We start from the raw sequence: 144,179 nt of genomic DNA, 5'->3' as shown, positions 1-144,179 counted from the left end.
TAGAGCCTGAAATCAGGGCCTAGGAGCTGTGTTTGAGTTTTTTTGATGTTGTTGCTTGTTTTTATTTTGCTTAAAGCTAGCATTGTACCACTTGAATAACAGCTCCACTTCTGTCCTTTTGGTGATTAATCGGCAATAAGTGTCTTAATGATCTTTTCTGCCTGTGTTCACTTCAAACTGTGATCTTGAGTATTTAGGGTTATATGAGTGAATTACTGGTACCCAGAACAAAGTTTTTTTAAAGACCATTCTTATTAGCATGTAATTAGTTGTCTAAGGAAAGGTCTCGTGATAGTTCCATACTTGCATACAATCCATTTCAGTTAAACATTCTCTTCCATCACTTTCTTTTATTCCCTCCTTGAAACAAATGTAGGCAGGCACTGGTGGTTCATACCTGTAATCCTAGATACTCAGAAGACTGAGACTGGAGGATCTTGATTCAAAGCCAGCTGGGACAGAAAATTATGTGAGATACTTATCTCCAATTAATTATCAAGAAGCCAGAAGTGGAGCTGTGGATCAAGGAATAGAACAATAGCTTTGAGCAGAATTGCTAAGGAACAGGGCCTGCTGGATACTGAGTTCAAGCACCCCTCCCCGCCCCTCTCTCCAAACCAATATCAACAGGTTTCATTTTTCTATTTTAATACACTCATAATTATTTGTATCATATTTGCCCTCATTCAGCTTCCCTCCTGGCCTTCCCTCATATTTTGCTTTCCTGTCATTCCTTTTGTTTTCATTTTTTAGTGTAATTTAACAGTGAGCTTCCTATATGCTTTTTCACCAGTACATATATTATAATTTAGTCAGATTCACCTCTTATATTATGCTTTGTTTCCATACCCCTCTACCAGCACATTCAGTAGGTTTCAGTGTGTCTCCTTACACCATCTTTTTACATAGTCACAATGTATTTAATCTTATTTGTACTCCATCATTCTCCCTCTCTTTCATCCCCATATAGTTCCACATTGAAATCATGTTCTCTAGTCATGTCTATAAAAATATGCTTGTAACTAGATATGCATATCTTTCGAAGTCTAGATGGGTGAAAATATGTGACACTTGGCTTTTGGATCTTGGCTAACAAATCAGACACATCCTCCATCCCCACCTCCCATCCTCTTTTAGAACTGTAAATTTATTTTGGCTTTCAGGGAAAGCAATGTACATAAATCAGTATTTGCTTGCTTGCATTCTTTCATAGATTAGTGGACATGAGTGTGGTTGGATCTGGGTTCAAATTCTAGATTCCACTCTTAAATACCTGACTTGTAATTTTCAGCTGAAATCCTGTGTAGGTATTTGAATAATAATAAAACACCATTCTTAGGATGATTATTAAGAGTAAAATGAAATGGTGTAGATAGCTTTAGGTCATCTTTACCCAATAGGAAACCAAGATTTGGAGATTCCAAACATGCTGTGTAATTATTATCTGCAACATCAGGTAACTTTTTTTGCATTCCAAAAGCATTACAGATGTGTTCTTACAGATTTTCGATATGGGAAAAGCAACATGTAAGAACTGATTCATAGGCACTTTTTTTTTGGTCATGGGGCTTGAACTCTGGGCCTGATCTCTGTCCCTCAGTTCTTCAGCTCAAGGACAGCACTCTACCATGTGAGCCAAAGTGATGCTGCCAGTTTCCTGAGTGATTTGTTGGAGATAAGAGTCCCACAGACTTTCCTCCCAGGGCTGGCTTTGAACGGTGATCTTCACATCTCAGCCTCCAGAATAGCTAGGATTAAAGGCTTGAGCCATCAGTGCCCAGCACATAGGCACTTTTATAAACACTCAAGTACTTGAACTATTCAATCAGGTCAATTGACTGGAATGGCAAAGGTTGATATATTGCCTGCTCTGTGGGAGTTGTTATTTGGGTTTGTCATTTATCTCTTTGATTTAGAAAGCCTGTGCTTAGTAATCTCCAGACACACTTATCAGAGACACACTTATCAGAGATGGGTAATCAAGCCAGGGCCATCCCCAGATGTTAGTCAGCGATACTGTGAAACTCATTTTCTCAGAGCTCACTTACATCCATCACTCTTCTTTGGGGACAGGTCTCTGCAGAGATACAGTACCTGTGACTCTGTGGCCTTGTCGGGTATCAAAGTGCTCTGTCATGAAAAGCCTAGCCAAGGACCTCCTTTTCTTTTTTAAAAAATTTTTATTTTATTTTATTTGTGAACATACTGTACAGAGGGGTTACAATTGCATGGGCAGGATAATGCGTACACTTCTTACCAAGCATTGCAGCCTCCTCCTTTGTTTACCCTTCACATCACTTCCCAGCCTCCCCCCTCCCCCCCAGTCCCAATCCTTCTCCTTCCCCCCTCCCCCCCCCCCCCCCGCACCGACGTTGTAAAGCTCATTTTGGACATGACAACTTGTACTTCTCATTGTTGCAACAGGTCCACCTGTATCCTTAAGCAACTGGTTTTTCCCCATCTCCTCCACAAGTTATACTGACATCAAATATAGTGAAAGCAGGGGTTATACTGTGGGGGAGGGACATACAGAGCAACAAAGAGATAATCTTATAAATGCATTAGAAACACATGCATGAAAGAAAAAAACATTAAAATACACATCTAAGGGTTCATTTTCCTGACATCACATTATCTGACCTTTTCTGCTTGACTCATACAAGTACTAGATATTGCAAATAAGGGAAACCATGGGACCTATGTTTCTTTGGGCCTGGCTTACTTCACTTAATATAATTTTTTCCAAGTTTTTCCATTTCCTAACAAATGGGACAATGTCATTCTTTCTGATGGAGGCATAGAATTCCATTGTGTATATATACCACATTTTCTTGATCCATTCATCTACTGAGGGGCATCTGGGTTGGTTCCATATCTTACCTATGGTAAATAATGCTGCAATAAACATAGTTGTGCTGGTAGCTTTAGTGTGGTCTTGTTTGTAAACATTTGGGTAAATGCCCAAAAGTGGGATTGCTGGGTCATACGGGAGTTCTATGTGAAGTCTTTTGAGGAACCTCCATACGGCTTTCCAAAGTGGTTGAACAAGTTTACATTCCCACCAACAATGAAGTAAGTTTCCTTTCTGTCCACATCCCCTCCAGCATCTGTTGTTGTTAGAGTTCTTGATTTTTGCCATTCTAACTGGAGTGAGGAGATATCAGAATGTTGTTTTGATTTGCATTTCTTTTATGGCTAGGGATGTTGAACATTTTCTTCATGTGTTTTTGGCCATCCTTCTTTCTTCTTCAGAGAAGTTTCTCTTTAAGTCTTTCGCCCACTTATTTATTGGGCAGTTGTTTCTTTGAGGATTTGTTGTTGGGGGGTTTAATTTTTTGAGTTCCAAGTATATTTTAGATATGAGACCCTTGTCTGTTGTATGGCTAGTAAAGATCTTCTCCCAATCCGTGGGCTTTCTATTGGTCTTGCTAGCTATGTCATTTGCCCTGCAGAAGCTCTGCAACTTTATGCAATCCCATTTGTCCAAACTTTCTTTGATTTGTTGTGTTTCCGAGGACCTCTTTTCTCTGTCCCATCTTTCTAGATGGAAGTTAAGATTTCTATTTCACAAAGCAAGAGGGCATGCTATTTGGAACCAGTGTCTGCTCCTCTGTGCAATAAAGTTCAGAATGTAACATCACCTGCAGTTTACCTTGTTACAGTTGGATACATTTTACCAAGGTGATTGCATCCTCTTTATGGCCATTGTTTCAATTACTGCAGGGCACTGGTCTGCAGTGGAAAGATAAGGCAGCTTTCTTCTGTTGCATGATAAGAATGAGGGACTTTGCTGGAGGAGACTGTCTGTTAAGCATTCAGAGACTTGAAGCAATCGACTTTTTGCCATTTGGGATTGGTTTCTGCTTAATCTGTAAGAATGTCCATCTGCCACCTTTGGATATTATTTTCTCATTTGAGAAGTTGTGCCCAGCTCATTAGTTGTCTATTTTTATTCAGAAACAAAAAGAGATAGATTCAAAGCCTGTACATAAATCATTTCCAGGCTTGACTACTTCCTGCTCCTTGTCATGGGGCCTTCTCCATAGACTCCTCACACATGCAGTTGTTTTGACCACAGCAAAGGATGAAAGAGAATGAGAGAGAGCAAGAGAGAGTTAGAGAGTAAGAGAAATATCCCACTGTGAGAGTAACAGCTATTTATATTGCAAGCTGAGAAGTAATATCTCTCATTTCTTCCACGTTCTATTCACTAGAACCAATAAGCTAGATGTGGCCACATCTAAAAAATGAGAGATTGCAGGCAATTGTCAGTCCTGGTGTGGTTTTTGACCTGGGATTAAAGGGACCTGCACAGTTAATCCTGATAAGTCCTGAAATGAAGGGATAATCTATACCTCATCTATGCTCTTGTCATATCCAGTGCCTGAATGAGTCTGTGCGCAAGATTCATGGTCTTAGAGAGGGTTGGGTGTGCCTGGCACTGGTTGAAGCCACCTCAGGACTAAGGGCCACTTAATGGGACAGGAAAAAAAGGAAATTCAGAAAAGAGCTTAAAAGATAAAGAGGACATGAAACAGCCTAATGCATGTGAAGAGTCTAGAATCAAGGGATAACTTTATGGAAAAGTTAATGGTCCAGTATTCTCTGCATTGGGAATTTGTCATGCCAGTGTACTCCTGTAGTACTGCCAATCAGTATGCTGAGGCAGGAAGAACATAAATTCTAGAATAGCTTGGGCTATATCACCCAATTCTATCTCAGAAAGGAAGGAAGAGACAGACAAAAGGGAGGAAAAGTGCAAGAAAAGAGAAAAGGAGGAACTAGTAAAGAAAAGGTAGGGGTAAACAGAGGAAAGAAGGAAGGGAAGAGAGTAAAAACCAAGAATAGGGAAAAAGTATATGTTGGGATGTCTAAATAACCCTCATGTATGACTCAACAATGATAAATGTCAGCAACTACTTATGGAGACTTTTTCAAAAAGAAAGAATAAAGTAGTATGGAGGAAGAGCTCTCTGAGATTCTTCTGTGAGTGAACTTACTGGGTGCTTTTGGGGTCATAGGGGAATGGATTTGGAACTCAGTCTTGCTATGTAGCCCAGGTTGGACTGGAACTCACTATATAGGCCAAGCTGTCCTCAATCCATAAACTTCCTGCCTCTGTCTTCTGCATTCTGTGTTTGTGAGTATGGCTTTATTACACCCAGCTCATTTTTAATGCTGCTGTTCTTGCCAGTCCTGGGACTGGAACACAGAGAATTGACCCTGTCCCTGAGCTTTTTTGCTTAAGGTTAGCTCTCTCCCACTTTGAGGCACAGGGCCATTTGCAGTTTCTGATGATTAATTGTTGAGAAGAGTCTCATGAACTTTGCTGCCTAGGCTGGATTTAAACAGAGATTCTCAAATCTCAGCCTCCTGAGTAACTAGAATTACAGGTGGGAGCCACCAATGCCTAACGCATTATTAATTCTTTTCCTTTAAGAAGACCTGTGAGATAGCTGGGCAGTGGTAGCGCATGCCTGCAATCCTAGCTACTCAAGAGGCTAAGATTTGAGGATAGCAATTGAAAGAATGTCCAGGTAGGGGACTGGGAAGGTGGCTCAGTGGTAGAGCATTTGCCTTACATGCCTGAGGCCCTGGGTTCAATTCCTCAGCACCACATAAGCAAAAAGAAAAAAGTCAGAAGTGGTGCTGTGGCTCAAGTGGAAGAGTGCTAGCTGAGCTGAAATGCTGAGGGACAGTGCCCAGGCCCAGAGTTTAGGCCCCACGACTGGACACCCCCCCCCAAATAAAAGAATGTCCAGGCAGGAAAGTCCATTAGATTCTTATCTCCCATAAACCACCAGAAAGCCAGAAGTGGCACTGTGGCTCAAGTGGTAGAGAGCTAACCCTTAGCTGAAGAAGGGGTAGCGTGAAGTGGACCACTTACCTCGAACCAGCCCTACTCTGGGTGGGCATTACATGCATGCATGGTCACACACCCACAGGGACTAGGAGGACGGAGATCCATGCAGCCAGGGCGAAGAGATCCTTGGGTTTCTTGTGCCAGCAGCAGGTGCCCCACCAGCTGCAGGAGGATGGTAGCAATCATGGCCTGGATCCTGAGACTGTCGGTGGACACAGTGGATGCAGTGGATCCAAGCAGCCTCTGGGCAGAACCGGGAGAGGATGCAGGGCAGACTCCGAGCCTCCTGCTTCCTTCTTGGGTGGCTGCTATGGTTGTGTGCTTCCAGACTCATCTGGGACTGTGCGCATGTGTGTGCGCATGCGTATCCCTCACCAGCATTTGGGCTCATGCCCATTGCACGTTTGTACTGTCACAGTTTGTGTGCATGCGTGCCCTTCCTTCACACTTCCTGGCTGGGCTTCTATATCTCCTGAGAGGCTGGAGGACCCATGACTGCTGGAATCCAGACCTGAGGTGAGACTTTCCCAGATTGTATTGGAAAACATCCAGTGAAGGATGCAGCAGGGCACCCTGCTTGGTTGGAGCACTATCTATAAAGTAGATTTTGTACTCTGTTTTCTAGTGAGCTTTGTTCTTTTTTTTTTTTTTGCCAGTCTTGGGGTTGAACTCAGGGCCCGGGCACTGTCATTGACCCTTGCTGTGCTCAAGGCCAACGCTCTACCACTTGAGCCACTTCCAGATTTCTGCTGTTTATGTGGTACTTAGGAATCGAACCCAGGGTTTCATGCATATGCTAGACAAGCACTGTACCACTAAGTGACATTCGCATCCCTTTTGTTAAACCTCCAGCTTATCAGGAGGTTTAGAAGCCCAGCCCAGAATTGTGAGGGAAGGGCATGTGCACAGGGTCAAGTGAATGCACATGCAATGCGCATAATCATGCACGCTGGTGAGGGACATGCATGCACAGACACGCATACATGTACACCCACCTGGATGAGCCTGCATGGGTATGACCACAGTAGCCACCCAAAAAAGAAGCGGGAAGCTGAGAATCTGCCCTGCATTGTCTCCTGGGTCCAGCCCGAGGCTGCTTGAATCCACTGCATCCACCAGCAGTCTCACGACCTAGGCCGTGTTTGTTGTTGTCCTCCTCCAACTGGTGCTGCACCTGTTGCTGGGATGAGAAACCTAGGGTGTCTTCCGACTGAGTGCATGCATCACCATCCTCATAGTCCATGTGGGCATGTGACTGCAATATGTGTGTGATGGCCTCCCGGTCTCCGGCTAGTTCAAGGTAAGTGGGACACTTCACACACATGCACGTATGCATGTGAGTGTGTGTGTGTGTGTGTGTGTGTGTGTGTGCACGTGCATGCACACACACACACACACACACACACACACACACAAACACAGACACACACACTCATAGGACCGGAAGCGCAGGTCAAGGGACTGTAAGTGTGTGTGAAAGGACCTTAAACTGGGTGAAGGGACTTGGGAACGCACTTGCAGAGCTACATAGACATTGACTAAGGCGCCCTAGAGCCCCACAGAGAATAAAGGGGGGTTGGGCTGTCTCAGAGGCCTCCTTGCTACCGCTCCCCAGTATCGCTCCGGGGTTGGTCAGTTCTGCCGTTACCACTGGTGGTCATGGAACTGGAGCCACATTCATTGCCACCTTTCCCAAACTGGCACTGCACCTGCTACAGTGATGTCTCTTTGCCTGTGGACCTCTGTCTTCCTGGTCTGTATGTGCTTTGTTGAGGTGCCATCATGGGAACGCCCTCATTGCCAGGAAGTACCCCTCCTCTTGATCCTCCTCCCCACCAGGGACTGGAAGCCATGGTAAGAGGAGGTCCATTACTCCTGCTGATACAAGAAAAAAATGGAGACTTGGAGAAAGGAGTTGACAGTGGGGATGAAGTCCTGCCTTGTACACAATAGATATCCACTAAGAGATTCACAGGGCACAATGGCATACTGATAATTCAGAGAAGTCTAGGATTAGAAAAAGGATGTCATTTTGGCTCACATGAGTCTTTTGCACTTCCTGTGAAACTTACATCAACAACCTTATTTTCTCTATCTTTTCACAGACCATTCCCCAGGAGCTCAGGACATCTGGATTTGAGCAGAGTTGTCACCAGAATGCCAAGGGACCATTATCATTGCATGGCCACCACCACCTGGGACTAGTCCACTTTCCTACAATGCCCATACAAGGCTTAATGTTCTTTCCTGCCTGGTTTCACTTCAAACTGTGATCTTCAGATCTCAGCCTCTTGAGTACCTAGGGTTATAGGAGTGAGTTACTGGCACCCAGAACAAACTCTTTTTAAAGACAATTCTTATTACCATGTAATTAGTTTTCTAAAGAAAGGTCTCACCGAGTGTCAGTGGCTCACTCCTGTAATCCTAGCTACTCAGGAAGCTGAGATCTGAGGATCGTGGTTCAAAGCCAGCCTGGGCAGGAAAGTCCTTGAGACTCTTATATCCAACCAACCACGAGAAAAAAAAAAACAGAAGTGGCAGTGTGGCTCAAGCGGTATGGTGCTCAGCTTGATCTGAAGAGTGTAAGGACAGCACCCAAGCCCAGAGTTCAAGCCCCACGACCGATCAAAAGAAAAAGAAAGAAAGAAAGAAAGGTCTCGTGCTATTTCCATGCATGCATACACTGCATCTCAGTTAAACTCACTCCTCCATCACTTTCTTTCATTCCATCCTTGAAACAAATGTAGGCAGGCACTGGTGGTTCATGCCTGCAATCCTAGATACTCAGAAGGCTGAAATCCAAGGATCTTGATTGAAAGCCAACTGGGACAGAAAAGTTTGTGAGACACTTATTTCCAACTAATTATCAAGAAGCCAGAATTGGAGCTGTGGAACAAGGGATAGAACAATATCTTTGAGCAGAAAAGCTAAGTAACAGTGCCTGCTGGATCCTGTATTCAAGCTCTCTCTCTCTCTCTCTTTCTCCCTCCCTCTCTTTCTCCCTCCCTCCCTCTCTCTCTCTCTCTCTCTCTCTCTCTCTCTCTCTCTCTCTCTCTCTCTCTCTCTCTCTCTCTCTCTCTCTCTCTCTCTCTCTCTCTCTCTCTCTCTCTCTCTCTCTCTCCAAATCTCAACAGGTTTCTTTGTTCTCTTTTAATACACTCATACCGTATTCACCCTCATTCAGCTTCCCTCTTGGCCTTCCCTCATATTTTGCTGTCCTATCATTCAGTTTGTTTTCATATTTTTAGTGTAACTTAAGGCAACAGTGGGGTTTCTATATGCTTTTTCACCAGTACATGTATTATAATTTAGTCAGATTCACCTCTTTGATTATGCTTTGTTTCCATACTCCTCTACCACCACATTCAGTAGCTTTCAGTGTGTCTCCTTACACCATTTTCTTACCTAGTCACAATGTATTTTAATCTTATTTATACCTTATCATTCTCCCTCCATTTCACCCGTATATTTCCACATTTAAGTCATGTTCTGTAGTCATGTCTATAAAAATGTTTATATCTAGATATGCATATCTTTCTAAGTCTAAATGGGTGAAAAAAGTGATACTTGGCTCTTGGAGCTTGGGTACCAAATCAGATATATCCTCCCTCCCACTCCTGCCCCATCCTCTTTTAGAGCTATAAATTCATTTTGGCTTTCAGGGAAAGCCAAGCACCTAAAGCAGAGCTGCTCACGAGGCTGAGATCTGAAGATCACAGTTGGAAGTGAACCAGTTAGGAAAGACCATTAAGACTATTATTGCCAATTGATCACCAAAAGGCCAGAAGTGGAGCTGTTATTCAAGTGGTACAGCAAAATTAAAACAAAAACACCAACATCAAGTATTTGCTTGCTTGCATTCCTCTTCATAGAGTAGTACACATGAGTGTGGTTGGAGCTGGGTTCCAATTCTAGATTCCACACTTCAATACCTGACTTGTAATTTTAAGCTGCAATCCTGTGTGTGTGTTTGAATAATAATAAATAAAACACAATTCTTGGGATGATTCTTAAGAATAAAATGAACCAGGTGCTGGGAAGGTGGCTCAGTGGTAGAGCACTTGCCTTGCATGCTTGAGGCCCTGGGTTCGATTCCTCAGCACCACATAAGAAAAAAGAGAAAAAAGCCGGAAGTGGCGTTGTGCTCAAGTGGTAAGAGAGCTAGCCTTGAGCTGAAGAGCTGAGGAATAGCGCCCAGGCCCAGAGTTCAGGCCCACAACTGGACCCGAAAAAGAAAAAGAATAAAATGAACCAGTGTAGATAGATTTTGGTGATCCTTACACAATAGAAAACCAAGATTAGGAGATTTCAAACATGTGAAATTATTCTCTGCAACAACAGGTACCATTTTTTGCATTCAAAAAGCATTATTGATATTTTCTTACAGATTTTCTTTTTTTTTTTGGTGGTTGTGGGGCTTGAACTCTGGGCCTGAGCACTGTCCCTCAGCTCTTCAGCTCAAGGCGAGCACTCTACCATTTGAGCAACCATGACACTTCCAGCATTCTGAGTGATTTATTAGAGAGAACAGTTCCTGGACAGTTCCTGTCCAGGCTGACTTTGAACCATCATCCTCAGGTCTCAGCATCCTGAGTAGCTAGGATTACAGACATGAGCCACCAGCACCTGGCTCATAGGCACTTTTATAAACACTGAAATAGTTGAAGTGTTGACTCAGGTCAATCGACTTGGAATGGACATGTTTGACATATCACCTGCTCTGTGGGAGTGTTTGTTTGTGTGCATCATTTATCTCTATGGTTTAGAAAGCCTGTGCTTATACATCTTCAGACAAACTTAGCTGAGATGGTTAATCAAGCCAGAAGCCAGGGGCCATCCCCAGATACTAGTCAGCACCACTTTGAAACTCACTCACTCTCTCCAAAGTGACTTCCATCCATCACTCTTCTTTGGGGACCGGTTTCTGCAGAGATATAGTACCTGTGAGTCTTGGTCTCATCTGTTATCAAACTGCCCTGTAATGAGAAATCTAGCCAAGGACCTCTTTTTCTTTGCCCATCTTTCTGGATAGAAGTCAAGATTTCTGTCTCACAAATCCAAAGGACATGCTATTTGGAACCACAGTCTTTGGTCCTGCGTGCAGTAAAGGGAGTTGAGAATGTACCATCCCCTGTTACTGACCTTGTTACAGCTGGATACATTTTACCAAGGTGGTCTCATCCTCTTTCTGACCATGGTTTAAATCACTGCAGGGCACTCATCTGCAGTGGAAAGATGCAGTAGACTGGTTTTGTTGCATGATAAGAATGAGAGACTTAACTGGAGGACACTGTCTGCTGAGGCATCACAGACTAGGGAAAAAGTCTACTTTTTGCCATTCAGGACATGGTTTCTGCATAGTCTATAGGAATGGCCACCTGCCGCCTTTGGGTATTATTTTCTCATTGGGGAAGTTGTACCCAGCTGATTATTATTCAGAAACCAAAAGAGATAGATTCAAAACCTGGACTTAAGTCAGAGTCATTTCCAGGCTTGACTATTTCCCACTCATGTCTTCCAACTGTCATCTGGAAGCTGCAGCTCCTTGTTCTGGGGCCTTCTCATACACTGCTCACACATGCATTTGTTTCACCCAGAGCAAAGGGTATAGGAGAATGAGAGAGAGAAGGAGAGAGCAAGAGAGAGCAAGAGAGAGAAATCCTACTGTGAGAGCAACAGTTATTTATATTGCAATCTGAGAAATGATATCTCTCATTTCTGCCATGTTCTATTCACTAGAAATAATAACTAGATATGGCCTTATCTGAAAAATGAGAGATTGCAGGGGATTGTCGAGATTAGTATGGTTTTGACCTGGAACTTCCTTTCAGAGTGTGTTCCCTTAAGGGGATCTGCTCAGCTAATGGCTTATGGGTCCTGAAAGGAAGGGACAATCTACATTTCATCTATGCTCTGTCATATTCGGTGCCTGAATGAGCCTGTGCCCAAGCTACTTTGTCTCAGAGAGGGTTGGGTATGCCTGACACTGGTTGGAACCACTCCAAGGCTAAGGGCCACTGAATGGGACAGGAAACCAAAAGGAAATTCAGAAAAGAGCCTAAGAGACAAATAAGACATGAAACAGCCTCATGTGTGTGAAGAGTCTAGGGAATCTAGGGAGAACTTTATGGAAAAAAGATAATGATCCAGTATTCTCTCCCTTTGGGAATTTTCCAGTCATGCCAGTGTACTCCTGTAGTACTGCCATTCAGAATGCTGAGGCAGGAAGAACATAAATTCCAGAACAGCTTGCACTATATCACCCAATTCTATCTCAGAAAGGAAGGAAGGGACAGACTAAAGGGAGGAATAAGGGCAACAAGCAAATGAAGAGAAAAGGAGGAACTAGTAAAGAAAAGGAAGGGTAAACAGAGGAAAGAAAGGAGGGAGAGAATTCAAAGAACAAAGAATAGGGACAAAGTATTTTGGGATGCATAAATAACCCTCATGTATGACCCAACAATGATAAATGTCAGCAACTACTTATGGAGACTTTTATAAAAAGAAAGAATAAAGTAGTAGGTGACAATATGTGACAAAATGAAATAGGTTTATGGAAGAACAGCTCTCTGAGATTCATCTATAAGTGAACTTCCTGGGTGTTTTAGGGTAAGAGGGATTTTTTTGGAACTAGGTCTTGCTATGTAGCCCAGGTTGGACTGTAACTCCTGGGTGTTTTAGGGTAAGAGGGATTTTTTTGAAACTAGGTCTTGCTATGTAGCCCAGGTTGGACTGTAACTCACTATAAAGGCCAAGATGGCCTCAATCTCTGAACCTCCTGCCTCTGCCTTCTGCATTCTGTGTTTGTGAATATGGCTTTATTACACCCATCTCCTTTTTAATGCTGTTGTTGTTGCCAGTCCTTGACCTGGAACATAGGGCTTGGGTGCTGTCCCTGAGCTTTTTTGCTTAAGGCTATCCCTCAACCATTTTGAGGCATATGGACACGAGGTTATCTTGTCATTGTCAAGAAGAGTCTCATGGACTTTTCTGCCCAGTCAGAATTCAAACCGAAATCCTGAGATCTCAGCCTCCTGTGTAGGTAGAATTACAGATGAGAGCCACCAGTGCCTGACACATAAATAATTCTTTTCCCTTAAAAAGACCTGTCAAGTTGCTGAGTAGTGGTTCCTCATGCCTACAATCCTAGCTACTCAAGAGGCTGAGATGAGAGGATAGCAGTTCAATGCTTGCCAAGGTAGGAAAGTCCATGTGACTGTTATCTCCAATAAACTACCAGAAAACCAGAAGTGGCACTGTGGCTCAAGTGGTAGAGTGCTAGGCTTTAGCTGAAGAACTGAGGGACAGCACCCAGGTCCAGAGTTCAAGCTCCATGGCCAAAAATAAATGAATAAATAAATGAAATAAAGAATAAAAGACCTCTCAAGTAGAATAAACTTCAGGTCCATAAAATAGAAGTCTGCTTCTGAGATAGACATACTTTGTGTATGGTTTTTATTAGAACAATTATAGATATATTAAAATTCAAGACAACGGTACTAAAAGATATAAAAGCAAGATACTTTATTTCTAACCTGTGAGGGATAAATAAAGATTTAAAAAAGGGAGTAAGTGAATCAAAAACAGTAAAAAGAGGTACAAAGCAGCACAGGGACCCATACAAACTGGAATCAGAAATGAGAATGGCAGATGTGGACAAAACTATGACTTCATCTTGGATGTCTTGTCTCTCTTCTCAAGTGGAAAGAAATTTTTGAGTTGAATCTTTACAAAGTCTCCCTATCTCAGGCTCTCTTGCAATTAGATGTAGACCGTGCTATGTGAAAAGGACAGTGTTATAATTTCTGTACAAGGATAGTGTTTGTAATAACCCGTGGGACCCAGGGAATCAGTGGGGCACAATAGTGTGGCCCCATGGTCAGACCTGCTGGAGGGGGAGCAGCATCAAGAGTCAAGCCTCACAACTCCACAGACCCAGCCACTGGACAGAGCAGGGCATTGTGAGGCTGATGTCACCACCCCAAGCGGCACTGGATGAGCGTGCCATGGCTGGGGCATGCCACTGAAAGGGGCAGAGCAGGCTACCAAAAGGGGAAGGGGCATGCTCCTGGAGACATGCACATAGGGAGTTGACTATTGGGATTGGACTTGGGCTGCTTGGGGGAAGATCATGAATATCAGTTTGATGCCATTAGTGGGGCAGGGGTGCAGCCTTTCTAGGTGTATATAGGCTGCATGCTCCAAGGCTAGGGGGGAAGTTAGGGGAAAACACATTGGGAGGGAGGAGGGAGGAGTCCTGAGGACACCTGGTCTCTTGTGGAGAGGGGAGTAAGGAGGAGACCAGTGGTTCTGAAGAGATGAGAGTAAAGGAAAGACCAGGAGTCCTGAGGCAGGAATTGAGTGTGGAGGAAGGAGAGGATTGGGAGTGGAGGGGGAGAGATGGCAAGAGGGGAAAGCCTGCCACAGTAGGGCAGGGCAGGCCTGTGGAGGACAGGGCAAGCTCTGAGAGGCCATTTGGGGCTTCTTGAGGGGCCATTTGGGACCTCCTTGAGAGGTCCTATGGGCCTTCTTGAGGAGCTATTCAGGGACATTTTTTGGGGGGGCGGGGGTTCCGGTCGTGGGGCCTAAACTCAGGGCCTGGGCACTGTCCCTCAGCTCTTCAGCTCAAAGCTAGCGCTCTACCACTTGAGCCACAGAACCACTTCTGGATTTTTTTATTTTTGCTTTTTTCTGTTTGGTCTGGTCGTGGGGACTGAACTCTGGGCCTGGGCGCCATCCCTCAGCTCTTCAGCTCAAGGCTAGCACTCTACCACTTGAGCCACAGGGCCACTTCTGGCTTTTTTCTTATGTGGTGCTGAGGAATTGAACCCAGGGCCTTATGCATGCAAGGCAAGAGCTCTACCACTGAGCCACCATCCCAGTCCTTCAGGGCCTTCTTGAGGGCCATTTGGACCATCCTTCTGAGGTCACTCAGGGCCTCCTTGAAGGGCCTGTTGGGGCCTCCTTTGGAGGTCATTCAGGGCCTCCTCTGGAGGCCATTTGGGACCTCCCTCTAGAGAGGCCTGTGGACAGTGGAGAGGCCTACATGTGGGGGAGGAAGGGAAGAAAGGGAAAAGCCTTCCCCTTTGGAGGTTTGGAGGTTTGGGGCTTTGGAGATCTGAGGTTTGGAGGTTTGCAGACCAACTAATTGGTGGTTTGAAGACCAACCAATAAAAGTTGGAGTGTCAGGACTGCCTATTGGAGGTTTGGAGGTTTGGTGATTGAGGCTGCTCTTGGTTCTGGGTATCTAAAAGGACAAGGTAGTCTCAAGACACCTTTCTGGTGTAAATAAACGTCTTTTGTTCACGTCTCACTGTGCCTCCATGGATTGTCTCGCTCTCTGAGGTTCATCAATACCCCACTGGGTGATGTCCTCACAGGGGCCATCCTAGGATGGCCATCCTAGGATGCCCAACCCCGAGGAAACATGAGGGCCACTGGCCAATGTCCTCATGGTTTCCACACGTCTGCCATGGTAGCAGTAAGAGCATCCTGCCATGTGCCCAGTGTCATTGGCTACAGACTTCCTGGACCAAGTACCTAACTGCCAGGAGGTGTGCACTGGGCTCTGATTGGTCCACTTCCTCACTGATGTCAATGGCCTGACTTGTGATTGGTCCATTTCCCCCTGACATCACAGAGCATTGTGAAGGTATGCCCAACAGGGTACATATGAGGCAGCTGCTCTCCAGCTTTTTCAGTTACAGTGCTGGGAGCTTTTACTCCGGTGACCTGATGGACTAACTCAGAACTACTTGATTGCTTTCTTTGGGTGTGGGGAGTGGTAGTTGTGTTGTTTGGGTTTGGGGATTTCATTTATTCAGCTGGGGGTTGTGTTTATTTGTTTGTTGGTAGTTTACCTTCTGTTTCTTAAGATTTATTAGTTGTCCACTTCATTTAGATCATCTTAGGTAATTCTTAAGCTTGATCACTTGCCATCCCAGGGACAAGGTGTTAATGTACAACTTTAGTTCCTCCCCCAGGGAGGGGGAGATCACTGTCATTGCACAGTACAACTTGACAAAGATTATCGGTTACTGCAGCTGTGTCTATGAGAAGCTGGCCCATCACTGCCTCACTGACACCACAGTGGCAGTCAAAGTTCTCCCAAGGAAAGATCTGAAAAGTAATGAGATAGAAAACGAGGTAGCAGGTGGGAAGTTGGCTCAGTGGTAGAGCGTTTGCCTTGCATGCCTGGGGCCCTGGGTTCGATTCCTCAGCACCACATAAGAAAAAAGCCAGAAGTGGCCCTGTGGTTCAAGTGGTAGAGTGCTAGCCTTGAGCTGAAGAGCTGAGGGACGGTGCCCAGGCCCAGAGTTCAGTCCCCACGACCAGACCAAACAGAAAAAAGAAAACGAAGTAACCATTGTGAAAAGTGTACGTCACCCACACATCATCCAATTGTTCCAGGTGATGGAGGATGAAGACTCCTTGTCACTGAGCTGGCCACTCAGGGCCATCTCTTGGGGTGGAGTCAATAAATCCCCTTGAATACGCCTATTCCAGTATGAAGCCAAGAGGTTGTTCAAGCAGATCACGAGTGCCATTCAGTACCTTCAAGAGAACTGAATTGCACACCTAGACCTGACGGCCAACAACGTCCTGTTTGACACCAATGGCAATGTTAAGGTCAGTGATTTTGGCGTTTCAGGGTGACCCCAGGACAGTTGCTAAAGGGGGTTTGTGGAGCCTTACTATTCCACCCCCCTGAAATGATCCTACAAAACATGTTCAGTGGGTACAAGGTGGACATTTGGGGACTTAGGTGTGCTTTTGTATATGATGAAAACGGGAAAGTTCCCATTTGAGGAGAATAAGATGACTCAGATATGGAAACAAATCCTAGAGGCCAGGTACACCGGTCCCCTTTACCAACTGCAATGGGACGTGATCTCCTTCCTAAACTGCTGACTGTGGGCTTCAATCTGAGGCCTGCTATTGAGGAGATAATGGAGCACCCATGGCTGGCCCTAAGTGTGGGATTTGGCCTGCTTCCTGATGAGCAACTGCCCAGCAAGCTGGACCCCATTATTGTCACAGTCATTTGCAACATGGTGTACACGGTAGCTGGTATTAAAAAGAAAGAACAGAGCATTCAATGAAGCCATGGCACCTACCTGCTCATCCATGAAAACATAAAGGAGAATACCAGAAGTGTGGAATCAAAAATGATGCTTTTGGCTAGTCCACCATGCACACCTCCTGAGGACAATCCCACCAGCCCTCTTCCTCCACAAAAAAGAGCCACCTATTCTGCAGGATGTAACACCTTCAGCTTGTCCTCAAATTTTCAGTTACCTCTGAAGAGAACCCAAAGTGCCAGTCTGCCTGTCCTTCTGCTCTACACCCTGCAGAGCTCCAGTTCCAGCTTCATTTGTGGCCCAGATTCTTTTAGCTGGTCGGGTACACAAGACAGTTTCCACTCAGTGGAAAATGGTCTTCCCTCTGGGCATCCTCAGGGGGAGGCCATACACCTCAGGTGGAACATTAGACAGGGCTGGAGGAGGGTGGCTAACAGGATAGTCACCATTTTTCGCAGACTTTGCTGCTGTGTGAAGGCCCCAAAGTAATGTTCACAGATTGAGAGCAAAGCTGTCCCAGAGAAAGCAGTGCAGAACTCTGAAACAGCACAGTTGAAAGCCACCAGACTCAGACCTTCGGGGTGAGTCTAACTAAAGCAGAGAGATGTGGAATTGAAGAGCTGCAGGTGGGAAAGGAGTCATGCAGGAAGTTCACACTGTGGAGGTCTCAGTCCAGCATGGCCAGGTTTTGTGACGGCTGCTAGGGGATTCTCCCGCAGGGATTCCTTTCGGAAAAAGGACAGCTGACATCACCAAGGCTTTCCAATGCTGAAAGATAAGTTGAAAGGTGGCCTCAATCTGCTGTACCTTCTGAGCTGGGCATTTACACATCGATCCCTTACTTAATAGTATTGTCACTTTATTGAACAACTTTTTTCCCTTGTTCCTCTGAACACTAAGGTGTTTTTGTCCCAAACGCTTCAGGTCATCTCACCTTTCACGTAGGTTGCTTGTGTCCCCAATTGCTAGTTTATTTATTTAGGTTTAAAGTGAGGCCCTTGAGCTTGGTGGTATAGGAATCCATGGATCTCAGGGGCAGGAAGCATCCTGGACTCTGTTTCTCCTTCCGCAGTCTCTAGGTGACTGGGTACAACTACTGAGCACACTAGTTACACTGGCTGGGTTGGAGTACAAAGGCAAATCTTCACTGCGAATGGAGAGGTACCTGTCTCCATTCACCCAATGCACTATCAATGGTTTCTGCCCTTACTTTCCTCCATTTCAATGCACTTTCCTGCGTGTGTAATTTCTCTCTAAATCTCATCATTATCCCAAAATAAAACCTTCATCCAAGCATCTCTTCTTTCAGAGTTGTTTATTTGCTCACAATCAAAGAGACCCTATTACTAAGACAGGTTGTTTTGAATGGCAACTCCTCCCATGAGTCCCCATTTTCTCTAAGGGGAACCAGAAGGCTGGGTTAGCTGAGTTTCAAATAAGAGAACAGTCTGACCAACCAGAGCCACTGTTTAAACTGGCTAAAAATATGAAGTAGAATAATATTCCTTCCTTGATCGTAGAGGTAGAGAAACCTGTGAAGGAGCAGCATTCCTGAGAAAGTATGGAGATACAGTGGTGCCACTGGATGGACCCTGCCTGGGATGACTGCATCTGGACAGTAGCAAAAATTTGGTAAGGTTGATATGACCTCTACCACTGGGCTATTTGTGTTGGTTTAGCCAGGGCCATGAGATTTCCACAGAGAGGCTTTGATGCAGGCTGATGCTGTCTGCCCTTGGGTGACAAGTGTGTTATAGGGAGGATTTGAGCACACCTGACTTTTGCTATATGTGCACTGATGTCAGGAGGCTAAGCCTGCAGAGCAGACTGATGAGATTTTCTGCAGTAGGTAGGATCAGTGGTCCAGCTCAGAGCTATTTGGGAGCAGATCTCCCCTGAAAGAACAAAAAGGGATTCTGGTGAGAGTCCCAATAAGGGCTACAAGAGGGAAAAGATGGGTACAAAGTAAATGACAGGGTGGACACTAAATGTAAAGGAGAAATGACAGGAGGCAAATTAAGAAGGGAGCTGAGGAATCCTGAATTCCACATGGGCCATTCTTCAGTGAAGAAAGTGGGTGGGAAGGAATTAACTGTTGATTTGTAAGACTTCTTGATCACTATTCTTTTTTTTTTCCTTTTGTCTGTTGTGTGTATGTGTTTGTGAGTGTGTGCTGCTACACCTCAGTGCTTTTTTTCTTATGCTGTTTCCTTTGCCTTCTCTGTTCTCTCTCCACTTTTCTCACCTTATCCCTGCTGCTGCCCACCATTTCTCTTCCTTTGTTTTCATTCCTCCCATAGCTACTCCTATTCTACTTCTCCTGTTCCTCTTCTTGCTGTTCCACTACTACCCTCTACCACTCCCTTTCCCTCTCTTCCTGCTCTTGAATCTGTCTCTCTCTCCCTCCACCTCCCTCACTCTTCCTCTCTCTCTACACTTCTCCCTTTTTCCTTCTTTCCCTTTCTCCCTCTCTGTCTTTCTCTTTTTTCTCTCTCTCAGTTGTCATGGATATGTCTGGTTCTCTCCTGCTTGAGTTATACTTCCAGGCTTGCATTTCTCTATTTACTTGAAGATGGAGTCTTCCCAGACTTGCTATAAATGCAATCTTCAAGGTATCATCTTGGGAAATAGGTAGGAATACAGACAAGAGCTTACAGCATCAGGGAATGCAATTGGCTTTGTTAATCTGGTGTGGCAAAGGTTGCTTTCTCTATTTTGAAAGGGCATTTGTGTATTTATGTGAGGGATAGCTGTGTAGAGTCACCTTACAATTGGTTGTGGAAGGAAGGGGGTGATGGGTTTGTGTAAATGGACAGGGAAGGACGACATATGTGCTGTACAATTGCGCTGAGAGGTGTCAGATTCTTAGTAGAGACTCTATGAGTCCCCAGAGAGGCCCCCTTTCCCAAACACCCAGCTTGGGCATGGTGCTTCCGTTTCCCGGTAAAGACTTTAAGCCTCATGGAAGAATAGCAGAGCCCAATTTTTCTCCTTGGGGAATCAAGAATGCTATCAGAACCAAGTTTTAAATATTTGAACATCAAGAGGCCATTTTTGGAATCACAAAGTGTATGAATTAAAAGATATTCCCTTCCGTTCAGCTAGAGGTGGTCAAGGAACAGGAGACCTGAGGAATCATGGAGATAAACTGGGATCTGTGGAAGGACATAGCCTGGATGGACTTTGGTTGTATATGGACCACACCCGTGGATGGACCCTGCCTGGGATGACTGCCTTCCCACAAGAACAAAAATTCGGTAAGATTAGATATGAGCCTTCACACTAGAATATTTGTATTGGTTCACCCAGGGCATTAGAATTGCACACAGAGGCAGTGTTGAGGATTCATGCTGCCTTTGGGTGACAAGTGTATGATGGGGAGGATTTGGGCAAATCTGGCCGTTTCTCTGTGTACACTGGGTCAGGCGGCTGAACCTTCAGAGTAGACTGATGAGAATAGAAGCAAGAGGAGGGCTGGGGCTCCTGGTGGGTCAGTGGTACTGCTCAGGGGTATTTGAGGAGCAATGCTATTCTCAAACAATGAGATGGATTTGTGGCGAGAGAAGCAATAAGGGTCCAAATAGGCAAAGGATGCATAACTGGTTTAAGACAGGGTTGATACTGATGCTGAAAGAGAGCTGAGGAGGAATGTAAGGAATGCTGAACTCCTCATGGAACAATGTACAGTGGAGAGGGTGGGTGGGGAGGGAAGTACTATTAATTTCCATGATTTCTAAATGCTTTTTAATTGTCTTTTTGTTGGTTGTGTGCATGCATTTGGGAATGTGCTGGCTTGAACTCTGTTCTTTTCTCTTTCTCAGTCTCCTTTTCCCTCTGTGGCCTTTCCTTGGGCCCTCCTCCCCTCTACTGTCTCTAATCTCTCCTTTCTTACACCCTCATTCTTCTCTTCTCCTCCCTCTAATCATTCTCTTCTCCCTATCTCATTCCTTCTCATTCAATCCTTTCTGTTGAATTTGTCTCTTTGTCTCTCTGTGTTTAGGTATGTATGCATGTCCCTCTGTTTTTCTCTCTGTCTGTTTTCCTTCTCCCCCTCAGGCCCCCTCTTTCCCTTTTTCTCTCTTGAGTGTGGGCGTGTTTCTGGCTGATGTTTTACCAGTGGAGTCACTCTTCTAGGCCTGATTTTCTACTGAGTTGGACATGGAGTCTGCTCAGGCTGGCTTTATCTACAGTCTTCTCAGTGTCAGTGTGTACAGTAGTTAGGATGATACAGGGAGCCTCCAGCACCTAGACTTTGTGAATCTGGTACAGCACAGATTGGTTTCTCTGTTATTACAAAAGGAATTTGTGTACTTGTATGAGGGACAACTTAGAAAATTTTGGGAAAGGAAAGGGTGTTGGGTTGGGCTGCATGTGGAGAATGGAGAGGTAGAGAATTACGTTTCCACAGTACAAGGGTTTCAGCACTGAGAGATGTCAGATTCTTAGGAGAGACCCTTTGAGTCGCCAAAGATGCTTCCAGTTGACACCCCCTTCCCCAGAGCACCACGCTTTGGGCATGGTGCTTCCTTTTCCCTGGCAGTTCCCAGGGGAAGCCTCTAGGTCTCATGGAAGAAGAGTAGGGCCTGATTATTGTCCTAGGGCACATGGTGCGTAGGAAGCTGAATTTCAAATATTGCCACACTATAAACCTCCAGAGCCCATTTTTTGAACCAAAAAATGTAGGAATTACAATATTTTCCTTCCTATCAACTAGAGGTGGAGAAACTTTTGAATGAGTAAGAGACCTAAGAAAGCATGAAAATATAGGAACATGTGGATGGAGATGAGTACAAGCGGATATGAGCAGAAATTTAGTAAGATTGGATATGAACCTCCACCACTGTGATATTCATTCAGCAGGGCATTAGATTAGTGTACTTCACTGAGGAAGTACACTCAAGCATGGAGAATGAGAATACTCAAACTTACAAAAGTAGTACATAGTATATATGAAAAGGAAGATTAAGGCAGAAAGAATCAGGATGAGTGTTGGAAATAATCTGTGTTTTTGTGTGTTTGCAGATGTGTGTTGTGTGTACATGTGCACAAAGTTGTATATTTGAGTATCAGAGTAGAACTCTTTGGCAAGGAGGTTTTGGGGAAGGATAGGGGACTGAGCAGCTGGGTGTGGGGAAAAGCATTCTAGGCAGTTGGAATAGCAGTGGCCCCCAGCTGGCACAGTGCAAATGCCAGTGTGGTTGCAGCAAGGAAGCCTGGGCTCAGTGGGGAGAGACAGGATCAGAGAAGGCACAGGAGCCTCTTGGCAGCACAGGCTCTGCACTACACCAAAGGAAGCTGTGAGCAGAGTGGTGACCCACCATTCTTCAACATTGTCCTGTGGTTCTCCTGTCTACTCTAAAGCCACATTTCTTAGTCTTCAAATATGAAAGGGTGTGTGTGATATTGGTGTTTCTCATGAAATTGAGTGTCCTCCAGTTCCATCCATAGTGTCTGAGTGTTGGTTTCTTTTTTTTTTTTTTTTTTTTTTGGTTCCTTTCTGGTGCTTGAATTAGGGCCAGTAAAAGGTCCCTGAGCATTTAGCTCAAGGCTGGAGCTTTACCAGTTTGAGGCACAGCTCCATTTCTGGTTTTCTGAGGGATATTTGAAGTAAGAGTCTCATGGACTTTCCTGCCTGGGCTGGATTTGAATGATGATTCTTAGATTTCAGCTTTCTGAGTAGCTAGGATTACAGGCGTGAGCCACCGATGCCTGGCTCATGATATAGTTTTGATAGTGAAAAGATCCTATCCAGAAGTCAAGATTGCCTGCTCTGGTTCTGGCTCTGCAGTCTTCTTCAATCTTGAAAAATTTTCAAGATTTTTATTGACTGTTTTCAAGATTATATGCCACTTCCACTTAGTCTTGTCTGAAGTTTTATCATGATTTGATTGGGTCTTGCAGGACTATCGTGAAGTGACACTGTGTGCCTCCCACTGCATCCCACCAGGTGGCTGGGGACATCAGTTTGTCTTGGGAGTGTAGTAGGTAATTTTGATCACTTGAAGATGGCCAAATTTGCCCGTTTTTCTACTGAAAAAATTCTCCTCTCCCTTTGTAACTGAGTGATGTGTGGGAAAACACATAAGGCTGTGGAAATATCCCATTCCTCACATCATTGACAGTTTGCTTATGTATTTACATATTTATTCATGTTTGAACTTGCTAAGGGATTCCTATTGAATGCATTGGGTTGTAATTCCACTCCTGTCATGGTTTTGATGGTTCCACACTTGGCCAGTGCGAGCCCCTTCTAACAGACTTTTATTAGTGCTTTTATTTTATTTTAATTTTATTTTTTTGCCAATCCTGGGGCTTGAACTCAGGGCCTGGGCACTGTCCCTGAGCTTATTTGCTTAAGGCTAGCACTTTACCTCTTAAGCCACAGTGCCACTTCCAGCTTTTTCTCTTTATGTGGCACTGCAGAACCCAGGGCTTCATGGATGCTAGGCAAGCACTCTACCCCTAAGCCCTCATTAGTGCTTTTGTTCTTCACTCATACACAAGATCAATGTTTATTTAGTACCTTCCATGCTCTAGTCTTTGAATCAACTATTATCCAGGAGCTGTGGCTGGATGGCATTTAGAAACCAACATCTGAGTATTAGGTATGTTCTTTGCTTTTGAGATGTTATTGTTCCTAGGCCCTTTTGGAGAAGAGAACTGGAAAATACATAAAACGAATATACAAAATACATGTATTCATGTATATGGGTGTTCATTGATATATACAAGCCCATACATGTATATTTACACATATACACATTTAAATTTATATTAATTTCTTTTAGTAGTAAAGAAATGTAAACTCAGAACCTCTTGCTTGCTTTGCTTGGGTCCTAGTAATTGAGCCCCCCTTTAAGCCCTGCTTTTTGTTGGTTAGTTTGGAGGTGAAATCTAATAAACTTTCCTGCCTGGACTAGTCTCAAACTTCAGTGTTCAAGCTCTTAGCCTCCTGAGTGTCTCAACTTCTGATTTGTACACCAATCTATGTATATATATCCATCTATATATACTCAAAATCATGAGTTCACACTGACACCTCCAACTGCAATCTCACCCCAAATATTCTTCCAGTTTTTTTTTTCCTTTTCCATATTTGTAACTACCAAGAAACCTATTACCCTTGATAGGATGACTTACTGAGTAATTCATTCTGTTTGTAAACAATCTCCTGTGATTGCCTGTGATGTAAATGTATTTGGCCTTTTTCTATGGTTCCTGACATAGAAATCCAAAAACACTCATGCTTTCCTTAGTAACAGGGGTGGTAGTAGGATCTTTTGCTCTACTATTTGGTCATTGACCCTGCTTCCTCAATCAGAGCTCCTAAGACCTTAGTAATTTCCTGAGTTATAGTAGCATCTGACCCAGAGCTATGAAATCCTTTGGAATTTCCTGTCACAAGAGCATGTTCTAAGAGATGCAACCCTTGATGTACAACTGGATAGCCTCAGGATGGAAGATGATCTTTTTATGATGGACTGGTAGTGCAAACCTGTAATCCCAGTATTTAGAAGGCAAATGCAGAAGGCTCTTGAGTTCAAGGCAAGCCTGGGCTACAGTCAAACCATCTTTTAAAAAACAAGCTTTTATAGGTACATTATTTGGGGATTAGCTCTTAATTTTGTTTTTTGGTTTCATGAAATTTTGTCATGTCTGTAAAATTTATACTTGCCAAGAGATTCAAACTGCCTGATCAACCCATTCTCTCTATTGCTCTGTATCTGTCTGTCTCTGTCTCTGTCTCTCTGTCTCTGTGTCTGTCTGTCTGTCTGTCTCTCCCCTTCTCTCCCTGTCTCTGGTCGATGTCCTCATGGTTACCACATGGTTGCCAAGGTAGCAGTAGCAGCATCCTCCCATGTGCCCAGTGGCCTTGGCAATGGTCCGCTAGGCTACATGGAAGAGTAGTAGTCCCCCAAGCTCTTACAGAGACTTGATTCTTGTGACTATTTACCAGTCCTTTACACACTAGTTCACTCATTTCAGGAGACATGACTAGTGCTATGAGCCCAGCATGCCTGGCATAGTCCCCGTGTAGCACACTCAGGCCAAGTGCCTGGTGCTACAGGATTCTGCAGCCGAGCTTCTGGTCAAAGTACATCTGACACTGAGCTGGCCTTCCCAGGCTGAAAGGAAAATGGAAAAGTAGCCTGAAGGTGTCTTTACCTTCAGAGGTGGTAGGGGTTGCAGCTTGATCACATGGTGACTTCACCTGACAACCATTCACCTTTGTCCTTGAGGTGGTTTTGTTCCAAATGCTACAGCAGGTAATCACCTTACCTTTCATGTAGGTTTCCTGTATGTTTATATACTTATTTGTTGTATTTACATTTGAGCTGAAGCCCATAGATCTGAGGGTCAGGAGGCATCCTGGACTCGGCTCCTCCTACTGTGGCCTCTAGATGACTGGGTCCAACTCCTGAGCACACCAGTTACACTGGCTGGGTTGGAGCATAAGGGCAAGTCTTCATTGGGAAAGAAATGAGACCTGTCTCCATGTACCATGACAGTGGTTTCTGCCCCACTTTCCTCCATTTCAATGCAGTTTCTTCTGTGTGTGTTTTCTCTATAATCCTTTACTCATCACTATCCCAACATAAAGCCATCATCCAGGAGAACCCGATTTCTCATTTATTTGCTCACATTGGTAAAAGATAAAACACATATTTGAAAGACCCTAATGCATACACCCTGAAGTCGTAATTGCAACTTCCTCTGTTAGCCCAATTTTTCTCCTCAGGTAAACAGAGTGTTGTGAGTGCTGAGTTTCACATATGAGACCACTGTGAACATGTAGAGCCTATTTTTGGAATCACAAAGTATATTAATTAAAATATGTTCTCTTCCTTTCAGTGAGAGCTGGAGAAACCTCTGAAGGAGCAGGAGACCTGAGAGAACACGGAGGTATAGTGGTGCCTGTGGATGGACCAGGCCTCTGTGGACTTGATCTGAGGATGGACCCTGCCTGGGATGACTACTTCTGGACATGAGTGGAGATTCAGTAAGATTGGATGTGACTCTCCACCACTGTCTTATTTGCGTTGGTTCATCCAGGGCTATTAGATTTCCACACAGGAAGTGCTGAAGGCTGATGCTGTCTTGGGTGACAAGTGTGTGATGGGGAGGAGTTGGGCACAGCTGGACTTTGCTCTGTATACATTGGGGTTAGGAGGCTGAGCCTGCAGAGCTAACTGATGAGATTTGTAGCAAGAGGAGGACTGGGTCTCCTGGTGGACAAGTGCAGTTCATGGTTATTTGGGGAGCAGATCTCCCCTCAAAGAATGAGGTGGGATTATGGCGATAGAAGCAGTGAGGGCTAAAGAGGGTAAAGGATAGGCACCTGGTGAATGACAGGGTTGACACTAATGCTGAAGGAGAACTGAGAGGTGGAAGGTCATGAAGGGAGCTGAGGAATCCTGAATTCCTCGTGGTCCAGTGTTCAGTGAAGAGGGTACTGGGGGAGGGAAGTAATGTTAAATTCCATGATGTTTCCATGCCTTTTATTTTTTTTCCTTTTGTTTCTTTGTTGTGTGTATATGTTTGTGAGTGTTTGCTCGTACCAAGTCTTCATCTCTGTGCTTTTTTTCTTAATTCTCTCTCTGCTTCCTTTTCCATCACTTTCCTCTTTCACCTTTCCCCATCTTTCCCCCTCTCTACTATCTCTTCCATCGTCTTCTTCTACCTCATACCGTCTCTTAGTCTACTTTTCCTTCCCCTCATCTTCTTCCTCTCATCTCCCTCTTCTCTTACCTCTCTCTCTCTCTTCCTGTTCTTGAATCTGTCTCTAACTCTGTCCATTTCTCTGTCTTTCATCTCTCTGTCTCAGTCTTTCTTTTTCTTTCTCTCCTTCTTTCAATTTGCATGTTCATGCCTGGTGCTCTACCACTTGAGTCACACCTCCAGGTCTGCATTTTTCTAGTTAATTGATGATGGAGTCTTCCTAGACTGGCTGTCGCTGCAATCCAGGTAGCTTCTAGGATAGTTAGGATTACATAGCCTCCAGCATCAGGCAGTGCACTTGACTTTGCTAATCTCTTGTGGCACAGGTTTCTTTCTCTGTTGTTATGAAAGGTATTTGTGTACTTATCTGAAGGACAGCTGTGTCAGTGACACATTAAAATGGGTGTGGAAGGAAGGTGGTGTTAGTCTGCTGTGCAGAATGGACAGGGAGAGAAGGACATGTATAGTGCAAGTGTATCAAGACCCTTAGAATATCAGAACATGTGCACACTCAAGGACATGTGCACTCCCATTTCCTAGTGAAAGAGCAAGCAGCTCCCTTTGCATGATTGATTAACAGCTTTCTTCTCTCTTTACCAAGATGTCTCAGAAGCACACAAGCAGATGGCTGCTCAGGAATTCCTCTGGGAATCAGCCTCCTTCAAACCCAACCTGATGTGCACGTCGAGAGGGAATTAGGAAGGAAAATGTGCTCTTTTCTTCCTTCAAGTTCAGCTCTCAATGCAGAGCTAGATGTGTCAAATGATCTCCTCTGAGTGAGGCAGAGACTGCCAGGAGACAAGGCCTTGCTGCCCCAAAAGCTGCAGTTGAGGCTCAGAGTGAGGGAGTGGGCTTCAATTCACATCTGTGGGTTTGGCTTAAGAGGCTAGTGTCTTGTAGTCCTAGTGCAGTAGAGAGTGTGCCTCTTCGCTGCTGTGATTTCAGTGTTGAGTTCCATTGTGGAGATGGGGGAGAGGGGCAGTATGCCAAGCAGGAGGCAAGTCATTTTATGATTCCATGCCAGTCTTGTCTTAAGGGGCAAGATGAGCTCAATGTCCAAAACTCAGGTCTACCTTTGACTTTTCAATGGATAGTCTGATGCACACGCATGCTAGAACACTCCTAAACCTTTGTGGAACAGTTGGAGTGCATTTGGCTCAGTAGGTGAAGGAGATAGGACCAAAAGTTGCCCCAGAGAATGAGGCTCCCACAGCTTAGCTAGAATATCACACAGATCATTACATAGGCTTCTAACCAGCAGGATGGGGCCAGGGCTGGGGGAAAGACTTGGAAGAACTGAAGAGGGAGGAGCCAGTGTGGGATGGAAAAGCTTCCCAGAGGAGGAGCAGGTGAGCTGGTGTGTGCACACCATCTCCATGTGTGAGATTGAGGTGCACAAGGCTTCAGGCAAAGGGCATGGAAACACAGGTGAGGAGACCACAAGGCAAGGGTGAGAAGGGCAGTGGAAGGGAGTCATAAGAAAGCAGTGGGAAAGAGCTTTGACCATGTGCAACAGGACACTTGTCAAATAAGTGTGTGAGGGAATGGGTAGGCCTTCATTCAATGGACATTTGCTGAGTGACCACAGGGTGAGAGACATCATGCTGAAGACTGACACAATGCTGAGAACAGCACAAAAATATCTCTCCTTGTGAGTTTACACTCAAGCATGGAGAAAGACTTTACCCAGATTTACATAAGTAATAAAGAGAATACATCAGAAGGAAGATGTAAGGCAGAAAGGATGAGTGGTGGGAATATTCTGTGTGTGTCTGCACCCATGTGTGTGTGTGCATGCATGTGCACAAGGTTGTATTTTTGAGCAGGGTATCATAGAGTAGATCTCTTTGGTGGGTGGGAGTGGGGGAGGATGGGGGATGAGCAGCTGGGTGTCTGTGGAAGAGCATTCCAGGCAGTAGAATAACAGTGGCCCCCAGCCTGGCACAGGTTATCCTGGGCTGCTGCAGAACAGTACAAATGCCAGTATGGCTGCAGCGAGGAAGCCTGCGCTCAGTGGTAAGAGACAGGATCAGAGAAGGCACGGGAGCCTCAGGCTCTGCCCTTCACTGAAGGAGGACTAGGAGCAATGCTTCAGCAGTGTCCTATGGTTTTTCTGTCTGCTCTAAAGCCACATTTCTTAATCTTCAAATATAAAAGGATGTGTCTGATATTGGTGTTTCTGTACCTGCATTATTTCTTTTTTTCTTCTTCTTTTATTGTCAGTTGTGGGGCTTGAACTCTGAGCCTGGTCACTGTCCTTGCACTCTTCAGCTCATGGCAAGCACTCTACTGCTTGAACTACAATGCCACTTCTTGTTTTATAGTAGTTTATTGGAGATAAGAGTCTCAAGGGCTTTCCTGCCTGGCTGGCTTTGAACCGTGATCCTCAGATCTCAGCCTCCTAAGTAGCTAGGATTATAGGTGTGAGCTACCAGCACCCGGCTTTGCATTATTTCTTGAAGCTTAGTGTTCTACTGTGCAATTTATATTGTTGAAATTGTTTTCTTTTTATTTGTTTGAACATGGGTCTAGGGCACTGTCTCACTATCACTCTACCATTTTGAACCATAGATCTGCTTCTGGTTTTCTGGAGGTTAATTGGAGAAAAGAATCTCATGGACATTTCTTCCCAGGCTGACTTTGAACTTTGATCTTCAGATCTCAGCTTCCTGAATTGATAGGATTACAGGCGTGAACCTGATTTTATTTTATTTATTTATTTATTTTTTACTTAAGGCTGAATAACATTCCACTGAATATATATGCTCTCTTTTTATTGGTCCAATGATGTACACTTGATTGATTCCCTATCTTTATTGTGAGTGGTGCTACCGTAAATGGAAGTACATGCAGACAAAAAGAAACAAATAACAACAACAAAAAAAAAAACAAGTATTCCTTCACTGGAGTCTGATGGCTCATGGAATCTTGCCTTGGTAGGAACTTGCATGAGAGTCTTTTCTCTAGTTAATGACCAAATACCTGGGAGTTGAGCTGTGGCTTAAAGTAGTTGAGCATTAACCTTGAGCTAAAGAGCTCAGGGACAGCATCATGGCCTCAAGTTCAAGCCCCACACCACCACCACCAAAATCACTAAAAATATATTTGTGAAACCGTCTGGGAAGGTGGCTCAGTGGTAGAGTGCTTGCTTGCATGCATGAGGCCCTGGGTTCAATTCCTCAGCACCACATAAGCAGGGGGAAAAAAAGAAAAAAAAAGAAAAAGAAAGCCAGAAGTGGCACTGTGGCTCAAGTTGTAGAGCACTAGCCTTGAGCTGAAGAGCTGAGGGACAGCGCTGAGGCCCAGAGTTCAGGCCCACGACTGGAACCAACCCCCCCCTCCAAAAAAAATATTTGTGAAAATCAAACCTCACACAACTTACCCATTTTGTTGTTTGGTTTGGAAATAATATAAATGATTTCAGATTGACTACATTTAAATTCCAAAGCAAGTGACCAACCCTTCAACAGAAAGGCAGGGGTGGGGGCTGAGGGGTGGTCTTCACCCACCCTGACTCCAAAGACCCTAAAATGAGCCAAGACACGACTAGAAAGATCTACAGCCAAAGAAACGTACATGTGAGGGCTGGGAAGGTGGCTCAGTGGTAGAGCGCATGCCTGAGGCCCTGGGTTCGATTCCTCAGCACCACATAAACAAAAAAAAAGAAAAAAAAAAAGAAATGTACATGTGTCGTCGGGAGAGAGGCCTAAGGACCTAGAAGAAAGTTCTAGCTGGGCACCTGAGACTCTAGTCTCCATTTTCTATTTGAAGCCTCTGGTACCTTCTATGTACAGATGATTTTGCCAATCTGAAAGTCATTTGTAAACTGACTTCCCACTACAGGGTGTTATGTCAGTGTCAGCCCTATTGAACTGAACCCAATTCTCAGCATCAGCATCACTGTTTAAAGAAAGAACAAGAACACAACTTGTTTTCCATACAATACTTAGAAAGCAATCTTGTTCCCCAGTTATAAGCACCATAAAGAGATCTCCAAGGAATAAGAGCACACAAAGTCTGTCAGATGACATTGTACAGACTGAACTCAGCCCTGGCTTGAGCGAGCATGCACTGCCCTCTGCTGGTCAGAGATAGGCAACAACTGACTCTTGGGAGACCTGAGACAGGGACTTTTGGTGAGCCCAGGGCTTTTGGTGTGAGTGATGGTGCTGCTTTATAAAACTCTTTTCTCCCTGTTCACCCAGCAACTGCAGGGACTAGGTTTGCTCTGTTTGAGAAAGCAAAAATTTCAAAACTTACTTTCTTCCCTTTGAGACATCGGCAATCTCTCCTGTTCCCATCTCTTTTATTTACTTATCCTAAGCACATACGTTTATTCAGCAAATATTTTCTGATTGCTACTAGTAATGTGCAAACGCTTTCTGGTTACTAGGAATGTCTGTAGGAAAGATAAACATAATCTTTGTTTTGGTGTTTATTTTAGGGACCCAGTGAACATGAGTGTTAGTAATTATGGGCAAAGTTTACCAGTGGCAAGCAAGGGTGCCAGGTTCACATTTACTCCTCCTTGTAGAGCTGAAACATGAAAGAAGTGATATTTTTCCCACAAGTCCATTCTTGCATTTTGGGGGCTTTTTTGTTTGTTTTGTCAATCGTGGGGTTTGAATTCAGGGCCTGGGCATAGTCCCTGAGCCTTTTTTTTTCAGGGTATTCCTCTACTACTTTGAGCTACATCCCTGCTTCCACTTTCCTTGTTCTTCTTTACAAATAAAGAGTCTCAGGACTTCCTGCCCAGGCAAGCTTTGAACCATGATCCTCAGAGATCAGCCCCCTGAGTAGCTAGGATTATAGAGATGAACTGCAACTCCAGGCTTCCCTTGTTATTTAAAATAGAATCTCCTAAATTGCAGAAGACTTTCAACTGAAGTTGATTCAAAGTCCACTAGATGGCAGGATTGCCTACTTTAATACCAAAGGCAAGCAGAGTCACAGATTCTCCTTTACAACTCAATACAGAGCCTCAGCTCTTCTGACAACTCTGAGATGTCCATTTGACTTTTTAAAAAAAAAAATCAATGATCAATCATTAAGAGTCAAGATACAGTGCTATCAAATTACATCTAAACTTACAAAGAAAAATTGCTGTGGAGGCAAAAAGTAGTAAGTAGGGAAATACAAGGTTAGTATTTCTATTTCTTTTTGTTTTTATTGTGAAAATACCGTACAGAGGGGTTACAATTACATGAGCAAGGTAAAGGTTAGTATTTATAACCTTGTCTCTAATCCTCTATTTTCCATTCTTCATGGTTTTCTGGTGAACTCTGACGTGAACCACAAGTTTCTTCTCCTCACAATCCTTTATTTAGCTGGAGGACAGATTGCTAAGAGTGACAAGATGCAGGTGTAGAGGATTCCTTTGAGTTGGAAACAAAACTTAGTCTAAAGCTCTGGCTTGAAAAAGAACTGGGAGCCAATGGCTCATTCTGTAATCCTAGCTACTCACGAGGCTGAGATCTGAGAATCACTATTTGAAGCCAGCTCAGGCAGCAAAAATCCATGAGACTCTATTTCCAGCAAACCACCAGAGAAGTGGACCTATGGCTCAAAGTGGTAGAGAGCTGGCCTTGAGCAAAAGAGCTCTGGGACAGACTCCAGGTTCTGAGTTCAAGTTCATGACTAATAACAAACAAAAAGAAGGGGAGTGTGTTTTATCACCATGGTTGTATTGGTCAGCTTTGCTTTACTACAGTAACATACTTGAAGCAATTAGCTTATAACTGAAAAGTTCCCTTAGCTACCCACAGTTTGTGGGTTGTAGTCCAAGGTCAAGTAGTCTCTTGCTTTGAGCCTCTGGCAAAGATTGCATATCCTGATAGGAACATGTGTCAGAGAAGATGCTCAGATGACAGGCAGAATAGGGGAGCAGGAAGCTCTTGACCTGAAGACCTCCCCATAAAGACTCAACTCTTAAAGGGCCCCTAATATCTCCAGTACTGGTGTTTTAGAGATGAAATCCTTAGCATATTCAATACCCAAACTATAGCAGTGACTTTGTCAGGGTGAGACCTTGAGAATTTTAACATCTTTGAGACACAACATCTCCAAGGCAAAGTTATAAAACTAGGAGACTGTAATATCCAGTGATTATGAGAACTAAATAATATCATAATATCATAAGGAAATCCTGCTAAAATATAATTTGAGGCAGGCACTGGTGGATCACACCTGTAATTTTATACTTACTCAGGAGGCTGAAATCTAAGGATCCAGGTTCAAAGCCAGGCCGGGCACTAAAGTCCGAGAAACTCTTATCTCCATTGCACCACTAGAAAACCAGAAGTGGTGCTGTAGCTCAAGTGGTAGAGCACTAGCCTTGAGCTGAAGAGCTGAGGGACAGTGCTCAGGCCCAGAGTTCAAGCCCCATGACCAACAACAACAACAACAAAAGAATGGATCCGGGAGCCTTATCGCATCTCCATCCTGCCTGTACCTGTCCCTTATGTATAGGGTCTTAGCTTCTCCCTCTGAGGCATGGCCTGGTCCAGTTGGTGGGTATAGGGTTAGATAGGGTATAGGGAGTGCTGTAGGGAGTCTTCTTGGTTTCTCTGTCTCTATTGAGTCATTACTGCATTGTGAGATTTGCATGCATCATCTTGCTGGGTCCTTCTCCTCAGGCATCTTGTTGAATCATCTCTCTCCCATATTGGAGCTGGTCCTTGCTGTTATCCTTTACCTAGCCAGGGAGGCCTAACTCCTTCATGAAGGAATATGGATGGAAGCTCAGACACAAAGCTACCTAAGAGAAAAATCTCCTCTTAAGTAGCTACCATATTAGGAAACAAAGGGACAGAGAGAGAGGCAGATTTGCCACAACTCCCCAATGTCTCTTCAAACTAACAGCAGTAAACATTGGTGGAAAAATGAGTCTTCATCCCATCTTTCTACCTCTAAAATATGCATATTTCTTCATCAGTCTTTCTCTTACTCTCTCTTATTCTTATCTTCACTCCAACCTCCATTCTTCCATGGCCTTTTAGCCCCAATTGCCTCTACCATGCCTCTAATTTTCTTCTTTTCTTCCATCCATCCCTCAAGCTTGCTCGTGATTCCCAAAGGTAGGGCTTGGAGATATTCAAGACCTTGAGAAATAGAGAGGTTGATGACTCCTATGTTGAATGAGAAAGAGGGGGAGTAAATAAACCTAAATGCAGCCTTCAGCATTCAGAAACATGGGTCGTGTTTTCATTGGCCCCAGAATTGTTTTGGAAAGCAGGAGAATGTTCTCTCAACACTTTCAATTTATTTATTGTTGCAAAGGAGAAGTGTAGCCTTGGAGATTTGAAGCAAGTGAACTTCCAAGGCATAGTCCTATGTATCAATATCACTTCCATCCCATTTGCACAGTTGCCTAGTAATGTGTGAGTGAGCCCCATCCATCTCTGACCCACTTGCATGGTCTTGCAGGCTCTCTCCTGTGGGAGTAAGATTTGTGTTAGTACAGTGCCAATCCCATTATTAACTGTCTTCTTTGCAAGTGAAAACAATGTTTTAAAAAATGCTCACAGGTTTTAAAAAAATGCTCACAGGGCATAAGAGAGCAAGGCATGATTGGCTCTGAGAGATAAAGTGGGATGAAGCTGTATTACAAAACTGTTATTTAAACAGAGTTGGCAACTTCATCCATAGTAACTCTCTCTTCAGGATGGACAGAAACACAAACTCCCAAAAACCAGTCTGGCAAAGAAAGCTACATGGACGTCCAATGATTCTGACCTTTTATTCTGTTTACAAGAGAGCTGAAGTCCTGGCAGGAAAGGGGACAGGTCCTATAGGGACAAAATCCAAGTGGTGGTGTCAATGCAGTGATAATGGTCCCTTGTCATTCTGGTGTCATCTCTCAGTCTGTCCAAATCCAGGTGTTGTGAACTCCCTGGGGAGTAGTCTATGAAGAGATAAAAGGGGAAATGCACTTCTTTGATCAGTTTCTCAGGAAGTGCTGAGAATCATGTCAGGCAAAGTAACATTCTTTTTCTATTGCTGGAGTTTTCTTTTTTTGGGGGGTGGGTCCGGTTTTGGGGCCTGAAGTCTGGGCCTGGGTGCTGTCCCTCAGCTCTTCAGCTCAAGGCTAGCCCTCTACCACTTGAGCCACAGCGCCACTTCCGGCTTTTTTCTTTTTGCTTATATGATGCTGAGGAATCGAACCCAGGGCCTCGAGCATGCAAGGCAAGCGCTCTACCACTGAGCCACCTTCCCAGCCCCTCTATTGCTGGAGTTTTGTGAATTGTCAATATGACACCATGCCTAGTACATCTCCAAGTGTGTATCTATAGGGAAGAGCATCATTATCTGTTTTACTTTGCAACACAACACTTCCTCTTGCATTCTTAAATAGCATCTTTTTGTACAGATCATCCATGAAATCTCTACTTTGGGACTTAGCTATATAATAGATATGTCTTACATTTATGGAGCTGACCAAGTCCATCTGCAGTTCCCCTTTGTCTTATTAGAAAGAATTTGCATGGATCCAGTGAAACCTTGTATGATGTGTTCCTCAGGCAGTGGTAGGAAAGGACCTACAATTATGTGGCATCTCCATCCCTTCCATAAACTCCTTTCTCCAATCTTCCATCTTGTCTTGATTCCAGTAGGAATGGTAGGCATCTCTGAGGGAGGTATATTGAGCCAACATACAAGTCAGTAGCACTATATTTTCACAGAATACATTTCCCTGATGTGGTACAAACTCTGGGTGTATCTGTGAGGGAAGGAGTTGTTGAAGGGGAGGCTTGACCTGGGAGAACACCAATGAGGTTTTACTGGGATAATTCAGGAAGGATGTGATGCACTGCTGACACAGTAGCTACAGAAGAGAAGATGGACAGTGCTCCATTTGTGTGTGTTCAAGGAAGAGATAGCAAGACAATGGTGATTGACCTGAGATGTGGTAACAAGGGTTAAAAATTTGATCTTTACTGAGTCCTCATCTATTCCGAATTAGCTAGTGTGAGGATGCTAATATTTGATCAAAATTTTTTAATGAAATGTCCCTCTACAGTCTAAAAAGTCATTTTACTTAAGTCAAATGATTGGGAAGCTATAAAGAAGCATGTAAGGCCAGGTGCCAGTAACTCATGCCTGTCATCCTAGCTACTGAGGAGGCTGAGATCTGAGGATAGCCATTTGAAGCTAGCCTGGGCAGAAAAGTCCCCATGAGATACTTATCTCCAATCAACCACTAAGAAACTGGAAGTGGCACTGTGGCCAAGTGGTAGAGGGCTCACCTTCAGTAAAAGAAGCTCAGAGATAGCACCCAGGCCCAAAGTTCAAGCCCCAAGGCTAATTGTGTATATATACTACATATATATGTGTATATATGTATACACACATATATACATGTACATACATATATACATGTATATAGATATGTATATGTATAGAGAGAGAAACATAGACATATATACAAAAGCATATAGGAAGCTATGGGCTCATTAATAGGAATTATGTGGAGGAAGAGCTTTTTTGGACTATGGTTCCAATGTATACTAAACCAAGACTGTTGGTGGTGGCTCATGTCTGTAATCCTAGCTATTCAGGAGGCAGAGATTTGAGGGTAGAAGTTCAAAGTCAGACTGAGGAGGAAAAGCTATGAGAAATCTCAAATTAACCAGCAGAAGTCCTGAACGTGGAGCTGTGGTTCAACTGATAGAGCGCTAAACTTAAGGAAAAAAGCTCCGGGACAGTGCCCAGGCCTTGAGTTCAAGCCCTAGTACTGGCATGAAAACCAAACCAAACCACACAGAATAATCATAGGGCTTCTATCACAGGCAGCTCACCTCTATACTCCATGAGCAGCCAGAAGAAATCTCCAAATTATCAAAGCCACCATATTGGATAATCTTTTTTCCTAAACAATTAACTTTATGTAATCCAAGACTTCAGTCAAACAAGAATCTCACTTTAAGGCTCATTTAAAGTGAGATATATTCCCAACGTAATCAGAAGGTAAGCTAGCTAGAAAGGATTTCTCAGTAATGGGAAGTTAAGAAAGAAGAAAAAGTGACACTCGGAGTTGTCTTACTAGTCTTCACAGATCATGATGTGTGAAAAGAATCACTTGAATTTATGTGTAACAAGGAAAGACAGTGTGTTTAATTTCCAGAAGGCCAATTAATGAGATTTCTGAACCAGGAGCTCAACCTGAAATCCTAGGTATTAAGGAGACTGAGATTAGAGGATTGTGATTCAAAGCCAGCCTAAGTAGGAAAATCTGTGAAAGTCTTATTTCCAATTAACCACTATAAAGCCAGTAGTGGATCTGTGGCTTAAGTAGTAGAGGGACAGCCTTGAGTAAAAAAACTAAGGGAGAGTATAAGGCTCTGAGTTGAAGCCATACTACTGACAAAAGAAGGGAAGAAGGGAATGAGGGAGAGGAAGTTAGGGAAGCAAAGGAAAGAAGGAAGGAGAGTAAAATTGAATCACTGATGATAATTACTCTTAGTGATTCAGGAGTTCTGGGTTGTAATGACTTTTCTGTCATTAGAGGGCAGTATTGAGTTTCCTAATGCAGTAATTACCAGGGCAAAATTGTGAGATCCTATAGAGAGCTCATCAGAACTAGATCCTAATTTTGGCTCCACTAATTGCTCATTGCTGCTTTGCATCATTTTGAACTAAGTCTTTCTATGTAAAATGTGGTTCATATTTATACATAGTTACAGGCAACAACAACAGCAAAAGACCTATGAAAGTCTCTTCAAATAGGAACCTAGATGGCCTTATTGAGTGTGGGATAATAAAGCAAGGTTTTGTTATTATCTAGGGAAATAGAGGACAAGCATGATTAAGATTGAGATTGTGTAATATGAATTCGGCTTCCATCAATGTCTAAGTGTGATCTTTCATGATAAAGGCTGGCTTATGTTCCTCTTCCATATCACATGTTCCATGGTCATCATTCTCTCATCCTGACTGGGCAGGGATGTTTTCTTTGTTCCAAACCAAGTGAGAGTCAGTTCATTAATATGAACTCCTTACAATGACACAGATCTTGAATTTTTCTACCTTTCTATCATCAATATCTAATTCTAAAATAGAATGAGTATGTGGTGTTTTGCTTGTTTTTGTTTTTTAGTTTAGGCTGGACATCAGTGGCTCACACCTGTAATCCTAGCTACTCAGGAGGCTGAGATCTGAGGATCATAATTCAAAGCTAGCCAGGGCAGGAAAGTCCATGAGACTCTTATCTCAAAGTAGCCATCAGAAAAGCCAGAAATGACTTTGCTTTTACTGTGGTTCAAGTGGTAGATCATTAACCTTGAGTAAGATAACTTAAGGACAGCACCCTGGCCCTGAGTTCTAGCGATAGGATTGGCACACACACAAAACAGTGTTCAATGTTTTCAGAAGTGGTGAACTGTGACTCAAAGTAGTAGATAGCTAGCTAGTAGAAGCTCAGGGATAGCACCCAGTTCAACAACAAATATCACACATATACGTTGAAGCCAGCTCAAGATTTTTGTCTTCAGCTTTATTAGTATATATGTCTCTTCTAGTGCATAGACAGTAAGATCTCTGCTTAGTGTCTTCAGCTTCACAGATGTTTTAGTCCGTGAACCCTGGGGCTTCCCACTGTGTGACATTCACATGCAGAGGGAAGGACTCCCTTTCCTGCAGCTTCCTGTATGTTATGTTCCAGCAGCTTCTGTCACCTTCTTGCAGCTCAGGCAGGCTCTCCCCCCAACCCCCCCAACCCCTTGGTCCCCACCCCTTACTCCAGCCTTATCCTTTCAGGTCTCCTGCCTGGGACTCTCTGAATTATTTCCAGTCAGAATCCTGCAGATTAAGTGATGCCTTGGGTAGGATTAAATCCAGAAAAGTTCCTTCTCCCATAGTCCAACTACTTCTCTCTTTAAAAAAATATCATTTTGGCCATTTCTAAGGTCTTCATAAGTCCTTTGTGGCTGAATGCTGGTGGCTCACACCTATAATCCCAGCTACTCAGAAGGCTGAGTTCTAAGGATCTTAATTCAAAGCCAACCCAGGCAGGAAAGACTATGAGACTTTTCTCTCCAGTTGACCACCAAAAAGCTGGAAATGGAGCTGTGGTAGAGGACCAACCTTGAGTGAAAAAAGTGAAAAAATTAAGAGACAGTGCCCAGGTTCAAGCCCAGGTATGGGAACAAAAATTAAAATCTTTTTTTTCTTTTTGGTCCGGTCGTGGGGCCTGAACTCTGGGCCTGGGCGCTGTCCCTCAGCTCTTCAGCTCAAGGCTAGCGCTCTGCCACTTGAGCCACAGTGCCACTTCCGGCTTTTTTCTTTTTTTGCTTATATGGTGCTGAGGAATTGAACCCAGAGCCTCAGGCCTGCAAGGCAAGCGCTCTACCTCTGAGCCATCTTCCCAGCCCCAAATTAAAATCTTTTATCCTCTATTTGGCTCAGTGTTTAAATACTGTCTGTGGGAAGGGTAAATTTGTTAGAATCTTTATTATAAAGATTAGAACATCACTCAGTTGGTATTCCTAGGTTGTAAAATGAGCTGAACTAAACAGAAATAGTGGCTTAGAGATACCATGTCTCATTAGATTTTATCTAAACCTTCTAGCACCTTTTTGTAAACTTGAAAAGATACATAGAAAAATAATTTCAGTAGACTATTTTCTTCAACTCAACTGATTGCAAGTGTTACTATTTCTACAAATTACCAGTACAACATTAAGATGCTTTTCATTATTTTTATATTAAACCTGCAGTACGGATAATGGATTTTCAGCAGCCTAATTTAGGTGCTAAATCTTCAACAGTTTAAAAGAAATAATGTACTATGAAAACCAGAGCTAAGTTCAATAAAAATCTTTAGATTGGTTCTATTTTAGTTGGACTTCAACGCAGGGCCTAGGTACTGTCTCTTACCTCTTTCACTCAAGGCTAATGTTCTACCACTTTTGACACACAGCTGTACTTCTGGTTTTCTGGTTGATTGGGGATAAGAGTTGTATGGACTTTCCTGTTCAGACTGGTTGTGAACCACAATCCTCAGATATAATCCTCCTGGGTAGCTAGGACTACTAATAGTCATGAGAAACTAGCTCCTGGCTTGTTTAAAACTTTTTTTGGGGGGGTACAGTCGTGGGGCCTGAACTATGGGCCTAGGTGCTGTCCCTCAGCTCTTCAGCTCAAGGTTAGCGCTCTACCACTTGAGCCACAGTGCCACTTCCGGCTTTTTTTTCTTTTTGCTTATGTGGTGCTGAGGAATCGAACCCAGGGCCTCAAGCATGCAAGGCAAGCGCTCTACCACTGAGCCACCTTCCCAGCCCTTGTTTAAAACTTTTAAGGTAAATCAACAGAAAATAAAATAAAATTAAGTCACATGTTAAATGTCCCCGGGTGCTTGTGACTATTGGCTACCATATTGGACAAACTAGGCTTGGATGACAAGAAAGGATTTTTTTTTATTTTTATTTTTGCTAAGCAAAGGAGTTTTCTGGAAGACTTGAAGTATAATGTTACAGAAATTAACAACTAATATGCCTGTAATCACTTTTAGGAAATGCAAGAAATAAAATACGTCTTTAAATATTTTAATATCTATGGGGCAGAAAAAGTTCCCTATGTGGGAGGCTGAGTATGGGAGGATTGTGATTTGAGGACAACTTAGGCAGAAGCTGGATGTGGTGGCACACAGCTGATGATAGCTAAAAGTAGGCATATCTGTCTATGGATCATGCCAGGGTGGAAAGTGAGACCCAATGCTTCACAGCAACCAGTCGGAAATCTGGGCAGGCAGGTTGGATAGTATCATGCCAGTCTAGGAAATACAAAGCCCTGAGTTCAAACTCTATTATGGAAAAAACAAATATTCCCCCATTTTACAAAAATCTTTTTCTAACACCAAAGCCAAATTAGTTTGCATAATGTACATCAATTGTGTGCAGAATATGTCAACAAATTACTGTTGTTTTAATACAACATATGTTCCTCCTTCTATGAATTTCCCTTTTGTGATTCACATTTAATAATATCCTGGCTATAAAAGCCCACTGTGAAAGTGTTACTTTTGTTATTGTTGATTGAATAATTAGAATGATGATGTTGACTGTTTAAAAAATGACCTTTTGGTATGGTGGTTATAATTGCTTTCACTCCTGAGACAGAAGAGTGCTTGAATTGGCTGAGGTGAAATTCCAGCTTAGTGAAATAACTCTAATAAATGGTATTTGACTGTGGGAACTAACATGTAGTTACAATTCAAATTTAAATAGATAAAATGTTTTCTTTTTCCAATTTGAAAAAGGACCATAGGGGAACTATCTGTTCCTGAATCAGAGTAGGAAACCCAAGGAGGACTTTCTGCTTTCTACCACCCAGGGAGTGTGGGAGGAATTCTTAGTAACTATAGCAGAGGAGGGGATCATGACTGGGAAGATTTTTTTTAGAGGAGAATCTGTGCATGTGTAAGATTGTTATCCCATAATGTAAGAATATGAATGAGATGCGACCTGTGTGCATGAGGCCCTAGTAGGACTTTATTGCCCAAAGGTCAAGCTAAAGGCACAAGGGGTTCCACTACACACATACCTCAATTTCCATTAGAACTGGCCTAGAATTGTAAGCACTCCCTGACCACAAAGGAAGTGGAATGGGAGGTACTGGGGAGGAGGAAGAGCTCAAGGTGTCTAGGCACCCATGACTAGGAGAGGGGTGTTGATCTGTGCATTCTTTCTCTGGGATGTGGAAGTATTAACATTTAGATTAATTTCTCAAGGCAGTTGTGCTATCGGATTTCTCTCTCTGGCCAGCTCACTTTAAATGGCTGTAAAACGCCTAAGGTCTCCTGTGAACTTCAGAAGTAGAAATGTTTGTGGAGAAGGGATTGAATCCATTCCGTCTTCCCTCAGCACCTATGCACAGACCTTCTCTGTGTTCAGAACGGCAATGCATTTGTAAAGGTGTAAGCCTTTACATTCCCAGGACCTTAAAAGGGAAGTTTCTTCAGGTCTCTGAATGGGGCAATTGCTTGGCCAGGTCAGAGATAGAACCTCCTCCCTCCTCCTCATCTACCTCCTCCTCCTCTACCTATTCCTCCATTCCCTCCTCCTCCTTCTCTCCTTCTTCATTCTCCTCCTTCCTCCTCCTCCTCTTCCTCCTCCTCCTCTTCCTCCTCCTCCTCTTCCTCCTCCTCCTCTTCCTCCTCCTCCTCCTCCTCTTCCCTCCTCTTCCCTCCTCTTCCCTCCTCCTCCTACTCCTCCTCCTCCTCCTCCTCCTCCTCCTCCTCTTCCTCCTCCTCCTCCTCCTCCTCCTCCTCCTCCTCCTCCTCCTCCTCCTCCTCCTCCTCCTCCTCCTCCTCCTCTTCTTCTTCTTCTTCTTCTTCTTCTTCTTCTTCTTCTTCTTCTTCTTCTTCTTCTTCTTCTTCTTCCTCTTTTTCTTCTTCTATTCTTCTTCTATTCTTCTTCTCTCCTTTCCTCCTTCCCTTCCCTGAAAGTATTCCAGCCACCCCATATTTGGGAAGTAAGTATAAAATTTATTGATAATGCTAAGTTTGGTGTCTGTATATGCTTTGTAAAATAAAACAAAAAAAGTCTTATGCATTGCTTGTCAAAAAAGATGTGTTTTTTCTCTTTGAAAGACTTAACTCTGAGCTGTCTCATGACAGCACAATTTCAGACGTCTATACTCCTGTGCATCTGTTGGTCTGCCGAGGTGACAATAAAGACTCCTATAATTTGGCTTATTAATTGTAGCATCTTTTGTTTTGTTACTGATTGGGTTACAACACTCAGAGCTCAGCCTCCTAAGTCGCTACGATTACAGGTGGGAGCCACTGCCTTTCTGTTCACATCAAATAAGCATGCAACTGTTTCAAGTCAAGTACACTGAAGGGAGAGATTGGGAGAAGAAATCTAGGGTTTGCAGGGTGGCTATCAGATGAATGATTCTAAATTACAGAGCGGAGACTGATTTATATGTAATCAATTTGGATTTGGTTTCCATCTTTAAGTGTAAGAACCAGCCAGGCAGTTCATGTCTCTGCAACCAACTGAATTCAGTTCTGAATCTCAATTTTCAAGTTGCCAAGTGTTGGGGTCTCCCTTTCCTTGTCTCAAGAGGCAACGCTGATCAAAACGTATTGTATTTACTTATTCTTATTAAATGGAAGCTCCTATGCATAACTATCTAAAGATTATTCTTTAAAAAGAAAATTTTTTAAAAAGAGGAAAAAACTTTAACAATGTGGCTTAAGTAGTTAATGTAACAAAAAAGGAAAAATTTAAAAGCCATAAAAGCTGGCCAAAGCAGGAACTTGTAACAGGATGTAAATAATACAAGGAGATAGGACTTATAGCTTTTTATTTCAAAGGTTATGCAAAGTTGTATGAGAGAAAGAAACCAAATTTTGACCAAAGATTGTAACTCTTTTTTTGTCCTAGGACTTGAACTCAGGGCCTGGGCATTGTCCCTTCCTCAAGATTAGCATTCTGGTACTTTGAACCACAGGTCAATTCCTCATTTGGGGGTGGGTAATTGTACATAAAAGTCTCACAGACTTTCCTGCCAGGGCTGGTCTCAACCCTTGATCTTCAGATCTCAGCCTCCTGAATAGCCAGGATAACAGATATGAGGTACCAGAATATAGCTTGAAGACTGTACTTCATATACCCCCTTCCCCCAGTTATGTATTAAAAGCTACTGATCCTGTCTATATTTCTGAAGAAGGGCTGAAGTGCTGTCTTCCCCCCTGTCTACAAGGTAATAAATTTCCTTTCTCTCATCTTCACTGTGTGTCTTTATTTGGTTTATAGGGGCAAGAGGCTGCAGCTGGTTTGTGGAATAGCTGGAAATTGGGCCTAGGGTCTCCTATGCAGTAGTACACCAGCAATCCCTTCTACCATCAGGCTGTAACTTGAATGATATACCTGAGGGACAACCACATATGTCAAATGTCAGGTTTCTGAATGGAAGATTATTTTGAATTTTCTTTTGCAGGTTTTGTTTGTGGAGATGGCTGTAGTGGCATGCATGACCAGTTAAATTTCCTAGAGGACAAATGGGTAAGAGAGAATGGGGGAGGGGAGACAAGGAAGAGATGGAGGTCACTGGATTCAATTATATGGGAATAGTTTGCAAGATACAGAGAAGCCACATCTTGAGAGGTCAAATTGGGAATCTTTTTTTTTTTCTTTTGGTCAGTTGTGGGGCTTGAACTCTGGACCTGAGCACTGTCCCTCAGCTCTTCAACTTAAGATGAGTGCTCTACCACTTGAGCCACAGTGAGAGTGTCACGGAATTTCCTGCCTGGGCTAGCTTTGAACTGTGATCTTCAGATCTCAGCCTCCTTAGTAGCTAAGATTATAGGTGTGAGCCATCAGCGCTTGGCTGGGAGTCTTTAGTAAAATGTCGGTGACTACAGGTAGACTCCTGTCCCAAAGACCTGCAGCCCAGAACAGAGCTTGCACAAAGCTTTTAAAGGCAAAAACCATGTTGTGGGTGGGCACAAAGCTCACCACAAGCTAACCATATAGGATAACAATCAGGGGTGAGCATTCTCTATAGCAAAACTTTCCTGGGGCGAAACAGGATGACATGTATGCAACCCAAAAAGTGGCCTGTCTCACCTCAAGGCTTTTCAAGAAGGTTCCCCTAACGAGTTCTCTTTTGGTTGTTGTTGTTGTTGTTGTTGTCAGTCATGGGTGCTGTCCCTTGAGCTTTTTTGCTCAAGGGTAGCACTCTACCTCTTTTGGGTTTTTTTGGTCGGGTCATGCGGCCTGAACTCTGGGCCTGGGCGCTGTCCCTCAGCTCTTCAGCTCAAGGCTAGCACTCTACCACTTGAGCCACAACACCACTTCTGGCTTTTTTTTCTTTTTGCTTATATGGTGCTGAGGAATCAAAACCAGGGCCTCATGCATGCAAGGCAAGTGCTCTACCACTGAGCCACCTTCCCAACCCCCACTCTACCTTTTTGATTCAGTTTTTCTGATTGTTAATTCGAGATGATATAAATCTCACAGACTTTCCTGTCCAGTCTGGTTTTGAACCACAGTTCCCAGATCTCAGCCTCTTGAGTAGCTACATTTGCAGGTGTGAGTCACCAGTGCTCAGCTTGTATCTAACTCTTGAGTGTTTTTTGTCATCTGCTTGTCACTGTATACTCAAATCAGCCATCAAAATTGAGAACAATAGCATTAGGTGTGCTCAGAAAAAGAGCCTGTTCTCCTGTGAGTGATTTCATGACTTTCCCGAGGGGTGGCCAGACCTGTACTCAGTCCACAGAGACACCATGGCCTTCTTCTGATGGACTCTAAAGCTTGAAGAGGGAGCCCCATCACCAGCTGCACTTTGTGGACATTATTGCCCATGCGTCCAGAGTCACATAGGATACCCTGCTCCCTGGGAAAGAAAGGGAGGGAAACTCCAACACTTGGCAACTAGAAAATTGAGACTCAGAACTGCATTTAGTTGGATATAGAGCAATGAACGGCTTGGCTATTTCTTACACTTAAAGATGGGGAACCAAATCCATATTGATTACACACAAACTAGTCTCTACTCTGTAGTTCAGAATCATTCATCGGATAGCCACACTGCAAGCCCCAAGATTTCTTCTCCCAATTCTCTCTTCAGAGGCCTTGATTGGAAACAGTTCCATGCATATTTGATGTGAACAGAAAGGCAGTGGCTCCCACCTGTAATCCTAGCTACTCAGGAGGCTGAGGTCTAAGTATACTGGTTTGAAGCCAGCCCAGATAGAAAAATCTATGGGATTCTTATCTCCAACTAATGAGCAAAAAGCTAAAAGTAGAGTTTACTCAAGTGGTAAAATGCTAGCCTTGGGGAAAAAAAACTAAAGGACAGCCAGACCTTGGAGTTCAGTCTCTGTACTGGAATAAAAAGAAAAGGAAGGAAGGACAGGGAGGAAGGAAGGAAGTAAAGAAGAGGGAGGAAGTAAAGATGAGGGAGGAAGGAAGAAGGAAAAAGAAAAAGGGTAGGAGGAAAGAAGAGGGGGTTAGAGGGAGAGAAGAAGGGAAGGAAACCTAGTCTCATATGTATCACTATGGTTCTATCTCTAGCCAAGTAATTGCTTCGTTCAGAGACCTGGAGGAAGTTAATACTCTTTAAAGGTCCTGGGAATGTAAACGCTTACACCTTTACAAATGCAATTCCATTCTGCTGAAGAGAAAGGGTCTGTGCAGGAGCTCTGAGGATAGATGGAATGGATGCAGTCCTTCTCTGCAAACATCATTTCTACTTTGAGGTTCACTGGAGACCTCAGTAGTTACAGCCATTTAAAGTGAGTTGGCAAAGAGAGAAATCCAATAATACAACTGGCATGAGAAAGTAATCTACATGTTAAAACTTTCACATCCCATACTCCTCTGGGCCCAGGGTTTGAAAGAACTGTAGCCGACTGCAATGTTAGCAGAGGGAATTGCTAGTCAAGGGCACCCTGAGAAGAGATGAAGTTCTCCTTCCTGATAGGATGGAATTCAATTAAAAACTGGTCACACCCCACCCAAGTTTTTCAAAGCAAACCAGCCTATGGCCTTTCCCTGATGCCTATGCCCAACGTCCAACAGAGACAGACATGTGGCATTTTCTGTTTCTTTTTGGAGTCCCAGGTTGGGAAAAGCATGTACTCAGATAGGACAATGGGAGAACTGAGCATCTACATCAGGATACCACTAAAAAAATGTATACCAAAAAGTAATGGACAACAAATCAAAAGAGCTGTTTTACTAGTACTCTGCTGCTGCTGTTCTGTTCTGTTCTGTTGCTCTAGCTACTGAGCCAGTATGGTGGAGTGGGGATTTTGCTGATTGGCTGTCTCCCTTTTCATGGACCCTGTTGATGGGTTGTCTCTCTTACAGACCATGGTTGGAAAGTTGCATACATGGGGAATATCTTGGGAGCATCTTCCACTTAGTCCATTTCTTGCTCTTGGTGCACCTGGTTATTTTCTCCTGGCTATTGTGATTTCTCTGTCCACCACGTTTCCTTAAATGGGGTCTCCACACTGGCTTCCATCTGACAGCTATAGAAACACATGTTTCTCAATTGGGAAAGTTTTCCTAAGTCTACCTGTCCATCAATGGGAACCAGTGAACCTGGTTAGCTCTGAAAGTGAGTCGAAGGAATCTGTACTCAAATACTCATGGCAATGAGAGGAGTTGTTACCATTTGGGAGTGAATTTCATACATGCAATTGCAAAACCCTGTTTTCCCTAACTTCAAGAAACATGTTTAAGCATGATTGCAAATGAGAAACAGTTGTAGTGAAAATCAATTTCAAGAACATATGTTGCTTTTTTTAAGTCAAATGTTATTTTATTTAAAGATATAAGTAAAGCAGGTGTTAGTACAATGTCAAGGACACTGAAGACACAGTAGTTTAAAAAGATCCCTTATGAACCCCACACTATGGTGAAAAGATGGATATTAATCAAATTGTACTAATGAAAGTGCACTGAGGGTTCTTCAAAAAATAACCATCTCATTCCTGTCATCCTAGCTAAACAGGAGGCTGAGATCTAAGGATCATGGTTCAAAGCCAGCTACAGCAGGGAAATCTATAATGTTCCTATCTCCAATCAACCAGGAAAGAGCTGGAAGTGGTTCAAGTGACAGAGTACTAGCCTTGAGTAAAAAATGCTAAGAGATAGCACCCGGCCCTGAGTTCAAATCTTAGTACAAGCAAAAAAGAAAAGAAAAGAAATGGAGAGAGGGATTGGAGAAAGGAGAAGGAGTGTGGGGAAGGAGGGACGGAGAACAAAGAGAGAGCGGAGCTTTATTGTGTTTGAGTGATATGTGACCTAAAATTACACATGATAGGAAAGTAGCCCTGAAAAAGGAAGGGAGGGAAAGGGGAGGGGTGTAATAAAGAGTTTTGCCGGACTGGGAAAGTGGCTCAGTGTTAGAGTGCTTGCCTTGCATGCATGAAACCCTGGATTCAATTCCCCAGCACCACTTAAGCAAAAAGAAAAAGCCGGAAGTGGCACTGTGGCTCAAGTGGTAGAGTGCTAGCCTTGAGCTGAAGAGCTGAGGGACAGCACCCAGGCCCAGAGTTCAGGCCCCATGACCAGATCAAAAAAAAAAAAAAAAGAGTTTTGCTGTATTTGAGCCATGTAAATGACCTAGTAATGACCTGGTCAAGGGCCCTTGAAATGGGACAGGAAAAGCAAATGCTTTGTTCTCTGCAGCAGTTTCAGAGCTGATAAGCAGCTAGCTGGACCTAAAGCTATTCTATGAGGTCATAAAAGGACTATAGGCCAGGTGTTTGGTGGCTCATGCCTGTAATCCTACCTACTCTGAAGGCTGAGATCTAAGGATCAAAGCCAGCTTGCACAGGAAAATCCTTTAAGACTCTTATCTCCAATAAACTGCTCAGAAAAACCAGGATTTGTGCTGTGGCTCAAGTGGCAGAGCACTAGCCTTGAGCATAAAGAAGCTTAGGGTCAGGGCCCAGGTCCTGAGTTCAAGCCCCGGGACTGGAAAAAAAAAAAAAAACTATACACAGTGAAAACTGTTCTCAAAGGGAGGCAATAACAGCCTAAACAACCTTGCCTGGAAACAGGGGATAGAACTGGGTGGGCCCAAGTGTATGTTTCTAGAAAGTTCTGACACATGATAAACTCAAAGTAAGAGCAATTGCTATTTCAAGAGGGAAATATGCAAGGTACCATAAACATCAAGAAGTTCTCATAGAAGTTTTTTAACCTTAGACTTAAAGCTACAAGGCCAGTTCTAGCCACGTGAATATTGACAGCCTAGAACATTGACTTTTCATACCTGCTGTTTCCTTCATAGACAGAGAGGCCCAATTATGTCACCGCCTTCAGTCCAGCAACAAACCATGCCTGCTAATGCTTTCACCCCACCAGTGGCCACCACTAGAGCTGCAGCAGATCCTTATCTTGCTGTGTCACTGCCTGGAGAACTCAAGGAATGAAATCCACAGCAAGGAGTAAGTGTTAAAAGTTTTTAATTTATGCATGTGAGAAGAGGAGAGAGAAAACATTCTTGCTGGGTGAGAGGGGCCATGATAGCGGTTTGCCAACTAACTGGTTCAATCTATGGTGGGTTCTTTTCTTATAATCTATATATGTGTCATTTAACTTTTATGCTAAAGATTTGCTGGAAGGTGACTTGCTCATTGGTCACGACCCATGATATTTTTAATTGGTCATTCCCTTTTAGCTATTGGGGCATGGAATTACCTAACGACATTTAAGACTATCCTACTTTCATTTTATCCAACCTATCTGGGTCAAAGGGAAGTTAGAATGCTTGGGAAGTTTTCTCAGATCATCCTATCTCTCTCTCTCTCTCTCTCTCTCTCTCTCTCTCTCTCTCTCTCTCTCTCTCTCTCTCTCTCTCTCTCTCTCTCTCTCTCTCTCTCTCCCTCTCTCTCTCTCTCTCTCTCTCTCCTTTTTATTTATTTTTTGATGGTTGTGGGGCCTAACTCTGGGCCTGGGTGCTATCCCTCAGCTCTTCAGCTCAAGAGTAGCACTCTACCACTTGAGCCACAGCACCACTTCTGGCCTTTTCTGCTTATGGGTGTTGAGGAATCAAACCCAGAATCTCATGCATGCAAGGCAAGCACTCTACCACTAAGCCACCTTCCCAGCCCTATTTTTCTTTTTTTTTTTTTTTAAGAGAAATCTTGCAGGCTTATTCCTGATTTCTTCTGCCTGACTAATCTACCTATTCCAAGTTATCTCTTTCTTTCTTTCTTTCTTTCTTTTTTCTTTTTTGTCAGTCTTGGGGCTTGAACTCAGGGCCTCAGGATTGTCCTTGAGATCTTTTGCTCAATATGAGTGCTCTACCACTTGCAGCGACAGTGCCACTTCCAGTTTTCTGGTGGTTAAATGGAGATAAGCGTCTCACAGAACTGAGCTGGCTTTGAGCATTGATCCTTAGATCTCAATTTCCTGAGTAGCTACGATTACAGGCGTACCAGCTCCCAATACAACAGTTCTTTACATCCACAGCACTTGTGTGAGTGTAACATACTACATACAGTATAGTCTATGTTCTTTATATTCCTGGGCATAAAGCCTGCTAATGGATTTACTACCTTGGAAATGGCCTATGGTAGACTTTTGTGATTGAATGTTAGGCCCATTTCTCACAAATCCATTTTCTTCCCTTCTTTTTTCAAATATGTAAGCAACACCAAGTTTTTATTTTCTCACATGTTGCTCATCCAATACGGGCTTTGTAGGTGCCTCCTCTAGTCACCTTCTCCTTTCCCCAGTACATCTGAACATCACCCCTGAAAGCTATAAGGTCTGGAAGGAGCAGCTGGCTGCTCCTTTATATTTGAGCTTAAATGAATTAGAATGATTCCATCTCTGATCAGTCAATTCCAGGCGAGGCCTAATGTGGAAGAAAGAGCCTTCCTCCGGGATTTATTTATTTATCTATCTTTAAGTAGTTGTACAAAGAGGTTTCAATTCAACACATCAGTTTAGAAGTGCAGGGCATCTTTTGAAAAAAAAATTTGGTTTTTTGTTTGAACTCAGAGCCTAGTCGCTGTCCCTGAGCTCCTTTACCCAAGGCTAGCCCTCTGCCACTTTGAGCTACAGCTCCCGTGCTGGTTTTCTTGTAGTTATTTGGAGATAATCTCATGGAATTTCCTGCTCAGGCCAGTTTGGAACCTTTATCCTCAAATCTCAGCCTCCTGAGTAGCTAGGATTATGGGCAAGAGCCACCAGCTATCAGCTGTATAATGCATCTTGATCCACGCCATTCCTTCCATCATTCTTCCCATCTCTCAACCCCACCCAAGTTACCTAGTTCCATTTTCACAGATGTACATTGAATATGATGATTGCATTCTCCCACCCTTCCTCTCTCCATCCCTCCACATCGTACCACCTCATCCACCTACCCCCACCTCAAGTTCTAGCTTCCTGTTATCCATTTTGTTATAGTTTTTCAAAGAATTCTCCCCTGCATATACCACGTTATTTCCGTTAATGATATACCATATACATTAGTTAATTCTTTTGTAGTATGTATCTGTGTGTGTGTGTGTGTGTGTGTGTGTGTGTGTATGCACATGACCCAGTGTGTGCTTATATATATTTATAAATGAGGTCTGTCTTCCATCTATGAGAAAGAACATGTGATCTTTTGTCTTTCTGGACCAGAGTTACTTCCTTTAACATAATTTTTTAGCCTGACACCAGTGGCTTACACCTGTAATCCTAGCTACTTAGGAGGCTGAGATCTGAGGATCATGGCCCAAAGCCAGCCTAGGCAGGAGGGTCCATGAGACTCTTATCCTCAATGAACCACCAGAAAACTGGAAGTGTCACTATGGCTCAAAGGCTAGCCTTGAGCAGAAAAAGCTCAGGGACAGCACTCAGACCCCAAGTTCAAGCCCTCAATCCAACAGAAACAAAAACAACAATAATTTTCCCCAGGCCCATTCATTTCTAGAGAGCTTCCTTTTCTCCCTGTATAGGCATTTGCAATTGCTGGCTACAGAAAAAGCTATTTTAACTCAAAAAAGTCTGGTACCGCACAGGGCTAAGGGGAGGGGTGAAATGATATAGACAGATCTTTCATGATATTATTAAAATGCAGAATCCTGCTAGCCTTGAAATTCATTTAAATGCTATACTTGCCAGTTCTATGAGCCTATAAATCCCCTTTATTGTTTAAATCAATTTGAACTGTACTTTTTTCTTATTTGTAACTCTAATGCGCCCCAAATGCTATTGACCATTCCATTAAGGATAGCAATTTGACATGTTCAAAAGTCTTAAAAGTGTGTATTACCCTCCAAGTCAGTACTTCCTTATCTCAGAATTTCTCCTAGGTAAACAGTTGAGTGGCTATGAAGATATTTACATGCTTAAGCCCATACATAATGTTTCTCAGAACAGCTAAATACTGAAAGTTATGTAAATTGAAATATAAAGACACTGCCAAACACTGTCCAGCTCATGGATTATGATAAATGAAATAACTACACATAGTTGACAGTGAAAGCTAGACCTCACTGATTAACTGGTTTTGATAATCTACTCTTATTTAAAAATATAGAACAACGATGATGTATTAAAAAAAAAACCTTTTAAGTATCAAGGTCATTACTTCAGAGCTTCTCATCCCTGTCTATGTATTAATTATCTAGGAAAACCACTTAAAATTAGGCTCTCTGGGGAGATGCATTTGAGTGGTTCAAGTGTACAGTGAAAGGTAAAAAATATTATTTTTTTAACAGTAACTGGGCTTGAATTTGCTGCTTATGGCTAGGTGCACTACTGTATGAACCGTTTCTCCAGCCTTGCTTTTTGTTGGTTATTTTGGTGATGGATTTTTGCAGACATTTTTGCCCAGTCAGGCCTCAAACTACAATCCTCTCAGTCTTAGTCTCTTGAATAGCTAGGATTTCAGACACAAGCCATTAGTGCCCACCTTACTACTTCTTTAATCCTCAGTTTTGCAGTTTTGACAATTCTTCTAAATATTACTAGTGTCACCTGCCTTGTGAAGATGATCAGATCACAGATAACTTGTTAGTGGCTTGTTAGGGTCTAGACTGTATGCAGAGAAATTTGATTTTAAAAGCCATCATGTTGACAGTAACATTGAATTGTCTTTTAGTGCAGGAGGATCAACATGAGAGGAATTCTGGAGCAAAGAAAAACGACTGAAGCGAGGTACCAGTGGTTCATGCCTGTAATCTTAGCTACTCAGGAGGCTGAGATTTGAAGATTGCAGTTCAAAACAGAAAAGTCAGAAAAGTTCAGAGCAGAAAAGTCCATGAGACTCTGATCTCCAATAAACTACTAAGAAATTGCCAGAAATGGTTCTGTAGCTCAAGAGGTAGAGCACTACCTTTCATCAGAAAAAGCTTTATTTATTCAAGGATGTGGGCTGAATATTGAGCTAGCCTGCAAGAATTAGATTGGCTACAGAAGGAAAGTAAGGTAGTTCAGAACCATTAACGGTAGGAGGATCAACTAGCTTCTAGGTACGGTTACATTTAGAATTCGTGTTTCTTACTGGTCATTATATGGAAAACTCTAGAAAGTGTCAGACAGAAGGTGGTGTTCTGTCTTTGTGTGAAACCCTGAAGAGCCTCAGAAGGAGATGGAATACTTGTGTGTGCGTGTGTGTGTGTGTGCGCATGTGCGCATACATGAACAGACCTAGGGTTTGAACTCTCGGCCTAGATGCAGTGTCTGAGCTTTTTTTTTTTTTTTTTTTTTTTTTTTTTTTTTTTGCTCAAGGCTGACACTCTACCACTTGAGCCACAGCTCCATTTCTGCCTTTTTTTCTTGGTAGTTATTTGGAGATGAGAATCTCAGAGGCTTTCCTGCTTGGGCTGACTTTGAACCACAATCCTACCACTACTCAGCCTCCTGAGTAGCTTGGGTGACAGTTGTGAGCCGCTGGCATCTGGCAAAGGATTATTTTGAATAGTCTAGAACTTTGGTTGGGAGAGGGGAAATGGTGGTAATTATTGGCTGTAAATACTTGGAGAACTAAGATATGAAAATAGAATAGATACTTTTATGTGCAGCAGAGAAGATAAGACCAGAACCAGTGCAAAACTGGGAACTGGTGGCTCACACCTATAATCCCAGCTACTCAGTAGGCTGATATCTGAAGAGAGTGGTTTGTAGATAGCCCAGGTAGGAAAGTCTGTGAGACTCATCTCCAATTAACCGACAAAAAGCTAGAAGTAGTGCTGTGGCTCAAAGTGGTTGAGCACCAACATTGAGAAAAAAATTAAAAAAATCAAAAGCTAGGGGACAGTGTCCAGGCCCTGAGTTCTAGCATAATTCCAGTATGCATGTGCACGTGGTGTGTGTGTGTGTGTGTGTGGTGTGCTGTGCGCGTGCGTGCACACACACATGCATATAGACACAATTTTTTTAAAAAAAGATCAATGCACAATTAAAGAAAAAAAGATCAAGAAACAGCTTTTAGCTTAATTTAGGTTGGTCCCAAATAGAACGCATACACTTGTATAGAAGGAGGTTGTCCAGTCCTGGGAATGTTCATGTTACTCTGTTTCATAGGCTAGAATGCTTTCTAAATGGATTATCTAATTTGATCTCCCTAGGGGGGAAAATACATTTAGCCCCATTTCGTGGATGAGTGTCCAGACCTCAGGAATCCTACTTTCTCTGCCCAAAACAAAACAGTGGTGTATGGGTCACAGTCACACACACACTCCTTTTCCAGGTTTTTCATTCATCTTGTTGCTACAGAGATGGGGGATAGGTAGATTCCAGTTTCTTTCTGAGTTTTCTCTTTTCTGAGAGTCCAGGGTATAGCATCTCTGCTTTTCACTTCCAGCTTCTACACATGTAGTGCAGTGACTGACCGCCTGCTTCCTGCTGAGTCTTAGGTGGCTAATCTAAGTTTTTGAAAGGCGAATTATACAGTGTGTATACCTGGAAAATTTCAACTTTGTATTTCCTTCCAGTCTACGAGAATCTTCTCTTTCTCCTCCTCCTCCTCTTCCTTCTTTTGTACCAATCCTGGGGCTTAAACTTAGGGCCATGGTGCTGTTCTCGAGCTTTCTGGGGCAAGGCTAGTACTCTAAAACTTGAGCTGCACTTCTGACTTTTTTATTTAGTCGTTTATTGGAGATAAGAGTCTCATAGGCTTTCCTGTTCAGGCTGGTTTTGAACCTTGATCCTTAGATCTTAGCTCCTGAGTAGGTAGGATTATAAGAGTGAACCACTGGTGCCTGGTTTTATTATTCTCTTTATACACAGTTGTAGTCTGTCTCTCAAGGTGCAGCTCAAATCTCATCACCCCCTAGAGCCTTCTTAGGGAATGAAATTTGGGACTTCTTTGAGCACCTGTAGTATGTATCCTGTGTCCTGTTTGTCTCAAGTCATGGAAATTCTGCTCTCCATGCTTTACATATGCCAGCCATAGCTTCTTGCTTGTGCTGTGTAATCCTCTATGGTGTATTTTCTTCTCTTTTTCTGGGGAACTGCACACCACCCATGGCAAAGCTGGAGTTGACCCAAAAAAGGTAAGCAACTACTTGATGACTTTTTGTTTATCTCCGTGGTATTTTGATCTTCTTATTAATAACATCTTACAATATGCCCCAAAACATTATAGAACTTCAACTCCAGCACTCAACCATCTTGTGTTTGACTTGTGGCTCTGCTACTTTCTATAAATGTGATCTTTTTTTGTCAGTCATGGGGTTTTAACTCAGGCTCTGGGTCATGTCCCTGAGCTTTTTTGCTCAAGGGTAGCACTCTACCACTTTGAGTCACAGTTCCACTTCCTGTTTTTTGGGGGTATTCTCATGGGAGGTTGGCATAAGACAAAGAAGTGTACACCCTGGCTAGTTTCTTAGGACTGGGTCACCAGGGCATTTCATTTTCCTTAGAAGATACTGGAGCCTCAGCAGTTTGCTTACTGAGAGGCTAGGATTACAGGCATGAGCCAGTGGCACCTAACAACGACCCTCACCTAAGTGAGGCCCTATGAAATCACATTTCCCATTAATAAATAAAGGTTCAGTAGCCATCTTGCAGGCCTGTGAAGTAATGTAGGTAGAGGAAAGGCTGCAACTTGAACTTGAATTCAAGGCCTTAGTGATATCCTTTTGATGCTCAGTGCTAGCACTCTACCCTTTGAGCCACAGGTCCAATTCTGTCCTTTTGCTGATTAATTGAAGATGAGTGGCTTTAGAGTTTACTGACTAGACTGGCTTCCAACTGTGATCCTCAGATATCAGACTCCTGATTAGCTAGGATTACAGGCATTTACTTTGGACAGATGCATACAAGCCTCTTCACAGAATTTTCACAGAATTGTAGAGACATATCTCATCAGTTTCTCCGTCACTTTTATACTACCATGTAGGACTTAGCCAGTCCCATAGGTGTCCTCTTAGTTCAGAAAAGGAGAACCATAGAGTTGACTTCCTTCTCTCTTCCTATTGGTACAGCTCCCTTCACCATAACTGGGAGGAAGATGAACAAGTAAACCAGTAAGTGGTTGTTGACACAAAAAGAAGTTCTGTTCCTGAAAACCGGGTATCTTTGAGGCTTCTGAACCAAAGTACAAGTTTGTTTGTCTACCACTTATGAGGGTTGCGACTTGGCACTTCAGTGAATGCCAAATGACACAGTTGTGAATGTGGTTGCAATTGTGGATTCTAGTGGATGACAGGGAAAGCAGTGTGCAGAAAATCAGATCCTGTGCAGAAACAACATTCTCACTGCCTATCACAGGGTGAATTTTGGAGAATTGTCTTTCAGAAGCTCCTGGAAGTGTGTTGTGATGATCATTCTGCTCCCAGGAGTCTCCTTCCTTTCTCAACAGGCAAGTCTGCATATATGATGGACAGCCACAGCATGACTCCTGGCAGAAAGGGGCTGTGGTAGAAGGCTCAGGATTGGGAGGTCAGGCTCTCACTTTCCTTGTCACCAATCTGCCTACAGCAGCATTTGTTTCATCTTCACTGTGTGGATGGACTTATACAATGATGAATTCTATGAGCGTAAGGACCATGACACCCTGAAAGAACTTACACAGTATGTCAAATTCAACTTGCCTTCTTCAGACTGGTCTTCCCCTTACATATTCTTCTTGACAAGCTGGAGGAGCGTGTGACCAGTGAGTCCAAGAAAAAGGGAAGAAGTCCTTGTTTAGATGCCTCAAAGCCTGTGAGTAGGGATGGAACCTGGGTGTCTAGGGATGGGCCTGAATGGCCAAGAGCCCCTAGTACTACCTGGCTTGGCAAAATGTTCTTTTATGGATATTCTCTGCCAGGTAATTTTTTTTTTGAAAATACATGAACATAGCCACTCATCAGTGTTCAGTCCAAGTTCAAACTATACTGATCCCCCATTAGATCCTCATGGAAGTTTAGTTGCACCTTAACTTCTAGTGTCCACTCTAAAATCCTGTGCCTATTTCCATTCTCAGGTTAGCATTACTGTAGAGAAGCTTCTCTTGAACTCCAGATAAGGAATCTATTAGTGATGTTGGTGATGGTGACCAATGGAGATCTGGAGCCATCCCTGCACTCCAGAAAGCATGTGAACATAGAGGGGTTTGTTCCATTTGTAGCAAAGCCCAAACAGGTTTTGAGTCATGTGCACATTCCAGTGCTTCTGAACCCCACATGTGATGCAGGTGTACCTGCATGAACCACCAAGGAAGAACATGATCCAGAATGACTTCCATTGATGTTTAGAATCCACCTAGATCGGCTCCAAACTAGTCAAATCAGCACTTGTTTTGTTGTGCAGGATAAAGTATTACCCATGGGGCTAATGGAAAATGCCCCCAGTCTATGTTCAGGGGAATCAATAAGTGCCCAGCCAGTGATATTTGGAAAAATCTGAGTTTCTACAAAATCATATAACGAGGTCCTAAAAAAGTTTTGAAGCCTGACTTAAATGTGACAAGCAAAGAAATTTGCCAGTTTGAGGCAATTTAATATCCTGGGTGGTATTTATTGTCATTTTGGGAGTAGAAATCAGACATTTATGACCTACTAAAGTAATGTTCAATTGTGCTATAGGCTCTGAGTCCAGAGATTCAAATTTCTTTTTTTTTAATTTATTGTGAAAATACTGTACAGAGGGGTTACAATTACATGGGCAAGATTTCTATAACATATTAGCTCTCCATCATCTATATCTCCATTTCCAAGGAACACAAAGTTTTACAGGACTTCTACATTTCTACTTCTGTTTCCACAACTGTTCCATTTATATAATTGTTGGTTTGTAAATCTGGTAGTAGAGCTGCATACTGATAATCAACCACAGCTTTTGAAAAGGCAAATCTGAATGCCATCCCAGGGCAAAAACTGAACACCTCGTCTGAAAATTAACTGAAAACCACCTGCCTAGGGCAGGGGTCAAGTAATAGAATACTTGCCTAGTCAACTTAAACTTCTGAGCTCTATGCCAGGACAGCTTATTATTTTTTTCTCTCTCTCAGTGATTCCCAAATTGAGAACACAAAATTCCTTACATCATTGGATATTTTTTCCACAGTGTTTTTGTCCAGGATCAAAACAATCTGAAGATAATTTCTCCTACATCAGAACAAATAATAAAAGTATTACACACCTCTAGCCTCTAGCTTCTTGGCTTCAGCATACCTGCTCACTTGGCTTAGTCTTCCAACTCTTCTAAAACTGAATCTTTCAAACTATTATTCCAGCCAGGTGCTTGTGGTTCACACCTGCAGTCTTAGATACCAGGATGAGCTCTGAAGATTACAATTGAAAGCCAGCCTGGGCAGAAATAATCTGCTCTAACCATCCAAAAAAAAAGCTGGAAGTGGAGCTGTGGTTTAAGGACTAGAGTGCTTGTCTTGAGCAAAAAAGCTAATGGACGGCACACAGGCATTGAGTACAAGTCCTTGGTCAGAAGAAAACACAAAACCCCATTATTCATAAAAAATATCTTTTTCTTGTTCAAACTGCTATAATTTTGTTTAAATGTTAATTTCAGATTTTAGTCCTTTATTTTTGTATTATTTCCTTAGCTCCAGTTCTGTCTCAATTTTCCTAATTCAGTCTGTTTACCCTTGAGTCTGGATAAGCATCGTCTGGACTAAATACACATTACCAACTTAGGTTATTAATTGTCAGGACTATTTTGGTAATAGAAAATGGTTTTTGTAGATGTTGTTGCTCTGGTACTGGGATTAGAACTCAAGTCTTGGATGCTCAGAAAATGCTCCCAACTCCATAATTGCAGAGGTCAGCATATGTTGCTTTTCTTATAAGATTCTTCTTCGGTTTACAGTACTTTTTTTTTTTTTTTTTTTTTTTTTTTTTTTTTTTTTTTTTTTTTTTTACAATTTGGCTGTTGCTCCATTTCCTGTTTTTTGACTGATTAAGTGACTATGATGGAGTTATACAGGCTTTTCTGTCCTGGCTGACTTTGAATCCTAGCATCCTCAGAACTTAGATTACAGGTGAGTCTCCAGCATACATTAAATTGATTTTTTGAAGTTGTCCCTCACTATAATTTCTAAAATAGTTACATTGCATGTCATATCTGTAAAATTTAGGAAAATGAATGATTGATATCAAGAGGTCCACCAGAAAAGCGGTTGGACAGACTCCAGATGGACAAAAGTAGGGAACTAACAGTGAAATCAGAGGTAATGGCAGGTACAGGGCAGGGAGAGGATAGAAAGGGGGATTAAAATGGAAACATTCAATACAATTCACATTTTAAAGGATATGTATGCCTATGTACATATAGACAGACACATATGTACACACACCTACCCAATGGAACATATACATATATTTCTGCCCTTTTTCTTCCTTTCCATTTCTTTATTATGCTTCTGAGTAATGAACTAAGGGTCTTTTACATACTAAACACATCTGAGCTTCCCTTCTGTCATTAAAGAATGACAATCCAAATGTTTTCCTTCCATGTCAGTCTTGAGTAGCTAGGAGTACAGGTGTGAGCCACAAGTACCTACTCTGAACAAATTCTGGTATATCAAATTGTTAATGGAGAAGATTCATACACATGAATTTTTTTTTAAAAAAAGGAGATTGATGATGAATACTTGCTTGTCTGACACAAGGCATGGATTGAGACTAGAATAGCTGAATACTAAATTCGTGATTGTTTTCTGTTTGGGTAGTGCCTGTAAGTGTTGATTCCAATATATTAAGTCTCTAAAGATTTTGGGGAAAAAAGGCATGGGTTGTCGAGGTTTGGGTTGTGGAGGTTTTTTTCTTTCCACAAGCTCCCATTCTTCCTTTTTCTATTATTTTGTTTTTATCATCATCCTAGTTGTATATTTTAATTATTGAAACTTTGTAACTCACCAATGTGAATTTTGCAAGCCTTATTATAATAATGTATTTCCTGACAACAGTAAAATAGATTTAGATTTAGACAATTATCATTGTCTACATGGTTCCATAATTAATCAGGAAGGAAATCCATAATTAAATTAGTTATATGTAAATACATGTTATATTCTTTACACTATATTATATATAATATATTATATAAGATTGAATATGATTTTTTCAAACTATGAGAGCATTTAACATTTTTAGTCTCAAGGGTATTTTTTCACAAACTAGTGTAAAACATTATTGGGGAAAGTGGTGATATAACTTTGATTATAATTATATAAATATATATTTGTGTGTGTAGATATAACACTGTTTATAAACAGATGAATAAATACATGTGTATATACATTTGTGCATCTATCTATGAAGTGAATATAATTAAGTTGACCACATTATGTACCAAAAAAGGGCTATGAGTTGTATGTACAAGGTCCAGGCCTATAACCCTAGTTGTATAGGAAGGTGGGTTCTGAGTTTTAGCCTCTTTTACCATCATGACATTAGACTTTGAGAGGAAGTCTGGGCCCCTCCAGGATAGCAAACACAGGGATCACCCTCCCTGACCCCAGAGGAAAGTCAGTAGAAATTAGGACAAGCTTCTTATCCTATGACAATCTACTCAATTCCTGTACCAAGATGGCCACCTGTAGATGGAAAGCTAGCATTCCCTCCAAAAGGGTCTCAAAAGAGCCTTCTGAACTATAGTCTCTGACTATGCTGAATTAAAGCTTATTTTTGTTCCCAAGCTGCAAACACATATAAATATGCCAATGGCTCCAGAGATGGACAAAGTCTTACAAATACTCACATAAAATTATATACTATGTTTCAATAATTCTGTGACAAATCATCAAAGGCATGTCTTGAATTTTTCTTTTCTTTTTTTTTTTTAAAGAATGGAAACACACTGAGTGCATCAGGGAGTGAGGGATGGTTTGGTTGTTGAACTTTTGAATGTACTCCTGGGCATGGGAGATCCCTGTCTGGGTGACCTTTTATGGGGGTGGGTGTCCTCACAGCTTCACAAAACAATGGCCATAACTTCTATGACATCACAGATACTTTTGCCATGGCAGCAGATAAATTTCAGGCACTGATCTGGCCCTGAGGTGGACTCAGCTACATAGAGAGGCACAAAGCATGAGAGGAAATGACTGCTAGACACCAGGCTACAGCTTGATGAGCTGTCCTGACTGGTAACTAGGATTACTTGAGCTGGGTCAGGCTCATTCCCATGCTAAGGCTCCTGAGCACTAAAGACCAGGCACTGTTGCAGGGGTTGGAGAAAAAGAAGTGAATGTGGCTGCCTCCATGCCTATTTCATGCTGAGAAGAAAACCAGAAATCATAATCACAATTTCTATAAATCAGAGGCATGACATTGGTGGTATTGTGGGTACAACTTCACAGTGGGGATAGGAAGAGACATCCCTGAGGAGGGGACATTTGATCTGAAAGCAGGGCCATCATCCATGCAATTTTCTAGGAGCAGATGTTCCAGGTAGCAAGAACAGCAAGTACATCCCCAATGGTGGGAACGGACCTGACTTGTTTAAGAAAAGGAAGACAGCACTGACATGCTGAGGCTCATGGAACAAGGAAGGACTGGTACAATGAAGAAGAAAGAGATCAGAGATGAAGACAGGAATAAATTAGATATTGTGTGCTATTTGTTACAGGAAGAAAAGTTCTGATTTTATTCTAAATCTGACATGACCCACCGGAACCAATGTTCTCAAATTGTAACCAGACACACCAGACTAACCTAGAGAATACTTTTAAAATGTGATTTTAGCCGGGTACTGGTGGCTCATACCTGGAATCCTAACTACCCCCAAGGCCAATATCTGAGGATGAGGTTTGAAGCAAGCCCAAAGAGGAAATTTGGTAATACTGACTTTCAATTAACCACCAAAAATCTGAAAGTGATGCTGTGGTTCAAGAGGTAGAACATTAGCCTAGAACAAAAAACACTAAGGGACAGTACCCAGGCTCAAAATTTAAATCTTCACAAGACAAACCAACAAACAAAATGTGCCCCGTTGTTCATCATTGAGCAATCTAGTTCAATATATTTGGTATGAGCCTTGGAAATTATATCCTTAACAAATGCTCTCCTCTGAAATTCTGCTTCATAGCCAGTTTTCAGAGCTCCAGCATCACCACTGTCTTCTCCCAGTTAGCACAGCAGCTTCCCACTGGAAATTTGAAGAAATCTTTTTAGTAATCATAAGAAATCTGATCATTTGTCCACATACATCAAATCAGTACTTGCCACATCCCACTATTCTGAATGTATTTAATCCCTTTTTGAGTTAATAAGCCTTAAGGATTAAAATCTATAGAATAATTACTAAATTAATTCAACAATCACCATTCTTCCACCCAATCTTATAAGTTTATAAAATCAGAGACTGCCGGGCACTTGTGGCTCACGCCTGTAATCCTAGCTACTTAGGAGGCTGAGATCTGGGGATCATGGTTTAAAACCAGCCTGGGAAGGTAACTCCGTGAAACTCTTATCTCCAATAAACCATCAGAAAACTGGAAGTGGTGCTGTAGCTCAAGAGGTGGAGCACTAGCCTTGAGCTGAAGAGCTTAAGGAAAGCGCTTAGGCCCAGAGTTCAAGCCCCATGACTGACCTAAATAAATAAATCAATAAATCAATAAAAAAGCATAGACTATACTGAAGTGTGTATATGATAATTTCTAACTATAATTCTCTCATGAAATTGGGTTTTACAGAAACATCTTGATTGCTTTGCCAAAGCAAAGGATAAATGATTTAAATAAGCTACCTAACATCTCAGAAGGAAAATGGGTTTAGATCAACTTCATATACCCAGTACTGAGGAAATAAGTTTCAGAAATGGCAGAGGCAAAGTATTATAAAAATCACTTTATCATGAGGTACAACCAGGCTGCCTACATCAACCTTGCAGGAAAAAAGGGATGGATGAAAAGCAACTAAGGCTTCTAAAATGAGCCAGTTGGTGGTGCTTTATGCTTGTAATCCTCAAAAGCCTGAAAGCAGAGGGTATGGATTCAAAGCCTGCCCAGGAAGAAAACCTCTTTCTCTGCAACCAGCAGATTGGAAACATCAGCTCTGTGCTCACAGCCCACCTGGATGCCTTCTTCCCACAGAGCTTCAGACAACCAAGACCCCCCATCTGAAATATTGTCAAATATATTAAAATATTATCTCCTGTTTGGGAGATAATATTTGAAAGATATATCAAAAACATTTCACTGACTTCTAAAGAAAGAGTGAAAGAGGAAATATGTGCTCACTAAAGGATAAGTTACCTACCAAAATGATATTAATATGGCTAGATGCCCATTTGGAAACGTATCCACTCAGCCATCTTTCCTCACGTCTTGTCAGTTAGCCTGAACTGTCAGATTTTTGGATGCAAGGGATGTGTATGAGTATGTAGGCTGTAAAAGTAATAATGAAAAGCTAGACACTGGAGGCTCAGGCCTGTAATCCTAGCTACTCAGAAGGCTGAGATCTTAGGATCCCAGTTCAAAGCCAACCCATGCAAAAAGACCCTTACCTCCAATTAACCAGCAAAAGACAGAAAGCTGAGCTGTGGTTCAAAAGGCAGACTACCAGCCTTGCAACAACAACAAAAGTTAAGGGACAACATCCAGGCCCTGAATCCAAGCCCCGGTAGTGGTGCTCACACACAAAAAATAACCATAATACCACCACAGGATGTGCATATCTTAGGGAAGGATGCAGATGGATGGGATGATGACTGTATTGTAACCCAGTCTGTGAAAAACCCTAAGTGAAATCTTTCCTCAATACATCTTCATTTCCCTCTACACATTTAAAATCACAAACACACACACACACACACACACACACACACACACACACAAACTTACATGGTTATATTTTTCTATATAATTATGTAAAATACATATCATACACACTTGCTTCAGAATTTTGTCCATCTTTTGGTTTTATAGGTACTACAATATATGCAGGGTTTGGCTCATACTTGTAATTTCAGCTGCTCATGAAGGTGGGGCCTGAAGATCACAGTTTGATGCCAACCCAAGGAAACAAATCCTCAAGATTCTTATTTCAATTAAGTAGCAAAAAGCCAGAAGTGGAAATCTGACTTAAATGACACAGTGACTGCATTGAACAAAATAATCTAAGCAAGATACCAGACCTCCGTTCAAGCCTACATACTGGCCCACTAGCACTCCAAAAGCCAAAATCCCCAAAAGACCAAACCAAAAACATGTCAAAATATTTTATAACTTTTGAAGAAAAATCCAATGAGGCAATGTAGTTTGTTGAAGATTTGGTGGTAAAATATTGAAAAACCCCAAATTCCACATGTGTTTAAATGATGCAACAGACAAGCAACCAAGTAAAAATTTCCCAATAATGTTCCTTAGTATTCACTGGGACCCTTGACAAAGATTTTTTTCTATGCTTTTCAAAAAATCAGTTAATTTTCAGTAGTATAAATCTTTATTATAAGTTATAGAAGTTTTTTAAAGTTCCAAAGTGAATTGAATGTAAAACAAAAAGCACTTAATATTACCAGTTTCTATGCCTCTGGTAGAAAACCTGTAATACTGTGGCCTTTATGAAGGAGGAGAGGGAAGACTGGTCATGAAAAGTTGGGAAGAAGAGTTTCCATTTGACTGTTTGAAACCCACTCTTCTGCCCCCCACCCCAACAGGCAGAGGCTTGAACTCCGGGACTAGGTGCTGTCCTTGAACTTCTTCTGCTCAAAGCTAGCATTCTACCACCTGAGCCATGGCACCACTGCTAGCCTTTTCTGAGAAGTTTGTTAGAGCTGAGAGACTTGTGAACTTTTATGTTTGGGATTGGCTTCACACCTCAGTCTCCTGAGTAGCTAGAATTATAGCTGTGAGCTTCCCATGCCTGGCTTACATTCCACACTATTGAACACATAAAATTCAATTAGGAGGCTAAGATCTGGAGAATGGTGATTCAAAGCCAGGCCAGGCAGAAAAGTCTGCAACTCCATCTTCAACAAGCAAAGAGCTGGACTTGAGCAGTGGTTCAAGTAAGGTGAGTATGAGACCCTGATTTCAAATACCATTATGGGCAAAAACAAAACAAAATAAATCAATGCCCCAAATTAAAATAAGAAAATTGCTCAATACCAAAATAATGGTCATTAAATAATGGTTTGAAAAGTAGAAAACAAATACACCCCTCCATAAATCCACATATAAAACTCTTCCAGCCAGATACCGGTGGCTCAAGCCTTCAATCCTAGCTACTGAAGAGGTTGAGATCTGAGGATCATGGTTCAAAGCCAGCCCAGGCAGGAAAGTCCCTGAGACTCTTATCTCAATAAACTACTCAGAAAACCAGAAGTGGCACTGTGGCTCAAGTGGTAGAGTGCTAACCTTGAGCTGAAGAACGAGGGACGGTGCTTAGGCCCAGAATTAAAGTCCCATGACTGACAAACCAAAAACAAAATCCAAAAAACAAAAAAAAAAACAAAAAAACAAAAAAGAAACTTCCACAAAATATTTGAAATGGGTGAATTTTCAATAAGGAAACAACATTTTTCTTTCCTTTTTTTTCTTGCCACAGCAAAAGAGATGGTTTATTGTACATGTGTCACACTTGGCCACAACTATGAACAGAACTAGTCCAGAATGTCACAGGTCCGGGGCACAGGACCATCAGGGGATGCTTGGTTATGAGCAAGGTGTGTCTTTCAGAGATGATCTTGGCAATGAAAGTTCTGGATCCACTGGGAAATCACAGCGGCATGCAGTCCAACATCTCAGCGTCCCAGCCTGTGGCATTCCTTATTCGTCCTGCTCCTCTGGCCTCGATGGGTGCACAGACTGGTTTACTTAGACCTCTGCCTCATCTTTCTTCTTTGGCCCTTCAGCCTGCACATTCGCTTCCTCTACTTGGCTCTCATGGTGCTGTTTTTTCTAGGAAGATGGTGCTAAGGCAAAGAGCAGGAAACAACATTTTTCTACCTAAAGATATCTGTGGGGAGAACAGTGGAAGAAATAGATTTATTCCCAGATATTTAGACCAACATGCCAATTCTGACATATCTATGATGATAGAGACTAGCTTTAGAATGATAAAAATAAACCAAAGGACTACATCCCAAAGTATTGGACAAGGCTAACAAAGCAGAGTAGGGCATCAGGGTATAGGGTAAGAGCTATGTAGAAAAACTAGTTGTTCCTACAATGAAAAGTATTACCAGGCCTAGCAATTCAAGTTCGCCATACCAAGTAGATTTTGAAAAATAGTCTGTTACTTATTATATTAAAGAAAAATTTAAACTTGTAGGCTCTTCAACTTTATATCAGACAACCTAAACTTTGCTCAGGGGACATGGTACTTAATATTTGGATCATCAAGTGCCAATTGCAAATTTAATTATACAAATAATAACTCTACTAATAGAGAATGTTAATGGTTTCTTATAGATGGAGCTGAAGGTAAAACTGCTAGGACTTTTCCCACGGAAGAGACTATTCTTATTACACCTCTTCCCATGGTCTTCCAACTGCCTCAGTTCATTCATTTTTTTTAACAAAACTCGAATATTTCCACTTTATTCACCCAGATATCCTTTTAACACTTCAAAGGCTGTTTTTGAGAAATAATAAAATTTTCAAAAGCACAAAAAATGCCGCCCAAGTTAAGAAGTTTTGAGATCAAGCAGATGAAAGGGAAAATTTGAGTAAGGAGCGAGTTTAGTGTCCTAGCCATGACAAAATCCTAAGAGTTAGTGAGTGAACACATGACTCTGCACATATCCACAGAATTGAGGTCACATGATGATTCTAGCTCCTGGTCCTCCTCTTTGCCTTCCTGGTCTGACACACCATTCTCTGGGATGCTGAGCTCTTCTTTAGGCTTTCTTCATTCCCCTCAAGTAACTCCTGCCTTATAGGCTTGCGCAAGATAGGCTTTTTCTTCATTTTGACATTTTGTTTAGGTTGAGAAAGCTATTTTTTTCTCCAATTCAATGCTGTTTGCCTATAAAAAATCACAATAAGAAAAACCCAACTAAGACAAGCATCCTTGGTTAAAGGCATTCTAGGTTGTAATCTCTGAACTCTTAGGACCTACTTTACTCTTGGCTTTGACTGTCTTTTGTCTTCCTTCTCAATCAAACTCCCCCCATCCCCACTCCTAGGGCTTGAACTCAGGGCTTAGAATCTGTTCTTGTTTGCTCCTTTTCCCCCTCAAGGTTAGTGATTTTCCACTTGAGCTGCAGCTCCACTTCCATCTTTTTGGTGATTAATTGGAGATAACTGAACCATGATGCTCAGATCTCAGCCTTCTGAGTAGCTAGGATTGCTCAATGAATTTTCAGGAAGAGGCATCATGATGTTAAGGGATTTCATGAAGTCATAAATATGATGATACCCAAAACCTTGAACAAGGACATTCTCAACTTCACCCCAGCATAACCATTGAAGTGAGGGATTTTAAACACTTATACATTAGTACTGCTCATACTCCCCTCAGACTTCAGGATCACACATCACATTTGACTATCAAGCCTCACTGGTTACCTGGAACTCCAACAACAGTTTCTGCTTTCCTTTTACTTGGAGACCTGAAACTTGAAGATTAGGATTTACTTTGTTCAATTTTGAGTCTCCTCGGTATTTTTCTTTAATTTTTGTTAATCAGTTTTTAACTTGAAGTGATATTCTGCTAAGATCAAGGCAACCTAAGATATACCATATCATTTTTAATTATCTCTTTGCTTAGTTTACTTTAATCAAGGGATTAAGAAAGCTATTATAAGGTTTTTGGTGGGGGTAGCATTGAGGGGAAGGGCAAATGGACAAATGTGGTGGAAGTACTTTATGTGCTCCTACAAAAGTAAACAATGAAGGTGGGGGAAAGTGGCTCACAACTTTAATCCTATCTATTCAGAAGGTTGTAAGCAGGAAAAATCAGTGAGTCTTATCTCCAAAAAACTACCAAAAGAAAGGAAATGGGTTGTAGCTCATGTGGTAGCATGCTAAGATTAAGCAAAAGGAGCATAGATATGGTACTCAGGCCCCGAGTTCAAGACCTAGAATAAGCACAAAACAAACTAACAAAACCTGCTGAAATTGCTTTAAGAAGGGTCTATGAGAGAAAAATGGTTAGGGTAGATTTGATTTGGGAACATTTGGTATCTGTCACAGTATATGTGAATAGATCCACTACAGGTTGCTCTGGAAATATTATTCCTTGTTCCATTATGAGCTATTTGGATTCACTATTTCAGTGTGAAGTGATATTTCTTGAGAGAAAATTGTCAGTTGGGAGCCCAGCACTGCTGGATCATGCCTATAGCCTTAGCTGCTCAGGAGGTGGAGATCTGAGGACCAATGTTTGAAGCCAGCCCATGAAAGAAAGTCCATGAGACTCATCTCCAAAAAACTACTAAAACACTCCTGGAAGTGGTGCTGTGACTCAAGTGGCACAGCATTAGTCTTGAGCAAAATTAGCTCAAAGACAGCACCCAAGCCCTCAGTTGTAACCCCAGGATCAGCATATACACAGAAAAATTTTAGTATGACTTCTGAACGAGGTTTTGTACCATTTTTCCATGAGTTCATTTTCAGACAGCACTATGTCCTGTGGGAGGCTTATGTGTTCTGGCTTACATGGCATTTCTATTAGATGATATGTAATAGGCATCTACACAAAATTCCCTCACTCAAATTATATTCTTCAGTTAACAATCTAACAAAAAGAATTGAATTTCCCCATTTGTTTAAGTACTCAATGAATTTAACAGTATAAATTTGTAGATTCTATTTAAGTTAGATTCAATTTCTATTAATTTACTCTTTTAAAGTTCTTATTCTTAGTTTATGTAAGTATGTATGTATGTATGTATGTATGTATGTATGTATTTTGTTGGCCATGGGGTCTGAACAAATGGCCTGGGAGCTGTCCCTCAGCTTTTCAGCTCAAGGCTAGTGCTCTACCACTTGAGCCACAGTACCACTTTCTGCTTTTCTGCTTATGTGGTTCTGAGGAATTGAACCCAGGGCCTCATGCATGTGAGGCAAGCACTCTACCATTCAGACACCTTCCCAGCCCCTCTTTGTTTAGTTTTAAAGTGCCTTTAATGACCTTTCTTATTATAAGATGATATAATTCTATAACTATATCTAGTTTTTTTAATAGGTTGATGATTTCCCATAGATTCACAGCCATCAAAAGATACAAAGTATTTCCTTCACCCTTAAAAGAACAGCCAACTTCTGTTTCCTCAGAAGTTGCACAGAGGTTCTTCCTGCAGAGTATCCCATACTTATATCTAACACCATGTGACAGAACAGACAATAACAATGTCTTGTTATTCTGTTATCCTCAGAAAATAAAATGCTATTCAAAAAGACTTTGGACCTTTGTTTCTGTAAGGTCCGCTCCTGGATGGCCAGCAGACTCCACCCTCCTTGCAGCACCCAGTACCTGCGTTACCTAGGCAACTAGGATACCTGGAAGGGGTCACATCTGCATCCGCTGAGGTCACATCTGAATTTGATGTGGCCACACCTTTCCCCGCCCATACCCTACATAAGGCCTAACCCAGGCCCAGACGCGCTCTTGCTCTTGCTCTTGCTCTTGCTCTTGCTCTTGCTCTTGCTCTTGCTCTTGCTCTTGCTCTTGCTCTTGCTCTTGCTCTTGCTCCTCTTGCTCTTGCTCTTGCTCTTGCTCTTGCTCTTGATCCTCTTGCTCTTGCTCTTGCTCTTGCTCTTGCTCTTTTGCTCTTGCTCTTTTGCTCTTGCTCTTGCATTTGCTCTTGCTCTTGCTGCTCTTTTCTTGCTCTCTCTCTTTCCCAGCCACATGGAGTGCCAACCTTGCCTGGTCCCAGCAGGTCTACCCCTTAACCTGAATACCACGTGAGTGCTACTGTTCTTACCCCTCTCTCTGCTCTTTTCTGGCTCTTTTCTCTCTCTCTCTTTCCTCTCTTCCCAGCTCTCTCTCATTCCCAGGCCTTTCCCAGCCACGTGGAGTGCCAACCTTGCCTGGTCCCAGCAGGGCTACTACCCCTTACCTGAATACCACGTGCGTGCTGGTGCTGTTCTTACTCGGCTTACCTCTTTTTAGAAACCTAACATAAATGGTACCGTGACTCAGATAAAGGCTTATAGTCAGGATAGCTGGGATTTCTCTGTTTTTTGCCTCTTTTTTCATTTTTTTTGTTCTTCCCTTTTTGCTCTGATGGCCTTTTGCAAACCCATCTGTCTGCGGCGGAATCAATGCATTGATACCATTGCTGCCTTCACATCCACGTCCACACCACTTCTCTACTCTGGTGAGTGAATCTACTCTCTAAGGTTCTCTTTTGCTGTCTCTAGAGGGTTCTGGGGGATGTCGGGACGCCGTTTCTGCCTGGTCAGCTCTCCCTCACTCACCAGACTGACTCTCCTACTCATTAATCGGGTGCTGCGAATCACGCCCAAGCCGTGAAGCCCCTTTGAAATGTCTCCTGCGCTCCCTGGAAAGCCAGAGAGCCTCATTTTTATGCCGTTCTCAGAAGTACACAGTTTTTGCTACTGCAATGGTAAATGATCAGAAGTCTGTTTACTTTCGGGCTCTCTTTGCTCTCTCTCTGCCATTCATGGGCAACTTTCTACCCTTTTTTTTATTTATAACTTTTTGGCCTGTGCCTTGAAGAGTGCGACGCAGGCTGGGTCCCAGGGACCCCCCCCCCCCCCTCTAGGTTCCCTCTCAAAGGCTAGCCAATGTAGGCTTAATCTATTCAGGCTTTCTTTGCATTCTTTCAGAGATTCGCCATCTTGAATTCGCCATCTTGGCCACGTGGTGGCTTAAGGGTTTGGCCCCATCTGACCCTTAACCTTCCACTAAGTTTACTACTCCATCTATTCTAAGGTGCCTTGCTAACAAGTTGCTCTTTTCACAGGCCCTGGTAATGGAGGCCCAACCAGCTGATATGCTTTGTTAGCAAAGATGTCTAAACGTTGTCGAAATTTTAGGTTTTAAGTTTTGCCTTTTTTGTTTTGTGTTGTGTATTCTACTACTGACTACGTGGTTCTAAAATACTGGGTATAAAATGTCATGTCAAAACCAACTTTACAATGTCGGTGTGGGGGGGGAGGGGGGTATAATTGGGTGGGGGGAGGGGGGAGGCTGGGAAGGGAGGTGAAGGGTAAACAAAGGAGGAGGCTGCAATGCTTGGTAAGAAATGTATGCATTATCCTGCCCATGTAATTGTTGCCCCTCTGTACAGTATGTTCTCAAATAAAATAAAATTAAATTAAAAATAAAATAAAATAAAATAAAATACTGGGTATATCTGTGCTAAAATTCTCATCACATCTAATGAGTTTTGTCATTTCAGAATATTTGTTGGCAATTCTTGATAAGAACCAGGTAAGCTCTACTTATTCTACTTGATCTCCTTGTTGCTTTAATTGGAAATAATAAAGGGCTTTTGTGGCAAAGATTTCAGTTCAAAGCCAGCTCGGGCTAAAAAATTCCTTAGACTCCGTCTCCCAGCTAAACTCTGCAAGTGGTACTATAACTCAAAGTGGTTCACTGCTAGCCTTGAGCAGAAGTGCTCAGGGACAATGCCCAGGCCTTGAGTTCAAACCTCCTTGAATACTAGTGGCACTATAACTCAAAGTGGTTCAGTGCTAGCCTTGAGCAGAAGTGCTCAGGGACAGTGCCCAGGCCTTGAGTTCAAATCTTGAATACCAACTGGGACAAGCCATCCCAGCAACGAGCACCTAGACTCAGCCAGTCTGGGGAACAAGGGAACGTGGAAAGGAGTAAGAGGAGATGATGTCACATCAGCTACTTTGTGCCTGCCCTTTCAAAATTAACCTGAGCCTGGAGGTCAGTAGAAGTAAGAAGCCTACCCAGCCAGTGTCTATACCTGTCTACCTATTAACTGAACAGGAATTTATATTCTTGCCTTTGTCACTTGACTTCTCTACCTAGTTGCCAGATGTCAGAAGTAACTAGGGACATTTCTAACAACATTTTCAGCCCAAGTCCTTCCTCTTGCCATTTATTTGCTCTCTAGTATTTTTTTCCAGCCCCTCAATGCTCATGAGACGTCTCCAGATTTCATCTAAGGACTCACGCCACCAAGGGACAGCTGCTGCTCACTGCCTTCTCTGGGAGGAGACCAAATTCCAGCCTTTTACCCCTATTGTCGACGCCCCTTGTCAGAAGGAAGTAGCCATAGAGAATCCTCGCCCTATTTCATGATTATTAAAAGGCTGGAATGTAAGGTCCGCTCCTGGATGGCCAGCAGACTCCACCCTCCTCGCAGCAAAGTCTCCACCCAGTACCTGCGTTACCTAGGCAACTGGGATACCTGGAAGAGGTCACATCTGCATCCGCTGAGGTCACATCTGAATTTGATGTGGCCACACCTTTCCCCGCCCATACCCTACATAAGGCCTAACCCAGGCCCAGACGCTCTCTTGCTCTTGCTCTTGCTCTTGCTCTTGCTCTTGCTCTTGCTCTTGCTCTTGCTCTTGCTCTTGCTCTTGCTCTTGCTCTTGCTCTTCTTCTCTTCCTCTTGCTGCTCTTTTCTTGCTCTCTCTCTTTCCCAGCCACGTGGAGTGCCAACCTTGCCTGGTCCCAGCAGGTCTACCCCTTAACCTGAATACCACGTGAGTGCTACTGTTCTTACCCCTCTCTCTGCTCTTTTCTGGCTCTTTTTTCTCTCTCTTTCCTCTCTTCCCAGCTCTCTCTCATTCCCAGGCCTTTCCCAGCCACGTGGAGTGCCAACCTTGCCTGGTCCCAGCAGGTCTACTACCCCTTACCTGAATACCACGTGCGTGCTGGTGCAGTCCTTACTCGGCTACCTCTTTTTAAAAACCTAACAGTTTCCTCATGTTATTTATAATTTAAGGAAGCTCAATGCCAGACATTACTATTTTCTGTAGTTGTATGTTACAAGATCTGCATTCATTCCCATGGAATGTTTTATTTTTGTTGGGTGTGGTGGTCCTTGTACTAGGGCTTCAACTCAGGACCTGGTAATGTCACTTCAGTTTTTTGCTCAAGGCTGGGACCCTTCCACTTGAGCTACCTCACTGCTTCTGGCTTTTTAGTGTTAACTGGAAATAAGACTGGGTAGGTTATGGAGGGGGTATGACTGTGATACATTGTATACATGTATGGGAACTTCACAACCTCCTTCTTGTACAACCAATACTTGCTAATAAAAAGAAAGATAATTAGAGGTCTAATTGTTCACAGTAAGTTTCTTGTAATTTCCCTTCTTAAATCTTTCTCATTTTTTTCATGCTAGCATGTGCTCAGTGCTGACCCTTAGCTCTTTTTCTTATGGCTAGTAAGTACTTCAGCCACAGCTCTAGTTCCAGTTTTTGCTAGTTAATTAGAAGAAAGTAACTATCTGATATTTGTGCCTAGGTTGTCTCTGAACCTCAGTACTCAGATCACAGCATCCTGAGTAGCTAGGATTACAGGTGAGAGCTACTCAGATCCTTGTTGTCTCCTAAATTATCCCATGTCCATTTCACAATGGCAGTCCATTTCCATGGTTCCCAGCTTTGCAGCAAGCGCTTAATTATAATCCAACACCAAGTCTAACCTCCACCACAGATGCTATTTTTTGTGTCATACTCTGACTATAGACACCCTTCTCCTGGCTGATGCATTGCATCAACCTAGATGGCTCTCATACTAGGCCACAAGGATAGGAAGCCAGGAAACACTAGCTTAGAAGCTGTTAAATCAGAGGAGCAAAAAGATATCATAGTGCATTCTGCTGTGATATTATTCTGACTTAAACAGCCTTGTCATCTATTACCGTAGCTTTGACATCACATTCTGAGTAGTGACTGGGTGTAAGCTGGTGTGTCAGAGCTGACTATAGTATTGTCCTGAGCCTATGCAGACTGAAGAGACAAGCCAGTGCCAGTAGCACACACATTGGAATAACAAAGCAACCTATAGTTAGGCATTGCCATTCTTTGTTCTAGAGTAATGAATGAATGACTCTCTAATTTCTTGACAAGAAATTCCTGCAGACCCATATGCAGCTGCCTCATCAGAGCAAGTAAAGAGCCTGGTGCTGCCTGGAGGAAACACTGTGAGAAGCTGCCAGAAAGCATCTGTTTACTGGACTCATGGGGCTCCTCTGTCCTCTAGAATTAATGACAAATAAGGAGCAAACACCTCCCCCTCTAGGCAGACATACACAGGAAGAGCATTGCCACAGCACAACAGGGGACTCCCAAGACATACACCTGATCTGTGCTGTCAGAACTGAGAGGTTATTTTTTTGGGGGGGAGGGTCCGGTTGTGGGGCCTGAACTCTGGGCCTGTGCCCTGTCCCTCAGCTCTTCAGCTCAAGGCTAGTGCTCTACCACTTGAGCCAGAGCGCCACTTCCGGCTTATTCTATTTTGCTTATGTGGTGCTGAAGAATCGAACCCAGGGCCTCAGGCATGCAAGGCAAGCGCTCTACCACTGAGCCAACTTCCCAGCCCCAGAGCTGAGAGTTTTTAATGACACTTCATCCCACAGTGCTCCCTAAAACCCTCATCCCAACCCTGCTCATTTCATGTCCCTGACAATGTTTATAGGCATCCCACATCCAGACTGAAGATGTTCCTTCATGTTTGGAGTAAGTCTGATCAGACTTTATATGGATCCACTGCTCAGTCAGGACTCTCGATCCCTCCCATCCCCTTTTTGATAGTGTGTGTCTCTTGACCTATTCCTGTCTTCTCTTTTCAAGATTCAGTCAGGGCCGGGTACAGGTGGCTCACACCTGTAATCCTAGCTACTTAGAAGTCTGAGATCTGAGGATCGTGGTTCAAAGCCAGCCCAGGGTGGAAAGTCCGTGAGACTCCTATCTCCAATAAACTAGCAGAAAACCAGAAGTGGCTCTGTGGCTCAAGTCATAGAGTGCTAGCCTTGAGTTGAAAAGCTCAGGGACATCACCCAAGCCAAGCCCAGAGATCAAGGCCCATGACTCAAAATAAATAAATAAATAAATAAAATAATGCAAAAACATATAAAGCTCAGAATGGCAAGCAGCTGAAAACAGGATGGAATAAACCAACATTATCTATGACAGTTTTCAGATTATGCAGAGAAATGCCTGCATTGTTGGAGCCCAAGCCCATCTGATAGCTGAGTTTTAGCTGGCTGGCATGCCCATGATGCCAGGTAATGGTATTCACAAGTTTTGTGATATTATTGGATGACACCAATAGGCTTCAAGTTGGGAACCTGAAATTTTTCTATTGATCTAAGAGGAGAAATATATCAGGACAAGAAATGGGATTAACACAATGCCAAAAGCAAAAGGCCATCCAATCCAAGGAAGACAGAATAACTCTGTCTCTGAAAAGATGATTCTCTCAAAGGAATCCTGAGCTGAGCATGGTGGTCTATGTTTGCAATCTCTGAATTTAGGAGGCTGAGTCAGAAGTTAGGTTGAGACTAGCCTAAGTTCCATGCCAAGAGAAGAACACAAAACCAAACCTCATCTTACAAAATAAAAGAAGGACTGGGAATGTGGCTTAGTAATAGAGTGCTGGCCTAGCACATACATGAAGTCCTGGGTTTGGTTCCTCAGTAGCACATAAAGAGAAAAGGCTGGAAGTGGTACTGAGGCTTGAGTGGCAGAGTGCTAGTCTTGAGCAAAAGAAACTCAAAATGAATGGTGTTAGGAAAAATGTAAAATTAATGAAATAACATCTCTCTCCCTCCCCTATATCCCTTCCTGCTTTCCTCCCTCCATCCTTTTCTCAGTACTAGGGTTTATACAAAGGATTTCATGCTTAGGCAGGTGTTTAACTCTTAATCCACACCACGGCCTTTTTGTACTTTAGTTTTTAAGTTAGGACATCCTGTTTTCTTCCCATCCCAGGACCAGCCTCCCATCTAGCTGAGATTATTGGAATCAGCCCAGCTTGATGATTGTGATCAGATCTCACTTTTTGCCTGGGTTGGTCTTGGATTGCAGTCCTCTCAATCTATGCCTCCCAAGTAGATGGTGCTACAGGAGTGATCTATCATGCTTAGCCTTTAAAATGATCACTTAGAGCTGGGTGCAAGTGGCTCCTGCCTGTAATCCTAGCCACTCAGGAAGCTGAGATCTGGTTCAAAGCCAACCAGTGCAGGAAAGACCATGAGACTCTTATCTCCAATAAACCACCAAAAAACCTAAGTGGTCCTGTGGCTCAAGTGGTAGAGTGCTAGCTTTTAGCTGAAGAGCTAAGGGACAGCAGCACCCAGGCCCAGAGTTCAAGTCCCAAGACAGACAAAAATAATCACTTAGGAAGATAAAAAAAAAAAAAAAAACTCCTGAATTCTCACATTTATTTAAATAGCGTCTGCCAGTCATATTTTATAAAGCACTTATGGGGCCCATGAAGTCTTTTATTTTTAAAATACAATAAAATAGTACTAGAGCAGTTGGGATATTGTTCTGCCAGTAACACTACTGTAAGAGCCTCGGAGGGAGCAAGCAAGCCGGCTACAGGCCAGCGCTGCCGCCACTTCTTCTGAGCAGCAGTGAGAAGCAGCAAGCAGCCATGGCTGGGGCACAGGCTCCTCAGGCCAGACCCTGCAGGCAGGGCAGCCCCTCCAAATCCCTCCAGCGGCTGACCTCAGGCCTCAAAGGCTCCAGCGCCGAGCTTCCTGGGCTCATCCCTAGGCTGGAGGTGCAGTGTGAAACAGCAAAGGAGCCAGTGAGACTCCTCCAGTGTCAGGGCAACCAGGCAGGAGTGGAGCCAAATGGCCAAACTTGCAGCAGCGACTGCAGCAGTTGTTGCTGCCTTGTGCAGCATGGGCCAGGGCTCCTGCAGCTGCTCAGGCACAGCCAGAGGCGGAGAAAAACTCCAGGACTGACACAGCCCCCTTCCACCCAATCGGCCTAAGATCTGGGAGCTGGATCTGGAGCAAAAGGAGAGGGGTTCAGATGGGTGTTGGAGGCATAGGCCTACAAAACCCCATCTGAGCACCTGTGTGCCCTGAGGGTGCATGCAGGCATGCATTCCTTCCTTCCAATTTATTTATTTTTGTTGGTCGTGGGGCTTGAACTCTGGGCCTGGGCGCTGTCCCTCAGCTTTTCAGCTGAAAGCAAGTGCCCTACCACCTGAGCCACAGGACCACTTCCAATTCTTCTCGGGGAGGAAGGGACACCCCTTCCTCCATGCTGGGCAAAGGTTCTGCCCCCGGTGCTCAAAGTACCATTCCTGCTTCATCTACTTAACCACGTAGAACAATGCCTGGAGACTCCCCCTATGTGTAATCACCTGTGCTTTACCTACTTTTACAACCTTGATTAGTGGAACTGCTCCACATTTGTTGACAAGGATTAGCTTTTTCTGTTTAAACTCTCATTGCTTGTGCTCCCATAAAACTGTTTAACTCTCTGCCCCTGACTGAACATTTACTTCTCCAGCTTGTGTGCTGTATATAAGCATGTGATGTTTCAATAAATTTTGTCTATACCCACATGGTGTAGTCCCTTCTTGCCTATACCACACATCGTGTTCCCAGATCCCACTGTGGAAACAGCAACAAATGGGGTTATGCCAGTGGATGCCTCTGACATCTCCCCCCTTTTTTGTTTTTTAAGTACAACTGTAAGCAAGAGATCCTTTGCAGGAGGGATTTGCAGAAACTATTTTGGAATGTAGACAGCAATATCTTGACAAGACATAATGCAATCGATCTGTAGAAACACTATGTTTAAAACTGTGCCACCAGGTACGGGGGTCCTATTGGTTTAGCACAGATGCAATTCCCTCAGCCAGACCTTCATATCCCACTCCAGGGAGTTGTGCCAAGAAAGTCTCAATGACTTCCTGCTGTAACTAGTGGATGTCCCAAGTCAAATTTCCTTGCAAGACTGGCAGGTGGTAGTGAAGTCCCTGCCAAGTAATGTTAGAAGTGTTGAATCAAGTAGGAGTGATGCACAGTTTATTGAGCTCTAATCACACTTGAAGGTTAGCTGTTTCTGCAGATCAATTATCTAGTCTCCCATCCACTGCACCGTGTGTTGCAGTGTGTTCAGACGGGAATCAATGTCCTGTTTAATATTGTGCTGATGAGTCCATAGCTGGTGACAGTCCAGCCACTTCTCTACAAAGTCCTTGGTTTGGATGGAGAATGCAGGGCCACTCCAGCAGTCGTAGCAGTCATGGTGATAGCAATCATTTCAAGGATCACAGCTACACTCAGACCCAGGAATCTCCTAGTTCTCTTCAGCAGTTGCTGGAAGACTCCTTTCAACAAACCAACAGTGGGGCTCTCCTGCCAAGGTCGGGTGAGGTTAACAGGCACCCAGACCCCTAAGCGAGATCTTAATATCAGGAGAGACTGAGAAGGCATATTAAAAGAAATAGTATGATTTAAGCATGTAAAGAGTCCTGGCTGCGTGGGTTCTCATTGATTGACACTGTCCCTGTGGGCTAGTACATAGGAAAGTTTAATACAACCCTGTACAGTAGAAGAATGGTTCCTGTAAAATGTATAATTTGCCTCATGGGCCCTAGTAAAGTGACCAATCCAATTCTGAGTTGTATAAAATTGGGTGGCAAGTTTTATAAATGCCACTGCTCAGGCCCTAAGTGTCCCCTGAAATTTATATGTGGCCTATGAGGCACAAGGCCTCCATCATGTCAGGTGAGCAAGCCAATGGGTTCTACATGATTTATAACTCCATTGTATAGACGTCACTGTCAGAAGAATTATTAGTATACCAATCACCAACATGCTTTTCAGAATAATTGGCAATGAAACATCCATGAGGACCTCAATCTATAAATGAGATGTTATCATTATGCTGTATAATCTTTCCTCTAGGGTTTTGACACTGAGACCACTGAATAGAAACATAAACCCAATTCAATAATTAATGTCCTGGCATACTAGGTTAGGTGGTTGCCCAGTCTTATTTGTATAAGAATGATCCTGACCAATAAAATTTAAGGAACTTGTTCTGAATAGCCCCATATGATTGTTGATCTTATCATCAGGCAAGATGTGTACCCATACCTGTCTTCTGGTTGGTAAGCAAGGTGATGTCCCTAAACACAGTGGTAAAGACTCAAATCCTAAGGAAATAATATAAGGTATTCCTTCCTCACCTGGATGAGTAGGGTCTGCATGATCCCATGGTGGCGGAAAATACGTGCTGTCATTTGTATACGCCACCGGACCTTGGTCTAGCTAATCCACTAATTTTAACAATGGTGGGTGAGGGACATAGGCCCAATATGCATGTTCACTGCAGATGTATTCACAAGCAGTGCAATCACGGCCAAAACAGATATTCAGGTATTCTAGGGGTTTTTGTACTGACCAGGGTGGCTTCGGTCTTGTGTCAACACCTTATTCTGACCCCATGTTGGTGGGGTCAAGCTGGTTTTCTTAAGATAAGGATGATGGCTTCCTCGGGACTTAAAGCTTAGGTCTGCGAAGCTGCGTACTAGATCTTCTTCCTCAGGGTTGTGTTGTGTTGTTTTTGCTTCTCTGGAGGTCGGATGAGTCTAAAAGGGACCCAGATGTTGCCAGTGGATCCATCTGGAATGATAGAAACACTGTTTTCCCTTATGGGGCATTAGTCTTAGTCTTCATTGATTAAATTTTTTAAACCATATGGGAATAGATAGTGAGGTGGTGCTAGAGGGATAAAATGCTTTTCAGCTTTAGTGAAAGGATCACTTTGAGTGAAATTTTAAAAATTTAAATAAGGTGAAGGCAAAAGTTTCCCTTGGGGATTCCCCTTTTTCGTTTTTTTTTTTTTTTTTATAATTGAAGCTTAAATGTTTTATGGGTGTGTAAACAGTTGGCATTAGTCTACACAGGTTGATTAAAGAAGTTTTCCTAGGGACTAACTTTAGTAAACTCCCCTAATATTTTTCTGGTTGTACACTGGCTTTTATAATATGGTGTGGGGTAGTTTGTCAAGGTGACAACTTTTTACTAATTACATTTTATTCCAAACTAGAGTTTAGGCATAATTTTTTAACTTTTAATAGCTGTATGGACCCTGTTGGGGGGGGGGCTATAGCAGCATAGCCTGTTTAGTACTTTGGTTTGTAAAAGATTTAAATAGTCTAGGAAGTTTAAAGGTAAGATCCATAAGAAGTTCCACTTGTAGGTGTTCAGTGGCAGTTTTGTAATTGACAAACAAGTTATAAAAGCAGAACTAACAATTAGTGATTACAAATTGCATTAAGGCAAATAGGGTGGTTGAGTCCAAACAACTGCCTGTAGACATCCTGGTATCTAGACTGGAGATGGGAGCATTGCACCCAGCTTCAAGGCCTGGAGGTGGGACAAGTCTTACCTTGAAATCCTAGGAAAACATTACCTCCCCAAATGGGCGAAAGCATTGTTTAGCTCCTCAAATAGCCTAGGTGGGACAGGCCATCCTTTGGCATACAGATGTTTAGTGTAGCTCCTGGTGCTTAACTCTCTACTTAAGCCCTTATCTTTGAAAATTTAACATTTGGTCTAAATCCTGATATAAATGATCTTTTTAGTAATTATCAGACCACAATTTTGTTTTATTTTGGTGTTTATACCAATGTTTCTCTGCTTACCTGGGACTTATTTGTCTCAGTTAAATTTGAATTTTCTCCTTCCTTGTTCTAATTAATACCCTATCTGTTTACTTTTGATCTGGTCCTAACAATTTCATATTTTATTCTTAAACAAATTTATTTGGTTAGTGTCAGCCCAGAATTTACTGCCAATTAGGGTCTTAAGCACATACGGAGCAGTTTGGATTTAAGCTATTCCCCACATTTCACAACCTCAGCCTTTTACAGCCAACTATTACAAATGGTTGACAAGTTCTTGCCCAGTTATGCATGCTTATAAACTAGCTTGCCATGACCTCCAGCTCTGATCAATTTTAGAAGAGCCAAACATTATTGCCAAAGTCCCAGGAGTGCCTCTTTCTATGTTAGGGTAAATGCAACCTTGACATTTCCCTTGGTCACTGGACTTGAACTTAGTGCCTGAGTGCTGTTTTTCAGCTCTCCAGTGCAAGGATTGCGCTTTGCCACTTCGGACTCCAAAGCAACTCTGCTCACTTTTTTGGCACTCTGCTGGCTAGTTAGAGATGATAATCTTTCTCTGCCTGGACTGGCTTTGAACTGCAGTTTGTAGATTGCTCACCTTTGGTCCTCAGCTCCACCCACATCTGGGCCCCCTCCCATTTCTGGAGTTCCCTCCATACAACTGGCCTCTCCCTCTCTCCACACAGACCCACCAGAACTCCTATCTACCTCACTTCCTTTTCTCTCAGAAACTTCTGCTACCAGGATGTTGATGGAGGTCATGTGCTCCCTCTTGGGGGAAATATGGCTCCTCTAATAAACCTTGTAATAATCTTTCTCCTTTGCCTGCCTGCCTCTGCATGGTCCCATAGGATGGATGTGTCTGATCCTCTTTCATTGGTGGCTCCATACTGGGATAGGTTCCCCAGTGCATTTGCTCCCCCTGCACCTCAGAAGGGAGTTCAACCAGCTTCCCTGGGACCTATTCTGAGATCCTTCACTCCAGTCACCAGAGGACCATCAAGGTAACTTCCTCCTGACTGAGCGCTCTACCAGCCCATCCAGCCCCACTAATTAATTCCCACTCCAGGGTAAGTGACAAGTTTGTCCGAGGTCGGGGTTTCTGATTCCAATATCAGTGGTAAGGCCACCTGAGCCTTTCTGGGCTAACTGAGCCCCACCCTCATCCTCTGACCAAAAACTTGGCCAAGTGCTAGAATTAGCCACTAGAGGCCTACCATGGCCCAAGGACCCCCCTTGGACCAACATAAGGACAGTCTCCACTGGTGGGGCCACCACCTATTCAGGAGCCAACCTGCACTGTAGAGGACACTCTACTGTAGGCAAATGGCTTCAGGTCACTTACCATGGGAAGGACACTAAATTTCTTTACATTAAGGCCACCTGGCCTTGGAGGGCTGTTGGTTCCCCATCAGTTAAATTTGGCCCCAGATTTAAAACTCCACTTCTGAGAGTGCTTGAGCAAGTAGCTCTCTCTCTCTCTCCCCCTCCCCTTAAACTCTCCCTCTTGCCAAAATTACCTGCTTGTAACCTCTTTCACAAGTATTTCATATGCTAAACGCGTTGGTTAAGCCCTGGAAGAATGTAACCAGTAATTGCTTGTTTCTACTCATTAGATAGAAAATGGGTGAGTTTAAGTCTAAACTCACCGAAATAAAGGCCAACAAGTTTGGATATTACCAAAAGTGTATTAATCTTCTCTCTAGCATTGAGCAAGTGGTGGATGTGCCAAATTGGCATCTTGGTACTTCAGCTTGGTACTACCCCTTCCCCCTCCCCTGTCCTGTGGTGCCATTATGCTAGGCCAAGTGTATGTTCCTATTGCCTCCTGTTCACTAGGTTTCTTGTTGGCAAAGTTTTGTATTTTAAACTGACCACATGGTTCCTTCATAATTAGAAAAGTAGTTCCACTAAAATTTCAAAACTTTAAAAGTCTATTTTAAAATCTAAGCATGCTCTATAATCTGTGCACAAACATGTCTGTCTGTGTCTTATTTGACTATATGTAAGTGATTATGGTTTCAAGGTTACTCTGCCTACTAAAAATCTTTGTCAATGGAAGCTGTGAATTAATCTAAATTGCTTTAAAACTTTGTGACCTGATTAAGCCAAAGAAAAAACAGGCAGTTTTAAAAGACCTTGGAAAAGGACTTAAAAAAGACAATGTCCTTTACAAAGTAAATGAAATTGGTAAATAAGTTGGCTGTGAATTATGTCATTCCTATGTCCATCTATGCTAAGAGTTAACTATTGTACACTGACCATGGCTAGTAAACTAATGCTAAGGGTTTCATTCTCTGTTTTCTCCCCTGTGTGCCGATCAACTTCAATTAAGATCAAGGGAGCAGAGTGACTATGCCCAGGCACAGCTGCCTAAACCAGTGGCACCAGCCTGCAAAAGCCAATGTAAACCAGGTCTCTAACCAGTATATGTAGAAATATTGCAGGTTACCAACAGGAGGTGCAACAGTCCATACATGCTGGGAGATGCCACAGTCTCTCTCAGACTCTGGCCTTGCTTCATCTCACATGACCAAAAGCCTGTTAATTAAGGGTAAAACACAAGCCACATTAGATATTTGGTTCTGTAAATGTTAATCGCCAGAAGTTAGACCATACAGGGTGTATGAGCAAAGGATAGAAATTGATTTCTATACTATTTTACAATTGGAGGTAAATTCCTAAAGGTAACTCAGACTGCAGAAAAAAAATATGGCCACTCTTTCTATTCACTGCCCACAGGACAGCCTACAGGCAAAGAATATACAGCCCAGTGTTTCAATGATGCATTTAAATGCAAATTAACATAACTTCACAAAAAGGATTTAATATGACATCCCCCTTGTAAAAATTTGAGAAGTTGTGGGGAGTGGCTGGCCTCCTAGACAAGTTTAAAAGATAAAATTTTCCTAAAGGTTTATTTCAAAGTAAAAAAAATAGGATTATTCAGGTTTGCCCCTAAAGTTTTTTGTAACAGTTGCCGGAAGGCCCACAGTAAAAGATAGGACAAGTTTGTCAAATGTAATTTAATAAGTAAAACCATGCTTATAAAACTACTTCCAATGACCATCTTTGTTGCTTTTAATTGGAGTAAAAGTGACTGTTTGTAAAAAAAAAAAAAAAAAAAAAAAAACTCATTGATCTGTCGTTCGAAGCCAGTCCAGGCACAGGCAGACTAAAGTCCCTGTGAGATTGTCATCTCTAATCTGCCAACAGAGTGCTCAAAGCTGAGTTGTTTTGGAGTTTAAAGTGGCCAAGTGCTAGTCCTTAGCTGGAGAGCTGAGGGACAGCACTCAACCCTGAGTTCAAGTCCAGCGACTGACCAAGGAAAGTGCCAAAGATGTATTTATCCCAACATAAGAGGCACTCCAGGGACCCTGACAATGTTAAAACATTCAGAGGCAATTACAAACAAATGTTTGGATGACAAAAGTGGTATCAGGTCCTGAGTTACTTGAGCTTTGTCTTCCAAAAAATTGATCAAGCCAGAAGGTCATGGAAAGATAAGTTTTTAAACATTCCTATCACCCATGTTGGTGTAACTGGGCAAAACTTTCCAGAGATCTGTGATAGTGGGTAGTAAAAGCTAAGATTGTAGAATGTAAATCCCAAAACCCCTGTATCTGCTCAAAGTCCTAATTGGCAGTAACTTTTGAGCTGGTTAAATTCATCTGTTGAAAAGCTTGTAAAGCTGAGATTATGTTCCTATTGAGATCTGTCTAAAGGCCTACATAGGTAGGCATTCCTCTGCCAGACAGAAAATGCTTTTATAAACCAGGGTGTTAAACAGGCTATGCTGCTGTGGCCCAAGAAAAGGCCTGTACATTTGTTATAGGTTAAATGTTGTCTATAAGCCACTTTAAACAGGCTACCCAGAGGCAGTGGGCTGTACTTAGAGTGCCAATCAGTCTCAGGTTAAAAGCATCTACTGGGCTTTCTTTTAAAAATCTCTGACAAGTAATTGTTAGTCAATTGTTAACAAGTTATAGGTAACCTCCATCTCATTGATCTCCTTGTTGCTTTAACTGGAAATAAAAAGAGCTTTTGTAAGAAAGTTCAAAGCCATCTTGGGCACAAAAAAAATCCTTCTAAAACTCCATCTCCCTACTAATCAGCACAGAACCAGGACTATCCAGCCAAAGGCTGAAAGTGGCATTGTGACTCTAAGTAGTAGAGCATTAGCCTGGAACAGAAGGACTCAGAGACAGTGCCCAGGCCTTGAGTCCAAACCGTAAATGCCAACCGGGACAAGCTATCCCAGCAATGGATGTTGAGACAATGGCCAGGACAAAGTCAGTCCTGACCATGGAAAACCATGGAAAAGAATAAGAGATGATACCCTAAATGGAGTCACTTTATGCTTTATGCATTGTTTCTGGCAAAACTGGAGCTTCAGCTTCCACCCCCACTACAAAGGCAGAGGAGGGGTCCCGCAGAGCAGTGGGGACCTCACAGATGAAGTCCTTCAGGGGAGGGAGCCTCACAGAAGAGGCTGCAAAAAGGAGTATACCTCACTGGGAGGCCGCAGAAGTGAGGGTGCCTCGTGGGGAAGGGCACAGAAGTGAGGGTGCCTTGTGGGGGAGGCCGCAAAAGAGGGGAGGGCCTCACAGGGGAGACTGCAGAGGAGGGGAAACTGCAAAAGCAGTACACAGAGGAGGAGTTTAAACTTAAACTCATCCATACTTTTACCTTCAGTTGCAAGGGAGAGGGAAAGAGGGAGAGGGAAAGAGGGAGAGGGAGAGAGGAAGAGAGGGAGAGAGGGAGAAAGAGAGAGCCAGAGCTATCTGCCCAAGCACTCGCAGAAGTGGAGTTTTAAATTTGGGGCAAAATTTGATTGAAGGGGCTCAGAAGCCCTCCAAGGCCCAGGTGGCCTTAATGTAAAGAAATTTAGTGTCCTTCCCATGGTAACGGACCTGATGCCTTGGGCCTATATTAGAGTGTTCTCCACAGTACAGGTTGGCTCCTAAAGGGGGTGGTGGCCCTGCCAGTGGAGAATGTCTTCATGTTTGTCCATTTGCATTCCTTGGGCCATGGAGGAGGGGTCCTTGGGCCAAGGTAGGCCCCTGGCACTTGGCCAAGGTTTGGCTCTGATGAGGGGAAGGGAGGCTCGGTAAGTCACAGAGGCCCAGGTACCCTTACCACTGAGAAATCAGAATCAGAAACGCAGACCTCAGATAAACTTTTCACTTACCCTGGAGTGGGACTTAATTAGCAGTGTTGGATGGGCTGGTAGAGCGCTCAGTCAGGAGAAAGTTACCTTGGTGGTCCTCTGGTGACTGGCGTATAGGATCTCAGGATAGGTCCCAGGGAAGCTGGTTGAACCTCCTTCCGAAGTGGAGGGACGATCAAACCCACTGGGGAGCCTATCCCCACAGGGGCGACCAATGTAAGAGGATTAGACAAAAATCCATGCAAGGGGACCATGCAGAAGCAGGAAGGCAAAGGAGAAATATTATTACAAGGTTTATTAGAGAAGCGATATTTCCCCCAAGAGGGAGCACATGACCTCCATCACTATCCTGGTAGCAGGAGGATCTGAGGGAAAAGGAAGTGAGGTAGATGGGAGTCCAGGTGGGTCTGGGCAGAGAGAGGGAGGGGCCAGTTGTATGGAGGGAACTCCAGAAATGGGAGGGGACCCAGGTGTAGGTGCTCATACTTCGAGCTCATGACTCTACCTGCTTCTGGGGCCTGGATGAGTTGCCTTAATCTCTTCTAAGTCACTTTACCACATGAGGCTTTTCTGAACTCATACATCACTGCAAATTGCTAACATTCCTCCCTAGCACATCACTAATATATTTTTTCCATCATATATTTATATGTATACATTCCCTACCCTCCCCCAACCCCACACACAAAGGCATAGACCTTCAAAACAAAGCTTTTCTTTTTTTCCTTGCTACAGTGTCTAGAACCTAATAAACTCAATAGATACAAAAGAGTGAGTTGGGTACTAGTGTCACACCTGTAATGCTAGCTATTCAGGAAACTGAGATCTAGAATCACTTTTTCCATTTATTTCCCATTTTCATTAAAATTTAAGCATTAAAGGAACTTTTAAAGAGAATCAAGACTTCCTTTTTTCTGGAGGTTTCCTTCACTCCCTTTCAACCTATGTCCCCCTGGGAGCTTTGGCATCCCAGAAAATCCACAGTCCCTCAGACCCCAGTTAAATTCAGACAGAATCCAGCATTGCCTTTAGTCATGTGGTGGGCAGAGCAGAAAGCATACACCACGTGTGCTACCCAACACCTCAAATCCACACCTGTGCCACTTCCATACTCCCAGCCACATGAGCAGAATTGTGTCACCATCGCTTGCACTGGCATAGGCTTCCATGGTCATCAGGACAGATGTCCTGAGAGTTATTTCATCTGCATAAGGTGACATTTCCTGGGTCCAGGTATATTGCTGATCTGGGAAATCACTGGCATTGGAGCAAGCCAGGGCTGCTGCAACTGCACTGTAGGATGCATCTCTCTGCAGCAAAACCTGAGGCCCTTCCTTCCTAGACACAATGGAGATCCTAGAAAATTCCCTGCTTGTCCCTAGATGAGTCCATGAATATATCCACAGCCCTCATCTGTCAGAAATGAACAAAGAGTACAGAATTGTTCAAGTCATTTTCCTTCTTCACAGAAGGGTGCACTATCATCCTGGCCCCCCAGGGCGAGGCAGCACACCAAATGGGGGGATCCACTTGGTTTTCATCCCAACCTAGGAATGATATTGTCCCTTCTCATGTTGCTAAGGTGTCAGGATCACATCTTTGTAAACAATCGGTTACCAGGGTAATAGGGTCATAGAAGGAAGACAAGTCATTCTAACCATCAGTGGACCATCCCTAGTCAGGAGGCAGTGTACTTTGGGAGGCTATTGCTCAAAAACAAACATCCTTTTTACCTGTTAATGAAACTGCAACTCCACTGCACCTCACCTTTGTCATTACAACAACAACAACAAAAAGAAAAAGAAAAGGGTGTTTTGGACTTTCTTGTCAGGACTGGCTTGAAACCACAATCCTCAGATTTCAACCTTCTGAGTAGTGCCAAGGTTTTTTATGAGACAATTCTCTCAAATTAACCACCAAGAAAGAAGCAAAAAGAAATAAAGAAAAGTCCAGGACTTGAGCTGAGGCTCAACTGGAAGATCATGGACAGTACCCATGCCCTGATTTCAAACCTATGACCAGCACATCATCATCATCATCATCATCATCATGATCATGTGAATAAAAAGACTGTAAGAGCCTATTAAGAATATTAAAATTGAAGGTTGGGAAGTTGGCTCAGTGGTAGAGCTCTTGCCTTGCATGCATGAGGCCCTGGGTTTGATTCCTCAGCACCATATAGCAAAAAAGAAAAAAGCCGGAAGTGGCTCTGTGGCTCAAGTGGTCGAGCGCTAACCTTGAACTGAAGAGCTGAGGGAAAGAGCCCAGACCCAGAGTTCAAGCCCCATGACCAACCACAAAAAAAAGAATATTAAAATTGAGTGAGCCAGGCACTTTTTGGTGGCTGACATGTAATCCCAGTTAGGAGCATGAAATCTCAGGATGGTGGTTAAAAGCCCACCTGGGCAGGAAATTCCATGAGGCTCTAATCTCCAACTAACCAGCAAAAATGCCAGAAGTAGAGCTGTGGTTCAAGTGGTAAAGCAACAGCCTTGAATGAAAAAGCAAAATAACAGTGACCAGGCCCAGATACATAGGGTAGGACTACTAATAATTAATCAATTAAATACAAAACACAAATAAAAATCAGAGTGGAAGATGAGCACAAAAGCCAAGAGAATTGGTGGTTTACACCTGAGCTCAAGCTACACAAAAGACAGAATTTGAAGATATGGGTTCCAAGGCATCCCAGGCAGAAAAGTCCCTTAGGAGATTGTGAGTATGTATCAGGTAGGGGTCTTGAACCCAGGGCTTGAAATAGAAATTCTTTTTTCTTAAAGGTAGCATTCTACCACTTCCTTTCTTTGGGGGATGAAATGGAGATAAGTTTTACGAACTTACCTGCCCGGGCTTTCAACCCCAATCCTCAGATTTCAGTTGCTGATACAGTACTCTTATATTCTATGAGATTTTTATCTTCCATGAACTGCCAAAAAGTAAAAGAAGCCAGAAGTTGATCTGTGTGGCTCAAGCCACAGAGACTGCTTGCTTTGAGGGAAAACGAACAACAAAAACCCTCATACACAGTGGACCTGCCCTGGTTTCAAACCCAGGAAGTGACCAGGCCCTATGTTCAAGCCCTAGGACCACCACCACCAGCAACAAAAGAATGACTCAGGGACAGGGACTAGGCCCTGAATACAAAGCCTAGAAACAGCATTAAAAATAAAAGTAAAACAAATTCAGAAACTGTGGCTAGGCTCCAGAGTTCAAGGTCTAGAACCAGCACCAGGACACACACACACACACACACACACACACACACACACACACACACACACACACACACGAAATGAACAATATAATAAGAAGGCAAAAGAAGAAGAGAGAAGTCAATGAAATATTTTTAAGTAGTGGCTCATGCCTATAATCCTAGCTACTTTGGAAGCTGAAATTTTAGGATTGTGGTTCATAGTCAACCTGGGCAGGAAGCTCCATGACACTAGGTTTTATGTGTGCTAGTCCTGGGGCCTGAACTTGTGCTGTTTTGCACGAGACTAGAACTATTCTACTTCCAAGCTCTTGGTGATTAATTGGAGATGAGAGTCTCAAAAACTTTCCTGCCCTGGCTGGCTTCGAATCACCATCCTCTGATTTTAGAACCTGGCTAATGTCCCTGTCTTCCCATGAGAATCTTTCTTTTTTTTTGGTTGGTCATGGGGCTTGAACTCGGCGTGTACACTGTCCCTAAGCTCTTCAGCTCAAGGCTATTGCTCTACCACTTGAGCCACAGGGCCACTTCAGGTTTTCTGGTGATTTAGTGGAGATAATTGTCTCATGGACTTTCCTTCCCAGTCTGGCTTTGAACTGCAATCCTCAGATCTCACCCTCCTGAGTAGCTAGGATTACAGGTGTAAGCCACTGGCACTCAGCTTTTTTTTTCTTTTCTTTTTTCTTTTTTGTGGGTTGTGGGGCCTGAACTCCAGCTCTGGATGGTGTCCCTTAGCTCTTCAGCTCAAGGCAAGTACTTTACCACTGAGCCACTTCCCAGCTCCTCCATAAGAAACTTACCCCTTATGAATCACCAAATTTGTTTTACAAAGCCAGATGTTGAAATGTGGCTTAAGTTTTGGAGCCTGCCAGCCTTGCTCAGGACACGGGAGAGAGACTCCAGCACAGTGACCTTGCCCTGATTTCAGGTTTAGGAAGAGTCACCACTCCCTGTGTTCCAGCCCTAGGACCAGAACCAAATAAATAAATAACTCCCACATTTTCACTGTATTTGATGTTGGGGTAATTTGTGAAGGTGAAGGGAAAAAACAAATTGTTTAAATAGGGATACAGCTAGACATATTGCAACAATGAGATGTACAAGAAATTATTTCAAAAAATGAACTTTACAACTTTTGCCTGGTGGGGGTCGTAGAGAACATTATATAAACAAAGCCATTCATGCAGCTGTTGCTCAAGCTGTTAAAGTATGCTAAACTTGAGAATAAACAATACAAAAAATGCTTCATTCACAATGGCCCTGCCCTGACTTCAAGCCTCAGGAGAGTGGCCATGTCATGAGTTGAAGCCCTAGCAACAAAAATGAAAATAAATAAATAAATAAAGCCACAACTTTATCTGTGGCTCAAGCCATAGAGACTGCTAGTCTTGAGAAAGAAAATGGAAAAACCTCAGACACAGTGGCTCTGCCCTGATTTTATGACTAGCAAAAGCTAAGGCCCTATGTTCAAGCCCTAGGACCAGCAATGAAGAAAAAAAATACAGCAACAACAAAAACTCAGCAAAAATGCCCAAGTCCTGAGTACAAACCATAAGAGCATCACCTAAAATAAATGCAGAAAGAAAGAAAAATACATAAAGAGCCACAATTTGAACTGTCTTGAGGTGGGAAGCCTACTAGTCTTGAGAAAAAATTAGGAATAATGACCAGGCCTGGAGTTCAAGTACTATAACAAGCTCAAAAAAAAATCTGTTGAGATCCAAAAGGAGTCTCTCAACATGAAGATAGGCTTGACTATCTCACTGGAACATCTTGTGGCTGAGTTTACAGAACCACTCTCAGAAATCCGACCCTTTCATCCTGCCTTATGCAAACATCCTGCAGCTGCTAATGACCACCCTTTCACCCTGCCCTACGCAAACATCCTGCAGCTGCTATGGCCAATGAAAAAGCTTCCTTAATGGCCAATTTAAAAGCTTCCTTATTCCAAGCATATAAATACCCCTGTGTGAAAAATAAAAATTTGCAGCTTGATCAGAATCCCTGTCTTGCTGTCATTCTTCATGTCTCTTGTCCCTTCATTCCTTCTCGTTTAGGTTCATCGCCCTCATTGACGTCCTGCAGGTTGGGACAAAAATCCACAAAAAAAACTTCAAAACAAAAACCTCAGAAACAGTGGCTAGCCCTAATAATAAGCTGGATGACCCAAACTTATGAAAAAGTGAAAAAGAATAATAAATTAATGAAAAGAAGGACAAAAATATTAGAGCCAATTCAAGATTTTAAAAATATGGTTCACACCTATAATCCTACCTGCTCAGATAGCTGAAATCTGAGCATTTGTGGTTTGAATCCAGCCTGGGCAGGAAAGTAAATGAGAATTCTTTTCATTTATGCTACTCCTAGGCTAAAACTTGAGTTTTACTCAAGGGTAGAGCTCTACTGCTTCCTACCTGTTGCTGGTTAATTGGTGAAAAACATCTCATTGATTTTCATGCCTAGAATGGCTTTGAACCTTGGCTCTCAACTTTCTTATTTTTTCCTTATTTATTTATTTTATTTTATTTTTATTTTTTGTGAACACACTGTACAGAGGGGTTACAATTACATGGGCAGGTTAATGTGTACATTTCTTATCAAGCATTGCAGCCTCCTCCTTTGTTTACACTTAACATCCCTTCCCAGCCTCCCCCCCATCTGCCCACCCAATCCTCCCCGCTATCCCCCCCACCAACATTGTAAAGCTCGTTTTCGACATGACAATTTGTACTTCTCATTGTTGCAACAGGTCTACCTGTATCCTTAAACGACTTGTTTTTTCCCATCTCCTACACAAGTTATACTGACATCAAATATAGTAAAAGCAGGGTTATACTGTGGGGGAGGGACATACAAAGCTACAAAGAGATAATCTTATAAATGCGTTAGAAACAAATGCATGAAAGGAAAAAAAAACATTTGAATACATATCTAAGGATTCATTTTCCTAACATCACATTATCTGACCTTTTCCGCTTGACTCATACATATACTAGATATTGCAAATAAGGGAAACCATGGGACCTATGCTTCTTTGGGCCTGGCTTACTTCACTTAATATAATTTTTTCCAAACCTTTCCATTTCCTAACAAATGGGGAAATGTCATTCTTTCTGATGGAGGCATAGAATTCCATTGTGTATATATACCACATTTTCTTGATCCATTCATCTACTGAGGGGCATCTGGGTTGGTTGCATATCTTAGCTATGGTAAATAATGCTGCAATAAACATAGTTGTGCTAGTAGCTTTAGTGTGGTCTTGTTTGTAAACATTTGGGTAAATGCCCAAAAATGGGATTGCTCGGTCATAGGGGAGCTCTATGTGAAGTCTTTTGAGGAACCTCCATACTGCTTTCCAAAGTGGTTGAACAAGTTTACATTCCCACGAACAATGAAGTAAGGTTTCCTTCTTTCCACATCCCCTCCAGCATCTGTTGTTGTTAGAGTTCTTGATTTTAGCCATTCTAACTAGAGTGAGGTTGTATCTCAATGTTGTTTTGATTTGCATTTCTTTTATGGTAGGGAGGTTGAGCATTTCTTCATGTGTCTATTGGCCATCCTTCTTTCTTCTTCAGAGAAGTTTCTCTTTAAGTCTTTAGCCCACTTATTTATTGGGCAGTTGTTTCTTTGAGGATTTGTTGTTGGGGGATTTAATTTTTTGAGTTCCAAGTATATTTTAGATATGAGACCCTTGTCTGTTGTATGGCTAGTGAAGATCTTCTCCCAATCCGTGGGCTTTCTATTGATCTTGCTAGCTATGTCCTTTGCCATGCAGAAGCTCTGCAACTTCATGCAATCCCATTTGTCCCACCTTTCTTTGATTTGTTGTGTTTCCGGGTCTCTATTCAGAAAATTTTGGCCTGAGCCGAGGAGACCTAGGGTTTCTCCTATTCCATCCTGTAATATTTTCAAAGTGTGTACTTTGACTTCCAGGTCTTTGATCCATTTGGAGTTGATTCTGGTGCAAGGTGATATATAAGGATCTAGCTTTAGTTTTCTACAAGTAGTTAACCAATTTTACCAGCACCATTTACTGAAGAGGCTGTCTTTCTTCCATTCTATTGTTTTAGCTCCCTTATCGAAGATTAGATGTCTATAGGTCTGTAGGTTCATTTCTGGGTTTTCAATTCTATTCCATTGGTCCTGATGTCTGTTCTTATGCCAATACCAAGCTGTCTGGATAGTCATCTTGGCTTCCTGTAGTACTTTTTTCTTTCTGTATTTTTTGACTGTTGTGTGGCTTGGACTCAGGACTTTTGTGCTGTCCCTGAGCCTCTTTGTACTCAAGCCTTGTCCTCTACCATTTGTGCCTTAGCGCCACTTCTGGGTTTTGAGTGCTTAATTGGACATAAGAATCTCACAAGGACTTTTCTGTCTGGGCTGGCTTCCAACTGAGGTCCTCAGATCTCAGCCTCCTGAGTAGTTAGAGCCATAGGACACTTATCTCACTTGTTAGGTTTTAAGAAAAGAGATAGCCGAGTAAGAACAGCACCATGCACGTGCTATTCAGGTAAGGGGTAGTTTTATTCAGTAGACCTGCTGGGACCAGGCAAGGTTGGCACTCCACATGGCTGGGAAAGGCCTTCGAATGAGAGAGAGCTGGGAAAGAGAGGAAAGAGAGAGGAAAGAGCTAGAAAAAAGCAGAGAGAGCAGAGAGAGCAGAGAGAGAGCAGAGAGAGAGTGTCTGGGCCTGGGCTAGGCCTTACCTAGGGTACGTGCAGAGAAAGGTGTGGCCACATCAAATTCAGATATGACCTCAGTGGATGCAAATGTGACTTCTTCCAGGTGTCCCAGTTGCCTAGGTAATGCAGTTACTGGATGGAGACTTTGCTGTGAGGAGGGTGGAGTCTGCTCGCCATCCAGGAGCGGACCTTACAATATTAACCACCAAAAAAAAAAAAAAAAAAAAAAAAGATGAGCTATGGCTCAACTTGTAAAACTTCCATCCTAGATGGGGAAAAAGCCCAACACCTCAAGAAGACTGGCAGGTCAAGCCCTAGGATCACCATAAAAAAATGAAAACCAGGGCTGGGAAGGTGGCTCAGTGGTAGAGGGCTTGCTTGCTTTGGATGCATGAGGCCCTGGTTCGATTTCTCAACAACACATAAGCAGAAAAAAAAGCTGCAAGTGGTGTTGTGGCTCAAATGGTAGAGGACTTGGAGCTGAAATGCTGAGGGATAGCACCCAGGCCCAGAGTTCAAGCCCCATGACCAGCCAAAATAAATAAATAAATAAAAGCCAAATACAAAGAAATAAAAACAACAACCAAAAATAAAAAGGAAGAGTTGTGCACTGGCTAAAGATGTAGTGCCTGCTAACTTGGGGGGGGGGGGGAGAAAGCATGGAGACTGGAGACTGGCCAGGCCACTTTGAAGCCCTGGATTAACACAAAGAATAAAAACATAAAAAGGCAGAAAGTGAGCTTTGGCTCAAATAGACTATCAGCTTTAAATCAAAAACAAAAACTAAACAACACTGACCAGGCCATGTGTTCAAGCCCTAGGTCCAGAACCAAAACATAAGAAAAACCTAGCCAGATGCCAAAGGGTCACACCAGTAATCCTAGCTACTCATACTCAGGAGGCTGAGTTTTGTGGATCACAGTTTGATGCAAGGAAGGAAAGTCCGAGAAACATAATAGACTACTCAGAAAAAGCTGGAAGTGCTGCTGTGGCTGACGTGGTAGAGTGTTAGCCTTGAGCAAAAGAAGCTCAGGGACAGGGCCCAGGCAGAAGAGTTCAAGCCCCAAGGTCGGCAAAAAGGAACAAAGAAAAAAGAAAGTGAGTAATTAAGCTGTGGCTCAAGGTATGAAGCCTGCTAGCCTGGAGAAAAAAGGTAAAAAATGTAAACAAAAGTATTAAAAAATTATTCCCAGAACCACATGCTCCAGTGCACATTTCCCTACATCCTTAGTGTGCAGACAACCAGGCCAATGCCCCTGCTATACCCTGTATCTCTATGCCAAAAATTTCAATTATTTGAAAACTGCCTTCTGAGAATTGCCACATAGGGACCACATTGAGAATTATTGACCTCAAAAATATTTATTAACATGATTTCTTTTATTCTTGTGATTTTTCTATGTCCTCATCATTACTTCCCTAGCACCTAGCAAATTACCTAGTATAAAAATATAGAAACATATCTGCTTATTGAACATCTACATGTATATTTGGGATAATAAGCTAGTTTATATAGGGTCATCAACACTGAGCAATTTTTACAATGGGCCTCATACTTTGTAAAAAACAAAAACAAAAACAAATAACACAATTTAACCCTCAAGAACTCTACATTTGCTAGTCAGCAGTCACTCATACCTCTCATCCTAGCTACTAAATGGAAGCAGGTGCTTGTGTTGTTAAAAATAGTAATGTTATAAAGGAAAAGCAGAGAATTATTATAGACTATAGGAGATCAAGTATACACAACTATATATAATTCATGATCATGTACTGGTATTAGGACTGGAGAAAAAAATGAGAGGGCAGAATTGAGCCAATTGTCAAGAGGGAAATATAGACAAAGATTAAGCAAAAGTATGGCATTGTGATTAATTTACTGAAGCCGGTAACTACTGTGGCTATGTAATAACGGGACATTTTTATCCTGAGGAGAGCAAGATTAAAATATGTAGGAATAGAGGACTATGATATATACAAGTTAATCTCAAATGTATGTCCACAAAGAGAACATACACACAAATAAGTGATTAAGCGAAAGAAGGAAATGTTAACTATAGTGAATTTTCATAAAAAGCACACAAATACTGTTTATATTCTTTTTATGACTTTTCTTAAATTTGACCATTTTTAAACAATACTAGATTGAATAGTGAAGAGATGCACTTGAACTGCAGAAGATGAGTTCCTGAGGAGTGTTCTGAGAGGGTTTCATGGAGAAAGCAAACATTAGGGGATAAGAATAAAAGATCAAGTGTTACCATATGAAAAATTATGGAAATCCAAACATTCAGACTACAACAATAAAGTACCAAGAGTAAGAAAGTTCACAGACACAGAAAATAACTCAGGGCTACTGTGGGTTGAGGTAAGGCAAGAGGCATGAATGGTTTAATGGCCCAAAATTTCTGTTGAGGGTGATGGATATGTTTGGGATAAGATAAAGGTGATGGTTCTACAATACTGGAAATGTACTGAATGTCACTGAATTGTGGTTATAATAATAAATGTTATTACTATTTCCCTATAAAGAAAGAAATCATCCCATTTTAGAGGCTACTGTTTCCAGGAAACTCTCTGACATTATATACTCACAGGAAACTGTACTCTTTTTTTCTTACATTCAGTAGATTTTAAACATGTATTTCTTTATGTTTTTTTTTTCTTTTTGAGTTATAACCCTGCTAGCACAGGCTGGCCTGGAACTTTCTGCTACTTTGTTGCTTGAGGAATGTCTTTCTTTTACCCAAGACATTCCATAACAAAATTTATTTTCTAATAACAACAACAACCAAAAAGGTCAAGTATTAGGGTCCTTACCCTAGGACTTAGGAGCAAACAGGACATCCTGATTATATCAGTTCCCTCTGTCCAGAGAGCATTGTGTGCCTGGGGCGTACTGGTTTACAGAATGTCTCCTGAGCCTGGGAAAGACAGGGATAAAAGGAAAAAGCATCCCATGTCCTGTGCATGAGCAGGCAATGGAATATATGTTGTATTAAATATTTCTCTGGATATAGAACCTCCCTGCCCACTCTGACCTTGGATATGCACATAGCTCACAAGTCACCAACAAAGAGCAAGGCTTTCGCTCTTACTTCCATATTGTAAATGGTTACTATCTCAGTTTTTATTCACTGAAGTGTCACAAATGAATCACAATCACCAAGAAGTAATAACTTACCCTGGCCAGTTTGTCTGGTTTGCAGGAGATGTGTTGGTAAAAACATCTGTTATCTCTTCAGAAAAATCTTCATCCCATGAAAAAAAATAAAGTTTTACATGAAAAACATTCCAGAAAAACTGCTGAGGATCACAAGAAAGGTGAGAAGGAAGAGGAGTGAATGCAGCAGAAGTATTCATAACAATTTAATGAGCATGGAATATGAGTGCTTATAGAATTTTTTCCTTTCCTTCTCAAGTTTTTATGATGCATTGTTATCATTATCCAGTCTTTTACTATTAAACTTAAATGTCCAATTAAGACAAACATTTCTGAGACTTTTCTTCCACCACTGGTTAAGCTGAAGCTACAGGCGTTAGGGATAATAATAATCACTCGGCCTTCTGAGATTTCTGGGCAGACTTTGTGGCCTTGCCAGCTCCAGCAGACTTCTTGTCCACAGCTTTGATGCCACACAGCAACTGTCTCCTATCACAAACAGCAAGATGACCCAAAGGAGGATAGTCAGAGAAGCTCTCCACATACACAAGGCTTGCTGGAACCATATGAACCATGACAGCATCACTAGACTTCAGGAATTTAGGACTAGCTTCCAACTTCTTACAAGATCTCTGTTCAAGTTTCTCTTTCCACTCAGTAAACTTGCAAGCAATTTAAGCTGAATGACAATCCAGGACAGAGGCATAGTTAGCACTGATTTGGCCTGGATGGTTCAGGAAGTTCACCTGAGCAGTGAAGCTAAATGCTTCCTTGGGATCATTCTTGTTGTCATCACCCACGTTGCCACACCAAACATCTTTGGCTGACATGCTTATAGAATTTTTTTGTGTATAGTATGTCGATAGATGTTCTTAATGGGCTTATAAGAGAGGTGGGCATTATCACACGTTGGCAATAAAGATAATGAAGGCTGGAAGAGGTCAAGAATTTCCACAAGATTTCTTAGCAAAGGTTAGGAGTTAAACCTTGGCCTCCACTCTCAATGCTCTTTGTGTCACATTACAGAAGAATGAATGGAGAGTATGAAGCAGATATTGTATAAAGTAAATGGAATTCATGGCTGGGAATGTGGCTTAGTAGTAGAGTGTTTGCCTAGCATGCATGAAGCCCTGGGTTTGATTCCTCAGTACCACACAAACAGAAAGAGACAGAAGTGACCTTGTGGCACAAATGGTAGAGCACTAGCCTTCAGCACAAAGAGGCTCAGGAACAGAACCCAGGCCCTGAGTTCAAGCCCCAGGACCAGAAAAAAAAGAAAGGAAAAGAATTTAAAAAATGGAATTCAAGTTATGGGAAGAGTTTCAGGCAGAGAAAATGAGTGCCAAGATTAGGGGTTGAAAGCATAGCAGGAAGTTTAGTATGATCACAGCATTTAATGTAAACAAAGGAAAAAAGCAACAAAGTAGGATCCAGCAAAGACTGGGCCTTTACACCCTAGTAAGATTTCAAAGATTCTAACGAAGAGATGAGGAACCACTGAATGATTTTTAGAACAGAGACAAGTATGATCAAATTTAAATCAAAGGAAGATAATTTTAGTGGCTGAGTAGAGAACTGATCAGCACTAATCTAGGAACAAAAAAGGAAGTAAAATTGAGGGAATAATCCATGATCCAAGTGAGCAAGGTGATGTTTAAATCAGCGGTAGAAAGGATTAATGTTGGAAGGGTGCTAAGGAAAATGTTATCTTGATGATGGGAAAACAGAACACCTCACTGAAGAAACATGCAAACATATGGGTAAGTCAAGAGCAAACTATAATCAAGACAGCCAAACATACTGTCAGGAAATATTCCTTCTCTCTTTACACAAATAAATCCTATCCATTCACTCACTTTGAGACCAGCCTAAGGTTTTAGCCTTTAGAATCTATATAATTTTTAATCAGCAGTCTATAGCTTAAAGGGCAAATTGTTACTGCTTTATCTGACCATTGTCCCCAAAATTTCCCGGGATTGGCGGGAAGAATGTATCATAGCTCATTTGTGCCTCTCCCTTGGCATTTAAGAGAAAGAATTAAAATGACTTAGCAATCCCAAGTATAAGATGGATTGTGAAGCTGATCTCATTAATACCATCCTTACCAATGTAACTCATTTAAACAACATTTAACTATATCCTAATATGAATAAAAATCTAAAACCTGACTCGTAGGTTGTCATCCAACTAAATCCTACTGGGTGCAAGAAATTAATCTGAAAATATAATGACATACCTATATCACAAAATATTGACAAAATGATCCAATAGCATGCAGAATTTTTTTCACTTATATTTATCTCATTCTGTTCTAAAAAATTATTTAGTGTGTACTTAGAATGTAAATAATATTCCAATATATACATTTAATTTACAATGTTCAGATATAAAATGTATTATGTTTGAGTGTTAATAAACTTATTTTTGGTAAGTGTTGTGAACAAAATGAGGCAGGTCACTGCTGTGGCTCATGCCTGTAAACCTAGCTATTTGAGAGGTTGAGAATGGAGGATTATAATTTGAGGTCAGCCTTGGCAGCACAGTTTGTGAGATCCCTTCTCAGCCATAGCCTGTTATATTAGTATGTGCTCATCCTCCTACACTAATGTGAGAGTCCAAAATTAAGAGGATCTCAGTTCCAGCCCAGCCTGGGCAGAAAATTTTAGGAGATTCCATCTCAACAGAGAGGCTGGACACACTGGCAAGTGTCTGTGATCCTAACAATGACAGGAAGATGAAATCGGTAATTGTAGTTCAGGCATGCATCCAGGCAGGAAACCATACTCTCCCTGAAAATAGTCAAGGGAAAGCAGGGCCCAAGGCATGGCTCAGTGGTAGAGTGTCTGCTTACTAAGTTTGAGTGAGCTGAGCTCAAACCCCAGTACCATCATAACAAAGTAAAACAATGGTGGAAGATCACTACCAAATACTTTCCACAGAATTAAGTATATATTGGGCAGGATTGTGGCCCAGTATTAGGCTAGGGGTGTAACTCCATGGTAGAGTACTTGCCTGAGGCTTTGCATTTGGTGACTGGCATTGAGATGAGGAGAAGTTGCATCAAAAGTATGTAGGATGGTGCTGGTGGCTCACGACTATAATCAGCTACTCAGGAGGCTGAGACCTGGAGGATGGACGTTTAAAGCCAGCCAGGCAGAAAATTCTGTTTAGATCTATCTCCACTTAGCAAGAAAAAGACAGACTGGTGTCGTGGTTCAGATTAGTAAGACATCAGCTGAGTTCAAGCTGTGGTCCTGGCACCAAAAACAACAATAACAAAATAAATAAATAAAGGAATAAAGTGTGGGCTTTGGAGGGACTTTGGAAAAAGGAAGGACTCTCCCAAAATCGGAAGACATATTCTTAGGCAAAGGGATGGCAAGGACCAAAAATGCTGATAGAAAAAGATGACCAACACTACCGCAACAGCAGGTTCCTACATTTATCCCCCGTCAGCTACATCCATTTTTTCAGTACTTCATTGAGATATCATTAAATGCCAACATCACTGCTGAATTCTCAACAAATATCACTGAGGAGGGCTGGCACAGAGTGAGAGGAGTTGGGCAGGAGTCTCTTTTCAGAGTCATTTCTGGTGAATATATTAGACAAAAATCCAACTGTTTAGAAAATCCCTCAGAGTCCTCTGAATGGTATTTAAAGTTCAGGATTCCCATTCCTACACCAAACAGATGCTGATTACATGAACAAATGCAGTTAATTGCACAAAAAAGTTTATAAATAACACAACTGTCATATTGAGGACTGATTAGAAAGAATGCAACTATCTAAACACATCATAATGGCTTTATGTGTTTCCTAAGTTAAGACTTCTAAAAAGCAGATTTTTAATCTATTATATCTTTGGAATCATTAAAATAATTACCATCCCTTGCTTATGACTATTATGCCACTTATTGAATACATTATTTCATTTTTGTTTTGTTTTGTTTTGTTTTTGCCAGTCTCGGGGTCTGAACTCTGGGCCTGGGCACTGTCCCTCAGCTCTTCAGCTCTTCAGCTCAAGGCTAGTGCTCTACCACTTGAGCCACAGTGCCACGTCTGGCTTTTTCTGCTTATGTGGTACTGAGGAATCGAACCCAAGGCCTCATGCATGCAAGGCAAGCACTCTACCACTGAGACACCTTCCCAGCCTCTGAATAAAGTATTTCATTTAGTACTTATTTTAACAACCTGTAAGGAATTAGATTGGGTTACCTTACAGATGAGAAAAGAGCTCAGTATCATAGGTCACATGGCTTTAATAAAAGACAGATCTTTATTTTGACTCAGTGGATAACTCCAAAGCCCATGATAGTTAAATGCCATCTCAATACTTCAGAAGAACATTAAGAACTTATGTTCAAAAAATCTTTTTTTCTTTTTTTGTGCAAGTCCTAGGGCAAGAACTCAGGGTGTGGGTGCTGTCCCTGAGCTTCTTCAGCTCAAATCTAACACTCTATCACTTGAGCTACAGCTCCACTTTGGGCTTTTGGTAGTTATCTGGGGATCAGGGTCTCACAGACTTTGCTGGTGAGCTGGCTTTAAACCCAGATCCGAGGTCTCAGTTTCCTGAGTATCTAGGTTTACAGGTGTGAGCCACCAGTACCTGGTCAGAAAACATTTTCTAATCAGGAATCAAGCTTTTACATAGACTAAGGAATCATTTATTAGTAAGATGTTATACAATTATCTAGTCTGACTTCTTAAACACGATGCTGAAGACAACAAACAAAAAAGAAAATGTCCCAGTCTGCATAAAATCCATACTAAAGGAGTAAGAAAAGTTTCTCACTGAGAAATATTTGCTTTGTAGAAAACTTGAAGACTAGTTATTTTACAGTTGATGAGAAATAGAAAAAAATCAAATGAGGTTTAGAGATATCAGTGGCAAGCACACTGACAGTTCAAAGAAGTAAAACAGAGAGCCATCTTTAAAAGCACTGACATTTGGAAAATTTTAATCTGGCAGCTCTCAAACATGCTCGTCTCAGGACCTCTTAATACTCTTAAATTTTGAGAGCTCCCAAAGAGCTAATTAAAAAGGTAAGGTGGCTCAGTGGTAGAGTGCTTGCCTTGCATGCATGAGGTCCTGGGTTCGATTCCTCGGCACCACATAAGTAGAAAAAGCCAGAGGTGGCACTGTGGCTCAAGTGAGAGAGCGCTAGCCTTGAGCTGAAGAGCTGAGGGACAGTGCCCAGACCCAGAGTTTAGGCCCCGCAACCGACAAAAAAAAATGTAAGTAGAGCCAGGAACTGGTGGCTCTCACCAGTAATCCTGGCTACACACTCAGGAGACTGAGATCTATAGATTGCTATTAAAAGGTAGCTGGAGCAGGAAAGTCAATGAGATTCTTATCTCCAATAAACCACTCAGAAAACAAAACAAAACAAACCCAGAAGTACAACTATAACTCAAGTGGTAGACTGCAGCTCCGGATCAATGCCTAAGTGCTGAATTCAAGCCCCAGGACTGGCACAAAAATAAATAAATTAAATAAAAAATAGGGGATACACATGCATTAGCATGTGCACGCACACACACGAGAGAAACAGACAGATATGTTAAAAAGTAGAACTCAGCTAATGAGCAAAGCATCAGGTATTGAGTCCTAGTTTCACAACCCAAACAAAAGAAAATTTAGAACTCAAGTGCTTATGGTAGTTTTGTAAACTTAAGAACAAAAACACTGGGGATAGGAAGGTGGCTCAGTGGTAGAGTGTTTGTCTTGTATGCATGAGGTCTTGAGTTCAATTACTGAGCACCACATAAGCAGAAAAAGTTGTAAGTGGCGCTGTGGCTCAAGTGGTAGAATACTAGCACTGAGCTAAAGAGCTGAGGGTCAGCACCCAAGCCCAGAGTTTACTCCCCACAACTCACCAAAAAGAAAGAAAAAGAAAGAAAAGAAACACTACTTATTAATATATGCTTATTGAAAAACACTGTATTTTCCAAAAAAGGTAAAATTTCAGCAGAATAGTCCCATTATTTTACATCTTTAATAAATCTCTTCATCCTTTAGCCTAATGAAAGACACCTGTATTCTCTCATCTGCTTTTATACTGTCTGTTGGGTTATGTTGTTTCAAGTATATGCAGAAAAACTACCTTACAAAGTCACTTAGTTAGAAAAGGAAGAAGTATTTTAGTTGCCTTCTCAGATTATCAATAAAGCTAATGCTGGCATACTCCTTAATATTACACTAAAACTCAACTAGTGGTCATCTCTTAAAATTTAGTTGTAATGAGATACATAGCAATGAGCCTGAAGCTATACCATAAGATTTTCTGCTTGGATGTATTAAATTAAAATCAATTAGTCTTTTCTTTTCTTTTGCCTGTACATGATTTGCTAACATCACACATTAAATAATGGGAAAATACTCACACTGAGTCACACAAATCTTCCAAATGCTGACCAACTGTCCTGAAATCAATGAATATAGCTGTTATTATCAACACAGAGCTACAAAGCTCAACAGAGCAATAAATACATTCTACAAAATTGAAACTTAGTTTGAATGTGTATCATGACTCATACATCGTTGCTTTTCTCGTTGTAAAGGCTCATTTCATTCACTTTTAAGAAATGTTCACCAAATAAAATTCTAGTCTCTATGACCACTTGTATACTTCAGAGTGAAAATGTCATTCCATGGCAAAGTAAATAGTTCATTTAAACACTACAAATGGGCTAGGCACTGGTGGCTCATGCTTGTAATCCTAGCTACTGAGGAAATTAAGATCTAAGGATCATGGGTCAAAGCCAGTCCAGGCAGAAAAGTCTGTGAGACTCTTATCTCCAATAAACTACTCAGAAGAAGCCAGAAGTGGTGCAGTGGTTCAAGTGGTAGAGCACTACCCATGAGCAAAAAGCTTAGGGCAACATCCAAGCCCTGAGTTCAAATCCTTGGACCAGCTTTAAAAAAAAGACAAAACTTAGTTCATTGGATTCCACTTTCTTAAAATAGCCAATTAGCAGAGAATATGTCTTAGAAATATATCTAATTAAATGTTAAAATTAAACAACCCTTAAGATTCATTTGTCCAGAAATTACATTTTATACTAACTGCCACATTACCTAATTACTATAAAAAATGAACAGCTTCAACATTCATATTTTCTAAGAGATACAGGCTTTAAATTGTGGAGGCAGGGAGGGGGAAGAGTGCCACTCACGTTTTAGGTACTACCAAATTTTCTGCCTCAATTCAAGATGGAATTAAGGATCCCACAAGTCATGAGGCACAGATGAAGTATCCAGAGATATAAAGAAACATCAGCCAAACTGAGGACAAACTCTGAAAAGAGCAATCTTTAACTGTAATCACTGGCAGGGGTGTATGAACAATATCAGTATGAGGGATGATAAGAGAAGTCTGACAGGGGGAAAAAAAAAAGAAGACATAAGCAAGAGGCTCACGTGTTTGAACACCTAGATGGGGGAAAGTTGCAAAAAGAATTCTACATGAAAATTCTTACTGCAAAAAAGAGAGAGAGATGCAGGGTACCAGTGGCTATCCCTGTCAGACTGCTACTAAGGCAGCTGAGATCTGGGGATCATAGTTGGAAGCCAGCGTAGGAAGAAAACTCCGTGAGACTCCTATCTCTAATCACAAAAAAAAAAAGCTGGAAGTAGAGGTATGGCTCAAGTCCTTAAAGGTCTAACTTTAAGCAAAGAAGGTCAGGGACAGCAAGCAGACCTTGAGTTCAAGCCCCAGGACCAGCACAGGTGTTGTGCGTGCACACACACAAACACACAAATTACTCTAGTAATAATAAATAATCTAGTAATAATAATAATAATAATAATAATAATAATAATAATAATAAATACCCTAGTAATAATAAATACTCTAGTAATAATAAATACATTGCATCTTCCCACTCCGATTCTGAATTTTCATATTACCTTTTTTCTCTTCTTCCTCTTCCTCAAAAAATTCTGCTAGGGAAAGTGCTTCTGAGTTGTTCTAATTCAAATATTAGAGCCTCTAATTCTTCTCCACTCAGAGAGTTAAGGAAAGATTTCACCTGAATGAAAATAATAAAATATTGTGTAAATATTAATGAAAAAAATCTCATAAGGAGAAAAGACTGAAGAGCTCATGCCAGCACAGCTCTCTGTGTGTGTGTGTGAGTGTGTGTGTGTGTATGTGTGTGTGTGTTTGTGTTGGTCCTAGGGCTTGAACTCAAGGCCTGGGTGCTTACCTTTTGTGCTCAAGTCTAGCACTCCATTATTTGAACCACAGCACAACTTCCAGGTTTTTGGTGTTTAATTGGAGATAAAAGTCTCACAGACACTCTTATCTGAGCTGGCTTCCCACCATAATCATCAGATTTCAGTCTCCTAAGTAGCTAGGATTGCAGTACCCAGTTCTAATTTTTTTTTATTTTTTACAGATCCTGGAGCTTGACCCGGGAGCTATCCCTGAGGCTCTTTGTTCTCAAGGATAGCGATATACACTTGGAGCTACAAGACTACTTCCAGCTTTCTGAGTTGTTTATCAAAAATAACCTGTCTGGTCTGGCTTTCAATTAACCTCAGATCTCAGCCTCCTGAGCTAGGATTAGAGCCAGAACTAATATTTTAATAACCGTAACACTAGGATAGTGTTTATTACTAGGATACGGTTTAGTAACAGTAGCACAGAAGACGCTAACAGAGCTAAAAACAAGAAACCAACATCCCTGGCTCTTTCTCTCTCCTTTCTTCTCCAACCCTTCACTTCTGAGCTAAACCAGCAGCTGCCCACAGAGGCTGATTCTCTAGAGAGATGTATGCATTCTACGGCTGTATCTAAAAAATGCCCCCATTTGTTTCATTTCTCCTATCTCTGCATGGTGAGTGGGGAGCCCAAGGCCAGACAGTTCTTTGCTTCCCAAAGTAACATGCTCTGCTACACTGGATTTGCCCACCAGGGGTGCTGTTCGCTGAGAGGCCTGCCCACAGAAATTCCACAGGCCCCTCAAGTCCCCTCCCTGGGCCTTTGGCTTCCCTACCCCAAAAACTCAGGTTGAAGGAATGATTGTCAGTCCACATTCCTTACAACCACATGCTTTCACCATTATTCACCATATTCCACCCATCTCATCTATTAGGATCCCTTCCAACTTTCTACCGTTTCTCTCACATTTCTTTTTTTCTTTTTTGGCCTCGGTCGTGGGGCTGGTACTCTGGGCCTGGGCGCTGTCCCTCAGCTCTTCAGGTCAAGGCTAGCGTTGTAACACTTGAGCCACAGTGCCACTTTCGGCTTTTTCTTTTTGCTTATGTGGTGCTGAGGGCCTCAGGCATGCAAGGCAAGCACTCTACCACTGATCACCTTCTCAGCCCCTCACATTTCTATGACCTTTTTAATTACAAAGAAATCAATAGAAGAAAAATAGAGCCAAAAGAAAGCATTACGAAACTCTGAATACTTTCCATCTCTTTTCCACTTGGAGGAGAAACTGTTGGTGTTCAGGAGAAAGGAATTGAGGTTCTCAGGAAACTACAAGAAGGCAAGAGGGCTGACAAGAGAAAGAAAATCATCCTTAAACATGAATGCAAGGGTAGGAATGTCGCTTAGTGGTAGAGTGCTTGCCTAGCATGCATGAAGCCGTGGGTTGGATTCCTCTGGACCATATACACAGAAAAAACTGGATATGGGGCTGTGGCTCAAGTGGTAGAGTGCTAGCCTTGAGCAAAAGGATCTCAGGGACAGTGCCCAGGTACTGAGTTCAACCCCCAAGTCTGACAAAAAAAAAAAGAATGCAGCCAGGTGTCAGTGATACACACCTGTAATCCTAGCTACTTGGGAGGCTGAACGGATCTGAAAATCACTGTGCAAAGTTTGATCCCTTTTGCCCAGAGACACCGGCACCCATTTATCTCAAGGAAAAGCAACAAAGGCCCTTCAGGGATGCTATAGGTCTCTAAGATTGAAGCCTCCCCACCCCCACTTCTGAAGGACATGAAGGAGACACAAAGCTATTGTGCAGATGGCATTATCTCTGAAGAACACCTGGCTATTGTGGGAAGGAGATGCACAGGGGGTCAAGGATGGAGATGATCTACAAAGTGCGTTCTGTTGGAGATCAAAGAAGAATCACTTCAGAGGAACTTCACACGTGGAGAATCCAAAAAGGAACTTATGTCAAGATGGAGGAAACCCACACTTTCCTTCTGTGGCCATCAAAGAGATGCCAAGGTCTCTGCTGTGCTCTTTCCCATTTTCTCACATACTGCCTGGGTCCTATAATAGCCCACACTATGTAATCCTCACCACTAAATGCCCATGAGAATTCACCTCAAGTGAAGGTAAACTCTACTTTGTACTGTGTGGGCTATGGCCCTAAGCAGGATATAAATCCATCCAAGACATGTTTACAATCTGGATCAGAAGCAAAAACAAAACAAAACAAAACAAAACAAAAAACCCATGGCCTGAATCTGGATGCTAGTGGCACATGCCTATAATCCTAGCTCTTCAGAAAGGCAGAGACCTCGGTTTGAAGCCAGCCTAGGCAGAAAAGTCTGTGAGAGCCTGATCTCCAATGAATCAGCAAAGAATTGGGAACAGGAGCTGGGAAGGTGGCTTAGTGGTAGAGTGCTTGCCTACCATGGCTGAATCCCTGGGTTCAATTCCTCAGGGCCACATACACAGAAAAGCCAGAAATAGCGCTGTGGTTCAAGTGGTAGAATACTAGCCTTGACCAAAAGAAGCTTGGGAACAGTGCCCAGGCCCTGAATTCAAGCCCCACGACTGGCAAAAAAGGGTTGGAAATGGAGCTCTGGTTGATATGGTAAAGTACCAGTCTTAAGCAATAAAAGCCAAATGAGAGCTCCAGGCCCTGAGTCCAAGCCCTAGTACTAGCACAATTATAAATGCACACGCACGCACACACACACACACACACACACAGACACACACACACACACACACACACACACACACAGAGAGAGTTTAGAAGGGGGAAGAAATGAATTAGAAAGGGTTGAGAGAAGGTTGAGACGATATGAATTCCTGCTGATCTTGTCACCACAGTGAGTCAGGCAAAAGTTCTGTTTCCTTTCCAGCTATGCTGACTCACTCCTCTAGAGGTAGAGATAGGAGAACCATAGTGGAAGGCTAGCCAAGACAAAATTTAGTGAGAATCTACCGAAAAAGGAGGAAGAGGAGGAAGAGAAGAACGAGGAGGAGGAGGAGGACAAGGAGGAAGAGAAGGAGGAGGAGGAGGAGGAACAGGAGGAGGAAGAGGGGGAGGGGAGGAGCAGCAGGAGGAGGAGGAGGAAGAGGAGGAGGAGAGAAGGAGGAGGAAGAAGAGGAGGAGGAGGAGGAGGAAAAGACACTGGTGCCTCACATATGTACTACTAGCTATTAGGAGGCTGAGATCTGAAGGTCAAATTCTCAGCCAGCCCAAACAGAAAACCCTCTGAGTCTTATATCCAACCATCCAGCAAAAGACAGGAAGTAGAGGTGTGGCTCAAGGGGTAGAATGCCAGCCTTGAGCCTCAAAGCCCTGAATTCAAACTATAATACAAATACTTAAAAAAAAAAATCCAGACATGATAATGCATGACTATAATCCCAGCTACTCTGGAGGCAAAGGTAGAATGACTGTGGTCCAAGGTCAGTAGGAGTAAAAACATGATACCCCTATCTGAGGGAAACAAAGAAAGAAAGAAACCCCAAAAGTAAACAGGACTGAGGGTATAGGTAACATAGTAGAGTACTTGCCTGGTAAATGTGAGACCTTAAATTCAATCCCAAGGACCACAAAATAATCCAGTTTTGTTTGTAGTTTCTTAGATATCTCTGGGAAGGTATGTGGAAAAGAGATTTCCCAAATAGAAAAGGGACCCTCTGGACACTGGTGGCTTATGCCTTTAATCCTAGCTACTCAGGAGGCTGAGATCTGAGGATCACAGTTCAAAGCCAGCCAATGCAGGAACATCTGTGAGACTCATCTCCAATTAACCACCAGAAAACCAGAAGTGTGCTGTGACTCAAGTGGTAGGGAACTGAAGAGCTCAAGATCAGTCCCCAGACCCAGAGCTCAAGTCGCATGACTGACAAAAAAAAAGAAAGAAAAAGAAAGAAAAGGGAACCCTACTAGATTTTCCATGCCCCACTGTGACCCTTGAGGAAATTAGATTAACCATACAAGCTTGAAGTCATTCACAAAACCTCACACAAGTTAGCTGATAGTACCTTGCCAGTTGCCAGGAGTGGGAGAATTTGACGGCTTCTGCCAAACAGAGAATTAGGGGCTTCGTAGGTGACCTTCATGTCTCTATGTGGGTTGGAGCTCCTCATTCACAAACTGGTCACTTGGATGAAGGGTAGCCTAGCAACTTCTCTATTATCCTTTTATTGTTTTTCTTCTTTTTTTTTTTTTTTTTGCTACTGTTATGCAAGAGTGGCAGTGGATCTGGATTGGCAAAGGAGTTTTGTGACATGGAAGTCTGCTCTTTGTGATCCTATTTAAGATATTCATTCTGGTCATAGATTTACCAGAAAGAGTCACTTTTTATTCCCATACCTATTTACTTCTCTGAGGCCGAAATGTTTACTCTACATGTGGAAAAAAGAAAAAGAAAAGGAAAGTGTTAGAAAGAAGGCAGTTCTGTGGGTTTTTGAAACAGTTGATTCAACTTCTTGTGGTTCAGCCCATTATTTGTTGTTATTGATGTGGGGCTTGAACTCTGGTCCTGGGTGCTGTCCCTCAGCTCTTCAGCTCAAGGCGAGCACTCTATCAGTTGAGCCATAGTGCCACTTCCAGTTTTCTGGTGGTTTACTGGAGATAAGAGTCTCACAGACTTTCCTGCCCACGCTGGCTTTGAACCAGGATCCTCAGCTCTCATGTCTTCTGACTTGCTAGGATTAAAGGTGTGAGTCACCAGCACCCAGCCAGACTGTTTATTTTTTAGCCGGGTTATACCCTCACTCCTAATTCCAGCTTAATTTTTTGAATATATTTTCTAACTTCCCTATTACCTTACCCTGCCTATATTATCCCAACTATGGTTTCTTTTGAATTGTTAATAGATTGCAGAAAATTTAGTAGAAATCATATCTTGAATTTGGAGGGTAAGCTCATGCACACATGTTTGCCAGTCCTGGGGATTGAACTCAGGACCTGAGCACTGTCCCTTGATCAAGGCTAACACTCTACCACTTGAGTCAGAGCTTCACATAGCTTTTTGGTGGTTCATTGGAGATAAAAGTTTCATGGGCTTTCCTGCCTGGGTTGGCTTTGAACCACAATCCTCATATCTCAGCCTCCTGAGTAGTTAGGATGACAGATGTGAGCCACCAGTACTTGGCTCATATATTGAATTTTCAATGTGAATCTTTTCTCAGGCTGATGAATGGGATTTTCTCCTGCAAAGCTGAACAGAGACAGTACCTACAACTTCAGATCAGCCCAGCAATTCTGAGTTAATAACTAACCACTCTAGCACACTGTTGCTAGGCAAAGATATCCAGTAGTCAGGGTGAATTAAACACATTTTCCAACACACAATATTTTTGCTTATAATCATCTTTTCACATACAACTCCATCACACATTAGGGAGCACCTGAGAAAACTCAAACAAGGCTGGGGAAAAGAAAAAAAGACAATTACAATTCGGGCACTGATGGCTCACAACAGTAATGCTAGCTACTCAGGAGACTAATATTTGAGGATCATGGTTCAAAGCCAGCCCAGGCTGGAATGTCCTTAAGACTTTTATCTCCAATATACCACCAAAAAGCCAGAAGTGGAACTGTGGCACAAGGGGTAGCATACTAGCCTTGAGTAGAAAAATTCAGAAACAGTGCCCAGGTCCTGAGTTGAAGCCTCAGGACCAGAACATGCACCCGTGCGTGCGTGCGTGCATGCATGCGTGAACATGTGCACGCACGCACGCACGCACACACACACACACACACACACACACACACACACACACACACACACACACACACACAAAATGGCTCACCATTTCCTTCCCAAGATACCTGGCTCCAGAAAGCACCACAGCATCACTGTTTGCAGTGCCCATGAGACAATCGGCATCCTATAAAAGACAAGTGTTGTGTTTAGATCAAATGTTTGCTCTTGTATGTAAAGCATGGTTACCTTAACAATGAAGGCCACTCGTATGAAGCACTAAGCACTGTCCCATATGAAGTTTGCCATGTATGTCAATTCACTTCATCCTGGCAGTAATTAGCTTTAAAGGAAAGCTATGATACTCTCATTTAACAGAGCAGAAAGTTGAGAATGAAGGAATACAGGATCTTACTCATAAACAGTCCTTAAGATGGTGACAGACCTGTAGCCTGGGTAACCTAGTTCTGAAATCAAGTTCCAAAAAGAATGTCCTCATTATAATGACCTCACAATTCTAGTTGACCAAGAACTCAGGGAGGGGCAACGATGTGTGCCAGGGGAAGGCAGCAAATGTGATAATCTTGGTGATGGGCTGGACCTATCAGTTGTGAAATAACCAAAAAACAACTTGGAACACATAGGAGTGAATTCAGCAGGAGCATCTGCTCCAGGTCTCAGCAGGAAACAAATGCCCCATGGAAAGCCCAGTACTAGTAGATCATGCCTATTTTCCTAGCTATTCAGGCAGCTGAGGTTTGAAGATCAAGATTTGAAGCCAGCCTTGGCAGAAAATCTGTAAGACTCTGATCTCCAATTGACCAAAAAGGAAGAAGTGGAGCTCTCTTGAGTAAATCAAAACAAGCAAGAGAGACTCAGAGTCTAAGTACTTGTACACCCACACACACACACACACACACACACACACACACACACACACACACACACACACACACACACAAATTCAGTTCACTTTTGTGAACCAACTGGAAGAAAGAAGTGATGGGTAGGAGATTAAAGAATAAACAAGGGCCACTGAGCCACATGGAGATTGGCAGCAAAAGAGAGCTGTGGATTCCCCGAGGTCAAAGGAGATGAAAGCTCAGAAGAAGTGCTATCAGAGTCCACAGAGAGTCAGATTTGTGCACCAGGGGCCGTCCATCAGGGGCCACAAAGATGGAACCCACGATGATTACCAGTGTCACACTGAATCAAGAAAGCACTAGAGAAGCGCCTAGGCCTCCTTCCTGCCTCCCACCGACCCAACCCAGCCAAACACATTCAAGTGTAGTAGTTCACTGGCCCCTTTCCATGTGAGACCAACCAGCACAACTCATCCAGGTGAAGTGTTCTAGAAGGACCAATCTCCCAGGAGAGGAAATGGGTCAGAAGAGCTTCTAAATAGATTTGGAGAGAGCTGAAAACTCAATTATATAAGACAGCTTTGGCCGAGGAATGGTAACCTAGTGGAAACTTTCACTGTAACCTTCACCGTACAATGTGAATGGTTGACACACGCAGAGAAAGGAGAGGTTCCCCAATGCCCCACTGAGCAGCATCAAGCAGAGAAAATTAAAAGATTCTCTTCATTTGAATGAAGGTCAAGCACATCTCTACCAAATCTGTAGAAGAGTGTGCTGTAGCATACTGCTTTATTTTGTTGTTGTCTTCTCTGGAGGCTGGCACTGGGACTTGAACTCAGGATCTGGGCTTGTCCCTGAATCTTTTTTGCTTGTTTGTTTGTTTTTCTCAGGGCTACCACTTTTCCACTCGGGCTACATCTCCATTTCTGGCTTTCTGGGGTGATTAATTGGAGATAAAAATCTCATGATGGAGCTGGGAAAGTGGCTCAGTGGTAGAGCGTTTGCCTTGCATGCCTGAAGCCCTGGGTTCAATTCCTCAGCACCACATAAGCAAAAAGAAAAAAGCCGGAAGTGGCACTGTGGCTCAAGTGGTAGAGTGCTATACTTGAGGGACAGCGCACAGCCCAGAGTTCAGGCCCCACCACTGGACCCCCCCAAAAAAAATTAAACAAAAGAAACCACCAGAAGTGGAGCTGTGACTCAAGTGGTAGAGTGCCAGCCTTGAGCAAAAAATAATTCAGAGACAGTGTCCAGGACTGGTACAAAAAGGAAAAGCAAGAAAACAAACAAAAAACAGCCAATAATAAGCAGAAAGCCCACAAGGGTGAAAACAAAGATGGGATGAATAAATCTTTTCAATGCTAACAAAGCAATTGTTCCCAGAGAAGGATAAATGAGTAGATAAACATACTGGGAGCTTCTATTCTGGATGCTTGGGTCTCTGCAGAGAACAGAAATTTTAGAAGAAGAAAAAGCAAAGAAAGATGGAAAAGGAAGTAGGAGGCGGGCTTCACTCTGAAGCTTCACCTCTTCCTCCTTCCTCCCTGTCACTCTAATGCCTCCAAGTCCATTCATCCCCAGGACCTAGGTTTGCTCAGGTAAGGGATTTGCAGAGAAAGAACTCTCCCATCACTCCCCTGTTTCTTGACTGTGCTTTTTGGTGGATTAACTTTGTTGGTCTTGAGTAATAGCATAAAGTTCATCTGTCATGCAGCCATCAAAGATAAATAAAACCAGGTGCCAGTGCCTCACACCTGTAATCCTAGCTACTCAGGAAGCTGAGATCTGAGGGTCGCAGTTCAGAGCCAGCCTAGGCAGGAAAGTCCATGAGATTCTTATCTTCCATAAACCACCAGAAAACCAGAAGTGGCTCTGTGGCTCAAGTGGTAGAGCACTTGCCTCGAGCTGAAATGCTGAGAGACAGTGTTCAGGTCCAGAGTTCAAGCCCTGCAACCGGCCAAAAAAAGAGATAAATAAAAGAGTCCTGTGTGCTGAAAGTAAAAATGTTAAGCAAAAATGGAGGAGGTCTGCACACACCATGAGTGGCCTAATTACTGTTGTGTTAAAATACTGGGGGGGAAAGAATTTATTAGATTCATCCAAATAAAATGTTGAAGTAAGCACTCAGGAATCTTAAGAACGATCATCTCTGAGGTAAATGAGACGCCATGACATAGAGATGCAGAGAAAGCCTTGTCTTTTGTGCCAGTACTAGGATTTGAACTCAGGACCTTGCACTTGCTCTTGGCTTTTTTCTTTTGCTCAAAGTTGGCAGTCTACCACTTGAGCCACAGGGCCACTTCATATTATGTAAACAATGCCTACTCTGTCTGTGGTGGAGGCTGTGTGAATCTGATACAGTCACAAACCTTATCTGGGCCACATGTACTTCCTTCTAAGGTAAAATGATTGCCTCCATCAGGTGTTATAAATGATTGGGCCATCAAGTATTAAAATGGCTAGACAGGTCAAGAGGACTGGAAATAGAGAGCTCTGGGCAAGTGCAAAGCAAGGTGTATACACATTCATGTGCACACACACATATGCATACACATGCACACACACACACACACACACACACACACACACACACACACACACACACACACACACACACACACACACACACACACCCTGACACTGGCGGACAGAAATTTCTCTGTATCCAATCACAGGCCTCTTGGGAATTAGCCTCAGAGACCATTACCACCTAGTGGGTGCTGAAGTATGTTCTCATTAGACTCAACATGTTATTTAGTTAATTAAATGCTCTCCTTTTGATGACATTAATTAGACCTATTGCTAATTCCTCAGAAACCAAAATCAAAACAAAAAGGGAAAACTTTGCTTCTATCCCAAGAAGGCTCAGTAGAGCAAAAGAAAAGTCATTCTCTCTCTCTTTAGCTTTGTCTCTGTCTCTATCTTTCTCTCTGTCTCTGTCTTTCTGTCTGTCTGTCTGTCTCCCTCTGTCTCTCTCTCTCTCCCTCTCTTTCAGACAGAATTAGTTCAAATGGGGCCAGAGTGAGGTGCTAGTGGCTCACACCTGTAATCCTTGCTACTCAGGAGGTGTAGATCTGAAGATCACAGTTCAAAGAACAGCCCAGGCAGGAGAGTCTGTAAGACTCTTATCTCTCAATGAATCACACACAAAAAAACCCTGCAGAAGGGAAGCATATGGCTCAAGTGGTAGAGTACTGAACTTTGAATGAAAAAGCTAAGGGACAGTGCCTAGGCCCTGAGTTCAAGCCCCAGGATTTATACACACAAACACACACAGTTCAAATAATACTTGAAGCAAATTAAACTTCACGCAGTCATTTTTCCTGTGAAGATGTGATAAGGTGTTTTGACTGAGATGAATATGGCATTCTGTGTAGTATTTTAGAAGTTGCAATGGAATGAAATACGATTTCTCTCTGAAGGAACTACAGATCTAAGATCTAAGAATCAAAATGATGGCCAAGCATTGAAAACAAAAGGCCAAACCTGAGGCAAACCCAAGGCTAGACAGACTTGACACAAGGTTCCCATGAAGAACCAATTTGCAGACACAAGTGGCCAAGTCTACAAGACAAGACAAATTTTCTTGTGTGTATGTGCTAGTACTGGGACTTGAACTCAAGCCCTCCAACTCCATTTGGCTGTTTTGCTCCAGGCTGTCAGTCTACTGCTTGAGCCATACTTCCACTTCTGGCTTTTGAGTGGTTCGTTGGAGATGAGTCTCATGGACTTTTCTACCAAAGCTGGTTTGGAAACCGTAATCCTCAGGTCTCAGATTCCTGAGTAGCGAGGATGACAGGTGTGAGCCCCAAGAAGATAAGGAAGGCTGGAAGATAATTCATTGAAAGAGGGAAGGAAGACCTGTCTCTCTTGCCTGGTAATCTGGAGTAAAAGATCCCTTAAAAGGACCAAGTGAGCCCTCAAAGAGATTCAGTCCTGATGCTAACAAAACCAACATGGAAGCAACATTTGAGATTCTAGTCCACCAGGTCTTTCTGCACAGAAGAACCGAGATCTGAGTGTTCAAAGCCACCATGGATGGTGTGGGGACAATGTTATCATTTAATGGAAGACGTGTTGGAGACTGCAAACAGGAACAAGTCACACAGGATCCAGCAACCTCTGGCTCACAGAGGAGAAGGGTCAGCATCACGGACAGGGCCCTGTGCTCTGCAGCTTGACATCCACCTGCTGCCATCTGCCAACACTGCCCTCCACAGCTGACTCCTATTTGCTTAGAGTTTCCAGAAGAGTCCTAATTCTCAGCAAAGGAACCAAATGGGACAGCTCGTCTGTATCCTAGCAACTCAGGAGGCTGAGATGTAAGGATCTCAGTTCAAAGCCAATCCAGAGCAGGAAAGCCCATGAGATCCTGATCTCCAATATACTACTCCAAAAAATGCTCAGAAGTAGAGCTGTGGCTCAAGTGGTAGAGCACTAGCCTTGAGCACACACAGGTTCAAAGACAGCTCCTGGCCCTGAGTTCAAGCCCCAGGACTGGCAAAAAAGAAAAAAAGACTAGTTTCATTTTCCAGAGGCTATTATTATCAACCCTATCTCCACCCCAGTTGCAGCAAAAATATAGAAGAAAAAACCCAATTCCATTAGTATCAAGAAATCTACATTACAACACCAGATATGTCATAGAATTTCTGTATATTTGGGTGGGAGAGGCAATCACTACTTCTTTAAGTCTCGATTTAATCCTCTAGGAAGCCATCGGAGTTTGGAGTGGGGGTGTGTAGTCCACTGACATTTTTCTACCTTAGTATCATAGTCTTTTATGGTTCTGTACAGTGAGACTCCTCTAACATTCTAATGAGACCTGGAGGCAGTCTCATCAAAGTTATCAATTGGGAAGACAATGATCATCTAGGCAGGTTGTCACAGAAGAATTTCATCAGCCTAATAATTCATGGGTCAATTCCAGTATTTGTATTTACCTTGGGTGATCAAAAGTACAATAAGACTTTTAATGCTGAGCCGGGTGCTGGTGGCTCACGCCTGTAATCCTAGCTACTCAGGAGGCTGAGATCTGAGGATCGCGGTTCAAAGCGAGCCCGGGCAGGAGAGACCGTGAGACTCCTATCTCCAATAAACCACTAGAAAACCGGAAGTGGCACTGTAGCTCAAGTGGTAGAGCGCTCGCCTTGAGCTGAAGAGCTGAAGGACAGAGCCCAGGCCCAGAGTTCAAGCCCCACGGCCGACCAAAAAAAAAAATAAAATAAAAGACTTTTAATGCTGAGAAATCCTGATATTGAGTACCTGGATCAAGCCATTCCTGAAGACAAAATAGTCTAGATTTTATCATTACATGTGTCAGTCAACTTCCCTCCCCCTGCTTTTAACTTCTGTGGGTTTAAAAGTTCCCCATTCTTGATTAATGCTGCTGCTTTACAGTTGTTTGTAACTGTGCCATCCATCCGGAAAAGAAAATTGCTTCCTCAGCCTAGATCTGGATTTAGATGTTTTTCGCAGGTTTTCGTTTCTATAGGTCAAGAGACACAAAGTGGTCTATGTCAAGAACCTACAAGTCTGGATTGCAGAACTGAGATGACCTTTGGGAGAGTCACACTGAGCAGTTCTAATGAGCAAGTGTTCTTTCCTCACAGGTTTAATGGCAGAAAGCTGTTTCTGCATCCCATAATATAGCATTGTGGAAGTTGGCAGAGAGGCACAGACAGACATCTCAGAGAGGTGCCGATGGAAGGTTGTGGACAACAGATAGTTGGAGAGGTGGGACAGCCATCAACCGAAGGCCTACTGTGTGCTGCCCATCCACACAATGATCCTGACTATGCACCGGGCTCATTTCCAAACTGTAAAGGTGACGTTCAAAGTCAGAAATATCAAGTAATTTCCCAAAGTCAATGGTTAAGTCTGCATCCGATGAGCATTCTGCCATTCAAGCCACTTTCCTCCATGAATGAAAATAACTCTTCTTATAATTCCCTTCCTTCTTTCTTTCTTTCTTTCTCTTTCTTTCCTTCCTTCCTTCCTTCCTTCCTTCCTTCCTTCCTTCCTTTCTTCCTTCCTTTTTTCCTTTCTTTTTCCCTTCCCACCTTTTCTCTTTTCTTTTGTCAGTTTCAGGGCTTGAACTAAGGGCCTAAGTTCTGTCCCTGAGCTCTTTTGCTCAAGGTTAGCACTCTACCACTTTGAGCCACAGATACACTTCCTTTTGCTGGTGTTTCATTGGAGATAAGAGTCTTATTGGCTATCTTGCCTGGGCTGTCTTTGAACCTCGATACTCAGATCTCAGCCATCTGAGTAGCTAGGATGAGAAGCATGAGACACCAGCATCCAGCCAAACTGTTATTATTACACCTCTCAAACATAACTGTGTCAAAAGAGTGCCTTCCAAATTGTACCTCACCTTTGCAGCTCAGATGGTTTGGCTACCCTTTAGATAAATACCCATGGCCCTATGGATTTGGACCAGCCAGAGTTGGAACTTCCATGTCTTTCCACACTGCACTAATTATCCCCAGCAATATTTACTGTTTATCTATCTTCAAATTTTAATGACAGAGAATGCCTGCCCCCATTGTGATTTAAGGCACAAACACTCCCCTTGACAAACATTCTGATCAACTTAATACTGCCCAGAGTAATGCTTAGATGCTTTTTTGGCAGAACTGAGATTTGAACTCAGGGTCTTGCATTTGACAGGCAGGTACTCTATCACTTGAGTCACACCTCCAACTCTGGTACACAGATTCCTAACAGGTTCACCTCTTCATTCCTTTCAGGTTTTCGGTAGAAAGCAATCACTACTTCTTAATTTATTCTTTTTTTTTTTTTGTCTGTGTGTGCCACTATTGGGGCTTGAACTTGGAACTTGAGCATTGACCCTGAGGGTATTTTTTGCTCAACGTTGGCATGCTACCATTTGAGCCAAAGCTCTGCATCCAGTTTTCTTCTGGTTCATTAGAGAAAAGAGTCTTACAGACTTTCCTGCCTGGGATGTCTTTAAACTATGATCATAAAATCTCAGCCTCCTGAACAGCTAGGTTACAGGTGTGAGCTACTGGTGCCTAACTATGTTCTTATAATAAGAAATTCTAGGCTGGACGCTGGCGGCTCATGCCTGTAATCCTAGCTTCTCAGGAGGCTGAGATCTGAGAATTGTGGTTTAGAGCCAGCCCAGGAAGGAAAGTCCTTGAGACTCTTATCTTCAATGAACCAGCAGAAAACCAGAGTGTTGCTGTGGCTCTAAGTGGTAGAGTGCTAGCTAGCCTTGAACAAAAGAGCTTAGAGACAGAGCCTGGGCCTTGAGTTCAAGCCCCTTCACTGACCGCCCCCCCCCAAAAAAAAAAGAAGAGAAAAAGAAAAAGAAAGGAAGGAAGGAAGGAAGGAAGGAAGGAAGGAAGGAAGGAAGGAAGGAAGGAAGGGAGAGAGAAAGAATGATGGAAGGAAGGGAAGGGTAGGGAAGGGAAGGGAGTTAGGGAGGGAGGAAGGAAGCAAGCAAGCTAGGAAGTTTTCACATAGGTTCTGAAGCCTCTCCTGTTCTTGTCTCTGCTCTGGGATTGCACTCTATTTCTCTGAACCAGAGGAATGCCTATTCTCTCCTCTCCTATTCTCCTCTCTGCTTCTGCTCTCCTTGGATTTAGGAGTATTTCTGGAGTGTTCTCTGCCCCTGGCTGAGCAGGTCAACACAGCCCTCTGCTTTCTCAAGGTGATCTCATCCCTCAGTGCCTCAGATTAAGAAAGGAGAAGATGCCGGGCGCTGGTGGCTCACGCCTGTAATCCAAGCTACTCAGGAGGCTGAGATCTGAGGATCACTGTTCAAAGCCAGCCCGGGCAGGAGAGACCGTGAGACTCCTATCTCCAATAAAACCACCAGAAAACCGGAAGTGGCGCTGTAGCTCAAGTGGTAGAGTGCTCGCCTTGAGCTGAAGAGCTAAGGGACAACGCCCAGGCCCAGAGTTCAAGCCCCACGACCGACAAAAAAAAAAAAAAAAAAAAAAAAAAAAAAGAAAGGAGAAGATGAGAGAACAGAGGCATCTCTCAGGAGCTCAGATTCCCCATCAGAAGGGGATGGGGTTTAGACTACACAAGGCCAAAGGCCCTCACTTGCTCTCCCAGGCTCTCCCATGACTATAGCCACACCTAGCTATTCACTCATAAAAACTGTTGGCAGTCAAGAATGATGCATGCAGAGAGTTCCGGGAAGATGGCGGAGGAGAAGCTGGAATCTGAACAAGCTCTCGCATAGAAAGTAGTTTTAGAGTTCCAGTGAACAGTCCTAAGCCAGAGAATCACACCAAGTGTGCCATCACAGGACAGTGAGTTAGACAAGAGAGGGGAAGCCAAGGAAACGCATCAGCTGCCGCTCCGGCGGCGGGGTCGCGGTGGCGACCACCGCCGCGAGGTCATACCTGAGACACAGAGAGTCGGGGTACGAAGGAGCCAGACGCAGCGGACGAGCGGATTCTACTCAACACCAACAAGAACCGACAAGGAGCGAACATCTTCATCCTGCTGTTTGCAGACCAGAGACGACCCAGGGTCCAAGACTCGGCTTGAGTACAAGCCCGACGTCCTCACTCCTTAGGGAGCAGAGGAGGGAAGGCCACCCCTCCCCCCCCAGCACCGGTGATCTCCATCTTGGATACCGACAAAGCTCGGAGGAGCTGCTAGCTCCAGCTCAGGCCTTGGAATAAAATGAGTCATTTAACAGGTCACAAGAACTTAATGGCGAAGTGACCTGCCAGACTCAGCTCCATCCAGGGAAAAGTCACCCAGCTCAGGCGCCAGCCATTGGAGTGCCTTGCCTCACTGGGTAACCAGAGCCAGAGGCTGCCCCTCCCTCTAGCAGCCACCACAATCAATTGAAAAACAGAAACCCTGAGAATGGCTCCAGGCTGGGCGCTGTGAGCTTTATCACAAAATAGCCCCAGGGAAAAGCTACTGTTTGTTGAAAGGCCTCAACTCTACCCAGAAACTAGCCTCATCACCACATCCCCCTCTTTTGTGATTCTCAAAGCAGACCACCCTCCCAGAAAACTAACCTGGGAGGGGGATCTCAAAATCTTGGGTAAAGCAGAGCATTTTTCTGCCTCTTCCAACCAACCGACTTAAGAAACCAATCAAGCCAAAGGACCTCAAGCTGACCACAGACTCCAACAAGAGACTGGTTGCAGACAAAAGGGAGATACAGGATTCTTCCCCCTCCTCCCCCCCCAAAAAAAAAAATCAAAAGACTTTTTTTTCCTTTTTTTTTTCTTCTTCTTCTTCATTTCTTTTTTTTGCTTGTTTTTTGTTTTTTGGTTACCTTATATATATACATATATATATATATATAAATATATAAATTTTTTCCCTTCTAAAACTTTTATTAATCTTTAATTTTTGCCTCTTCTGAAAAAATAATTGTTTTCCAGTAACTTTTTTTTTCTCATCTTATAATTTTTATTTTAGGAATACGTGAATGAGCGTTTTCCTTTCTTTTCTTGTCTTCTTTCTCTTTTTCTTTCTTTCTTAATTATCTTTTTGTTTTTTATCTAGCTCTACTGAACTTCTGTTCTTTTCTTCTCCCTTTCCCATCCTTAAAGTTTTTCACATCTCCTCTATGTCCCTCCACTTCTCTGAACATATTAACATTCCTCTCTAAATAGACGGTCTTTTAACATCTATAATAACATTAATTCTTACTTTTCTATTCTTTTTCTGGTCTCTTTATTCCCCTTTCCGTCTCTTCTTTCTCTCTCTCTCTACTTGCATCCTACCCAACCCATTTCCTGCACTGTGATTAGGACATAGTTAACTCTCCCTGTGCCTCCCCACACCAATCTATTCCTATTTTTTACCCAAATCTCTCCCTAATCCTAATAATTTCTGGTTTCCCAAATTCTTTTATGCGGTTCGAAGTCCTTTAACATATAGTCGTTTGATGTTGAATAGATGTATCTGTTGAACTAGATTGTATCTGTAGACTATTGACTGTACAAATGCAAACTTTGGTTGATGGTTGCCTTAAGATATGTTCTAGCACAAAACTGGTGCAATCTTTATCTCAAATGGGCCGAGTAAGCCGGAAAAACACAAGAAAAATGGCAAATTCGGGTATCTCAATTCCCAACCTTGATAATCAGGGATTAGAACAGATAAAGAATAATCCAGAGGAGAGCTCCCAAATAGCTCTACAAACACTAATAGCAAACATGATAAATGAGAAGTTTGAAAATGTACAAAGGACTCTGTATGAGTGTGATAGGGAGAGAGAGGAGGCATCCCAGAAGTTTATACAGGAATATCATAAGCATGAGGAAGCTACTCAAAAACTGATACAGGATTTGCGTGAACAACTTGAGAATACTCAAAGAGAAAGGGAGGAATGGCGTGAGCAGGCAGAGAACACTCAAAGAGAACTGCAGGAATCCCACAGAAGGGAGGAAACTAATCAAAGAGTAATTCACGAATTAAGAGACCAGGTAGAGAATACACAAAGATCACTAAAGGCATTCATGGAATCCATTAACAAAGAGCTGAAGGAAGTCAGGGAGACCACAAAGGGAATGCTGAATGGAACCCAACAGAAGGAATGGGAGTCCAAAGAAACCATAACCAATCAACTAAGTGATTTGAGAACAAACACTGAACACCAAATTAAGGAAGTAAAGAAATTCATACAAGACCTAAAACAGAGCTTCCACAAAGAACTTGAAGCCATCAAAGCTGACCAATTAGAAGGAAAAGAGATAAAAAACAAAGTAGAGAGTCTTGACAGCAGGTTAGACCATGCAGAAGATCGAATCTCAGGGATTGAAGACAGCCTAGATATTATAGAGAAAGAACATACAACCATCCAAGACAAGTCCAAGAAATATGATAGGTCTATCCAACACCTGGAAGACACCATCAGAAGGCCCAATCTAAGGATAATGGGTGTAGAGGGGCACCTAGAAACAGAAGTTAATGGTCTAGGAAATTTGTTTAACAAGATCCTAGTAGAGAACTTCCCAAACATACAAAAACATAGGCCTATTCAGATACAAGAAGCTTTTAGAACCCCAAATAGACCAGACCAGAATAGGACATCCCACCGTCACATTATAATCCACACAGGATCAACCCAGACCAAAGAAAAGAGCCTTAAAGCTGTCAAGGAGAAAAGGTTAATCACCTATAAAGGGAAACCAATTAGAATTACCTCAGATTTCTCAGCAGAGACAATCAAAGCAAGAAGAGCCTGGAATGACATATGCCATGCCCTAAAAACAAACAACTATCAACCAAGAATACTGTACCCAGCTAAACTCTCCTTCATAACTGAAGGCCAAATAAAAACCTTCCATAGCAAAGAAAAATTGAAACAATACTTCTCCACCAAACCAGCCCTGCAAAAGATTCTTAAAGATGTCCTACACATAGAAAACCAACAAGAATGCAACAAAGGCCAAGAAACTGCACCCAAACTGAGAATCCAAGAACCTTAGGAAGAACCCAGTTTTCACAGCCCCCAAGAAGGTGGGTAACATGGCAGGAACTCCCAAATACCTCTCAGTCCTATCTCTTAACGTTACCGGACTGAACTCTCCAATTAAGCGACATAGACTGTCTAATTGGATTAAAAAACAAGACCCTTCTATCTGCTGCCTGCAGGAGTCACATCTTGCCCGTAAAAACAAACACATTTTCAAGGTTAAAGGCTGGAACAAAATCTACCAAGCAAACGGCCCTCATAAACAGGCGGGAGTTGCAATCCTAATATCAGATAAAATAGACTTCAAATTAAAATTCGTGAGAAGAGATAAAGAAGGTCGCTACATACTAATTAAAGGATCTCTCCTTCAGGAGGATATTACAATTCTAAATATCTATTCGCCAAACAATGGAGCACCCAAATTTATCAAAGAAACACTACTTTCCCTCAAATCCCATATAGATCCAAAGACATTAATTGTAGGGGATTTTAACACACCACTCTCCCCACTAGATAGATCAACTCGGCAAAAACTCAACAGAGAAACCGCAGATCTAAACAGCTGCATAGATCAACTAGGCTTAACAGACATTTACCGAACATTTCACCCAGCAGCATCAGAATACACGTTCTTCTCAGCAGCACATGGAACGTTTTCTAAAATAGACCACATTTTAGGCCACAAAGCAAACTTGTCTAAATTCAGAAACATTGAAGTTATACCTTGCATTCTCTCTGACCACAAGGGAATAAAATTAGAACTCAACACCAAAAGCCACCAAAGAAAGTCCGGTATCACATGGAGGCTGAACAACACACTGCTGAATCATGAGTGGGTCATGGAAGAGATTAGAAAGGAAATTCAAATGTTCATGCTATTCAACAAAAATGAACACACAAATTACCAGCTCCTCTGTGACACAGCCAAGGCAGTACTCAGAGGCAAGTTTATAGCTCTGAGCTCCTACATCAACAAATTGGAGAGATCGGAAACTAGCAATTTAATGACACATCTAAACCTCCTTGAAAAAGAGCAGCCAGATAAACCCCAATCCAGTAGACGGAAAGAAATAATCAAAATTAAATCAGAATTAAATGAATTAGAATCCAAAAAAACTATAGAAAGAATCAACAAAACAAAGAGTTGGTTCTTCGAAAAACTTAACAAAATTGACAGACCCTTAGCAAACCTTATCAGAAAAAGGAGAGAACACACCCAAATTAATAAACTCAGAGATGAGAATGGAAACATCACCACGGAAACAACCAAGATTCAGAACCTTATAAGGGAATACTTCTCAAAACTTTATGCTAATAAGTTTGAGAACTTGACAGAAATGGACCTTTTCCTAGCAAATATTGACATGCCAAAACTAAACCAAGATGAGTTAAACCAGCTTAACAGGCCCATATAAAGCATTGAAATAGAAACAGCAATAAGAGACCTCCCAGCTAAGAAAAGTCCAGGACCACATGGTTTTACAGCGGAATTTTACAAGGCCTTCACAGCAGAGCTCACACCAATACTCCTCCAACTCTTCAATGAAATTGAAAGAGAAAGCTCACTACCGAACACATTCTATGAAGCCATCATAACCCTCATCCCAAAACCAGGCAGGGACTCATCAAAGAAAGAGAACTATAGACCCATTTCTTTGATGAACATTGATGCAAAACTTCTCAACAAAATTTTGGCCAGTCAACTTCAACAATTCATCCAAAAAATCATACACCATGATCAAACAGGATTCATTTCAGGGATGCAAAGCTGGTTCAATATACGCAAATCAAATAAAATTATTCATCACATCAACAGGAGCAAGAATAAGAACCACATGGTTATCTCAATAGATGCAGAAAAAGCATTCGACAAGATCCAACACCCCTTTATGATGAAGGTTCTGGAAAAATTAGGAATCCATGGAACATTCCTCAATACAATAAAGGTTGTATATGACAAACCTACAGCCAGCATTATACTCAATGGTGAAAAACTAAAGCCATTTCCTCTTAACTCAGGAACAAGACAAGGATGCCCACTCTCTCCACTTCTCTTCAATCTAGTATTAGAATGCCTAGCTACAGCAATAAGACAAGATGCAGACATAAAGGGGATCCAAATAGGGAAAGAAGAAATAAAACTCTCCCTCTTTGCAGATGACATGATCTTGTATTTAAAGAATCCCATAGACTCCACTCCCAAATTACTCAAGCTGATTCAAAACTTTGGCAAAGTAGCAGGTTATAAAATTAACCCCCAAAAATCAATGGCTTTTCTATATGCCAACAATGAGAAAAGTGTGGCTGAAATTAGGAAAGCAACTCCATTTGTAATAGCCCCACAAAAAATAAAATACCTAGGAATTAACTTAACCAAAGAAGTGAAGGAACTCTATGATGAAAACTTTAAAATCTTGAAAAAGGAAATCAACACAGAACTTAAAAAATGGCAAAACCTCCCATGCTCCTGGATTGGCAAGATTAACATCGTGAAAATGGCAATACTTCCCAAGGCTATCTACAAATTCAATGCGATACCTATCAAAATTCCACCCGCATTCTTCAAGGAAATAGAAGATTCAATCCAAAAATTCATATGGAACAATAAAAGACCCCGAATAGCAAAAACGCTCCTCAACGGAAAGAACACTGCTGGAGGAATATCAATACCAAATTTCAAACTCTACTATAAAGCCATAGTAATCAAAACAGCTTGGTATTGTCATAAGAACAGACCTCAGGACCAATGGAATAGAATTGAAAACCCAGAAATGAACCTACAGACCTATAGCCACCTAATCTTCGATAAGGAAGCTAAAACAATAGAATGGAAGAAAGACAGCCTCTTCAGTAAATGGTGCTGGCAAAATTGGTTAACTACATGTAGAAAACTAAATCTAGATCCTTATATATCACCCTGCACCAGAATCAACTCCAAATGGATCAAAGACCTGGAAGTCAAAGCAGACACTCTGAAAACATTACAGGATGGAATAGGAGAAACCCTAGGTCTCCTTGGCTCAGGTCGAAATTTTCTGAATAGAGACCCGGAAGCACAACAAATCAAAGAAAGGTTGGACAAATGGGATTGCATAAGATTGCAGAGCTTCTGCAGGGCAAATGACATAGCTGGCAAGATCAATAGAAAGCCCACCGATTGGGAGAAGATCTTTACTAGCCATACAACGGACAAGGGTCTCATATCTAAAATATACTTGGAACTCAAAAAATTAAACCACCCAACAACAAATCCTCAAAGAAACAACTGCCCAATAAATAAGTGGGCGAAAGACTTAAAGAGAAGCTTCTCTGAAGAAGAAAGAAGGATGGCCAATAGACACATGAAGAAATGTTCAACATCCCTAGCCATAAAAGAAATGCAAATCAAAACAACATTGAGATATCACCTCACTCCAGTTAGAACAGCAAAAATCAAGAACTCTAACAACAACAGATGCTGGAGGGGATGTGGACAGATAGGAACCTTACTTCATTGTTGGTGGGAATGTAAACTTGTTCAACCACTGTGGAAAGCAGTATGGAGGTTCCTCAAAAGACTTCACATAGATCTCCCCTATGATCCAGTAATCCCACTTTTGGGCATTTACCCAAATGTTTACAAACAAGACCTCACTAAAGCTACCAGCACAACTATGTTTATTACAGCATTATTTACCATAGCAAGATATGGAACCAACCCAGATGCCCCTCAGTAGATGAATGGATCAAGAAAATGTGGTATATATACACAATGGAATTCTATGCCTCCATCAGAAAGAATGACATTTCCCCATTTGTTAGGAAATGGAAAGGTTTGGAAAAAATTATATTAAGTGAAGTAAGCCAGGCCCAAAGAAGCATAGGTCCCATGGTTTCCCTTATTTGCAATATCTAGTATAGGTATGAGTCAAGCAGAAAAGGTCAGATAATGTGATGTTAGGAAAATGAACCCTTAAATATGTATTTTAATGTTTTCGTTTCTTTCATGCATGTGTTTCTAACGCATTTATAAGATTATTTTTTTGTTCCTTTGTATGTCCCTCCCCCACAGTGTAACCCCCGCTTTCACTATATTTGATGTCAGTATAACATGTGGAGGAGATGGGGACAAACAAGTCATTTAAGGATTCAGGTGGACCTGTTGCAACAATGAGAATTACAAAATGTCATGTCAAAACCAGCTTTACAATGTCGGTGGGGGGGGCAGGGGGGTATAATTGGGTGGGGGGAGGGGGGTATAATTGGGTGGGGGGAGGGGGGAGGCGGGGAAGGGAGGTGAAGGGTAAACAAAGGAGGAGGCTGCAATGCTTGGTAAGAAATGTATGCATTATCCTGCCCATGTAATTGTAGCCCCTCTGTACAGTATGTTCTCAAATAAAATAAAATTAAATTTAAAAAAAAAAGCAACACTTGTAAATAAATAAAAAAAAAGGATGATGCATGGTGGGAGAAGTAGATGTTTACCTGGGCTTTGGGCTGGTCTTGTCCTCCCAGGAAGACCACATGGAGGGCCACATCTCTCACCTCACAGAAGAACATGATGACGTCCTTCCTGGAGCAGCATTTCGAGCTCCTCTACTCTCATCTCTAGTGTGAGCAAGCCAGAATAAGGGTTTTCTTTAGAGGCTGGCTAGCAGAGTCCATGCTTCCATCATATCCTAGATCTTGGCAAAGCCATTACTCCAAAGACAATGTTCTATGTCCCATCTTACAGTCCATAAGTCTATTTATAGGTAAGAATAGAAATGAATATTATCTTCTGCGAACCGTGGCTTATGTCTGTCATCCTAGATACTCTGGAAGATGAGGTCTGAGGATCCTGGTTCAAAACCAGACCAGGCAGGAAAGTCTGTGAGACTCTTATGTCCATTGAACCACCAAAAGAACCAGAAGTGGAACTGTGGTTCAAGTGGTAGAATGCAAGCCTTGAGTGAGGAAGCTCAGGGTCAGTATCTAGGGCGTGAGTTCAAGTCCTCATACTAGAAGCAATATAGATAGATAGATAGATAGATAGATAGATAGATAGATAGACAGACAGACAGACAGACAGACAGACAGACAGACAGACAGACAGACAGACAGACAGACAGATAGACAGATAGATAGATAGATAGATAGATAGATAGATAGATAGATAGATAGATAGATAGATAGATAGATAGATAGATAGATAGATAGATAAAGAAAGATAGATAGATAGATAGATAGATAGATAGATAGATAGATAGATAGATAGATAGATAGATAGATAGATAGATAGATAGATAGATAGATAGATGAAAAATTGAAAATTAGAGATAGACATTGGAACCTGGCATGTACTTCCTTTGCAGTTCACCCTTCATTCTGGCAATAGGGAGTGATTGAATACTTAGGAGGAAGGAAGGGAGGATGCTGTAGAAACTGGAGTCTGGCAACCATGCTCAGCTTATGACTGGAAGGTGCATGGAGACCAGAGGCAAAGAAGCAGGCAGGAGGTTGCCTCATCTTCTCTCCCAGGACTCTGTAACAAGGCATTGATTTAAGGCAGCACATAGCTGCCACTGTTGGGAGAAAACAGAGGGGGAAAAACAGATGTGAGAGAATTCCAAATTCTTTCTTCAGATTTTTTTAAGTGGGCTAAAATTTAATGTGAGCGTTACGCACTGGTGGCTCACACCTGTAATCCTAACTACTCAAGAGACTGAGACCTGAGGAGCATGGTTCCAAGCTAGTACTGGCAGGAAAGTTTGTGAGACTCACTTATCTCAGATTCACAACCCAAAAGGTGAGAAGTGGAGCTGTGGCAAGCACTAGCCTTGAGTTAAAAAAATGAAGGGACAAGGCGCAGGCTTTGAGTTCAAGCCCTGAGACTGGCACACAGAAAGAAAGATGATGAGGAGGAACAAGAGAAGGAGAACAAAATGAGGAGGAAGAGGAGGAGGAGAAGAGAAGACAAAAGAGGGGAAGAAGGAGCAGGGAGTAAGAGAGAAGAGGAAGGAGAGAAAGGTGGGATGAGGAGGGAGGAGGAGAAAGAAGGAGGAGGAGGAGAAGGAAGAAGGAGGAAGGAGAAAGAAGGAAAGAAGAGAAAGGAAACAGGAAGAGGAAGGAGGAGGAGGAAGAGAAAATGAGGAAGAGGAAAAACAAAGAAGGAAGGAAAGAATGAAGGAGGGATGGGAGAAGGGAGGGAAGGGAAGGAAGAAAAGCTAGGAAGGTAAGGAGGGAAGAAAGGAAGAAAGGAAGAGAGGAAGGGAGAGAGCTATGAAGGGGGAAGGGAGGAAGGGAAGAAAGGAAGAAAGGGAGGTGAATGCTTTGTTTCATTTCTTTACTAGACCCACTATAAATCAACAATCAGTGTTGTGGGGCTGATCTGTGACCCTACAGTCTGGCAGGAGCGCCCCCTCTCTGTCATGAGAAGACCCTGTAGGATGTCAAATCTTCTGCTGATAAAGGTAGAAATCCACCTTGCAGGTTTCCACCCTAGGGGAGCTGTGCATGGTGCAGTCCCTCTGTCTCACAGCTTCAGACTCAGCCTGAGTGTTATTACTGCCCATATATTTACCTTCCCATAGGGTCAATGTGCTGATGGAGGTGGTTTTGCAGGGCTGTGGAAACCCCATTTCTACTTCACATGATGATAGAGATGAGGAGACCTCCTAAGAGCATGCACGCTACTATCATTACATGAAGAACTCAATAAATGCTTTGCACCACTTGGAGGGAAGGCAAGGACTATAAAACTCACCCCACAGCTCAGCCATCAAGGTTTCAAAAATGAGTGTGGGGTCACAAAAGAAGGTTGAGAAAGGCCTGACTTTTGTACTCCTCACTTCCACTCAATATCCCCTAATAGCTCAATCCCTTCATAAAGAGAATTCCAACAAGTAAAAGCTAATTCAGAGATTAGAACCATGATTGCATCTATTATTGTTTTTATTTTGTGCTTGTCCTGGGGCTTGAACTCAGGGCCTGGCTAATATCCTTGGTCATGTTTTTTTGTTTTGTTTTCTTTCCTTTTTGGTCAATCATGGGTCTTGAACTCAGGGCCTGGATGCTGTCTCTAAGCTCTTTTTGCTCAAGGCTAGCGCTCTACCACTTTGTGACACAGCACCACTTCCAGTTTTGTGGTGGTTCATGAATCCCATCGACTTTCTTACCAGGGCTGGCTTTGAACTGCAATCCTCAGATCTCAGCCTCCTCAGTAGCTAGAATTACAAGCATAAGCCCCCAGGGCATGGCTGACCAACATAATTTTGAAGACCTGAGTTCTGTCCATTTCATTTCCATATAACTAACCTTAGTCTGGTGTCTAATTCCATGTGATTCCTAAGTAAAATACAAATTAGAATTCATAACAGCTTATGCTGTTAGCTCCAGGCTATATATTTGGAAAGCTGGCTTCATGAATCTTTTTATCCTAGTACTCAGAAATCACAATGATGGCCTGGAAATAATAACAAGATACAGAGGACAAGCTGACACTTTTGTTCACAGTGTGTTTAATTCTATTCAGGAGAATGGGATAAAAATCCTAGAAAAAGCCACGCACCGGTGGCTCATGCCTATAACCCTAACTACTGAGGAGGCAGAGATCTGAGGATCACGATTCAAAACCAGCCCAGGCAAGAAAGTCTGTGAGACTCTTATCTCCAATAAACCACTAGAAAAACAGGAAGTGGTGCTGTGGTTCAAGTGGTAGAGTGCTACCCTTAAGCTGAAGAGTACAAGGACAGCGCCCAAGCCCAGAGTTCAGGACCCATGACTGGCAAAAAAAAAAAAAAAAAATCCTAGCCATCATCCCTTCTCCCTCTATCTAAAGTTCCTGGCCTGTTTCCTGGTCCTCATGTGATTTCACATGGTAGTTCTTAATCTACCTGCTTAGTACTCAGAATGTTTTATATCAGAGATGCAGAAAGTGAGATTGCTGTGGTATGAGTGCACACACACACACACACACACACACACACACACACACACACACACACACACACACACACACACACGAGTTCACACGCTGAACACGTAATCCCCATCCTCTCAGTGTTAGAAGGTGGTGACTTGGGGAGGTGTTTATGCCAGGAAGGCCATGACCTTGTGGAGAGATTAATGCTATCAAAAAGGAATCTAAGGGGAGTCTGACCCCTGGTGTCCATGTTCAGCAAGTGTCCATCCCCTTCCAGAAGATGCTGTGTTCCAAGCACCATGTTGGAAGCCAACTTTAGCATCATCTGACAATTGAGCCTCTGACAACTGGGCCATGAACTAATCTCCATTTTCAAGGCAACAAAACACAAGTTTCTCTTGTTAATATAGTGTCTAGCTTCTGGTATTTTGTTATAGTCATACCAATGGACTAAGACGACAAAGATGGGTCCCAGAGCCATGGGGTACACTGTGGAGGCTCTCCTATATATCTAACAATGTGCAAGTGGATTTGGAGCTGGATACAGGTCCCAAGCTATTAGGCACTGGGTTCTGTGAGAATAAAGTGGTAGGGAGGGAAAACAAATGTGTTCTCAGCAGATGTAGTCAGGACTTAAAATCAGCTGAAATGGACCCTCAGTTAGACATCCTGAGCAAAGTGTGAGAAAGAAACAAGAGGAAAGGCCAGCCTTGCTGTGAACTTGCAACGATTGTGGGTGAATTCTGTCCCTCTCCTCGGATGCTGTAGAAGACAGAATGTGTGGGGTAATGCTCTGGAATCAGGCAGGAGAAATCTCTCCAGGCAGCAAAGGTTCAGGAACCTATGTGGCTTCTCTGAACAGCTTCTTGTAAAATGCAAGAAGAGAGGAATGATCAAATGATCTGAAGCCCAGAATTTACACTCAGGAGGGAATGAGCATGGAAAGATCTGGAAAGTTCAGAGACAGTCCATGTAAAGAGTCAAAAAAGCATGTTCAAGCTGAGCACTAGTGGCTCATACTTGTAATCCTAGCTACTCAGGGAAGCTGAGATCTGAGGATCACAGTTCAAAGCAAGTCTGGGTATACAAATCTATGAGACTCTTAGCTTCATCTAATCAGCCAAAAAGCAAAGCCAGAAGTGGAGATGTGGAAGTGGCGGTGTAGCTCAAGTCGTAGAGTGCTAGCCTCGAGCTGAAGAGCTGAGGGCCAGCACCCAGGCCCGAGTTCAAGCCCCACGACTGACAAAAAAAAAAATTGTTTCAGAAGTGGAGATGTGGCCCAATTGTTAGAGCACAAGTCCTGATCATAAAAGCTAAACAAGAGCTCAAAGTCCTCAATTCAAGTCTTAGTACCCATGCAAAGAGCCAGAAAGGGGGGTGTGGCTCCAGTGGCAGAGCACCAGCCTTGAGCGAAACAGCTAAATGAGAGCACAAAGTCTTGAGTTCAAGCCCCAAGACCAGCATGCACACATACGTGGATACAAGTGTGTGTGCGCACACACACACACACACACACACACACACACACACACACACATACACATACATACACAAAGTGTGCTGAGAAAAGCAAAGTTGTAACCAAGTAACCATATGGAGATTAGCAAAAGATAGAAACAAGCTTCTAGAAGGCATGCCAGAGATTTCTAGGGTTACCTATCCCCTCACAGGCTCAGAGTACCTGTGGGACCTACTGGGCTCATTACCCAGAGTTTTTCTAGTTTCTGATCCCCACTTTCTGCCACAGAACTCCTCTGCCATACCCCCAGCTCTGGCTCCAAGGGCCAAGATTTGCCTCAGGCCACCACAATGCAAGCCTTGTTTGTAAAATGTCCACATACAGTGAATTCCAAGGCAATCTGAAGGTAGGAGCTATGGAGGCATGGCTTCCTCTGGCCAGATTTCAAAGGATGCTTGCAAAAGCCTTGAGGACCAGGCAGGGTCCTACTTCAGGGACAGAGCTGCTATAGAGAGCAGGCTGTGACACTGGAGTCTTATCAAGATCTTTGCTAGGACAATATTGAGAGGACTGATGGAAAACCGGCTACACACACACACACAAACACACACACACACACACACACACACAAACAAGCATAGAGCTTCAATGTACAGCCTCAACCTAAAGAAGTCATAGGCATGAAATTTCAGCATGAGCAGAAACTTGAGCATCACCAAGGAAAGTCTTCCTGAGGCCTTGAGTGTCCATGAAATGGAATTTCATTAAGATGACTCATCTCCAGCCTTGAGATTTAATGTTGCTTACTCTGTTGGATTTGGGAGACTTAATGGCTATTCCTTTCTTCTGTTCTATGTAGCCCTCTAGAAATGGGGATGTCTATTCTATGCCAATCCGCCGTTGTGTTTTAGAACTATACATTGGGTTCCGCTGGCATACAACCTCAGAAGGAGCATGATTTAAAGCTGGTCTGTATGTGACTTAGGTCATACTAGGGATTTTAGACTTTAAAGTTGATGCTGGAATAAGTGGCGAAATTTACTTTTTTGTGGGTGGAGGGATAGGGAATACTAGGATGAAGTTAATGTATCTATTTTGTTTTCTTGGGGTTTTTTTTTTAGTCATGGGGCATGAACTCTAGGTCCAGACACTGTCCCTCAGCTCTTTAGCTCAAGGCAAGCACTTTATCACTTGAGCCACAGCACCACTTTTGGTTTTCTGGTGGTTAATTGGAGATAAGAATCTCATGGACTTTCCTGCCTGCGCTGCCTTTGAACCATGATCCTCAGATCTCAGCTTTCTGAGTAGCCAGGATTGCAAGTGTGAGCCACCGGAGCCAGGTAAGTTAATGTGTTTTGCAAGTAGAAAATACATGGTTTAGGGGCACAAATGAGTGCCATTGTATGAATGTCTGCCTTACAAAATATGTGTCTCCCTCTACCCTCCCCAGTGCAAGGGGGGGGTAGAGGAGGCCGTCACCTGTTAGGAACCATTTGACCATAAAGGCTGCCATTATTAAGGGACATGACAGAGTACAAAGTTATATGCTAGACAAAGAGACAGTCTAAGATTGAGGATTCATTATAGCACTTTATTGTCCAACATTGAAATTAATATTTTATGTTTGTTTAACTTCATTTAGAGATATAATTGATTGCTGGCCACTAATATCTCATTTCTGTAATCCTAGCTACTCAAGAGGCTGAGACCTCTTGCTGTTCAAAGCCAGTCTGGACAGAAAAGACTGTGCAATTCTTATCTCCAATTAACCAGTAAAAAAAGGGCCAGAAGTGAGGCTGTGGCTCAAGTGGTAGAGCACCAGCTTTGTGAGTAAAAGACAAAGGACAGTGCCCAGGACCTGAGTTCAAGTCCCATAACTGGCACCAGGAATAAACAAATTTTTTAAATGTCTTAAATATATAGTGATAGAAAAGCAAGAGGACAAGAGTGGGAAAAGAAAGAGGACAAGGCCAATGGGACTGGAGAAGAACATAGAGATTGCTAAGCATGAACTCCATTGTTTGAATGGGCAAACAAACAGCCAGGAGACAGAAACAAGGTCACAGAGCTGATGGAGATTCTAGTCTAGCCCATGCTATCTCCCGTCTCAGTGCAACTGCATTATGGTCAGTTACAGTGCAACCCTGCTGTGCTCAGGACAGGCAGCAAGCCCTACCTCTTCTGTGTACATGCAGACTTCCAGGTTGTGTAGGTTAAGGACCTGGATGGTAAAGTGGATTTTCAGTTCCTGGGTGTCTGGAGAGGAACTCACCAAGGCTAAGTTTATTTCTGCAGAAGAATGCACCATCAGTCAAAAAGCTGGCAAGCAACCGCACAGAGCAGGCTGGCTGGCTGCTCCCTTTTTATCCCAGATCCAGGAGGCCCCACCCCTCTGCTCCCATTGGCTGAGCTCAGGCTCATAATGTGGAAAGAGATGTAGATGTAATTAAAATTCAAGGAGCTTCTCAGGTGCTGAGGAAAAGGAAGTTTGTAAGTAAAGTGTACATAACAAGGGCCAAGCCACCTGGCCAAAGCAGGTACACTTCAGAAAAAACACCTGTAAACCTAGCTACTCAGGAGGCTGAGATCTGAGGATCACAGTTCAAAGCAAGCCTGGACAGGAAAGTCCATGAGACTCTTTATCTCCAATAAACCACCAGAAAACCAGAAGTGGCGTTATGGCTCAAGTGGTAGAGCTCTCACCTTGAGCTGAAGAGCTCAGAGACAGCACCCAGGCTCAGAGTTAAAGACCCATAGTGGACAAAATGGAAAAAGAAAAGAAAAATCGCTCAATATTAACAGAAATGAAGAAAACTCCTTTGATAGAAAAGACTTTTTCTCACATTAGTGCTAATAGCACATGTCTCTAATTCTAGCCACTCAAGAGGCTGAGATCTGAGGATCAAGGTTGAAAACCAGCCAGGGCAGACAAATCCATGGAAAATTTCTCTCTAATTAACCAGAAAAAGGTCAAAATTCAAGGGGTCAGTCGAATGGTGGGTAAAGCACTAGTCTAGAGCAAAACAAGCTAAGCAAGAGCATGAGGTTCAGAGTTCAAGCCTTATTGCCAGCATAAGCATATTTCTTTGTCTGCACATTTAATAGATCTTTGGAGGAGAGAAGGGTGAAGGGCAAAGTCTGAGTTGCAAGTAGCCTGCTTCATGCTTTAACAAAGCCTGATCCTTGGTCCTATGTGTGTGGATGTCCTTGAGCTGCAGGATGAAGTCGGCCACAATGGTCACCTGTGTGTACAGACGTATGGTGCACGCCATAGGAACTGCATTGCTTCTGCCCTTCTACGTGATTTCTCTGCATTTCCAAAATATCAGAAACAAGGTAAGATGACAGGAGCAGAGAGAGAGAGAGAGAGAGAGAGAGAGAGAGAGAGAGAGAGAGAGAGAGAGAGAGAGAGAGAGAGAGAGAGAGAGAGAGAGAGAGAGAGAGAGAGAGAGAGAGAGAGAGAGAGAGGAAGAGCGAGCACTGCAGAAACAATGCCTGAGATGCAGAACATTAAAAGGCAAGTCATATAAACCAGCAAACCTGCACCACCACAGCCATAAAACACCCACGCCTGCCATCATACACAGCCATGCGCCCCACCTGGCCGCACTGCTCCAAATTCTGAACCAGGCTGTTCTAGAGCCCATGTTATAGTTCCATGGAGAGTATGAACCCATACTTAGCCAGAACCTGATTGCTTTCCTCCTCCTCCTCCTCCCCTCCCTCCTCCTGCCACCCAGGGTAGGCCCCACATGCTGAGATGGGAAGGAAAGTGGAAAGCAGCCTTGGTCTGTCACCTTTATGATTTTCCTAGACAACAGGACAACAGCACTTGGAATTTCCTACCATCCATCTATCCTCTCTACTAACCACCTTCTCCCACCTGGGCCACATCCCTTCTCACATGGCCAGGGCCTCCTCTGCCCACGAGCTGCTCCTCCCAGGTGCACTGCTATTTCTTCGGTCCTGACCCTTCTGCAGCTCCTTTCCCCAGCAGCTACCACAACCAAGCAGCACCCAGAAGACCTGGTTTTACTTAGCACTTAGGGACTGTCGTGAGCACCTTGCTGAGGGCTACACCTGCACTGCCTTCAGTAATGTATGACAGGTACTATGGTTCCAGTGCTGTAGCATTGACAATCAGTAAACCAAGACAGCTAGAAGGAGATCGAGGCGTGTAAGTGAATGGTCAGACTCTGTTCCCTTTTGTGCAGGTTTGCATTTTAACCAGAATCACAATTATCTTCTTTGGGGAAAAATAAATAAATAAATAAATAAATCTTATGGTGGAATTTTTAATTTATGCTAGTGAACTGACAAGGATCTATTGACCAAAGGGATCTCTCTGGGCTCCTTGAAAGCAGTGCTAGAACAATCTGAGCCCCAGGAAATATCTACTTCTTGCTGAATGGAGCCCCTGAACATCATACTACTAAAATTAAATTGGCCAAGATCCATTTGATCTTACAGAAACTGTTCTGGCTCCATTCATGGGGGTTGCAAGGTCAGCCATCCATTGTGGATCTAGAAGGGTCTAGAAGGTCTCTATCACAGGAATGTTATGAAGTGAGGAGTGGACATGAGGTGGTGGAATGGAGGGGTGTGGAACAGGTGACATGAAGGGCAGGCAGGCTCAGCCACTGGCTGGTTGTGTGTGTCACACTAAGCGAATGGCCTCACTCAATGAAACCTCTTTGCTTTCTCTGAAAAATTGGGAATCATAATGGTCTCCTCCCTCTGGAGGAGTCATGAGCATTGAACGAACTAGTGACTGAGAGTATGAGAACACCCTTTTGAAATTGTAAGGTTATATGTATATGTGTGTGTTTCTGAAGTGTATAGAGTTATTAAATTTTTTTGTCGGTCATGGGGCTTGAACTCTGTGCCTGGGTGCTGTCCCTCAGCACTTCAGTTAAAGGCTAGCACTTACCACTTGAGCCACAGCCACTCTGGATTTTCTGGTGGTTAATTGGAGACAAGAGTCACGGACATTCCTGCTTTGACTGTCTTCAAACTGTGATCTTCAGATCTCAGCCTCCTGAGTAGCTAGGATTATAGTGGTGCCTGGCAGAAAATAAGTTTGTTTGTTTAAGAAAAGCATTTGCTCCTTTAGCCTAGAAATTCTAGCACTAAGAAATCACCCTGTAGAAAGAATCCCATGTGCTTTCATTACTGAGCTACCACTGTGCTATTTCAGATCCTTTTTAAAAGGCAAAAAAATAAAACAACAAAAACTAACCTGGAAACATCATAAACTGTCCAACTAGATAAATATATCATGGAGCTAGCTGGGTGCCTGTGGCTCATGCCTGTTTTCTGAGCTACTCAAGAGGGTAAGAAGTAAGACTCGTAGTTCCAAGCTAGCCAGAGCAGAAAAGTTCTTGAGGCTTTTATCTCCAATTAATCACCAAAAAGCCAGATGTATAGCTCTGGCTTGAGTTGTGCTATGCCAGCATTGAGCAGAACAGTCAAGCAAAAGCTCATTCTCTGAGTTAAAGCCCTACTACCAGCACACACACACATGCACCCACATACACGAAAGAAAGACCCATAACCAGCAAAAAGAAGAAGAAGAAGAAGAAGAAGAAGAAGAAGAAGAAGAAGAAGAAGAAGAAGAAGAAGAAGAAGAAGAAGAAGAAGAAGAAGAAGAAGAAGAAGAAGAAGAAGAAGAAGAAAAAGAAGAAGAAGAAGAAGAAGAAGAAGAAGAAGAAGAAGAAGAAGAAGAAGAAGAAGAAGAAGAAGAACAAGAAGAACAAGAAGAACAAGAAGAAGAAGAAGAAGAACAAGAAGAAGAAGAAGAAGAAGAAGAAGAAGAAGAAGAAGAAGAAGAATCTCAGATTTGTCTGTCAGAGCTGGTTTTGAACCTTGATCCTCAGACCTCAGCTTCCTAAGTAGCTGGGATTACAGGTGTGAGCCAGCGGCACCTGGCCTAAACGTCCATCTTTCTTTTTCTATCATTTTTGTCAGTTGTGAGGTTTGAACTTAGAGCCTGAGTGCTGTACCTGAGCTTTTACTCTCAAGTCTAGCACTCTACCACTTGAGCCACAGCTCCACTTCCAGTTTTCTAGTGGTTAATTGGAAATAAGAGTCTTGTTGATTTTCCTGCCTGGTTTCCAACCACAATCCTCAGATCCTTAGTCTTCTGAGTAACTAGGATTATAGGTGGGAGCCACCATTGCCTAGCCTAAACGTGTTTTTGTTGTTGTTGGTGGTGGTGGTCATGGGGCTTGAACTCTGGGCCTGGACTCTGTCCCTGAGCTCTTCAGCTCACAGCAAATGCTCTACCACTTGGGCCACAGTGCCACTTATGGATTTTTGCTGATTAATTGTAGATAAGAGTCTCTTGGACTTTCCTTCCTGGGGTGGCTTTGAATCATGATCCTCATATCTCAGCCTACTGAGTAGCTAAGATTACAGGCATGTGCCCAGCCTAACCATTTCTTAATATGGGTCTTGGTAAAAACTATTCAAAGCCAAGTATGGTGGTATGTGCTGGTAATCAGGAGAATCAGAAGTTCCAGGCCAGTCTGGGCTATATAGTGAGACACTGTTTCAAAATCAAAACAAACATTAAGGAACAGTATATAGGTGAAACTATTCTTGTAGCCATCTTTGGAAAATACAGCCAGCCACTTAGCAATGTGGGTTTCAGAGAAAGCACTAGTGATGGCAGCTTCATTTTGCTGTCTGAAGTGTCTGGCTGTTGAGGGGCTTGGATGGTGGTGGTCATGGTGGTGGTGGTGTGAGTTTGTGTGTGTGTGTGTGTGTGTGTGTGTGTGTTTGTGTGTGTGTGTGTGTATGCGTGCGTGCGTGCGTGCGTGCATGCACACACTCATGCCAGTCCTGGGGGTTGAACAGAGTCTAGGTGCTGTCCCTGTTTTTTCACTCAATGCTGTTACTCTACCACTTGAGCTCCATTTTGCCTTTTTTGGGTTAATTGGAAATGTCACAGACTTTTCTACCTTGGCTGGCTTTAACCTGTGATCCTCATATCTCAGTCTCCTGAGTAGCAAGGTTAATAGATGGGAGCCACCAGCACCTGGCTTCCTCTCCTGTTCTTTGAAACAGGGTCTTGCTATGGAGTTCCAGGTGGCCTGGAACTTATAATTCTCCTGCTTCTGCCTTATGAATGCTGGGATTACAGACACACACCACCTTGCCTGGCTCTCTGTTCAGGAAGACATGTGATAAGCCTACCTGCTGCCTGCCTGCCTGCCTGCCTGCCTTTTTTCCTTCCTTCCTTCCTTCCTTCCTTCCTTCCTTCCTTCCTTCCTTCCTTCCTTCCTTCCTTCCTTCCTTCCTTCCTATCTTCCTTTCTTCCTTTTTTCCTTCCTTCCTTCTCCTTTTACTTGGGGTCTTGTGATCTTTCTGAGCCTTTTTGCTCAAGGCTGGTGCTCTACCACTTGATCCACAGCTCTGCTTCCTCTAGTTTACTGAGTAATTATGGATAAGTGTCTTTCAGGATTTTTCTGCCCAAGCTGGCTTTGAACTGCGATCCTCAGAGCCCAACCTCCTGAATAGTTAGGATTACAGGTATGAGCCACCAGCATCTCCAGGTTTTCTCAATAATTCATGGACTTGGTTGGAGGGCATTTCTTGGTAAATGTCTTATCTCTGTCCTGTGACCACCATAGCATAATTTTAAAAATTATTCTTTTTGTTTCTTTTCCTTTTTTTTTGTCTGCCCTCAGGCTTGGAGCCAAGGCCTGGGTGCTGTCTCCAGATGTCTTTTGTTCAAGGTGAGCATTCTACCACTTGAGCCACAGTACCACTTCTGGCTTTTTTTTTTTTTTTGGTCAGTTGTGGGGCCTGAAATCTGGGTCTGGGCACTTTCCCTTGAGCTCTTCAGCTCAAGGCTGGCACTCTACCACTTGAGCCATAGCACTATTTCCAGCTTTCTCTGCTTATGTGTTGCTGAAGAATTGAACCCAGGTGAGCCACAGCACCACTTCTGGTTTTCTGGAAAATATGAGATAAGAGTCTTATGCACTTTCCTGCCTGGGCTGGCTTTGAACCGTGATCCTCAGATCTCAGCCTCCTGAGTAGCTAGGATTACAGGTGTGAGCCACGAGCACCCAGCTTTAATTTGGCTTTTTCAGGTAAGTTCTCATAGTTGTATCCAACTGATCTATGGACCGTGACCCTCCCATTACCTCCTCCCAAATAGCTGGGCTCCACCAGCGATACACCAGAACCTTTCCTAGAGCCCTTATCATTTTAGGTTTCCAATATAAGTTTTTGAAAATAACTGAAGCCCATTTCTTTTAGATGTCTTCTTTAGTTCAAATTTCATACTGTTTACACGAGACTACCCTCAAATTTGCTATGCCGGCCAAGATATTTGTGGTGCCACATAGACAGCTTTCAGGCTATAATCTAAAACATATGTTGCACAACGGAATCTATTTCTTCATTGATGTCCTGAGCACAAGCAGACAGGCAAAGCAAATGCCTGGCGATGTGCTTTCCCCTCATCTTGTTCCTGCCTGGGTCAGCGTCCGACCTTCAGCATATACAGGCTCCCCACAGTCTGCACAGCAGCATTGCTTCCTGGTCCTGCCTGTGGCCCCTTTGCCATAGCAGAACTAACTTGTAGCTTAAAGTCCAAAACCTGCCCAGGAACTCATCTCATAGAGGAGTTACCAGTAGGAGTCAGGGTAGGGTAGACCATGTTTCCTGAGTATATAATGGCTGCTGCTAATATTCTTTCTTGAAGAGGATGCTATAATATTGCTGTGAGAGTAGAGCCTCTACATTTGCGGAAGTAGGATGTAGTTAGAAAAAAAAGGGGAGGAAAAGGACTCATAGGATTTAATTGATAAAAAGTGAATGTAAATGTGGGAAGGTAGCTCAGTGGTAGAGTGCTTGCCTTGCATGCATGAGGCCGTGGGTTTGATTCCTCAGTACTACATAAGCAGACAATGCCAGAAGTGGCTCAAGTGGTACAGCGTTAGTCTTGAGCTGAAGAGCTGAGGGACAGCGCCCAGGCCCAGAGTTCAGGCCCCACAACCAAAAAAAAAAAGTGAATATAATTTCCTTTTACTGAACTTGTACACTAATGACCTGGGGCAAAACTTAACCGCTCTGCTTTGCTTTCTCTGTTTAGCAATTGGTGACTTTTGATTCACAATGAAACTGAAGAGCATCAGTGAAATAATGGATGAGAAAGCTGCATGCACATTCAGAGTGCAGCAGGGTAGCATGCATTCATTAAGAATTCCGGAAGTATACAGAACATAAGAACTTTCACTTTTACTTGTGCATACTCAAGGAAATGATCCTCAGTTAAGATTTTTTTAAATCAAAAGACATTCTGAAAGAGTCAGGAAAATATTGAGGAAATATAGAGACAAGAGGCAGTGGGGGATGGGGATTTAGCTCAGTGGAAGTGCACTTGCCTAACAGTAAGGTCCTCAGCTCTGAAAAAAGGAAGTGGTTTGATTGTCTGTCCCTGGATGTCAGCTTCTTGCTCCCCCTCAGGGGTAAGTAGCTCCATGGTGCCCCAGCCTTGCTTTGCAGAATTTCCACACATAGTGTATGCAGTGTGAACCTGTGTTGAGTCAACTTCATCTTAGAATTCTTCTATGCATCAGGACGTAGGGTATTGTTAGCTATGTGCTTACATAAGTCAGCTTTCTTAATCCCAGAGGGGTCAGCAGATCAGAGACTGCTTATGAAAAATGCTCTTGACATATGAGGATTGTAAGATACTCACATGTATTGATCCTGCCAAAATGTTGTCCCTGCACAGAAATCGAAAGGGACATCATTCTGTGGGCACCTGTGAGGTTTCCCATTTGGTTTCTCCCTAGCTCTCAGTGGGCACTCCACAATCTGGTGACAAAAAGACTAGTGGTAATTCGTGACAGAATCCTGAGCAAGCAGCCCCATTAAAGAGTAATGCAGCCCATGTCTTCCCTGGGTCTTTCAAGCACACACTTCCCTGGGAAGAGCTTCTGTCTTCAGTCAAAGGAGTGCCCTTTCTGTTTCAAGTATCATCCAAAGCCGCATTAATGAAACTGTGGTGGTGTCTGAAGACTATTCACTGATTGAATATAGATTTGCATGGCTACGACGTACCAAGCAATGTTCTAAAAAGACTGTGGTGGGAACCGAGTGTGCACACCAAACACAGACATACACATGCATGCACATACATACACATGTGTGTGCAGTAAATCCACAGAAATGAATATACAGTAATTGGTCATGAGAAGTGCTAAGGGAAAGGAAGTAAAGAAGAATCAAAACAACAGTTGAAAGGGGTGATATTGATGAAGATATATTGTATTCCTAAACTGCTGAGTTAGATAGCAACTCCTTTGTATAACTCCTTAAAGATAATAAATAAAAGAATACATTGCTTTTAAAAGTAAAAGCAAAGAGTTGCCTGGTACTGTTATCTCACCCCTGTACTCCTGACAACTCATGAGGCTGAGATCTAAGGATCCCGGTTCAAAGTCCTTGACAGATAAAGTCAATGAGACTCAAAGGACTAAGCATTATCCATAAACAAAAGAGCCAAACAAGAGCAAGAGGCCATAAGTTCAAGACTCAGCTCAAGTACAAAAAAGGGGAAGAAAAAGCAGGGAGGGAAGGGAAGAAAGGAAGGAATGAGCACTTATAAAAGGCGAGTTTACAGAAAAAAAATAAGATATTAAGTGTGTATTCATGTGGTTCCTCTATGGTGGATATAGTAATTACCATAATTGCTATAATCTTTACAGAAGATAGACCAACTAACTAATGTGACAAATAAGCAGAAGGCAGGCTAATGATAGTAAGTTATATATATTGATCATTAGATATTATACCAAACAATTCACCATTTATCCCCTGGACTATGGGGAAGAGCTAACACTCTACTGAGAACAAGGAAACTGTACAGCCTGGAGTTACCAGTCAGTGACAGAGCCCAATACCACTCAGGGTTTCTAAAAGTCGCCTTTGGCTACAAACTCAGGGTCACTATCAGACAGATCTATCCCTCTAAGAAAGGTAAGGAGGTTCTTATTTTCAACCAGACTTGTAAAGAGATTTTCAAAATTTAATCTATCTCTTTGCTTCAGACTATAGGGAATCATTTGGGGAGCAAGCACCCAGCATTCCACAGCTCTTAACTCTTCCTTGTACCTCTGTGTCTAAGACAAAAGAAGCAATTACAATTTATGAAGACAAGAAAGGCAAGACAAACCTGTGGAATGACTCAAGTATGAGTTCAGGGGAAAAGACGCTCAGGCTCCTTAGACCAAGGTTACTATCAAAGATTCGGGGAGAACCTAAACCAAGCCTGTCCTGTATGCTCTGCACAAGTCAGCCTGGATGGCAAACCCAGCAGCAAAAACTGCCGAGGTCCTAGGGAATGTCAAGTGAGTGGAAGTCAGGAGAGCAACAGGAAAGCTTGCCCCTCAGCAGCAGAAAAGAGCAAAGCAAAGCTCTCAAATTCCACCCTAGGCCCAGGCAATTTAATTATATTTTAATTATTTATAACTTGCTGTATTCCAGAACTGCTCTGATAAACTAGGTGTAGGAGAGAACGGGAAAGTAGAAAGGTATGGATAGCAGCATACAATGGAGACAGGAATGGAGTTAATACAGAAATGCACAATTAGTACCACAAAATGACCTCTGTATTCCAAGGGGAGGTGGGATAGGGTAGGAATTTCGCTTGAAACTGGCTTCTAGCCAATCAAACCATGATACAGATCACAGAGTCCAGAAGAGAAAATAGCTTGCTGTCTTTATACACAAAGCATTGTTACACCATGCCTCCACTCCCCACAAAGCAATCCCTCCCAAATGTGACCACAGTGGAGAAGGATATCCATCCTCTACTATGAAGGGAAGACAGGATGCAGTGGACAGAACACGAGTCCTTCTCTAGATGGATGATCATGTGTTGGAGACCTGAAACCTGCCTGAGAATGCTCTGGCCTTTTTCAAACACCTGATTAAGCCATGACAAATAGCCGTTCTTGGGAATTCCAAGGTGTACATTTAGATTACTTCCTAAAACAGGCTGGGCCAGTCAATTACCGAAACCGGTGGACCAAAAAGACCCTGCCCTGACTTCACCGTAAAGAAATTTCCGTCCGCCCCTCCCTTCCATACAGTACTTCCCCTTCTTTCCTTATAAAAACCTAAGTTTCTTTGCCAATAAATGAGACCTTGATGCGACTCAGACTGACCCTGTATTTCTTTATGCGCTTGGTCTCGATCCTCTCTCGCCCCCCTTGGTTCTTTTAGGAGGTGCCCTCTCGGATCCCCCACCAAATTACCTGGCCTGCTGGACGGGTCAAGTGGCGCCCAACGTGGGGCCCGAGACACGGTGACCTACCGGACAGCGGACAAACAAGGAGCTCCTGACATGCGAGGTAGAGACGTCCGGACCGCATCTCTCGTCCACCCCGGAAAGGTCTTGAGGTAAA

The 144,179-nt window shown here is 42.7% G+C and overlaps 3 long non-coding RNA genes across 3 annotated transcripts; 1 reads left to right on the top strand and 2 right to left on the bottom strand.

Moving 5' to 3' along the window:
• The first annotated feature begins 18,487 nt into the window (after window positions 1-18,487).
• On the top strand, window positions 18,488-27,351 carry LOC138835124 (uncharacterized). The gene is made up of 4 exons (XR_011374454.1): window positions 18,488-18,576; window positions 20,046-20,201; window positions 25,798-25,945; window positions 27,266-27,351. It is a non-coding gene; the product is annotated as an uncharacterized lncRNA (long non-coding RNA).
• Window positions 27,352-34,411: 7,060 nt separating this feature from the next.
• LOC138835122 (uncharacterized) lies at window positions 34,412-93,251 on the bottom strand. The gene is made up of 4 exons (XR_011374451.1): window positions 93,123-93,251; window positions 89,214-89,376; window positions 88,044-88,128; window positions 34,412-34,567 (listed from the first exon to the last, which is right to left on the bottom strand). It is a non-coding gene; the product is annotated as an uncharacterized lncRNA (long non-coding RNA).
• A 2,677-nt stretch (window positions 93,252-95,928) lies between these two features.
• Window positions 95,929-102,689, bottom strand: LOC138835123 (uncharacterized). Its single transcript, XR_011374453.1, has 3 exons — window positions 102,649-102,689; window positions 96,283-96,349; window positions 95,929-96,022 (listed from the first exon to the last, which is right to left on the bottom strand). It is a non-coding gene; the product is annotated as an uncharacterized lncRNA (long non-coding RNA).
• Between the last annotated feature and the right edge of the window lie 41,490 nt (window positions 102,690-144,179).

This window comes from Dipodomys merriami, unplaced genomic scaffold, assembly GCF_024711535.1.
Source record: "Dipodomys merriami isolate MVZ:Mamm:240054 unplaced genomic scaffold, mDipMer1.0.p SCAF_23, whole genome shotgun sequence".
NCBI classification, from domain to species: domain Eukaryota; kingdom Metazoa; phylum Chordata; class Mammalia; order Rodentia; family Heteromyidae; genus Dipodomys; species Dipodomys merriami.
Note: the sequence above shows the minus strand (reverse complement) of the source record. Positions and strands in the feature narration are given on the sequence as shown.